A 144,179-nucleotide genomic window follows, 5' to 3' on the forward strand; every position below is an offset into this window, starting at 1 on the left:
AAGAAATTTAAAAGCTATGCCATGTTTACATAACTATTAGTGAGACATTCATTTTCAAAGTTGGAAAACTTAAGGTCCTAAGCATCCTTCAAGAATGATTTATTTTTGCATTATATACTTCTCCATAATTATTTGGCCAAACTTTATATATATATATATATATATATATAGTTGGGCTTGAACTCTGCGCCTGGGTGCTGTCCTTGAGCTCTTCAGCTCAAGGCAAGCACTCTACCACTTGAGCTACAGTGCTACTTCCAGTTTTCTGGTGGTTAACTGGAGATAAGAGTCTTATGGATTTTCCTGCCTGGGCTGGCTTTGAACCGCAATCCTCAGATCTCAGCCCCCTGGGTAGCTAGGATTACAGGCACGAGCCACCGGCACCCAGAGGTATTTAATATTTTATATTGAATTTTCATTGCTTATCTATTCTGTGGAGAATTTATTTTATCAATGGTATTATTTTCTTTCATTTCATGCATTTTATTTGTTTATGTGGTACTGAGCAATTGATCCCAGGGCCTCATTCACGCTAGGCAAACACTCTGCCACTAAGCCCCATTCCCAGTCATTTCATGTGTTTTAAAATTGTTATTATAGAGGCAAATCCCAGAGGAGTTACAGTTACATAGGTCAGATAAAGAGTGCATTTCTTTTTGAACAGTGTCACCTCTTCCCATGCTCTTTCCCAGTTCTTACCTCCCATCCCTAACCACAAGTTGTATAGTTCATTTTCAACATAGTGTCTATTGAGTATCACTGTTTCAATTGTTCACCCTTTATCCCACTATTTCTGTGTTCCTGCCTTAACCTTCCCAAATATAAATGAACAAATGAGACAGCAACAAAGAAAAAAACCTCTTCTTTCCATTTCCTGGAATTCATTTCGATAAATACTATTTATTATTGTTTATTAGTGTAAGTCTTGTAGAGTTATTAGGGACACAATTGTTTTACATAATTACATTTTTCAATTTTCAATTACTTGTAACCCTGTCAAATGAGATGCTTATTCAAGCTAAGTGAATTGAAATCTCAATGTTACTTTTCTTTTTCAGGATATATATTTCTTTGTTTTTCATCTAAAATGACATTGATCTAAGGATGAGAGAAAGAAAGAAATGATTTGAGAAAGGATGAGTTAAATTTCATTTGTCTATTTACTTTCATTAGTGTTTCAAAGAAAGCAAAAATCTTCTGCAAAGGGATATTTAGATGTCAAGTTAAGATAACATCTCACTGATGATATTCATTTTTATGCTTATAGTCAGATTTCATTATCCCAGATTATATTTTGAGGCTACAAGATAAAATTTCCTTACCCTTTTTTTTGGAAAAAAATCTCAAAATTACTGGGAGTTGCCATCCAAAATTACTTTGCGCCAACATGTGAACCTTGCCCTTCCACTGTACATTATTGTGAAGTAAAAATAACAATGTCATAATTATTATAAAATAATTTCAACAAGTTCTTAATGTGCCATTTATGTTAAACTCTTCTATAAATCTCTTCATCTTTTTAAGTCATCTATTGCTCACCCCAAGGATTACAACAAAGGGCACGTCATATCCATATCTTAGACTATTTTACGATATATAGTCTAGTGTTCTGCTAAATAACTGGGGATAATCTAAATATCAACCAGTTCTCTCTATGCCTTAAGTTAGATGTTGTGATCATTAATGAACATGGCACGTTAATAGTCTACAGAAAGCATCAGTGTTCTAACAACGTCATCTGAAGTACTGTGGCCCCTACAAATTGTTTGAGCCCAATCATCAAAATGTAATATGTGCACAGTCAGTTTAGAATCATCTCTTACATAAATTATTTTTCATGAATATTCTGTTTTGTACATGAGATATGAAATAAAAAGTGTTACTTGATTATGAAATTGCAATCCTGAATATTGCAATCTACCTACATAACAGAAAAATTGTGATACTATACCTACTACAAATTCATTTAGCACTGCTAGATTTGTCTATCATAAATATACTAGCTTGATCTATCCACCGACTTTTTAAAGAGAAATTCAAAATTTGAATATCCAACAATTTTTCTATAACTCCTTTGATCTAACTCTAAAAACAGTGTTCATTCAGAATGCCTAAGCAACAATAGAAAATTGGTGCTCTTTGAAAGGCCTTTTATATTATTTGCTTATTTTTTAAATTACTAATGTACTTTATTGTTGTTATAGAGGTGATGTATGAAGGGATTACAATTACATGTGTCAGGTTATGATACATTTCCTTTCATACAATATCTTCTGTTCTCTCATTCTCTCCCAATCCCTCCCCTGTCTCCACTCAGGAGTGGTATAGTTCATTTTCATCAGTGTCCAGTGAGCTCCATTGCTGCACTTTTTCCCTCGAGTTATGTATCCTTCCCCCAACCCTTCCAAAGATGTACAAAGGAATACACCATAGATAAGGTAATGAAGACAGAGCTAATTTTTAAAAACCTAACACCTAAAAAAGAAAAAGAAAATAAAACAAGTTTCTTGTTTCCATAGCTTAGAGTTCATTTCAGTATGTATATTATTTTATATAAATAGGAAGGGGCACTTAGGTATTGTACCTTTGAGTTTTATTAATTGCCTTAATAAGAGCAATTTTGTTTGTGAGTGGTGATCCCTTTGAATTTTGCTCTTGTTCATGGTATTTTCCTTTGGAGTTTATTTAAAGTCTATGTTTCTATTGCTGGATTTCTCATGTTTCATGGGGTTGTTTCCATGCTATTTCATTATGTTTAATTTTTGAATTCCATAACTTTTGATTTTGTATTTCCAGTGACTTTTTAATCATTATGTCAGTACCTAGGAATCATCCAGAACTATTCAACATTTCTTCAATACAGCCACCTGGCTGTATGTAACATCTTGTTTGTATTTCCACACACTTTTATTCCATTTATTTTATTCCATTGTACCTATTCATACTTTGTTATTATCACACTATATTTCATTTATACTTAAAACACAATTTAGCTTTATACTTTGTAAAGCACAAGAAGAAATAAAATAATTTTGAGACCATAACACTTGAATAAAACACGTATATTCATCAAATTCTGAAAATATATTTTAGAAACTTAAATGACTGAAGATTTATCATTTTGTTTCTAGGGAAAAAAGCTCTTGCTGAAACTTAAATGCTTTTTAAATGAGACCAAGAAATAAATTAATTACAAATAAAAGTCTAATTGTTCCTGAGAGCCACTGAATGAAGTCTTTCCAAAGATTAGAAGATGCTCCCTGAAATACATTGCTATTTCCTTTTTTTAAAAATTATAATTTTTCTTTTTATTATATGTAAGTAGTTGTACAAAGGAGTTGTCATTTAACAAAGTAGTTTAGGAGTATAACATACTGATCAAGTATACTGATCAAGTATAACAGCTGATCAATATCAGCTTTCTCAGCATTCTTACACATTCCTCTCCTACCCATTCCTTCCCTCACTGTTCATAATTCTGTAGGATATACGTTAGGTTCTTGACTGCATTCTCCCCTTCTTTCTTCATTCCTCTACTCCTCTCTCCTTGATCCCACATGCACCAGCTTCCTGGTGTTTAATTTTGCTGAACTTTGATTTTCTTTGACATGTGCATTAGGCCCTGTGATCTGCTCATGTTCCAACCTTCCCTGAGGATGTGTGACCTTGGAAAACAATGATCACTTTACCCACCTTATTTTGATAATCTTTGATACAAAATATGAAGGAAGACACTTGCGTTGTTCAAACTCTAAGAAGAGGACAGAGAAATTTGCTACAGGACTGTTATATACTAAGTAGAAAAATGCTTAGTTAAGGAAGGCAATATAGAAAAAACTCACAGAGGTGTGTGAGTATGTTATTTGACTGCTATGTCTGAGGCCCCTTGAGCATTATTTCTTTGTAGGACACTCATAAATTAATCTTCCAGATCAGACAGATCCTGGGAATAGAACTCTCTATGGAAATATTTCTGTGCACAATTAGGAATCAGCTGAACTGAGTCAGTAGCAAGAATCTCCTGTTGTTGGATGTGGTTTGAAATAAACTGGTTCAACTTCCCAGCACACTGAACACTACCTTAAACTTGATGCACTTGTAGGATAAATAATTCTGAGGAATTTAAGTGAGAATTTCTTGAAGTTTTTACTTTACTGAACAAGAATATTTTTAAAAACTAGACCATTTTTAGTCATACAAATGATTACAACATGAAGATGGAATCAAGTGTTTACTTATCGTAACATTCATGATCATTGACTTTCTGTTTCTATCCAGTGCCCTTTCATCAAAGAGGTGATGCACAGAGGGGTTATAATTACACAAGTCAGATAATGAGTACATTTCCTTTCATATAGTATCTTCTATTCCCTCCTTCTCTCTCAGTCCCTCCCTCCTGTCTCCACCCATGAATTGAATAGTTCACTTTCATCAGTGTCCAATGGGCTCCACTGCTGCATTGTTCATCGCTTTTCCCTGGAGTTCTATACCTTCCCCCCAAGCCTTCCAAAGATGTACACTTGAATATGCTATACATAATGTTAAGAAGAATCATCAAAAACTAAAATAAAAAAAGGAAGAAAAATAGAGCTCTCTTGTTTCCATATCTTCATTCAATTTGTATATTATTTTATATAAACATGAAGAGCACTTAGTTCTTTTGCTTTGTGTTTCTCTCTTTAGAGTATCCTCTTTTGGTCTTGCTGTATCTATAATCCTATATAATCTATCATATCCTCACAGTGCATTTTAGATATAATTTCTGTATACTAGACAGAACATGTGCTGTTTAGCTCTCCAAGCTTGGCTTGACTCACTTAACATGATGTGGTCTAGTTGCATCCATTTGCTTGAAGATGACATTATTTTATTCTTTCTAATGGCTGTGTAAAATTCCATTTGTGTAGGATACCACATATTTTGGATCTACTCATCTATTGCGGAGCATCCAGGCTGTTTCCGTATCTTGGTTATTGTGAATAGTGAGGCAATAAACATGGATGTGCAGGTGTCCTTATCATATATTGGCTCATGGTGTTCAGGATAGATGCCCAGGAGTGGTATGGCTGAGTCGTAAGGAAGGCCTATATTTAGTTTTTGTTTGTTTGTCAGTCATTGGGGCCTGAACTCTGGGCTTTTCAGATCAAGGCTAGCACTCTACCACTTGAGCCACAGCACCACTTCTGGCCTTTTCTGCTTATGTGGTGCTAGTAATTGAACCCAGGGCCTCATGAATGAAAGGCAAGCACTCTACCACTGAGCCAACTTCCCAGACCCTATGTTTAGTTTTCTGAGGAACCTCCAGACTGCTGTTTACATTCTCACCAACAATGGGAATCCCTGCCAATATTGGCTGTTTTCAAATTCACAATGTTGGCCAATCTAACTGTGGTGAAATAGAATCTCAGAGTTGTTTTGATTTGCATTTCCTTTATGGCCAGGGATGTTGAGCATTTCCTCATATGTTTCTTTGCCATTCTTATCTCTTCTTCTGAGAAGTCTCCCTTCCCTATTTAATGATTGGTTTCTTAGGTTTGGGAGGGCTTAGTTTCTTGAGCTCCTGCTATATATTGGATATTATTAGGCCTTTGTCTTATATATTTCTGGTAAAGATCTTCTCCTAGTCTGTCAGCTGTCACTTTTAGTTTTCTACATATGGATACCCAGTTTTCCCAACACCAACTGCGGAAGAGGCTATTTTTCCCCCACTGTGTATGTCAGATAACTGTAATTGTATGGTTTTATTTCTGTATCTTCTGATCTGTTCCATTGATCTTCATATCTATTTTTGTGCCAATACCAAGCTGTTTTTGTTATTATAGCTCTGTAGTAGAGTTTGAGGTCTGGTATTGTGATACCACTCACATTGATATTTTCCCTAGAAATGCTTTAGCTAGTCTAGTTCTTTTGCAGTTCCATATGAATTGTTGAGTCATTTTGTCAATCTCAGTAAAGAATGTCACTGTTATTTTGATGGTAATTGTATTGAATTTGTATATCATTTTTGGCAATATGTCCATTTTCACAATATTGATGCTACCTTATCCATGAACATGTAAGGGCTTCCCATTTCCAGGTTCCCTTTTTTATTTTTTTTTTATTTTTTTTTATTTTTATTTATTTTTTTTTTTTTTTGTCGGTCGTGGGGCTTGAACTCTGGGCCTGGGCGCTGTCCCTCAGCTCTTCAGCTCAAGGCGAGCGCTCTACCACTTGAGCTACAGCGCCACTTCCGGTTTTCTGGTGGTTTATTGGAGATAGGAGTTTCACGGTCTCTCCTGCCCGGGCTGGCTTTGAACCGCGATCCTCAGATCTCAGCCTCCTGAGTAGCTAGGATTACAGGCGTGAGCCACCAGCGCCCAGCTTCCCTTCTTTATTTATTTCTTCTTTTATAGTTTTTGCCATAAAGATCTTTTATATCTTTGATTAAGTTAATTTCTAGGTATATGCCAACAATGTAGAAGCAGAAAGGGAAATCATGAAAACAACCCTATTTGAAATAGCCAATAATATATATAATATATAATATACATAAATAATATATATATTATATTAGTCGGCGAATGTTTGTGGGTTCATTTTGTATCCTGCTACTTTGCTAGGTCATTGATCAGCTGTACAAGTCTTTTGGGTCCTTTAAGTACAAGATCATGTCATCTGAAAATAGGGATAGTTTCACTTGTTCTTTCCCTTTGTGAATCCTTTTCATGTCCTTTTCTTGCCTTATTGCTCTGGCTAGGAATTCCAGAACTATATTGAAGAGGAATGGAAAGAGTGGACATCCTTGCCTTGTTCCTGATTTTAGGGAAAATGGTTTAAGTTTCTTGCCATTCAGTATAATGTTGGCTGTTAGTCTGTCATATATAGCCTTTATGATTTTAGAGGTATATTCCTTCTATCCCTAGATTCCCCAAAGATTCTAACATGAATGGTTGTATTTTGTTGAAGGCTCTTTCTGCATCTATTGAGATCATCATGTGCTTCCTTCTTTGGCTTGTTGATGTGGCAAATTACATTTATTGATTTGCATTTATTAAAACAGCCTTTCATCTGTGGGATGAAGCCTATTTGGTTATAATGTATGAATCTTTTTTTTTGTTTCTGGAGATTCTGATGGCTAGTATTTTATTGGAGAGTTTTGCACCTGTGTTCATCACTGAAATTGGTCTGTAGTTCCCTTCTTTTGTTGGATCTTTGCCTAGTTCGAGATTCATGTGATATTGGTTTTATACAATGAATTTGAGATTGATCCTTCTGTTTCTATTTCATGGAAACTTTGAGAAGTATTGGTATTAGTTAATCTTTAAAAATAATAGAATTCAGCTATGAGATCAATCCAGACCTTGGCTTTTCCTTGCTGGAAGACTTCTGATTACTTCCTCAATTTCATTGTGTGTTATATCCCTGTTTAACTGGTTTATATCTTCTTAGTTAAGTTTAAACAGTTTGTATGTCTCTAGAAATTTGTCCATATATACTAGATTTCCCTTCTTTTTTGAGTACAGATTTTAAAAGTAGTCCTTTATAATCATTTGGATTTTGAGGGTGTTTGTTATAATGTTTCCTGTGGCATCACTAATTTCATTTATTTGAATCTCCTCTCTTCATCAGTCATGCTAGTGGTCTGTCAGTTTTTTTCAGAGAATCAGCTTTTTCTTTCAATGATTTTATTTATAGTTTTTAATCGCTATTTAATTGATCTCTGCCCTAATCTTGGCTATCTCACTTTATTTAATAGTTTTGTTTGGTTTGTTCTTGTTTCTCTAGTCATTTTAGTTGCATCCTGAGGTTATTTACTTGAGCTGCTTCTGTTTTCTTTATGTGTCCACTTAGAGCTATAAACATTCCACTCAGCACTGATTTGGCTGTATCCCAGAGGAGATATTGCGATGTTTTCATTTTCCTTGAATTTCAAAAACTTTCTAATTTCTTCCTTTATTTCTTCTGTGACTCGTGTGTTATTCAATAGTGTGTTATTCAGTAAACATGGGTCTGGGTTTTCTCTACCATATGTTTTGTTGTTGAGAACTAGTATGATTCCACTGTAGTTATATAAGATGCAAAGTGTAATCTGTTATCTCTGTTATCTGTTATGCTTAGGCTCTTTGCTTAGGTTCCTATGATATGATCAATATTGGTGAATGCTCCTTGGGCTCCTGAGAAGAATATGAATTGCATTGTTTGTTGGATGGAAAATTTTGTAGATATCTGCTAAGTCCATTTGGGTTATAATGTCATTTAATTCAGAAGGTTCTTTGCTTATCTTTTGTTTGGTTGACCTGTCTTTTAGTGAGGAGTGGAGCGTTAAAATTTCCCACAATTATTGTTATGGATTATAATGTTCTATAAGTTCAAAAGTGTCTGTTTAATGTCTTTGGGCACTCCATTGTTTGGTGCTCCTAAATATTGGCCACTGTGATTTCCTCTTCATAGATTTTCTCCCTTTATTACTGTTATGACTTTCCTTATATCTTTGTACTGATTTTAATGAAAATCTATTTAATTGGATACCAATATGGCTACTTCTGCCTTCTTGCAAGATGCATTTGCATGAAAGATCTTTTTCCATCCCTTCACTCAGAATTGCTTTTTATCTTTGACTGTGAGATGGGTCTCTTGGACACATTAGATGCTACTCTACTTCTTTTGGGTGGAGAATTGAGTCTATTGATATTTTAGGTTATTATGGATTGATGTGTTATGTTTCCTACCATTTTCTTGATTTCCTGTATTTTACTTCATTCCTCTTTCTGTGCTTACTATACATCTTCTAGTGATTTCCTTGACTTAGATTGTTATCTTCAGATTGTATGCTTCCCTTTAGTATTCATTGTAATGCTGGTTTCATGTTCATGAATTCCTTTCATTTTTGTTTATCATGGAAGATCTTGGTTCCATCAAATGAGAATGATAGCTTCTCTGAATATACCAGTTTGAATGGACAGATGTTGATCTTCCAGGCTCTTCTTGCAGTGAGGGGTTGTGTGGAAAGATCTGCTGTGATTCTGATCATTTTTTTCACTATAATATAGTGATTGATTTTGCTGCATTTAAAATTAACTCTTTGTTTCTTAAGTCCACAGTTTTCAAGAATATCTTCTTGGATCTTGTTTAATAGTTTTGTATTCCTCAGCCAGGTGGGTAAGATTTTTCTCTCTTGAGATTGGGGATATTTTCTGTTATTATTTTGTTGAATAGGTTTTCAATGACTCCAGTTTTGAATTCTGGTTGTTCCAAGTCTCTGGGTAGCCTGATTACACAGATCATTCTTTGTCAAGTACTCAGAGGTTTAAACATATTTTGTGTTTTATATGTCATACTTCAACATATCTGGATGCTATTGCTCCTTTAAAAATGCTTTGTTTTATATCATATTCGGCTTTCAGATTTCCACACATTTTTCTGAAAAAAGTATTTTCTTTATCACCTAAAATAAAATACTCTAAAAATTTTATTTTAGGAATTTTTACTATCCTGGCATCTGAAATTATGAAAAGAAAACCTGTAGTTTATAGACATCTGAACTGTGTACATACACTGAAGCAAATATAAATGCTGGCTTAAAGAAACAAAGCCAATATTCATATCCATGTATTGGGCATGGATTTGAGCAAGAGTTGGGGATGCAAACAAACCAAAATTGACTTCGACTTTGTAATAAATCCATTGTCTTCCTCTTTCATATCCCTTGGAGCTATGCTTCTCTTTTAAACATTTGTTGGTATGATTTCTGATGATCTTTTACATACAACATGATTGGGAAGGATTGGATGGAGCCTATTAGTGCCTGCTATGTAGCCCTTTAGTATATTGGTTCTTGTTTCCTTGTCAGGGAGACTGGAAATTGTTATTCAGAGCTGGAGAGAGTATACATGTGTAGACTTCAACCTGAGAGCATCCCTAACAAAATAAAGGGAAAAATATAGTCTTTTTATATAAGCATAAATTCCCCAGAGGAGAAGAGGATTAGAGACACCATTGTAAATTGAATTGACTCCCTACTTTTATTATTAAAATTTATGTACATAAGAAGTACTTTATTTTTTTGTACAAAACTTGTATCTTGTAGTTTCATTGAGCTCAGTTATTGACTGTAATAATTTTTTGGTGAAGTTCATGTAATTCTGTCAATAAAAGATAGTCACTTTTATGTAAAAAAAGGTGTATTTTTGCAGTAACTTTGTATGGTTAATAAAAACTTTGTAAGGTTAATAAATAATAAATAATTACAAAAGTAAAACTTGAAAGGGATTCAATAAAAAAGGGGAGAATTTGGAATAATTTTTTTAAAATATTTGGAGTGGAAGGAGGCAGTAATAGAATTATTAACAACCTGAAAACTTTTCTGTGTATAAATTCTAATAAGAAGAAATGTCTTTTAAAATGTAAAAGATTTTATGTAAAAAATCAAAAATGTATAATTTATGGTATTTTATTTCTTTGATAATGTGAGTGCCTATTGATAATATAGTTTGGATGCATGAATTGTAAAACCTGTATTGTTGCAATTTGAACGTGCTAAAACACATAGCTAGGACTCACACCAAAAACTTTGAACTGCCACCAACTCTGAGCCAGCCTGAGGCCCAGAGTCTGCCTTTCTTGGGGCCAACAGCATATACCAGTCTGGGCCGCAGCCCTTCACTCCATGGCAAGTAGATGCCAATTTGGGATGGAGAAGGTGCCAGTCTGGGATTCCAGTATAGACAATTTCCTGCATTGCCCTGTAAGGTCCACACCTGTCCCAATTCGGCCCTCGGGTGGGGACACCTCCCACTAAAGCACAGTGGGAACCTGCACCCCTTCCCCAGTCTCAAATGAGATCCAGGAGCTGGAACGCCGCTCCTGGTCACTCTGAAAATAGGTTCCAGTTCAGGACTTGAGCCAGAAGGAGCTACCCACTATGACTAGTGGGAATCCGCTTTCCCCAGACACTGAACAGGGCCAAGGCACTGGACTACTGTGTACCACATAATGGAAACACACCACTGGGTCTAAATCTAGGCCAGGACACTGGCCTGCCCTGTACACTGCAGAGCCTTAACGACTGTCCAGGACACATTACATTATTTGCACCAGCCGGAGCTGAAGGTAGCCAGATGCAAAGTCTGACAGAGATCCACCCAGTTAGTGAATCACACTCCGCCAGTATACTTCACCATACCTAAAAGACCTTGACAATCCCTGAACCCAAATGTGTAAACCACAATGAAAGATTACAAAATTCATGAACACACAACAAACCGAATCCAAAAGCTAAGAATTCGGGGAAGGACCCTAGTGAGAGTGAAGGAGACATGATGGAAGACAAAAGAACCATTAAACTTTTTATGCTTCCAAGCTCTTTGTTGAGGCCAGTTCTCATGGTACCAGTTTCATTTTTTAATAAGGTGGGTAGCATTTCGATCTTTCTCTCCATATCTGTTTGGGTGACCTGTATATTCCTTGTTGTTTCCTCCTTGCATTCTTCTATTTGTTTTTGGCTAACACCTTTTATTTCGTTGGTCAGTAGCCTCATCATTACTTTAATGGTTCTTCACAAATTTGTTTGGTCGGTCATGGGGCTTGAACTCTGGGCCTGGGTGCTATCCCTCAGCTATTCAGCTTAAGCTAGCGCTCTACCACTTGAGCCATTTCTTGTTTTCTGGTGGTTAATTAGAGATAAGAGTTTCACAGACTTTCTTGCCTGGGCTGGCTTTGAACCAAGATCCTCAGATCTGAGCCTCTTGAGTAGCTAAGATTACAGGCATGAGCCACTGGCACCAGCTATTATTTTTTTCATTAAATTTTATTGTCAGGCTGATGTATAAACGGTTTACAGTTACATACATAAGGTAATGAGTACATTTCTTCTCAAACTTGTTACCCCTCTCTCATTTTTCTCCCATTTTCCCTTCCCTCAAACCTCTCACAAATTGTCTTTTTTTTTTTTTTTTTGCTTTAGTTAATTTTCAGAGAGAGTTTCATGTTTTCTATCAAGGAGGACTTTAACCAGAATCTTCTCTGCCTCTTAAGTAGGTGGGATTACTAGGTCACACTTGCTGACTTAAATCTTATTTGTAAAATATCCATAGCACAATGCCATAGTGATGCAAACTAGCTACATATAATTCTTGCTAACATGATTATAGAACACATAAGCAATGACACAGTTTACGAGATGAAAAATGGCTTTATCATAGAAACCTGAACGTTAAAATATTAATGTTTACAAACTTTCACTTTGAATGGGAGATGTCTCTCACCAGTTTATGTATTGCCCCTTTCACATCCTTATTTCTCAGGGTGTAGATGAAGGGGTTGAGGGTAGGAGTCACCACTCCATAGAAGAGAGCCATGAATTTGGGCTGGTCCCTTGTGATGGAGGAGGGAGGCTGAAAGTACATGCTAATGGCTGGACCATAAAATAACAAAACCACAATCAGATGGGAAGAACATGTTCCAAAGGCCTTTTTCCTTCCCTCTGAAGATTTAATCTTCAGTACAGCACGTCCAATGCTAGCATATGAGGCAAGTATTAAGCACAGAGGAATAGCTAATAGAATAGTGCATACTAAAAAGTTTCTAAGCTCAGTAGCCTTCTTCTCACCACAGGCAGTCATGATTATGACTGAAATCTCACATAACAAGTGATCTAGTATATTTGTGCCACACAGCGGCAGCTGTAACGTGAGAGCAGACTGAAACACAGCTATGATCACTCCACACAGCCACATAGTGGACACTAACAGGATGCAGAGGCGTTGGTTCATGATGAGAGTGTAGTGCAGAGGTCTGCAGATGGCCACATAGCGATCAAAGGACATAAGACCCAGGAGCAGACATTCTGTGGCCCCCATTATGTGAAATAAATAAAGCTGCACTACACACCCCACATAGCTGATGGTCTTCTTAGAGCTCCCCAGGTTAAACAGCATCTGAGGGACGATGCTGGTGGTGTAACACATGTCCAGAAAGGAGAGGTTGGTGAGGAAGAAATACATGGGGCTGTGGAGACGGGGATCTAACCTGGACACCAGGATGATGGTGATATTTCCCATCATGGCCATGGGGTATGTAATCAAAAGAATAAGGAAGAGAGAAAGCTCCAGCCACGGTCTATCAGCAAATCCTAGTAGAATGAACTCCTCAGGGTGACTTCCATTAATGAGAGCCATTCTCTTCACTTTATTTCACCTATGCCAGAGGAAGTGTTAGAAGAGGAAGTGTTAGAAAAATGGTAAAAAAAAAAAAAAAAAAAGCCAAAAATGGCACATTGGTTGCATAGTCATAGAAATAGGATGATATAACCTGCTCTTAACATGTATCATCTAGCACTGGGTGACTTAAGATTCCTTCAGACAGGACCCTATTCAAGATAGTTATCTGAAGACATTCAGATATTGAATGTCCTCTTCTGTATGTGAGGCTGGCAATTCCTGATGACAATGGACATAAAAATCACTAGTGCTATACAGATCCAAACCCTCTAGACATGTCTGAGCATCTCAGAACTGCCAAAACCTATAGCAATTAGACTAGTAATGTATAAATTATTGCCAGAAATAAGTCACTGAGTATGTGAAAATAACCCCTATTTCAAAAGAAAATAAGATCCAGAAAAGCTCAATTCAGTACTAACTTGGGCATTTACAATTTTGATAGCCAGATTCATTTTATGATTGTGTCATCATCATTATCACCCCATCTACCATTATCACCACTACCAACACACACACACACACACACACACACACACACACACACACACACACACACACATACACACACACACACACACACACACACACACACACACACACATACCAGGAGGGCAAAAGGAAGCTTTTGGAGGTGATAGACTTGTGACAAATATTGTGGTGATAGCTTCCTCACCACCTCTCTGTAAGCATTAAAAGTGTATAGGTTTTTTTTAATGTCGATCTGCTCAAAAAAGCAATGAAACAAACTTAAGATATTTTATTGAAAATTAAAAATAGCAAACTAGTATCTCTAGTTCTATCCTTTTTGTCTCTTCCTCTACAAGTTGTGCTTTATGCAAGGTATGAATCTTCAAGTTTTTCTTGAAGATTATGAAGAAATAATTTGAAATTGTGTCCATGATTCAAAAGTTACTATACTAATTAAAATATTGGTTAGAACAGTTGGTATGAGAGTTGTTTCATGATTGCCTGAAAAATATCTCTTTGGAAGCAATCATTTAAGCCGATTTCTGCTATGAATCCAGTTGGAAAGAAAAGGTAATAATTTTTTGAAATATGATCCAATCTTTCACACATTACGGTAATAATTGTTAATAAAATAAATATTAATAAATATTTGTGTAATTAGTATAATAACATTAGTAATATTATTTTTACAGGGACATTGCTGTGTGTAAGCACAAATAACTTCTGACTAAAGAAGGCATCAGTTGGGCTGGGAAGGTGGCTCAGTGGTAGAGTGCTAGCTTGTATGCAGGAGGCCCTGGGTTTGATTCCTCAGCACAGAAAAAGCTGAAAAAGCTGGAAGTGGTGGCTCAAGTGGTCGAGTGCTAGCCTTGAGCTGAAGAGCCTGAGGGACAATGCTCAGGCCCAGAGTTCAGGCCCCAAGACCAACAAAAAAAAGGGGGGAATCAATGAAAAGTACCTAACAACAAAAAGAGGAACTCTTAAAATTAAAATTAATTGCATACAGTGAATTCCATACTGATTTCCATTATAGCTCCCCAAGATTAATTCAGGAAGTGATTAGAAATCCTTATAATGCCTAATCAAAGTCCCAAATAAAAATCCTCAGGTGATTTAATATTTCACATTATGAGAATTATAAATGGTTTAAAAGATCTGAGTCCTAAGTTATATCTACATTTAATATGTAAATTATATATAATTTATGAATTGTATATTCGTATATAAAGGCAAAAGCAAGTGATAAGAGTTTGGGACAGTTTTCTATATGTAAAAATATTCATAGTTTTATGCTATACATAAACTTTAATATGCAAAATGTATCAAGTAATATATATTAAAATATATAAAGATTAAAGAATAGCTTCATGTTCCCCCTTATAATAAAGAATAAATTTAAACATTTAAACATGTATAATCCTTTTTCTTCAGCCTTCTGAGAGGAAATCCTCAGAATCATCACATACGGGTCTTTAGATCTTTCTAGCTTTCTATAGATTTATTTTCCCAACCTAGGCACATGATTTTCAAAGAAGTACTAGAGATTGATGTTACCTCATTTCACCCTGGGCTCCCTTGATGTCCTATGTCTCTACGAGGGCAGAGTCCTCAGGGTGGAAACACACCCTGTTTAAGAGTTTGCCCTCCATGGCTGCCTCTCTCCCATGCTTTCCCTGCTATGTCATGGCCAACTCTGCTTGCCCCAAAGTGTGGCAAGGTAGAAATTCCCCTTCAGGACTCCTCCTTCTTGACCATGTGACTTCACATGAAGGGATGAAACTGTCCCCAGGGCTTAGTGCTTGTTTTAGTCTTTAATGAACATGCAGATGGCTCTTGATTATAGAGAAATGTAAACAGCAGCCAGGTAATTTTGTCCAATTTTGGACAAAAATTCCCAATATTGCCTGAAAGTCCAGTACAATGACATAGAAAAGACCAGCTGAGGAAACATTTGGGAACTATTCTATGAACTATATTTTTTCACTAATTCTGTCTCAACAGGTACAAAATGTTGAATAGGAAAGAAAATTAAATGCCCAGGAACTGAAACGTGTTTGTTAAGAATCTTTTTCTAGGTGGTAAGTGTAGTAAAAATAAAATTGTCTTCCCAACTGAATATCAAACAGTATTCCAATGGCCTTTTCTCACTCACACTTTGTGTTGTAATGAAGAACATAAACTTAGACATGGCTAAAATGGAAATCTTGATTCCCACTATATGAAATGTGCTATCACCAAGTTTTATTCACTGTATCACATGATATCAACATCAACCAATTGTTTGCTAGAATGCTAGAAGCTATCCTAATTATTTCTCTGCCTTCACTTTCAAAATGTGAATCATTCAAAATTCTATTTTCTCTATTTCTATTATTTAACATAAACCAAGCCACCCTCTTCTGAATTATACAAATGTCTCCTACCATTTATCCCTAAGCTAATTTGCTTCCTTGTTAGTCTCTCCTTCTCATCATCATCAAAAGGATTCTAGCCAAACCAAATAAATCAAACCAAACAAATCAAAAATACATGTTGTAATGCATGCTTGTCACCACTGTCTTCAGGAGGCTGAGAGAAGAGGATAATTTGAGGACAGGGCTGGGAAGGTGGCTTAGTGGTAGGGTGCTTACCCAGCACGCATGAGGTCCTGGGTTCAATTCCTTAGTAACACATAAACAAAAAATAAATACAAATTATTTTTAACTTTTTAAAATAGTTTTTAAAGAGTTGAGGATAGTCTGGCTTGCAGAATAAGAAGACCATATCCTAAAAAAAAAAAAAACCAACAACCCCTCTGTAAAATATTTATAATAAAAAACCCACAAAAACAAACCCCACAATTTCTTTAATTTGTATTACTTTTTCCTTTTTAAAGTTATGTTCATTTACCTATTTTTAATCTCTCAGGACTTCTGGGTCAGTTAGAATAAAATTCAAATTCTTTACCATGATTTCTGAGGTGCATCATACTTAATTGTGTCTCCTATTCATTTAGCCCTTTCTCTACCTGTCATTGTCTATTTTATAGGCTTTTTTGTGTTAAAGTGCAGTATATTTTAAGCTTTCATAGACATATAAAATTAAAATTATATATGCATATATAATATACTTTGAAATATTGTACATATGTAAAGTTTCATCACAGTAAAATTTATCTCTTCTAACATTTATCATATTTTACAATTAATACTGACAAAACTTTTCTTCTAGCATCTCACTGTTATCTACAGTCACTCTAATATGCAATAGTACTCTAGCTGTCACTTCATACTGCTCAGATAACCTTTGCTCATTCTTCTTCCTACCCTCCCATAAATGTCTGGTTACCATGATTTGTACTCTGAGATCCTGAGGTCCTCATTTTTCTATATGCCTGACTTTATCACCTTAACAAAATGATTTCTACCTCCATCAAACTGAGAATGACGGAATTTTCTCCTTTTTGATGGCTGACTAGTACTCTCTAGCATACTAATACCACATTTAGTTCATCTATTCATTTGTTGATTAACAGACACGGGTTGTTTCCATATTATGATTGGTGGATGATGATACAATGAACATGAACATGCAGAACATGATTTCTTCAGGTTTTATATCCAGTAGTGGAAGAGCTGAATCATAAGATGGAACTATTTTCAATTCCTTAATCATTTCCAAATGTCCAAAATGCCTGTGCAATTTACAGTTCAACCAACAGCATGCTAGGATTTCCTGTTCCTTTTTCTACATCCTTTCCAGCACTTACTTTTTTTTCTTTCTTCTATGTCTTTCTATGTGTGTGTCTCTCTCTACATATGTGTGGATATACATGCATACATATGTATACCTATGTTTGGGGGGATTCTCAGGCCTATGCCACCATGCCTGGCTTCTTTTTTTATCCTTTTGCTGATGACCATTTTAAGTCACATGAGTTAATACATCAACATGGTTTTAAATTGTATTTCCCTCATGATTCGTGGTGTTGAGCATTTTTCAAACACCTAGTCATTTGTGTATCTTCTTTTAAGACATACCTACTTAGACCCTTTGCCTTTTTGTTTTTTTTGCAGTCCTTGGACTTGAACTCAGGGTTTGGGCTCTGTCTCTGAGCTTCTCTGTGCTCAAGGCTAGTGCTCTGCCACTTGAGCCACAGCATTGTTACTTCCAGCTATTTCCATCGCTGCTACTTTTTTCTGAGTAGTTTATTGGAGATAAGAGTCTCACAGACTTTCCTTCTTGGGCTGGCTTTGAAAACAATCATCAGATCTCAGCCTCGTGAGGAGCTAGGATTTAATAGGCATAAGCCACCAGTTAAACTCTGTTTTATAGGAACTGTCAGGCTTGTGGGAAACTTCTGGGGTCATTGTATTCTGTCTGTCACAGGCTTGGTGTTAGCAGCAGTGATCCTCAGGCAGTAAGGTTTGTTCTATCTATGGTACCAGGTTTACCAACCACAATTTGTCTGTGGGTGCCCCATCAGAACCTCTTCCCCTCCACACCACCCTTTGTAGCTGTCTTTCTCCCAGACCTTGTGTCTTGTTTTCCAAGATTCCCTCATCTGTGGTCATTTGTTATTGTCAATGTCCCAGGATATCTCAGGCTCAAACTATAATTGGTGACAAACTGCACTGACAGTAGGTAGCTCCTTGAACCAGAGCACTCAATTTCTGTAGTGATCCTTAGGCACTAGGATGTGCTCTTGCCGGAGAGAGTACAGCCATAAGCACAAGGATCTTCACTGCTCAAGCTCTCAGTTGCTTAAACTTCAATCCCTTCCCTCTCGAAAATCACCCCTCTTGTGGCCATCTTTCTATAAGATGTTATGGCGGTGTTTGAGGACTCCTTGGGTAGCTCAGTCTCAACCTCTCTTGGAAGCAAACACCACAGCCCATCTATAGTTCCTGGAATCTGAGCAGTCTGTCATCTCTGAGCTCAGTAGTCAGGGTTCTGTTTGGAAGTTATCTTCAAACATTAAAATTTGCTCTCACCAGGTAGGACAGGGTTGTCTACCATAAGTTCCTTCACTTTCCAAGCTTTTGTCTAATTAAATTTCTCAATTCAGGCTCTCCCTAACTGCCTGTTATGACTATCTACCTGACAGACACTGATTCCACATGTACCAAGATTCCTTGAGCTATGAGTGTTCTTTATTTTCAATTTGAGTAGGTCAATCTAGAGCAGTAACCCCTCTGTTACGAGGGTACCTCAACACACAGCTCTCTGAGCTGTATGGAGTGAAAAATTGTCTTGTCCAATGCTAGTCTATCATGCTGGGTAATTCACTGTCACACCAAACTTCCACTAGAAGAAATGAACTGTGAATGCAAGAGATCATCGATTCTTAAAGAATTTGATGGATGAAAGATGAACATAAAAGAATTGGTGGATGCTGTGTGGTGAGGTCCCATGCCTGTAATCTTAGCTGCTCAGGAGAATGAGATCTGTGGATCTCAGTTCAAAGCCAGCCCAGAAAGGAAAGTCCATGACACTCCTTTATCAAGTAACCACCAGAAAACTGGAAGTGGAGCTGTGGCTCACAGTGGTAGAGTATGAATCTTGAGGGAAAAAAAATGCTCAAGGATAGTGCCCAGACCCTGAGTTCAAGTCTTAGTTCTGATTTTAAAAAAAATTTAAGAATTGGTAGCATTTATTTTTTGAGACATTAAAGATATGCAAAGATTTATTGTGTTATAATGTCTTACCATAAAATGTTAGTGAACACAATGCTTTGGTATATTAGATCATTTAATAAGAATGCTAAAAGTATAAAGTGGGATAGTTGGAGTCTCTGAATATATACCGTCTATATGATCATCTTCCCACAGTGAAGGAAAAGTACCCATGACAAACACATGTAAGTTTCAGAGTTAAACTTCACTGTGTCTAGGTAAGTGGTCAATAGTAGGAAAGTGAGTAGGAGCAAATAGCCAAGGGAAATTAAGAGGAATTGAAATGTTCTTCCAGATAAACTGCTTTAAATTTCCTTTTGCCACTATGCCAGTAGCTCCATGGGATTTCATGTCTAGTCTCAGTGGACTCATTATCTCAGCCTGAAGATTCTTTCAGCCTGAAAACTCATTTCATTTTCTCTCATTCTTGAAGTTATTTGAAGGATTAATGACTGGATCTGAGTTTACTAACTGATCTTTAGGAAAAAAGACACATTTTATAGATCAGTTGACTGGCAAAATTACTTTTCACTGCTTGTCCATATGCATCAACAATGCTGTTTTATTTTTAAAATAATGCTATTTTGTTAAATATTTTGTTGCTAATATGTGCTATTTGCACAAGACTGTATTTTCAGACTTATGTCCTTACCCAGACTCAAAACCTCGAACTTTGCATTTATGATTTCTTCTAGAACTTTTACAATTTAAGGTCTTTATAACTAAGCTTTTAAATCCATGTAGAGTTGATTCTTTTGCTCATGGCATGAGATGAGGTCAGATTTCATAGTCTTTATGTGGCCATCCAATTCTCCCAAAAGCATTTACTAAAGATTGTCCTTTTTCTAAAGTGTGGTCTTCATGCCTTTGTCGAAATTTATAAATCAAGTAGTTTGATGTCTCCTACTTTCTTTTTAATCTACATTGTTTTAGGAATTGAACTCTTTTCTGGTTCCATATGAATTTTAAGAATTCTATTTCTATGAAGAATGCCATTAGAATTTTGGTAGATTTCAGCTGTAGATGCTTTGAGAGTTTTTGTTGTTGTTGTTGTTGTTGCTTTTTTTCTGCCAGTATGGGGGCTCGAATTCAGGGTCCAAAAACTGTCCTTCAGATTTTTTGTTCAAAGCTGGAGCTCTACCACTTGACTCACTGCTTCACTTCTAGTGTTTTGGTGGTTAATTGGAGACAAGAGACTCGCAGACTTTCCTATCTATGATGGCTTCAAACCATGATTCTCAAATCTCAGCCTCTTGAGAAGCTAGGATTACAGGCAGGAGCTACTAGCAACTTCTTTAATAACAAGTTTTAGTCATTTGAATTCACCCATTCTATGCATATGGCATTTCCATCTATTGTATCACTTTCAATTCGTTTCATCAGCTTGTTAAAGATGGTATTTTTGAAGTATACCAATCATTAACTTCCCTAGGTAAATGTATCTAATAGTTTTGTGATTTTAATGCTATTATAAATTGGAATGTCAGAAATAATTAAATATTATATGACATATTCTAAGAACAGATAATGTAAAACATTAAAGGAACTTGTATTCCATTATCCAAAATGATTCACAATTTAGCTCACATCTATTTCCTATTAATTTATCTGCTTAATTGTACTCTAAGTTATCCTTGTCTCTAGGATGCAACTATCAGATTTGTATGCTCTAGTTAGGCCTGTGATGGTTACAATTGTATTGAATGTATATACACTTTTTAAAAGCCATTATTCCTTAAACAATACATTAGGACAACCATTTCCATTTTAAAAAAAGGTTTTACTGGGCTGGGAGGATGGCTCAGTGGTAGAGCGCTTGCCTTGCATGCCTGAGGCCCTGGGTTCCATTCCTCAGCACCACATAAGCAAAAAATAAAAAGCCAGAAGTGGCGCTGTGGCTCAAGTGGTAGAGTGCTAGCCTTGAGCTGAAGAGCTGAGGGACAGTGCCCAGGCCCAGAGTTCAGACCTCACGACCGGACCAAAAAAAAAAAAAAAGGTTTTACTTATATAAGGCAATATGGGTGGGTTTTAAGCCAATGTATATGGGATTTTTGTATAGTTTATATATGAGTTGAGCATAAGACTTTGGATTCATTAAAAAAATGGAAAATTTTTGAATGAGTGCAAGTTGATAATTCCATGTTATTTAAAATTAACATTCAGATAAATGGGATTATTTTATGACACATCTGAAAACAGAAGAGGTTTGCTACCAAGCTATGTTGTAACTGTGTTTTAGAAGACTTTCCATAGAGAGTGATGTCCAAGGGAAATTCTTTTTCAAAACATCTGGGAGAATAAATGAATGTCCTATGTAAAAACAATACCCAAGAGGTCTCAGAAACAACATAAAAATACACACCTATAAACCGTTCATAATCTTTTCTGTATTGCCTTCCTGATTTGTACTTTTGGCCTTGGAGCAATCATATCAACTGAAAAACTAAGACTTTTGATGGTAATTCTTAAATACTTCTATTTGCTACAGTTTGTCCTTCTCAGGTTTGCCAAATTCTAATGAATTCCTTTATAAATCTTTTTACCAATTTATGTTTGTCAAAACAAGGTAAGCAATAATATTTTTTGAGATCATGCATTCTCAGGGAAGGCTGGAGTAGGGGTAGGTCATGTTAGTATACAGAAGAAAGACAAGGAACATTTCATTTCAGGGAGTGTTTGGAACTCTTAAATGTAGTGGCTAGAGGAACAATTAGATTCGTCTCTACAACAGATCCTTCTCTCCCTTCCTGTTTTTCTGTCTTTCACTCTCTCAAGCTCTCACCTAGACCAAACATAAAGGCATTTGCATTTTAATAATATCTGGCAGCTATTAATACCTGAAATAGAAATCCCTTATTTATTCAAGTGATTAATACTACATGAAATGCTTTTCAACTGCATGGATTTAGTCCATCCAAATTTCATGGATGAATTTGTTTCAGTTAGATGGCTTTTGTCTGATTAAAAAATGATATTAAGTCCTTCTTCGGTGATTTTACTAAATATGAACCTAAAAGGGTAAAGAAAATACACATAAAGAACTGTGATGAAAATGAAGTATGAATAATACTGTAATGAAAATAGGAGTGTAGAAACTCATGATAATTCAAACTGAAGAGAGTAGGACACTTATAAAAGTGACTTTAAATGCTTGTGGATCAATTGATCTCTGTGAATGAATGTTAAAAAAAAAAACACTGGAAGTATCAGATTCAAACATCACAAGTAATGAAATTTCATTAGATAGACATGGAAAGATGAGAGCTCTAAGAGTAGAATTAGAAGCTGAAATACTTCCCAGCATGCACATCTGCTGTGGTGTCTCTAAGGAAATATCCAGAGTTTTGGACTAAGTTCCTGCATGAGGCTACCATAGACCAAATCAACCTATATTGGATTCTCTCGTGTTAAATGCCACATAATCAATCTGAGACCCCAAACAGAATAGATCCCAAAACAGAATAGAATTTCCTGAAAACAGGAGATGCTACCCTACCTGATTGTGCATAATAAGGGAGTCTTTTCTTCTTCATTCCTTCCACAGCATAATAACCTTAAGTACTTGATGCTACCTAATGAGATATTGTTGTCTAGCATTCTGCTCTCTTATTCCCAATTTACAAAAGTGATGGCCCGGCTCTTGTCTAGAGGAAGTTTTTATTCTGTTTGGTAGGAAAAAGGCTGCCCAGATTGATGAATTTCAAACAAAAGCAATTAGGTTTACAACTAAATTGTGTGTAATTTTGTCTCTAGTAGGGGTGATCAAAATTCACAAACAAACATTAATAAGGTAAAGAGTAAAAACAAAATTGCACATAATACAAATTTAATAAAATGAAGAAATAATACTGGAATGACTATTGACTGTAATTAGAGATAAATGTGATTGTTATAATTCAAGGAAGATCAAATCTAAAATTAGTTTAAATATTAAAGGATGGACTGGGCACTAGTAGTTCATTTCTGTAATCCTGGCTATTCAGGAGGCTGAGATTTGAAGATCACAATTTGAAGCCAGCCTGGGCAGGAAAGTTTGTGAGGCTCTTACCTCCAATTCACTACCAAAAAAGTTGGAAAAGGAACTATGGCTCAATGGGTAGAGCACTAGCCTTGAGCAAAATAGCTCAGGGACAGCACCCAGACCCTGAGTTCAAGTCCCATGACTAGAACAAAAAAAAATGATGATTCATGTTCAAAAATACATAAAGGGTATCTTATATTGAACTTACTTATTAAAGTAGGAAAATTTTTATTCTTTGCATATTTATGCTAAGAATCTAGCTCATACAGTACTTATTTAATAGCCCATATACAATAGAACTAATGGTACTAATGGTTATAAGGGAAATAATAAGCTTGTTTCAGTGTTTGGGACAAAGGAAACAAGAAGAATTAATTGGAATTATTCTCTTATACTTCATGGGTGGAATATCCTATAATCAAGTTCACAGATTTCCATTTTAGCTCCAGGCAGCTTTTTTTGTTACGCCTCACCAGACTGGCTTCCAGGGCTTACTGATAAAGCACTGGGGTGCTTTGTAACTATTAGAATGCAATCTGGTTCACTTAAGTTCTAATACATTTAACAGTACCTAAAAACTTTGTCATGAGATGCAAGTTTGGCATCCTACCTGAACACCTTTCCATGTAACAGAATTTGTGACACTGTAACAGATTGTAACACATTTTGGGGGGTGTTTTTGTTTGTTTGTTTGTTTGTTTGGGTCCGGTCGTGGGGCCTGAACTCTGGGCCTGGGTGCTGTCCCTCAGCTCTTCAGCTCAAGGCTAGAGCTCTACCACTTGAGCCACAGCGCCACTTCCAGCTTTTTTCTTTTTGCTTATGTGGTGCTGAGGAATGGAACCCAGGGCCTTGAGCATGCAAGGCAAGCGCTCTACCACTGAGCCACCTTCCCAGCCCTATAACACATTTTGTGACGTTGACTTTAACCTTAAATGTGTGTGTATTAATCTCTCACTCCTTTTCTCTAACAAATGGCTATTTTTCATAGAACTAAGACAAATGAATATGTAGATGATGAAAATATAATTAGTTTATGTGTTTGAATAAGTCTCTGAGCCTGGGAAATTATCTTTTCTCCTCACAGCAGTTGCCTGGAGTTCAAAATTTCACTTGTAATTGAATATGATTAATGAACAATGATAAATTTCTTCAACTTGGTCAAAACTACAATCAATAAAAAGAAAATTCCTGTAAGACACATAAATAAGAGGTAATACTGAAAATTGTGTTTAAATGAGAAAAAGTTACAAAAAAACACAATATTGGAAGAAAATGTCAGGATAGCAAAACTCTCTCAATGTATAATTTAACTGGGCATTGTAGTACATTCCTGTACTTGCCAGTTCTTGGTACTAAGGAACTGAGGAAAGAGCGTCTCTTGAGTACACAAATTCAGTATCAGCCTGGCTAGCAAATGAGACCTTGTCTAAACAGAAAGAAAGTATTCAGATTTGACTCTTGTTCAATTTTGAAAAACTGAGATAGATCATTTAGCATCAAGGGTTTCTTATTGCCCACGGAGATGTTTTCATTGTTCATTGACATATTGGTGTTGACAGTGCCCTTTCTTAATGATTCTTGTAACTCCAAATTTTCTACTCTAGTAACACCTTGCAGAAGCATTTCCGAAGACGTCACATAATTCAACACTCTACAACCATACCTAGATGAGCCTGGATGTAAAAACCAAACTAAATTTCCTATTAACACCATCATAAGCTGCTTTTTAATGGTGGGTAAAGTTAGAAAACCATTCATTTGAATCACCTAAACACAGGCATATATCCTTTCTGTTTGATGCACATTATCTCAAGGACTCATTTCTTGTCAGTCTTCCAGTACAGAGAAATGAATTGAGATTCAGAATGTTTAGCTCACTGGTGTCAGGGAACTCCCTCTTATGATGTCATGAAGAAAACTGGAGTCACCTGATCAAGTCACATCTCTGTGTTTGCATATCCAAGGCATAGTGGTGTTTTAGCCTATGTACCTTTGTCATCATCCTACTCTAAGATAATGACACTAGTGAATGAGAGTCATCCCAAAGAGTTCATTCTACTAGGCTTTGCTGACCGTCCATGGCTAGAGCTTCCTCTGTTTGTTCTTCTTCTGATCACATACCCCATGGCCTTGCTGGGAAACATCGCTATCATCCTGGTGTCCAGGTTAGACCCCCGTCTCCACAGCCCCATGTATTTCTTCCTCACCAATCTCTCCTTTTTAGACATGTGCTACACCACCAGCATCGTCCCTCTGATGCTTTTCTGCTTGGGAAGCTCTACAAAGATAATCAGCTACACTGCATGTGTGGTACAGCTTTATTTCTACAGCATAATGGGAGGATCAGAAAGCCTACTCTTGGCCACCATGTCTTTTGACCGCTATGTAGCCATCTGCAGACCCCTGCACTACACCCTCATCATGAACCAGCACACCCGCCTCCTCTTAGTTTCCATCGTGTGGTTGGGTGGAATGGCCTATTCCTTCTCAGAAGTCACAGTGACCTTCCAGTTGCCCCTGTGTGGTCACAATCAACTGGATCACTTGGTGTGTGAGATTCCAGTTCTGATCAAGACTGCCTGTGGTGAAAAGGAGGCTAATGAGTTCTCACTATACATGTTAGGCATTTTTCTATTAGCTGCTCCTCTATGCATGATTCTGGCTTCTTATGCATGCATTGGACATGCTATATTGAAGATGAAATCTTCTGAAGGAAGGAAAAAGGCCTTTGGGACATGTTCCTCTCATCTCACTGTAGTTCTTTTATTTTATGGTCCAGCCATTAGCATGTATCTTCAACCTCCATCCTCCATCTCAAGGGACCAACCTAAGTTCATGGCTCTCTTCTATGGAGTGGTGACTCCTACCCTCAACCCTTTCATCTACACCTTGAGGAATAAAGATGTGAAGGGGGCACTAGGCAGCCTGGTGAGGAGCATCTTCATTTCTAAGTGAAAATTTGTTGGCATAAAATGATGTTATTTAGCAATTAGACCAGATTTATTTGGGTTCTAACAACTCAATCTTGTCTCTCAAATCTCATGCTATATTCCTTCTTGTAAAACATATTCTATTTCTTATATTGTTTCTTATCATGTTACACAGAATGATTCTGAGCTACTTGTCACCAGTTTAAATGAGTGAAAAAAAAGGAAAAAATTCTGTGACATGCAGCAACACAAAACATTACATAGCATGAAATAAGCTAGTCACAAGTGGATAAATACTATATGATTTCAGGTCTGTGAGGTACCCAAGTCAATCAAATCCATGTGGTAGATTTACAGAGGTTACAGGGGCCATGAGCATTTACTGTTTTATGTGCCCAGAATTCCAGCTTGGGAAATTCAAAAGATTTCCTGAAAAAGATAATGGTTATAACTACCCAGAAGCATATATATACTTAATGATGCTGAACTGTATACAGAGAAAAAGTTAAGATGGGGTTTGCTGTTTTTACTTTGTATAATGGAAAGGTGAATTTAATAAATAAAAGCAAAATTAAATTCAACTTCTTATTTCATCTATGCAAACTTAAGAACAAATAAGCCACAAGTTCATTAGGTATCAAATGTGGACAATCCCTATGTTGATGTGGGTAATAATTTATAAAGATTGCAAACACAAAATGTCTAAGCCAATCAGTGACTCATTTCTTTTTTTTCAATACTTGTGAGTCTTACCTCTTAGTCATCATCTTTGTATGGTGGCCCTTTACCCAGTGATATATTCCTATATACCTATATACCTCTATGGAATATTACAGATTTAGTCACTAATCCCTGGAACAAATTAACTATTAATTTATTTTGAATATATTATATATTCCTACATTTTAAGATCTCAAAGGTAAAAAAGGATAAAATGTTAGTGAATAGTAAAGTTGTGAATATTAATTTTAATATGCTTCTAACTAGATAAAACCTGCTGATACCTAATTTAAATATGATCATTATGAAAATATTTTGCTAGATCACTACTAGTATATTTTGTTCGTTTATGATGCTAGTTGCCTTAAAAACAAAGTGCTACAAATTACCAAAACACAACAAAATCTAATTACAAGACTAAATTTCACCAGGGATTTAAAATTCCATGCAAACTACAGTAATATACAGGGAATCTAATGTATATGCATGAACTAGTTTGCATGTATTATTAGAATAAAGATGTATTTGAAATGTAATAAAAGATTCTCAGAATGCATAAAATATGCATTTTGAACTCAGTAAATACATAAGGCTTTAGTAGTGTAATTTGTGTGTGTGTGTGTGTGTGTGTGTGTGTGTGTGTGTGTGTGTGTATGGGGTAAGGCAGTACTGGGGCTTGAACTCAGGGCCTGAGTGCTGTCCCTGAGCTTTTCTACTCAAGGATAGCACTCTACCATTTTAGCCACAGCTCCATTTCTGGCTTTTTAGAAGTTAGCTTAATGCTTCTTTCCTTTACTAAAGTTGTCTTTGTTTTTTGGTTTTAGGGTTGTTGTTGTTTTTAGTTCTCCATGGTCAATCTAGTAACTAGTGAAATAATTATGTTAGTGTTGACAAAATCACTTATGAAAACTCCAAGAGGCAGTATAGTTAACTCAACTTTCCATGGATGGTTGTAAGTAGAAAGTCTGGGTCCTCTATTAATATTGTTGACCATATAGATGCTACATTCAGCACCTCTTGATGTGTGTGTATATATACAGAGGTTTGACAGCCTTCTGGCCTCTTACACAAAAGAAGTTGATCTTCCAGTTTCCTACTGTGCTACAATGGAATCACAGACTACTTTAACCAAAGTGGAAATCTCTTCTGGGATATTAACATGTACATAGAAGGTTCTGATGGTAATACCTTCAACCAGGCTGCTCTTCATCACTATGTGCCTTTGCTTAGCTTCCTGGATCTTATGAACCTCTTGATGTGGAATTAGAAGAGGTTCTTTTTCCAGTTCAGATTTGAAGTTTTGTTTTCATTCCACTGAAAACATCTTTGCTTCCAACTTCTCATTACTGCTTGTTTTATGCAATATCCAGCCTAGATAACAGCACTATCTGGAGTTGATACAAAAGGAAAGTCGGGAAGACAGCTTTGTGACCATTTCAAATTATTTCTGCCAATACTTACATCACATTCATTTACTTCTCTCTGGGTTGGAATAATCATCAGTAATGACAACCACTTCAGTGTGCAATGCTTGTTTCTTCTCACCTTTACCTTGATTGTTTAGGTTTTCAGAATTAAACTATAAATCTGATTGCTTTGGTACTGTAATTTGGGGTGGGGAGAATTGGTCTTGGGCCTGAACTCAGCGCCTGGATGTTGTCCGTGAGCTTTTGAGCTCAAGGCTAGCACTCCACATTTGACATACAGCTCCATTTCCAGTAGTAAATAGGACATTATAGTCTGATGGACTTCCCTGTTGGGGCTGGCTTTGTAACTCGATCCTCCGATCATGACCTCCTGAGTAGTAGGCATAATCAGACAACACCTGGCTAGTACTGTCATTTTTATAGCTTTGTTCAATGCGTTTACGCATACCATTACTATGGCTTGTTGATCATTGGCTTGTGAAAAGGATTTCCTCATTCCTGAATTCAGAACAAAACAGAACTTGGCCTTTGGCTTTAACTTAGTGCACCCTTAACCTTCAATCTAACCTTTTATTTCTGGTAAAAATCCAGAAATAAAAATTCACAGCTGAGTCACAATGAAGTTTGCTACAGGAATAAATTCTAAGGGGAAAAAATAGCATGTTTAAAGTAGAAAAGTAGGGAATACCTGAGAAACTTTTATGTCATCCTTGTGAAGGAGTTACACTCACCTCCTCTGTATCATTCCAATTTTAATACAGTTACTTCATTGCTTTGAGGGAGATTTGATTGCTTTTTTCTTGTCTTTTACAAAAGTATATTCCTTGCTTTGGTCAGGGGAACAGTGCTGAAGTTTGACTCAGAGCCCTTACATTAGTGGACAAGTCTTCTACCATATAGACCATGCTTTTAACCAGCAAATGTATATTCTTAAAAAAAAAAAAACAAGCTATTGTCATTATTAAGATGCTATACCAAGGGGCTACCATCCCATAAGTAATGAGTACATTTCCTTTTTTGGACCATGTCACCCCTTCCTTTACTTTCCCTCCCATCCCTGACCACAAGTTACAGAAGTCATTTATTTCCCTCATAGCATGATTGCATTTGCTCACAGTCTTCCTCTCTCCCTTTCTGTGTTTCCCCTTAGGCCTCCCAAAAGAAAAAAACCCAAAGCAAAAAATAAGCACCAAAAACAATAACAAAAAAATTCCATTTCCTGGAGTTCATTCGATAAATAGTATTTTAAATGTTCTAAGAGGTCATATCTTTGTGCTCCTCCCCTAAGGATATCTTCTATCTGACTGTGTGTGTGTGTGTGTGTGTGTGTGTGTGTGTGTGTGTGTGTGTGTGTGTGTGTGTGTGAATGTCTATAGTCCTGCATAGGTTACCATGTCCAGTTATATTTTAGATCTAGCTTCCTCATATGAGAGAAAACATGCACTGCCAAACATATATTCTTGAAAGATGAATTTCAGTCCTATTACTTTTATACATTATAGTTCATTTTAAGGAATAACTTAAAGGAGGAGCCATAATTTATTATTGAGCATAAAAGTTAATGCCCAGCAGGGAGAAATACATGGGAGATTAAGTAGTGGGAATATATATAGCCTCTTGGATATAGAAAGTGATGATATTTCAGGGTGATGTCCAATTTGGTGTCTGAAAAGAAAGGGTAATGGGAAAAGCAGTCTCAGAATTATGCTTTACCTCAATAGAAGTTATTTTCACTGACAGATAATATATTCTTTTTCTGCACAGAGCCCACAAGCCGACTGAAGTATACTTCACATAAAATATGCTAAACATATATCTGAAAAATGGAAGTAGTCTACAGCAAATAAAATATTTTAGAAGACATTTTCAACCTCTGCTACCAGTATTCTTCCTCCACGCATATTTTTCTACATAATTCTTCGAGACTCATTATATTTCATCAGTTTCTACTCATTTATATTTGTGAATGAGTAATCTTTATAGGATTAAAAACTAACATAAATATTAATCCAATGAGAGAGGATAAAGTTTACAAAAAGCAGACAAACTTTAACCAGATTATATGTTTTTGATAGAAATCTTGCTAAAAATATTCTCAGTATATAAAACTACAGCAAAGACAACTACTTTAACAAAAATGATAGGAGACATCATTTAACATCTAAAAAATTTACATTATCATTTTCTAATAATTAGCACCAAGTCATATAGAGATAAGCTGAAATTTATGGTAGCATAACTTTTCCCAATTAATTATACCATAGTCTTGAGAAATAGAACAGTACTTTTTTACATGAGGATTTTGTTTACAGTTGGATCTGTTCAGAATAAATGTAATTTCCTTCGAATAGTTTAACTGGATCTTGGTCATAGTAGAAACCAAAACAATATCCATATGATTTCTTATGGTGGTCATTTCTTCATTAAGCAACATTATGATGTGTTTTCAATATATGATTCAACTTCAAAACTTATGAGTGGCTCTCATATATATTAACTAAGTTACAATGACACTTAAAATTTTGAGTACATCTTCATCCATTCTTGCCATTATGGAAAAATAGCTGAGATTGGGTAATTTGCAAATGATAGTAATTTATTTCTCACAGTTTGATTCAGAAAGCCAAAGGAATGGCACTGCAAGGTGCTTTAGTGACTAGTAAGAACCCACTTATGGCTTCCAGCGTTGTACATTGCTATGTCCTCACATGAAGGAAAGAAGGAAGGACACAAATCTCTTTTTGTAAGGGTCTGAGGAGCCCTCATGTCCTTATTGTCCCATAAATTTTCTTTAATGCAATCATATCAGACATTAAGTTTCATACATACCTTTTGGAGAAGATGCATTTGAACAGCCAGTATGTGAGTCCTCACATGAAATGCCTCTCTGGTTAAACTGGTAGGAAGCAATGTTATGAACATTTGCCATGCTAGTTTTACAGTATTTGAACTAATTCATTTAAAATACATAATTCACATTATAGTTTGTATTGTTAACATTTAACTACTTAGCATAGTACATAGACTCAGAAGGGAATTATTAATATATTTTCAGTCTCTAGTGCTCACAGCAATGAATATTAGCTCATTATAATCCTTGCCTAATGTTAATATAAAGACAATAAGAAATATGTGATATCTTGCAAGATGAACATCTAACATAAAATCTATGAGGCAAGAATGATTTATTAAACAATCCCATATAAACCTATTCTAATTGTTAACTAATATCATTTGATGTCTTCCATCATTTGGAATTAAAAATATTTATCATCAGTTTTCCTAACGCTGCCTTCACGTCCTTATTCCTCAGGGTATAGATGAAGGGGTTGAGGGTAGGAGTCACCACTCCATAGAAGAGAGCCATGAACTTGGGCTGGTCCCTTGTGATGGAGGAAGAGGGCTGAAGATACATGCTAATAGCTGGACCAGAAAATAGGAAAACTACAATAAGATGAGAGGAACATGTCCCAAAAGCCTTTTTCCTTCCTTCAGAAGATTTCATCTGAAATATAGCCCAACCAATTCTGCCATAGGAAGCAAGAATTAAGCATAGAGGAACAAGTAACATAAAAACGCATCCTAAATACAGTGCAAACTCATTCGCCTCCTTCTCACCACAGGCAGTCTTGATCAGAACTGGAATCTCACACACCAAGTGGTCCAGTTTATTGGTGCCACACATTGGCAACTGGAGTGTAATGGAAGCTTCAGAAATTGCATAGGTCATTCCAGTCAGCCACACAATGGACATCAACAGGATGCAGAGGCGCTGGTTCATGATGAGGGTGTAGCGCAGAGGTTTGCAGATGGCCACGTAGCGGTCAATAGACATAATGGCCAAGAGCAGACATTCTGTGCCTCCCATTATGCTGTAGAAATAAAGCTGAACCACACACCGAGTATAGCTTATTGTCTTTGTAGAACTTCCCAGGTTAATCAGCATCTGAGGGACGATGCTGGTGGTGTAACACATGTCCAAAAAGGAGAGGTTGGTAAGGAAGAAATACATGGGGCTGTGGAGCCGGGGGTCTAATATGGACACCAGGATGATGGTGATGTTTCCCATCAGACCCAGGGGATATACTATCAGAAGAACAACAAATAGAGGAAGCTCCAGCCAAGGTCGGTCAGCAAAACCTAGTAGAATGAACTCTTCAGGATGACTTCCATTCATTAGTGCCATTCTCCTTTGTTTCACATACAGTGAAGTAGCATTTTAAAAAGGTAGAGAATTTAGTCAATTACGAGGTGACTCCTCCATGTCTTCATGACGCTATAAAGACAGTAATTGTTAACAAGTAAACTAACCACTCTGAACCTGAATTTCCCTTTTTATATTATAAAGCTAACAATAACCATCTCTTTGGGTTTTGATAAGGTTGATATTAAATATAAAAGTGATTGTGGTTTCATATATCCAAAGTAATAGTTTACAGATTTTGTTCATGGGTAAAATTCAGCAGAGGAAGTTGGTAAAATGAAGTTGGTTTTTAGATTCTATCTCCAGGCATCTGTTAGATAGAATGTTTTGTGGGGATGATGAATCACGCCGTTTCTGGGAGGCATTACTGAAACATTGAGTTAAAGTATTGAGGCAGCAACATGGAAGGATCAGAAAACCAGATCTGAAAGAATCAAGAAAGCCTTATCCAGAACCAATGATCCAGGGCAATAAATGAATCATCTCTATAAGGGGTAAAACAATCTATGTTAGGTACTTGAACAAAATTTTAAATACTTTTATCATTTCTTCCATCATAATTTGTGGCAGTGGCTTTATATTAACATGCCAGCATGCCTGTGCTTAAAATTTTTCAATTTTGTGTATTTTTTCTTGCATACTTAGTAAAAAGTATGACAAAATTCACTACAGCTTTTCAGACTTAACAGAGAATATTATTTACAACTGTACATTTAAAACTTACCTTCAAAGTTTTTCATTTTTCAATTGATACAAGTTGCAAAGACAAAAAGAAAAGGAAGCATGAGCCCGGAAGACAATACTAGAAAATGGCATACTGCCTTGTGGGCATACTATTTGTGCTCTTGCTGAGACCTCCTGGGCATTGGTTTCATCCAGGCCATTCATTTCTCCTCCTCCCCAGTGAGTCAACAGTGACAGTTCCTTGGGACATAATTCTTTATGAATATGCTTCTGAGCTACAATCATTTACATACTAAATTAAGGTTGAGAACAAGTCTCTTGCTAGATCTGGTCTAACAAGCCTCCATTCAATTCTTCAATATATTGGACACTAATTTAAACAGCTTGGAAATTCATTTAGAAACCATGCAGGATTGTTTCCAAGACTGTTAACAGATAGCAAACTCTGTTATGCTAGTCATTTACGTGTAATTTCATAAGGCTTATATATGAGTATGCATTCTTCTGCATATTTTAAATAATCTTTAGATTATCTAGTACATAAAATAGCATAAATGCAAGGTAATTTATTATGATAACTTTATATTTTAAAAGTTTATTACCCAAAATAATGGGTTTCAGTATGGTATTTGCACACATGTAATGTACTTTCATCTTATTCAATCCCCATCACTGTAATTTGTTCCCTTTTCCTCTAATCCCTCCTTCCTGAATAGTACTCCATTTAGGTTCATCTCTTTTGGTTTAGTTGTATTTATGGATCTAGTGTTTGCATATAACAGAAAATAAGCAGTATTTATCTTTCTGAGGCTGGCTTATTTTACTTTACATGATACTCTCATTTATTTTCCTAAAAATTTCCTAAAAGTTTCATTATTTATGGAATAATAATACTCCATTGTGTATATATACTATACTTTGTTTTTTCATCAGAATGATGAACAACTAGTCTATTTCTGTAACTTGACTATTGTGAATTGTGCAGTGATAAGCATGAATGTTAACGTATTATATAGTGTTTTACATTCCACTGGATATATGATCAGCAATGTTATAGCAAGATTGTATGGTAATTAATTTTTAGGGGTTTGGGGTTGGGGTTGGATTTTTTTGGAACCTCCATAGCAGCTAGACTAACTTATTCCCAAAAGTATATTTTTTCTACCAAATCTTCACCAGCCCTTGTTTTCCTAATCATAGTATTACTAGAGTAAAATGAAATCCCGATTTTGTCTTGATTTATAGTTTCTTCATAGCTAAGGATGTTGAACATTATTTCATGTGTTTATTAGTTATTTGGACCTTCTTTTGAAAGCTATCCATTTATTTGCCCTTTTATTAATTGAATCATTGATTCTTTTTGTGTTTATATTTTTATATTTTAGATATTAATTCCTTGTCAGATTGCAAAAATTTTCTCCCAGTCTGTAGGCTGTCTCTTCAGATTGATAATTGATTCCATTTTTTCAATTCTTGCTCTTATTTCCTGCGTGTTGAATTACATAAACATCACACCTATCCCATCCCTCATCTTCTGTGACACCATAGTGACCATTTACATCACTCCTGGTAACGTAAACTCCATAGTACACAACTTTTTTGCTTCCTGGCTCTTGTGCGGGACAATCATTCTAGGACTCATTGTGAAAGGCTCATTAGGAAATATTAGGACTATATCTAGAAGCAGTTTTCCTATTTTTAGCCTCTATCAATTTCAAAATTTTAAGTGTTATATTAAGGTTTTGATACATTTTTAATTCATTTCTGCACAGGGTGCTAGACAGGGACCTAGTTTGTTTGCAACATATAGTTGTCTGAATTTTCAGCACCATTTTTTCATTTTTTTTTCTCCAATGAGCTTTGACACCTTTGTCAAGAATCAGATGGGCTGTAGCTCTGTGGACTTATTTCTGGGTCTTCTTTTCAGCCCCACTGATCTGTGTGTGTGTGTGTGTGTGTGTGTGGTTTTGTGCAATTATCATGTGGTCTCTGTTGCTATGGCTTTATGAGCCTTAGAGAACACAGTTAAAGATAAAAATGGCTTTGTCGTAGAGTCTGAAAATTTGTATTGATATTCCTCCAGCAGTGTTCTTTCTGCTAAGGATTGTTTTTGCTATTCGTGGTCTTTTATTGTTCCATATGAATTTTTGGTTGCTTCTTCTATTTCACTAAAGAATGAAGTTGGGATATTGAATTTGTAGATAGCCTTTGGAAGTAGCTCCATTTTCACCCCCCCCCCCAATCCAGGAGCATGGGAGGTTTTCCACTTCCTTAGTTCTGCTTTAATTTCCTTTTTCAGGTTTTCAAAGTTTTCATTATAGAGGTCCTTCACTTCTTTAGTTAACTCCTAGGTATTTTATTTTTTGTGGGGCTATTACAAAAGGAGTTGCTTTCCTGATTTCAGCCGCATTCTTCTCATTGTTGGCATACAGAAAAGCCATTGATTTTTGAGGGTTAATTTTATACTCTGCCACTTTGCCAAAGTTTCAGATCTGCTTGAGTAATTTGGGAGTGGAGTCCACGGGGTTCTTTAAACACAAGATCATGTCACCTGCAAAGAGGAAGAGTTTTACTTCATTTTTCCCCAGCAATCACACTTTCGGGCATTTACCCAAACGATCACAAACCAGGCTATACTAAAGCGACCAGCACAACTATGTTTATCACAGCATTATTTACCATAGCTAAGATATGGACCCAACCCCGATGCCCCTCAATAGATGAATGGATCAAGAAAATGTGATATATATATATATATATATATATATATAATGGAATTGTATGCCTCCATCAAAAAGAATGACACTGTCCCATTTTTCAGGAAATGGAAAAACTTGTAAAAAATTATATTAAGTAAGCCAGGCCCAAAGAAACATAGGTCCCATGGTTTCCTTTATTTGCAATAACTAGTATATGTCTAGGACAAGCAGAAAAGTTCAAAAGCTATGTACATATGACCATTTAAGATGGTGCTAAGCAAAATGAACCCCAAGATAGAGACACAAGTGGTTTTAGCTTTCTTTTTAACGTACTTATAATGAACCGTGTGATTTTTTGGCTTCTTTTGTATATTCTCCCTCCATGGTATAACCCCTGTTTTCACTGGATTTGATTCTGGTGCCCTGCATCTTGTATATACATTTTTCTAATTTGGGGAGGGGAAGGGAAACAACAAAATGCTGAAATAAGGATACAGGTTGACCCATTGTAACAGTGAGATGTACAAGACACTATGTTGAAAATGAACTTTACAGCTTGGGGGAAGAAGGGCAGGAGGAAGGGAAAACAGAGGAGAGGACTTAGGACTTAGGGAGAGCGAGACAATCCACGGAGGCACAGACAGTGAAAGGTGGACAAAAGAAGTGTATTTTCACTATTTACACCAGAAAAGGGTCTTGAGACCACCTTGTCCTGGCTAGATCCCAGCACCAAGAGCAGCCTCGACCACCAAGCCTCCAAGCCTCCAATGGGCAGTCCTGACCCCCGACCTTTATGAATTGGTCTGCAGACCTCCAAACCTCAGACCTCCAAAGCTGTAAAGCTCCGCACCTCCTAAGGGGAGGCCTTTCCCTGTCTCCCCTTCCTCCTCCTCTGCAGGTCTCTCCGCTCTCCTGCCCTGCTGCGGCAAGCTTTCCCCTCCTGCCGTCTCTCCTCCACTCCTACTCCTCCCTCTGTGCTAACTCCCTACTAACCGTTTTTTCCTAACAGTCCTTCTGATGGTTTTTCCCTAACGGTTTTTCTCTAACGCTTTTCCAACTGCCATTCATGCTCCTCCCCCAAGCTGTCCACTGTCCAATCACTTCCTGACAGCTCACCATGTGAGGCTCGAGCTCCACCCCTCCAGTGGCATGCCACGCCCCTTTCAGCAGCACACCCCACTCCTTCGGCGGCATGCCACGCCCCCTTTCCGAGGCATGGCACGCCCCTCGGGCGGAGCCCCATGGGGCTGTGACGTCAGCGTCTCAAAGCCCAGCTCCATCCGGTGGCCTGACCTGCGGAGCGGTGAGGCTCACCTCTTGATGCCCCGCCCCCTCCAGGAGGCCGGGCCAAGGGGCCACACTATTGGGACCCACGGATTGTTACAGAGGTGACATGGCTCATTACCTTATGTAACTGTAACCCCTCTGTACAGTATTTTTACAATGAAAAATAAATAAAAGAACACTCAAAAAGAGATAAGTGTATTTACACTTTTTACACCAGAAAGGGCGCCTGCGACTACCTTGTCCTGGGCTGGATACCCAGAACCAAGCGCAGCTTCGACCTCCAAACCTCCAAGCCTCCAAGGGGCAGCCCCCACCTTTATGAGTTGGTCTGCAAACCACCAGTCAGTCTGCAAACCTCCAAACCTCAGACCTCCAAAGCCCCAAAGCTCCAAACCTCCGAAGGGGAAGGCTTTCCTTTTCTTTCCCTCCTCCTCTGCAGGCCTCTCCACTGTCCACAGGCCTCTCTAAAAGGAGGTCCCAAATGGCCCCTGGAGGAGGCTTGCCCTGCCCTCCACAGGCCTGCCCTGCTCTGCTCAGAGGGGGCTTTTCCCTATTGCTGTCTGTCTCTCCACACTCTACTCTCTTCCTGGCTCTCTACCTACTCCCCGGGGCCTCAGAACAAGCAACATATATATATATATATATATATAGGCTGTGCCCAGCCCCCCCCAACCGCCATTCGTGCTCCTTCCCCAGCTGCCCACTGTCCAATCCCAATAGACAGCTCAGCATGTGGGGCTCGACGCCCCACCCCCTCCAGCAGCACGCCCCGCCCATTTCAGCAGCATGCCCCGCCCCTCTGGCTGCACGCCCCAAGGGTAGTGACATTAGCCCCTCCATGCTCCGCCCCCTCCAGCGGCCCAGCCTTAGAAGCATGCTGATTATCGCCCCCCCCTCCGCTAGTTATTACAGTAGTATAATTTGAAGTTAGGTATTGTACCTAGTTATTGGTCTTTCTATCCATTTTTACTTTGGTTAGTTAGGGGACTTTTGTGTTTTCATAAAATTTGGATGTTTCTTCTATTTTCTTGAAGAAGGGGTTTTGATGGGCATATCGCTATGCTTATAACTTTTGGTAATATAATTATTTTCACAATGTTCTGCTGACTTACGAACATGGGAGCTCTTTCTTCCTCGGAAATACTGTGATTTTAACACAGGGCTTTACTTTTCATTTAAGGACCATCCTTTTTTTTTTTTCTCTCCCCCAGTACTAGGAGGGAATTCAGAAACCTTGAAAATGCTATGAAAAGCACTCCACCTGCTCTGAAAGCCTACTTTTTGTGTGTATGTGCTGGTCCTGAGGCTTGAACCCAGGGCTGGGCTTTTTTATTTTTTTTAATCAAGGCTAGTACTCTACCACTTGGCCAGAGCTCCTCTTATGGCTTTTGGGGGTAATTAATTGGAAATAAGAGTCTCATGGACTTTGTTGCCCAGTCTGGCTTCAGATCGCAATCATCAGATCTCAGCCTCCTGGGTAGCTAGGATTACAGGCATGAACCACCAGCGCCTCACAAAGCCGACACTTCTGTGAAGTGTTCTAACACTTTCATGGTCTTGGTTACGCTGGCAAGTGCCTGTCACTTCTTCCTGGGACCCCCCCCTTCTAAGAGAAAACTAAGGGGTATCTAATATTACACAAACATCTGAATACATTTTTAAAGAAAATACAACAGGAAGAAAATAATCATAAAATAATCATGAACATTACTTACCAAAGTAACTCGATGACGCTCTATAGGGCTGTGTAAGGTGAATTGGGGAGGGGATCCCCGCAGGAAGGGGGATCTTTCACTTCCATCAGCATCTGCAGGTGCCTGGTAACCAGCCTTGAGAGCTTCTGAGCCCACGTAAACTTGTAGTGGACAAAAAAAAAAATGAAGTAAAATATAAGGCTCCTCAGTATGAACAATATGTAATAGAGACACTCCCACTCAGGCTTGCTGATGATTAGGGCCAGAACACTGACATGAGTCACCACGACAGGGATGACAATGGGCACTTTGACGGGCCTTTCCCAATGAATCCTAGAGTCATCGCCCCGTACAAGAGCTACAAAGTAAAACTGAAGTCGTTGACTGTGCAATTTATGTTACCAGGGATATGTAAGTGGTCACTGTGATGTCATAGAAGAGGTGGGGCGGGGTAAGTGTGATGCTGATGTAAATTCAGCACTGGAAGCTTGTGGCCTTCCCAGCCAGCCACGTTACTGAGTCTACCCAAGGTAAATCAGGTCCCTTTCGCAGCACGGATGGTTGAAAATGCCATACAACGTGGAAACACACAGGAGGCTGAGTAGAGAACGTGATCAGCAAATGTCTGCAGAAGCTAAACGAATCCTCCATTGGATGGTAGAACCCAGTCTTCCACAGGATCTTACTCCTGGTATACCACTTGAGGCATGACCCCAGCCTTGTTTGCTTTTATTATTTTCTGAATAAGGTCTCACTTTTTACCCAGCCAGACTGCATCACAGTCTTCCTATTTATACTTCCTGTGTAGCTGGAATGATGAGTTTGATGTTTTGTTTTTTGATTGAGATGGTCTTTGAACCTTTGGTCTTGGCTGGCTTCTAACCATAATCTTTGCGATTTTTGCCCTTTGAGTATGTAGGATTAAAGGTGTGGCTCACTAAGCCTGGCTTCTCTATCTTCTAGCCTCTCCCTCCATTACTTTTAGTATCTCATTGTAGACATCTTTCACCTCCTTCATTGTTTATCTTTTGAGACTATGATGAATGGGATTGTTGTCCCCAATTTCTTTCTCAGTAAATCTATTGTTAGTATATAGGAAAGGTGTTGTTCGTAGGTTGCAAGTGTTTATTTAGACCTTTGGGATCCTTTAAGTATATCTTCTGCAAATAAGCATAATCTCAGCTCCTCTAATACTTGTCTTTTCCTTTTCATTTGCCTTTTCTTGTGTGTGTGTGTGTGTGTGTGTGTATCTGTTGTTCATGTGTGTGTCTGTTCTCTCTGTTATAGGTTGTGGGCCTGGGTGCTGTCCCTGAGCTCTTTGCTAAGGCTAGCAAAGAGCTAGCCTTTAAGCCATAGTACCACTTCTGTTTTTTCTGGTGATTAATTGGAGATGATTCTCACAGACTTTGCTTTCAGCCACCATACTCATATTTTAGCCTCCTGAGTAAATAGGATTATACGTGTGAGCCACCAGTGCCAAGCTCTACCTTTTTCCTTTCCTCTTTCTTTGGGGCTGGGAAGGAGGCTTAGTGGTAGAGTGCTTGCCTTGCATGCACGAGGCCCTGGGTTCGATTCCTCAGCACCACATAAGCAAAAAGGAAAAAAAAAGCTGGAAGTGGCACTGTGGCTCAAGTGGTAGAGCGCTAACCCTGAGGTGAAGAGCTGAAGGACAGTGCCCAGGCCCAGAGTTCAGGCCCCACAACCGGACCCCCCCCCAAAAAAAGAAAAGAAAATGTTACCAAAGGAGGATAATCTTAAGAGAGGATCTCAAAGTCTCAATAGCTATATGCATATAATCATTTAAAATAAAATATTTATCAAAATGAACTCCAAGAAATAGAAACAAGAGGTGTTTTTTTTCCTTTGTTGTTGTTTTTGTTTTCTTTACCTTTATCTGTCTTTGGGAAGGTAAGGGTGGCACAGAAAGGGTGGGTCATAGGGTGAACAAATGCAGCAGTGATACTAGATACCATGTTGGAAATGACCTATTCAACTTGAAGGGAGACAGGAGGGAAAAACTGGGAGAAAATGAGGGAAAGGGTAACACTTCAAAAAGAAATGTAATCAGGGCTGGGAAGGTGGCTCAGTGGTAGAGTGCTTGCCTTGCATGCATGAGGCCCTGGGTTCAATTCCTCAACACCACATAAGCAGAAAAGCCAGAAGTGGCTCTAGTGGTAGAGTGCTAGCCTTGAGCTGAAGAGCTGAGGGACAGCACCCAGGCCCAGAGTTCAGACCTCATGACCAATAAAAAAAAAAAAAGACATGTAATCAATATCTAACATATAACTATAACTCCTCTGTATATCACCTTTACAGTAACAATAAATAATTGGTTAATTAGAAGTGTGAAAAAAATCTGTGACACAAACCAATGAAAGAATGAAATAAAAACAAGTTATGCCTGAAGGTCTACCAGCAGGAAGTGGAGGAGTGTACACAGAGGGTTAGGGAACATGAACATGGTGGAAGTACTTTATGTACACACATGGAAATGTTGCAATGAACTCCTCTAGTGTAACTAATATATGTAAATAGACTCATTTAAATTCCAGAAAATCATTTATTAAACTAGTTCTGCTCTTTATTTATCTGGCTTTTCTGTATTTATTTACTTATGGATGATTTATTTAATGATTCAAAAGTAAAATCTAGTACATTTGGAAATCAAATGTGTTTGTTTAGATCACATTTAACAAGGGTTTGTTGTTAAACTTGCTTCACCAGATAACTAATTGGACATAAGAAGCATTTCCATAGAGACTGTTCCAAGGAACTTTCTCTGGTGACTCAGTTGGGAGAAGGACTCATGAATGACTTCTGCGAAAATATGGCCCACGAGATTATAGGAAAAGCATACAAATAGAATGCCCATAAGACATACTTGATATTGCTTTTGTAACATAGACTTTTTTCTTCTTTCAGTACCGTGTATCTTCTGAACATTACAAGTTCTGAAGGTCATGCTTAAATATGCACCATTGGACTACAGCTTCTCCATTGTTCTCTGCAAGTTTTGAAATTTTCAAGTTTATTCCTTCACAATTCCATTTTTATTGCAGGATTTTTATCTAAGTAAGGTAAGTGTAGACTGGTTTGGATGGGCCATGCATTCTCAGGGAATGCTGGAATATATGTAGACAATGATACCAAGACACATAGAAAAGGCCTAAAACATTTTATTTAAGAAACACTTTTTTTCTAGGTTTGTAACACAATGCCTCTTGCATCCTAGATAAGTGCTCTACTATCAGAGAACTCCCAGCCCATAAAACCTTTCCCATCCTTTGGGGGATACCTAATTTAGTGGCTCTAGGACCATCTAGATCTCTTAGTACTTATCTTCGATCTATTACTTCAAACAGTACTAAAATATTTAAATTTCAGTAAATTACCAAATTTCAGCAAGTTAACAAATTTAAATTACCAAATATGTGAAGAAAGAATGCATCATTCAATCATGTGGCCATAGCCCAAATAATTTTTTCCCAGTTTTAGGTGATTGAAATGAGGACTTAATACTGTTGCTCCTTGGTTGTGGCCTTTTACCAGTTGAACCATACCTCTAGTTTAACATGCTGCTGGACAATTAGAAATAGACTCTCATAGACTTTTCTACCTGCCTGGCTTCACACTGAGATACTCAGCCTCCTGAATAGTTAAGATTATGCATATGAGGCCACTACAACCTGGCTTACAAATCATTTTTAATAGGTCACAATTTAGTGGGTGACTCATTACCTGACAAGTAACTGTAACCCTTCTGTATGTTGCCTTTATAATAACAATTAAAAACAAAAAAAGTAAAATCAAAATATCAAAAATAAAAAAAATATTAATGGGTGAACTTTGGCGTATGGTTCAAGCAGAGTTTTTCAGGTCAGATAAAAATATCTTTTTTTCTTGTGATATTTTACTCTAGAAAGCTAAAAAGTGTTATAAATGTGAGTTAAGTAGTTTTTGTAAGATGTCATTTTAACATAAAAGGTGGTATGTATCTGTCAACCAGCTGTAGCAAAAACATAAACAGGAGAATTGTAGAGTCTCACAAAAAGTGAGACACTATTCAAAAACATCAAGAGCATAGGGGAGGGAAGGGATAGTTGGAGAAAAACAAAGGAGGGCGTAACAATGCCCAACAAGAAATGACCTTACTGAGGTAACTGTAACCTCTCTGTGCAGCATCTTTACAAGAAAATAAAATTTAAAAAAAAACAAGAGCAAAAAGAGCTAGAAACACGCCTCAAGTATTACAGTGCTTGCTTAGCAAACATGAAACTGTGAGTTTAAACCCCATTGCCACCCACTAAAGAGTGGACCAATATATAATATAGTTTTTATTATCAAATTAAATAAACAAAATAATAAAATATGAGTATAATAATACTACATGAAGAAACAATGTTTCTTGAATATGATAATTTAATAATGTAGATGATGGCAATTTTTTAAATATTACTTTTAACAATTCAATTCTTAGCATATTCTATCTGCAACTTAGAATAGTCACCATGAGAAGTTAGACTAAACTTATGTGATGTTATAATAATACCTTGAATAGTATCAGCCCACACTGTTTCAGAAAACATCACTGGAGCACAAATACCTTTATCTTTCTGTGTGTATACTGGGCCTGGAACTCAGAGCCTGAGTGTGCTCCCTCTTCGCATTTTGGCTCAAGTCTAGCATTCTACCACTTGAGCTACATTTCTGGCTTTAGCTCATTAATTGGAGGTAAGTGTCCCAAGACTTTCCTGCCTGGGCTGGTTTTAAACCACAATCCTCAGATCCCAGCCTCCTGAGTAAACAGTAATAAGAGAAGGTGCCATAAGTGCCTGACAGCTCCTCATCTTCTATACATGGTCAATGGGAAATAATAATTTATCATTTTGTCATAACTCCATCCTTTTTCTATAGGTGAAACTAATTGGAAAGAATGACAGTGATCAATGAGAGTCACCCACAACAGTTCATTCTACTAGGATTTGCTGACCAGCCTTGGCTGGAGCTTCCTCTATTCATTGTTCTTCTGATCACATACCCCATGGCCATGATGGGAAACATCGCCATCATCCTGGTGACCAGGTTAGACCCCCGGCTCCACAGCCCCATGTATTTCTTCCTCACCAACCTCTCCTTTTTGGACATGTGTTACACCACCAGCATCGTCCCTCAGATGCTGTTCAACCTGGGGAGCTCTGAGAAGACCATCAGCTACATGGGGTGTGCGGTTCAGCTTTATTTCTTCAGCACAATGGGGGCCACAGAATGTCTGCTCCTGGGTCTTATGTCCTTTGATCGCTACGTGGCAATCTGCAGACCTCTGCACTATACCCTCATCATGAACCAGCGCCTCTGCATCCTGTTAGTGTGCATCGTGTGGCTGTGTGGCATTATCTATGCTGTGTCAGAGGCCACAGTTACACTACAACTGCCATTGTGTGGCATCAATCAACTGGATCACTTGTTATGTGAGATTCCAGTTCTGATCAAGACTGCCTGTGGTGAAAAGGAAGCCAATGAGCTCGCGCTCTCTGTCATATGCATTTTTATATTAGCTATTCCTCTGTGCTTAGTTCTGGCTTCCTACACATGTATTGGACATGCTATATTGAAAATAAAATCTTCTGAAGGAAGGAAAAAGGCCTTTGGGACATGTTCCTCCCATCTCATTGTAGTTTTCTTATTTTTCGGCCCAGGAATTACTATGTACCTGCAGCCCCCCTCCTCCATCTCAAGGGACCAGCCCAAGTTCATGGCTCTCTTCTATGGAGTGGTGAGTCCTACCCTCAACCCCTTCATCTATACCCTGAGGAATAAGGATGTGAAGGGAGCATTAGTCAACCTGGTGAGGAGCATCTTCAGTTCTAAGTAATGCTTGATATCTATCGTTATTTTAGTAGGAATATGGGCTTCCTAGTAAATCTTGTATTATCATCTAAACTGGTGTTATTTGTTCTTCTTGTACAATGCTTATATTTCCTCATATTTTCTTCTTATATAAGGCAAAGATTATACTCAAATAGCCTGCACTCATATTAGTAATCAAATTTTACTAATTTTTAATTCTAATTGAAATAATAACAGTAAATGTGTTAAGTAAAAATTATAATATTAATTCAATATTTCAAGCTAATCATTGCAATATAGCATGACAGCAAATAGCATCAATGGATTCGTTATCAGTGTCACCTTAGACATATCTAGGTGGGGAGTGTGGCTTCACTGCATTCAGGGTGAAACACTGTTGTAGAAACATCATGAGTTTATCAACCTCAGTTTATGTAGATACTATTGCTCTTTCAAGGGGTAATTTTAAATCTTGTTTAACAATACGTGAAAAGTAATGCTTTAAACTAGAGAATATATGTTTAAATATTGAAATGAACAGCAGAGAGAAAGAGTATAGATATATCTTAATTATCCTTCTAAATATCATGAGTTTTCTGGATCAATGAAAGAATAATACTGATAATTAATCAAAACCTGGAAGCATGTTTGTACTTGGACTGGATTAGAATGTCTTTTCGAACTTCAATAATCATCATGTCAAAGAAATAAGGTGCATTTGTGAAATGACACATAATCTGGTTATATAAACAAATATGACAATCTTTTCACTGATACAAAGTGTGAAAACAAATAATACTTAAAATCTGTATCATTAACGATGTAATGTCCATATCTTTAATGTGGAACTATTACCACTAACTTAAACCATTATACTAAAATTAGATGCAATGTGTGAAAGCAATGCATTTAGGGTTTTTATATTCACCTAAGATTGCATTTTATGTTATTATATAAGAAAAATAATTACTCTTAAGGAAAACAATGGTCATTTGATATTTTTAGAATATCCTCTGGTGTGATCATTGAAAACTGAAAATATGGAAACAAGAGGTTCTCATTAGACCCTGGATGTAGTTCATTCTTTTTTCTCTATTGTTTTTTATTCTTTCTTCATTTCTCTTATTTTGTACCTTGTGTTTTGCATAATAGACAATGCAATATGTGGTAGGGAAAGGGAATCAGAGAAACAGTAAACAACAGATGAACAACAGCAACCTTGATACTCACTTGACACTGTTGGGTAGGAACATTGCAACTTGGGCAGGGGATGGAGGAATAGGAAAGGGAAAGGAGGGATGGAGTAACAATGATTACAAACAAATGTACTTATTGCCAATGTAACTCTAACCCCCTCCTCATCACCTTTTCAATAAAATAAAAAAAATATAGAAATAAAAATAAAAATAAATTAACAGCAACCTGATCCACTCACTCAATGGTTTGTTCTGGAAAGCAATGGGTATGTTTATATTTAGGTTGGAAAAATTCTAAGTAACTTAACAATGGAATGATTTCTGGTTGTTGCTGATTGTCATAAAATGTTCATAATTTTAACAAACATGAACATGCCTGCATGCATACATATGTACATACATATATACATAACAAAAATTATCTCCTAAAATCCAAGCACAGAGGTTTAGGGGAAATCATGAGTTTGAGGATCTAGCTTCAATCTAAAACCACAAATCTGTCTCAACTCAAAACTACAGATTCCATGATGTTATGTAATACCTTTATTTTCACTAGTTAAGATGGTCTTTGTCTTAATCTCACATATACATAAATGCAGTAATCCTAGACTTTGGAGGCAAACCTGACAATAATTGTATTAATAACATGCCTATTAAAATTGGTTGTAGATTTTAAAACTGTTCTCTTAAATTGTTCTTGGAGCAAAGTCTTGACAAAACAACCAGAAAATGATGAACAGAATGGTAGTAGGAAGTCTTTGCCAATCAGTAGCTCCCTTGAATATAAATGAATTGAATCCTCCAATCAAGAAAAGGTGAAAAGATGATGACTAAGATGCTGCAGTCATTATAGCCATAAAGACATAACGTTTTAAACAACTTTGTGTATAAAACTATCTTCATTGGTGGGGGAGCAGGGGGGAAGGATGGGAAGGGTTGGGAAGGGGAAACAAAGGAGGAGGCTATAATGCTTGATAAGAAATGTACTCATTATCTTGCCCATGCAATTGTAACCCCTCTGTACAGTATTTTCACAATAAAAATAAATAAAAATTAAAAAACTATCTTCATAAGAGCAAAAAGAATGACAAACCAGTGCCTAAGGATGGAGACTCTGAAACAGCCAATATGTCAGGCATAAACTTGAAGACTTGAGCTGTAGCTGGTTGCTAAACAACACATCAACTTCAAACATAGGACAAATCTGACTTTGGATTGTCCTCTAGTGCTGGAATGCAGACAAGATATGATGGACAGACAGCAAAACTGAAATATGCCATGTATGCTTGAGATAATGACAGTGACTGTAGGCTCAGAGAAAACAGTTTGGCTAGAAAAATGCCCAGAAAACAAAGTCAAACTACAGAGATTGGAATAAACACCTAATCCTTCACTAATCCTTCACTATGCAGGAAATGGCACACTGGACAAAACAGCATGCTTTTTTGGGAAAACATAACCTAACCTAACCCAATAAAATACCAAAAGCTGATTAGGTAGCAACTATTATGGGTGATCTCTTGAATTTAATACATCTGTTGTAGAAAAACTCAGTGAACTTCAAAAGAATATAGATAAGTGATTTTAAAAGGTTTAACAAACAGATGAATATATTTTTAAAAAATAAAGCAGTCCCATGTTAAAAAAGACATTAAGGAAAATTTAAAAGGTATAAGGAACATCAATAGCAAAACAAACAAAAGACATGATAACTACACTCAAACACAAGTTACATGAAAATACACTCAGAAGAAAAGAAAATGAAGAGTAAAAACAAATTATACTGTGGCATAGTGTCAAGTGAGTCTTTCAACTTTACAGTTGAAAAGGGACTTCAAATGCCAAAGAAAAATAAAATCTTAATAAGAAACTTGACTTGTGAAAGGTGCTGAACAAACGTGTGTGTAGTACTTGGATATTTATACTCTCGGTTCTTGGAATTGTATTATGTGGAATAAGCCTAGATGTCCAACAATGGATGAATGGATAAATTGTGTATGGACAATGGAGTATTTCTCCTAAAAATTAATGAAATTTTGCCATTTGTACAAAAATGGACAGAAGTGGAGGTCATCTTGTTGAGCAAAATAAGAGATCTATTTTATGTTTGCTCACACATGTGGAATATAGGCCTAAAGACAAACAAATATGCAGGCAGAAAAACTTATAAAGATTCAAGGGAGACCACTGGGAGATGAAACCAGTAGGGGATAACGTGACAAGGAAGGTTGGGCGTAAATAAGATTGAAGTATATTATATATGTGTATAGAAGTGTCATCACCAAATGCATTATTTTATTTTAGGAAGATAAATATACAGTTATGTGAAGGTCAAAGAATGCTCCAATGAATGGCTGCAACATGCAAATATTCTCAGAAGCTCATGAAGTTTTCCCCAAAATAGAACACATTTTAAGTCACAAGCAGGTCTTTAACATTGTAAGAAAATGGAAATAATCTGGTAGTTTATCAGGTCATAATAGAATTAAGATAAAAATCAATTGCAGAAGAATCTACTGAAAATCCAACAAAAAGAGATCAAACAGTATATTGATAAATGATCACTAAATCAACACAAACATAAAGGCAAAATGTTAAAAATTGCTGGATTAAAATGAAAAAGATTTACAAGACAAGCATGCATTGTTGAAGTTACCATATCAACTTGGTCTAACTGGTAACTAATAAAATTGATGTCTACAAATTTTCACATAGAAGTGATCCAGTTGATTATGAACACACACGTGCAACTTGAAGGTCATTATGACTTCTAAGAAGGAATAAGCCATTCCACCCAACAACACGATCAACACTAAGAGAAGGTGGGTGCACTGGCTCATGAAGAGGGTCTGCAGATGTCCATATAGAAATCAAAAGACATCATGGCCAAGAGCAGGCTTTCCGAACACCCCACACACACACACACACATTGTGCTGTAGAAATAAAGCTGAACCACACATGCAGTGTAGCTGATTGTCTTTGTTGAGCTTCCTAAGCAGAAAAGCATCAGAGGGATGATGCTGGTGACGATGCACATGACCAAAAAGGAGAGGTTGGTGAGGAAGAAATATATGGGGCTGTGGAGATGGGGATCTAACCTGGATACCAGGATGATGGCAATGTTTCCCAGCAAGGCCATGGGGTATGTGATCAGAATAACAATGAATACAGGAAGCTCCAACCATGGACGGTCAGCAAAACCTGGTAGAGTGAACTCTGGGGTGGCTGTCATTCACTAGTATCATTATCTTAGAATATGATGAGGAAAAAGTCACAATAGGCTAAAACACTACTAAGCTTTGATATGCAAAAACAGAGATAAGGCACAATAAATTCAGTGACAAATGATATGAAGGGTATGGAACCAGTTGACTCCTTTTCTCCTGACACCATAAATTAAAGGGAATTCCCAGCCACCAGTGAACTAAACAATCTGAATCTCAATTTTTTTATATTGTACTAGAACACTGACCAGAAAGGAGTCCTTAATATAATGTAGACCAAACACAAAGGGATCACACACAAAAGAGATATGGATGTGCTCTCATTTTCAAACTTTGTCACCCATGCAAAACATCAGCAGAAATTGTTAAAATGAAGTTTCTGGGTTTCTATCTCCAGGTGCCTGTTAGCACAGCTGTGTCACGGGGCATTGAATCACGTGGCTCCTCTGAAATGCTGCTGCTAGACAGTGCTGCAAAGGTAAAAAGAGTTAAGTTTTTGAGGTAGGATGAATAGAAAGAGCAAAAACTCTGGAATCCCTAAGAAAGGCACAGTCACCCACACTTTGTCATGGAAATTAAGACAACTTTGGTGTTAAATGATCTATCTTAACTACTCTGAATTGAACAGGTTAATGAGACAGGGTCTCACTGTGTTGACCATGTTGGTATTGAATTCAGCAGCTCAAGTGATACTCTGGTCATCTGTCATTAGCCAGTACAGAAACTACAGGGATGCGTTACCACACCCAGCTTAATTTTACCACCAGTTTCCTAAATTACCAGTTGAGGAGATATACTTCCCTCCACACTTAAGAATTATGTGTTTATACTCTGTTTCTGACTTAAATACTAGAATGAGACTTGGAGCCTCTTTCAATGTTACCATTTATCTGTCTTGTAGGAATTTTATTGAGTGGGATTTGACAGCATTATCATTGTCTCCTAATGATAGATAAACAACTGAAACTCAAGTTTTGACCCTACAAGCAACTACTATCAAGAGAAAAATATGCCAAATTCCCAATTAAATTCCAAAGACTTGTTCAAAGCCAAAAGCAAGTTGCATTTTCTCTACCAACATTCTTTGTTTCCAGATGAGTTACCTTGAACACAATAGTGTCCTCCTCTTGTGAAAATCTTTTGATAGAAAAAATTAGGCAATGTGGGGTTTGCTTATACTGTGAGTGTTGAACTAAGTTTCATAAAACCTACTATATTCTGTCATTTGATTATGTAAGAGATTTCTACTTCATCCCGGTATTCATTTCTCAAGATACTGTGCTTACTGAAATTTAAATGTTTTTAGGGTAGGTCTAAATAAGATGCTGAGAAGGATCAACTACTAAAACAAGTCTATTAGTTTTGAGAGCTATTAGATATTTCCAAACTTTGAAAAGGCTTCCAGAAATATTCCTCACCTTTCATATGCATAATGTATAACATGATCTACACATTCCAGCCTTCCCTCAGAATGCATAACTCTCACAGACATCTAATTGCTTACCTTATCTTGACAAAGATAAACTGGTAAAAGAAATTCAGTAGTGCTTTTCATGCTTGTAGCAAATCGTTCAATATTTGAGAATTTCCATCAAAGTTCCTAGCCTTCTCTATTGATATCAATGTCAAAAGGACAAAATAATGAATTAGGCAATCCAGAAAAATATGTAAACAGTTTTGTGGCTGTGTTATGTATATACTGTGCCTGATTCCTCTTGAGCATTTTTTGTGTGTTTTTTGTTTGGTTGTTTTTTCACTTGTGGGGCTTGAACTCTGGGCCTGGGTGCTGTCCCTCAGCTCTTCAGCTCAAGACTAGCACTTGAGCCACATTCATCTAGTACTTCAGCCACAGTGCCACTTCCAGTTTTTCTAAGTGGTTTATTGGAGATAAGAGTCTCACAGACTTTCTAGCCCAGGTGGCTTTGAACTGTGATCCTCAGATCTCAGCCTCCTGAGTAGCTAGAATTACAGGCAGGAGCCACCAGCGCATACCTTGGGCATTGTTTTTTAACATGGACAACTCATTTATTCTCCCAGGTGACTTAAAAGAATATTCCTTGGGAAACAGTTCTTTATGGAAAGTATTCTTATGTTTAATTAGTTCACAAATAAGAACAGTTTGGTAACAAGTGGACACTGTCCTCGAAAGTGTCATAAAATAACCCATTCAATTGCTCATTACACTGGAGTTTGAAAATTAGTACATCTAGAGATTTTTATAATTAAGTACTACAAAATAAAGAGGGATCAAGAAGAGAAAATGCAAAATAGGAAAGAGAAGAAAAAGACTGGAATAGAGAAACAGGGAAAGCTAGAATCATTGTGGGAGCAGTGTAAAATGAGAAAAAGACAAAGGAATCAAAAACAAATAAAAATAAAAGGGAAAGGAGAAAAGCAGTCATCTAACTACAACCATCACTTTAAACATGTAAAAAACAAAAACACAGCAATCAATATTTTTTCCTCTGTGTCCTAAAGATAGTAGGTCTTTAATCCTGAGGTTTATAAAGGGGCTGCACCATGGCCTGGTTTCTGTGGTATGTGGAATTCAGGACAACATTGACCTGGAAGCAGACCTACCGGTACAGGGAATGTAGAGGCTGCCTTCCATCAGTGCCTGGTCCAAGACAAAAAAAAATGTCCCAGGTTGAATGTCTCTGTCTATATTGGTTTCTCCTGGGCACTAAATTCCCAAGCAGTGGCTGTGGCCCCTTAATCTCTGTTTCTCCACAAGTACACAAGGCAGTGGAGACAATGAAGCATGCAGTAACTGGGCCAACCAAGCGATTGTATGCAATCTTTGTGCTTCACAATTCTTGGACTTAACACTTTTGAAAGTACAATTCATGTTATAGTTTCAGCTCTGCCACCAGTACGAGTCCTCACAGCTCAGTGGCTCATTTTTTAGTAATTTTAGACTTGCACATGTCAGCTTAACTTCAGTTAGCATTCCTCTTTACACCCCAGTAGCTTCTGATGACTCTTAAGCAAAACCTTAAGGTAAGTAGTAGAGTGGGGAACCCTTTGGGGTTTGGATCTATATACTTTTTAAAGGAAGCTGGACTTCACTTGCATCTGTGTGTCATGTGGTATGTTGATCTCCCACCTTGGATATTTTTCGTGAGTGTTTGATGATGTACACTTATGGATCTTCTAGATGCTTTCTTATTTTTTATTAAGTTTTCTGTTGTGAAAATACTGTACAGAGGGGTTACAGTTACATGAGCAAGATAATGAGTACATTTTTTTTTGTCAAGCATTGTTGTCTCCTCCTTTGCTTTTCCCCTACCATCCCATCCCTCCCACCTCCTCAACTACACCAACACCAGCCCCTCCCCCCCCCACCTAAATAGTAAAGTTCATTTTTCAACATAGTGTCTTCTACATTTCATTGTTGCAATGGGTCCACCTGTATCCCTATTTAAACATTTTGATTTTTTTTCCCTTCCCCTCCCCAAATTATACCAACATCAAATACAGAGAAAACAGGGGTTATACCATGGGGGAGGGACATACAAAGCAACAACAAAAAAAATCACATGGTACCTTTATAAATATGTTAGAAACAATAGCAAGAAAGGAAAAAACCCTTGTATCCCTATCTTGGGATTCATTTTGCTTAATATCATTTTATCTGACCTGGGGCCTGTCTTGTATTTCCATACAGATTCTCTCCTTTACCATTTTACTGTGCACAATATGTTAGAGTTCAATGTTTTCTTTATAAACCCCAAGTTCAGTACTTTTGCATTTTTGTCTGGATTCTATTATTCTCTGTGTGTATTTCTCATTTGATCTATTTTTCTGTCTGTTGTTACTCTTAATATATACTATAATAAATAGATTATAATAAATATATAATCTTTCTATAATACATGTAAATATCATATATATTAAGACATTAAATTCTATTTTAAAATGGAGGTAGGAAGGAGGGTAATGGAATATAATAGAAGGGTAGAACTTGTTTAAAGCATATTTGATGTATCTATGGAAATATTACAATGAAACTTTTTACAATTAAGGTATGCTAATAAGTACTAAATCACTCTTGATCCATTCATTGATTATAAGGAAATCTGAGTTGTTTCCATGACTGGGCTATTGTGATTAGTTCTGCAACGAACATGAGTTGGTAGATGCCTTTATTTTATCCTGACCTGCAATTTTTTTAATAAATTCTTAAGAGTGATATCACTGGGGGGTGAGGGACAGGGAAGATGGGAAGCAAAGGAGGAGGCAACAATCCTTGATAAGAAATGTACTCATTACCTTGCCCATGTAATTGTAACCCCTCTGTACGGTATTTTCACAATAAAATAAGTAAATAAATAAATAGAATGATATCACTGGCTCATAGGATAGTTTCGTTTTTCATTTTTTGAGGAATCTCCATACAGCCTTCCACCATGGTGGCACTAGTTCACATTCCTACCAACAATGTATAAGGGGTTTCTTTGTCTTCACATCCTTGCCAGCATTTATTTGTGTTCTTGTTAATCACCACTCTTTCTAAAGTGTGATGAAATCTCAGTACCGTTTTGATTTGTATATATGGCCAAAGATATATTTTTCATGTATTTATCAGCCATTTTTTTTCTTCTTTGGAGAATTGTTTGCTCAGTTGTTGGCTATGGGGAAGATTATTTATGAAAAGGTATCCACCACACATCTACTCCATGACTGTAATTGACTGTTTGGGGGATGAATGAGAAATGGGAGAGGGAAAGACAGGTGGAAGGTGAATAATGTTGAAATCCATTTCATCTATGTAGGAAGATGACACAGAGACACTCACTGAAAGCTGTTGAATAATGAGGAGGCAGAGGGGATAAAGAGAACAATCAATGCAGCTAATCTGATTAAAACATAATAAATGCATTGTGAAATACCATAATGTAACTCCTTTGTATAATTAATATACACTAAAAAAGAATTATACCCTTTAAAAATGAATGATAGGAATGTGAAACATCCTGCTTGGTGTGGGTATTAGTAGGAAGGGCAAAGTGAATAGGGAGGGTGAAGGAGGTTGACTATAACCAAAATACTTTATAGACATCTGTGAAAATAGGAAACTAAAACTTGAAAGATTGGTTTGGAAAGGGAAGAGGGAGAATGGTGGTGAGTCTGATCAAGGTACATTATATGTATGTATGGGTGTGTCAAAATGAAAGTCCCTTGTACAACTAATTGATGCTAATGAAAATATTACCAAAGGAAGATAATCTTAAGAGAGGATCATAAAGGCTCAATAGCTATGTGCATATGATCATTTAAAATAATATTTATCAAAATGAATTCCAAGAAATAGAAACAAGAAGTGTTTTTCTCTTTGTTGTTGTTTTGTTTTCTTTACCTTCAGTCTTCTTTGTTAGTTTATCTATCTTTGGGAAGATAAGAGTAACACAGAAAGAGTGGGTCATAGGATAAACAAATGTAGCAGTGATACTCACTAGGCACTATTTGAAAATGAACTATTCAACTTGTAAGGGGAGACTGGAGGGAAAAACTAGGAGAAAGTGAAGGAAGGGGAGGCAGTGTTCCCAAAAAAAAAAAAAATGTAGGAAATAATGCTGTGGTTCAAGTGATAGAGTGCAAGCCTTGAGCTGAAGAGCTAAGGGACAGTGCCCAGACCCAGAGTTCAAGCCACATGACTGACAAAAAAAGAAAAAGGAAAAAGGAAATACAGCTAAAGCCACCCCTGAGTTGAGCTGGGCACTGGTGGATCAGGTCTGTAAGCCTAGCTACTCAGGAGGCTGAGATCTGAGGATCATGGTTCAAAGCCAGCCCGGGCAGGAAAGTCTGTGAAACTCTTATCTCCAAAAAACTACCAGAAAGCAGCAAGTGGAGCTGTGGCTTCAGTGTTAGAGCACTAGCCTTGAGGTGAAGAGCTGAGGAACAGCACCCAAGCCCAGAGTTCAAGCCCCTCAACTAAGAAAAAAAAAAATGTAATCAACACCTAGCGTATATCTGTAACCCCTCTGTATATCACCTTTACAGTAACAATAATTAATTAATTGGTAAATTAAAAATATTTTTAAAAATCTGTGAACCAAACCAAAGAAAGAATGAAAATAATATAAAAACAAGCTATGTTTGAAGTCTACCAGCAGGATTTGGGAGGGTGTACACAGAGGGTTAAGGAACATGAATATGGTGAAAGTACTTTATATATATGTATGGAAATATTGTGATGAACTCTTCTAATGTAACTAATATATGCAAATAGACATTTAAATTCCAGAAAATCATTTAATAAACTAGCTCTGATTTTCTGTATTTTAATTATTTATTGCTATGGTTTATTGTTCATTATTTTATGATTCAAAGGTAAAATCTAGTACATTTGCAAATTAAATATTTAGATCACAGTTAACAGGGACTTACTCTAAAACACACTTCACCAGATAATTAATTGTACATAAGAAGCATTTCCATAGAGACTACTGTTCAAGGAAATTTCTCTGATGACTCAGCTGGGAGAAGGATTCGTGAATGGCTTCTGTGAAAACATGGCCCAAGAGATTACAAGAAAAGCATACAAATAGAATGCCCATAAGACATACTTGGTATTGCTTTTGTAACATAGACTTTTTTCTTTCAGTACTCTATATCTTCTGAACATTACAAGTTCTCAAGGTCATGTTTAAATATGCACCATTGGACTACAGCTTCTCCATTACTCTATGCAAGTTTTGAAATTTTCAAGTTTATTCCTTCACAATTCCATTTTTATTGAAGGATTTTTAAGTAAGGTAAGTGTAAACTTGTTTTGATGGACCATGCATTCTCAGAGAATGCTGGAATATATGTAGACAATGATACCAAGACACATAGAAAAGGCCTAAAACATTTTATTTATGAAACACTTTTTTTTGTTCTGGGTTTGCAACACAATACCTCTTGCATCCTAGATAAGTGCTCTACTATCAGAGAACTCCCAGCCCATAAAACCTTTCCCATCCTTTGGGGGATACCTAATTTAGTGGCTCTAGGACAAACTAGATCTCCTAATACTTACTTTATCTTCCAGTCTATTACTTCAAACTAAAAGATTTAAATTTCAGTAAAGAGAATTTAAGACATATTAAGTTATAAATATATGAAGAAACAATGCATCATTCAATCATTTCACTATAATACAAATCATGTTTTCCCAGTTCTAGGGGTTGAATTGAGGGCTTAATTCTCCTACTCTTTTCTTTTTTGGTCGTGGGGCTTGAACTCTGAGTCTAGGTGCTGACCCTCAGCTCTTCAGTTCAAGGCTAGCACTCTACCACTTGAGCCACAGCGCCACTTTCTACTCTTTGCTTTTGAATGGTGTTCTACCAGGTAAACCATACCTTCAGTTTGACATGCTGCTGGACAATTAGAGATAGACTCTCATAGACTTTTCTTCCTGCCTGGCTTCACACTGTGAACCTCAGCTTCCTGAGTAACTAATATTACACATATAAGGCCAGTGTCACCTGGCTTATAAATCATTTTTAATATGTGGTCAAAATTTAATGTGTTTCCCTGGCTTACGTAACTATAGACCTCCTGTATATCACCTTTATAATAACAATTTAAAACTGAAACATTTTGAAAAATCAAAAACAGGGCTGGGAAGGTGGCTTGGTGGTAGAGTGCTTGCTTTGCATGCATGAGGCCCTGGGTTCGATTCCTCAGCACCACATAAGCAGAAAAAGCTGAAAGTGGCACTGTGGCTCAAGTGATAGAGCGCTAGCCTTGAGCTGAAGAGCTGAGGGACAGAGCCCAGGCTCAGAGTTCAGGCCCCATGACTGACAAATGTGTGTGTGTGTGTGTGTGTGTGTGTGTGTGTGTGTGTGTGTGTGTGTGTGTGTGTGTGTGTGTGTGTGTGTGTGAAGTCTGGCATATGTTTCAAGTAGAGTTTTTCATGTCAGATAAAAGTATGTTATTTTTCTTGTGATATTTACTCTCTATAAAACTAAAAAGTGTTATAAATGAGTTAAATAGATGATAAAAATTAAAACATGACTAACATACACCAGAATGAAAATATGAATGGGGATAATGTTTTTGTAAGATGCCATTTCAACATAAAAAGATGGTCTGGTGGTATGCACATGTCAACCCAGCTATACCAGAAACATAAATGGGAGACTTGTAGTCCAAGATGGCCCACACAAAAAGTGAGACACTAGTCAAAAGGGGCTAGAGCAAAAAGGGGCAGAAACATGCCACAAGTAATACAGTGCTTGTCTAGCAAACACAAAACTGAGTTTAAACCCCAGTGCTCCCCCCCAAAAGAACTAACCAGTGGGCCATTATATAATATATGATATTTATTATCATATAAAATAAATAAAATATGAAGATGATATGAAGATGATAATCCTACATAAAGAAACAATAATCATCTTGAGTTTAATAATTTAATAATGTAGGTGATGTCATTTTTAAAATATTACTTTTAACAATTCAATTCTTTTTTTTTTTTTTTATAGGAGTCTCACGGTCTCTCCTGCCCGGGCTGGCTTTGAACCGTGATCCTCAGATCTCAGCCTCCTGAGTAGCTAGGATTATAGGCGTGAGCCACCAGCGCCCGGCGAGATCCTTTTTCTTTTTTTTTCTTTTTTTTTTTGGTCCGGTTGTGGGGCCTGAACTCTGGGCCTGAGCACTGTCCCTCAGCCCTTCAGCTCAAGGCTAGTGCTCTACCACTTGAGCCACAGCACCACTTCCGGCTTTTTTCTTTTTGCTTATGTGGTGCTGAGGAATTGAACCCAGGGCCTCAGGCATGCAAGGCAAGCGCTCTACCACTGAGCCAACTTCCCAGCCCAACAATTCAATTCTTAGTATATTTATTCTATCTGCAACTTAGAACAGTCACCATGAACAGAACATAGACTGAATTTATGCTGTGGATAATAATATCTTGAATAGTATCAGTGCACACTGCTTCAGAAAACATCACTGGCATACCATACCTTCAGTGGAATCTTCAGATTTTGAAATTAAACTGTCACTGTCTCCTTAATTCATTTAAGACATTGGTTACTTTTTGATACTTAATCCTAAATTATTAGAAGATTATAGGTATGATCAGATAGGTATGGGAAATACGTTGTCCTTTATTATAGGGTCTGGTATGTATTCTCAATGACTTAATGCCCATGGGTACAAATGGCCAATTAAGGATTGGTTAAAATTATTATTATTTTCTTATCATTGATGAACACTCCTGGAATAACATTCAAATCTTCATACATTCCTATCTTAGGTGAGTACCATTTAGAGAAACCACAGGGTAGCTTTGAGGATTTAATGAAAATAAAGCATACCAAAACTGCCTTGTACCTATATGAATGCAATCTGACACTCTTCTCCATTAACTGATTAGTAAATTAATTCAGAATTTTGCCATGTGGCTTCACTCTTCATCTTTCTATTTGAACATTAACCATTTAACAGAAAATTGTTGGTTTCATGGATCATATCTCACCACTAAAAGAATGATTTAAATTAAAATCTTCATTATTGTTATACTGAATCCAAAAGTAAGCTTCAAAATACTTTTAAAATCAGGTAACTGGTTTTAACTTGTAATGGGATTTCAAGGGAAATTCAGTAATCTATTATAATATATAATATATTATATACATTTATATGTATATATTATATACATATATATGTATATATTACATATATACATTGTATATATAATATACATATAATTAGTATATATCATATATACTAGTAAGCTCTTGCATCTCATCTTTTGTGTGTAAACTAAGGATTGAACTCTAGGCCTGAGTGTTGTCTCTTAGTTTGTTGGCCCAAGTCTAGCACTCTACCACTTGAGCCACAGCTACACTTTGGGCTTTTTGCTGATTAATTGGAGATTAGAGTCCCATAGACTTTCCTGCCAGGGCTAGTTTTAAACCACAATCATCAGATCTCAGCCTCCTATAACACTGTATTATAGGCATGTTATAATATGAGGTACTTGACTGCACCTCATCTTCTATACATGGCCGATGCACAATTATATTTTATAATATTACCATAACTCCATCCTTTTTCTACAGGTGAAACTAATTGAAGAGAAATGACAGTGATCAATGAGAGTCACCCACAACAGTTCATTCTACTAGGATTTGCTGACCAGCCTTGGCTGGAGCTTCCTCTATTCATTGTTCTTCTGATCACATACCCCATGGCCATGATGGGAAACATCGCCATCATCCTGGTGACCAGGTTAGACCCCCGGCTCCACAGCCCCATGTATTTCTTCCTCACCAACCTCTCCTTTTTGGACATGTGTTACACCACCAGCATCGTCCCTCAGATGCTGTTCAACCTGGGGAGCTCTGAGAAGACCATCAGCTACATGGGGTGTGCGGTTCAGCTTTATATTTTTCATTTCATGGGGGCCACAGAATGTCTACTCCTGGCTCTTATGTCCTTTGATCGCTACGTGGCCATCTGCAGACCTCTGCACTACACCCTCATCATGAACCAGCGCCTCTGCATCCTGTTAGTGTGCACTGTGTGGCTGTGTGGCATTACTTATGCTGTGTCAGAAGCTACTGTTACACTACAACTGCCATTGTGCGGCGTCAATCAACTGGATCACTTGTTATGTGAGATTCCAGTTCTGATCAAGACTGCCTGTGGTGAAAAGGAAGCCAATGAGCTCGCACTCTCTGTCATATGCATTTTTATATTAGCTGTTCCTCTGTGCTTAGTTCTGGCTTCCTACACATGTATTGGACATGCTATATTGAAAATAAAATCTTCTGAAGGAAGGAAAAAGGCCTTTGGGACATGTTCCTCCCATCTCATTGTAGTTTTCTTATTTTATGGCCCAGGAATTACTATGTACCTGCAGCCCCCCTCCTCCATCACAAGGGACCAGCCCAAGTTCATGGCTCTCTTCTATGGAGTGGTGACTCCTACCCTCAACCCCTTCATCTATACCCTGAGGAATAAGGATGTCAAGGGAGCATTAGTCAACCTGTTGAGGAGCATCTTCAGTTCTAAATAATGCTTGATATCTATCAAGTTATTTATTTTAGTAGTAACATAGGCTTCCTAGTAACTAGTGATTGTCTTATCGTATAAACTGGTATTATATGTTCTTCTTGTACAATCTTATGTTTCTTCTTATAATTTTTCTTCTTATATAAGGCAAAGATTATACTCAAATAGTCTACACTCACATTAGTAATCAAATTTTACTAATTTTTTAATTCTAATTGAAATAGTAATAGTAAATGTGTTAAGTAAAAGATAAATTATATTAACTCAATATTTCAAGCTAATCATTGTAATATAGCATGACAGCAAATAGCATCAATGGATTCGTTATCAGTGTCACCTTAGACATATTATGCATCATTTATCCATGTCTAGGTGGGGAGCGTGGCTTTATTGCATTCAGGGTGAAACACTCTGTGTTGTAGAAAAATCATGAGTTTATCAACCTCAGTTTATGTAGATACTATTGCTCTTTCAAAGGGTAATTTTAAATCTTCTTTAACTATACATGAAAAGTAATGTATTTTAAACTAGAGAATTTATGTTTAAATATTGAAATGAACAGCAGAGAGAAAGAGAGTGTAGATACTATGAGCTTTCTGGATAAATGAAAGAAGCAATACTGATAATTAACCAAAACCTGGAAGCATTTTTGTACATGGGCTGGATTAAAACGTCTTTTCAAACTTCAATAATCATCATGGGAAAGAAAAAAACGTGCATTTGTGAAATACATAATATGGTTATATAAAAAATGACAATCTTTTCACTGACACAAAATGTGAATACAAATGATACTTAAAATCTGTATCATTAATGATGTAATGTCTATATCTTTATTGTGGAACTAACACCACTAATAAAACATTATACTAAAATTAGCAGCAGTGTGTGAAAACAACACATTTGGGGTTTTTAATATAAAACTAATATTGCATTGTGTGTTATTACATAAGAAAAATGAATACTCTTAAGGAAAACAATGGTCATTTGAAATTTTTAGAATATCCTCTGGTGTGATCATTGAAAACTGAAAATATGGAAACAAGAGGTTCTCCTTGAACCTTGTATGTAGTTCATTCTTTTGTATCTATTGTTTTTTATTCTTTCTTCATTTCTCTTGGTTTTTTGTACCTTGTGTTTTGCATAATAGACAATGCAATATGTGGTAGGGAAAGGGAATCAGAGAAACAGTAAACAACAGATGAACAACAGCAACCTTGATACTCACTTGACACTGTTGGGTAGGAACATTACAACTTGGGCAGGGGATGGAGGAATAAGAAAGGGAAAGGAGGGATGGAGTAACAATGATTACAAACAAATGTACTTATTGCCTTACTTATGTAACTGTAACCCCCCTGCTCACCACCTTTACAATAAAATAAAAAATATAGAAATAAAAATAAAAATGAATTAACAGCAACCTGATCCACTCACTCAATGCTTTGTTCTGGAAAGCAATGGGTATGTTTATATTTAGCTTGGAAAAATTCTAAGTAACTTAACAGTGGAATGATTTCTGGTTGTTGCTGATTGTCATAAAATGTTTATAATTTTAACAAACATATACATGCCTGCATGCGTACATATGTACATACATATATACATAACAAAAATTCTCTCCTAAAATCCAAGCACAGAGGTTTAGGGGAAATCATGAGTTTGAGGATCTAGCTTCAAACCAAAACCACAAATCTGTCTCAAATCAAAACTACAGATTCCATGATGTTATATAATATCTTTATTTTTACTAGTTAAGATAGTCTTTGTCTTAATCTCACATATACATAAATGCAGTAATCTTAAACTTTGGCGGCAAAACCTGACAATAATTGTATTAATAACATGCCTATTAAAATTGGTTGTATTTTTTTTACAACTCTTCTCTTAAATTGTTCTTTGTACTGGGCTAGCTAAGCGGTAGACTAGAGAAAGGAGCAAAGTCTTGAGAAAACAACAAGAAAATGATGAACAGAATGGTAGTAACAAGTCTTTGCCAATCAGTAACCCCTTGAATATAAATGAATTGAATCCTCCAATCAAGGAAAGGTGAAAAGATGATGACTAAGATGCTGCAGTCATTATAGCCATAATGACATAACATTATAAATAACTTTGTGTATAAAACTATCTTCGTAACAGCAAAAAAATGACAAACCAGTGCCTAAGGATGGAGACTCTGGAACAGCCAATATGTCAGGCATACACTTGAAGACTTAATGTATCAGACTCCACTCCAGCAAGCAGGAGCTGTAGCTGATTGCTAAGCAACACATCAACTTCAAACACAGGACAAATCTGACTTTGCATTGCCCTCTAGTGCTGGAATGCAGACAAGATATGATGAGCAGACAATAAAACTGAAATATGCCATATATACCTGAGATGATGAAAGTGACTGCAGGCTCACAGAAAACAGTTTGACTAGAAAAATGCCCAGAAAACAAAATCAACAAAGATTGCAATAGGCACCTAATCCTTCACTATGCAGGAAATGCCACACTGGACAAAACAGCATGCTTTTTCAAGAAAACATAACCTAACCTAACCCAATAAAATACCAAAAGCTGGGTCTGGGAAGGTGGTTCAGTGGTAGAGCGCTTGCCTTGCATGCATGAGGCCCTGGGTTCTATTCCCCAGCACCACATAAGCAAAAAGAAAAAAACCGGAAGTGGCGGGTTGGCTCAAGTGGTAGAGTGCTAGCCTTGAGCTGAAAGCTGAGGGACAGCGCCCAGGCCCAGAGTTCAGGCCCCACAACCAGACCCAAAAATTAAAAAAATAATAATAAATAAAATAAAATAAAATAAAATACCAAAAGCTGATTAGGTAGCAACTATTATGGCTGATCTCTTGAATTTAATACATCTGTTGTAGAAAAACTTGAATTTCAAAAGAATATGGATAAGTGATTTTAAAAAGCCTAACAAACAGATGAATATACTTTTTAAAAAGTAAAGCAGTCTCTCATGTTAAAAAAATGCATTAAGGAAAATTTTAAAGGTATAATGAGCATCAATAGCAAACCAGAACAAACAAAAGACATGATAACTACACTTAAACACACTTTACATGAAAATACACTCCAAAGAAAAAAAGGAAAATGAAGAGTAAAAACAACTTATGATACTGTGGGATTGTGTCAAATGAGCCTTTCAACTTTAATTCAAGTTGAAAAGGGACTTCAAGTGCCAAGGAAAAATAATAAAATCTTAATTAAAAAATGACTTGTAAATATTGCTGGACAAACATGTGTGTGTAATAGCTGGATATTTATACCTTCAGTTCTTGGAAGTTTATTATGTGGAATAAGCCTAGATGTCCAATGATGGATGAGTGGATAGAGAAATTGTATATAGAAAATGGAGCATTTCTCCTAAAATTAATGAAATTTTGCCATTTGTACAAAAATGGACAGAAGTGGAGGTCATCTTGTTGAGCAAAATAAGAGATCTATTTTATGTTTGCTCTCACATGTGGAATATAGGCCTAAAGACAAACAAATATGCAGACAGAAAAATATAAAGATTCAAGGGGGACCATTGGGAGATGAAACCAGTAGGGGAAAAACGTGACAAGGAAGGAAGGTTGGGTGTAAATAAGATCGAAATGTATTATATATGTGTATAAAAGTGTCATCACCAAATGCATTATTTTATTTTAGAATGTGAAGGTCAAAGAATGCTCCAATGATTGGCTGCAACATGTAAATATTCTCAGAAGCTCATGAAGTTTTCCCCAAAATAGATCACATTTTAAGTCACAAGCAGGTCTTTAACATTGTAAGAAAATGGAAATAATCTGATAGTTTATCAGGTCACAATAGAATTAAGATAAAAATCATTAACAGAGGAACCTACTGAAAATAAATAAAGTAAGATTGAACAGCATATTAATAAATGATCACTAAGTCAACACAAACATAAAAGTAAAATGTTAAAAACCGCTGGGTTACAATGGGAAAGATTTAGGAGACAAGCATATGTTGTTGGAGTAACCCATATCAATTTGGTCTAATTGGTAAATAATAAAATTGATGCCTACAAAATTTCACTTAGAAGTGAAGATACCCCTCACCAGGCTGCCTAATGCCCCCTTCACATCTTTATTCCTCAGAGTGTAGATGAAGGGGTTGAGGGTAGGAGTCACCACTCCATAGAAGAGAGCCATGAACTTGGGCTGGTCCCTGGAAATGGAGGAAGGAGGTTGAAGATACATGCTAAAGGCTGGGCCATAAAATAAAAGAACTACAATGAGATGAGAGGAACATGTCCCAAAAGCCTTTTTCCTTCCTTCAGAAGATTTCATTTTCAATATAGCACGCCCAATATATGCATAAGAAGTCAGAATCAAGCATAGAGGAACAGCTAATAAAAAAACACATACCACAGACAGTGCAAGCTCATTAGCTTCCTTTTCACCACAGGCAGTCTTGATCAGAACTGGAATCTCACACACCAAGTGATCCAGTTGATTGTGACCACACAGGGGCAACTGGAAGGTCATTGTGACTTCTGAGAAGGAATAGGCCATTCCACCCAACCACACGATGGACACTAAGAGGAGGCGGGTGCGCTGGCTCATGAGGAGGGTATAGTGCAGGGGTCTGCAGATGGCCACATAGCGGTCAAAAGACATCGTGGCCAAGAGCAGGCTTTCTGATCCCCCCATTGTGCTGTAGAAATAAAGCTGAACCACACATGCAGTGTAGCTGATTATCTTTGTAGAGCTTCCCAAGCAGAAAAGCATCAGAGGGACGATGCTGGTGGTGTAGCACATGTCCAAAAAGGAGAGGTTGGTGAGGAAGAAATACATGGGGCTGTGGAGACGGGGGTCTAACCTGGACACCAGGATGATGGCGATGTTTCCCAGCAAGGCCATGGGGTATGTGATCAGAAGAACAACAAACAGAGGAAGCTCCAGCCATGGATGGTCACCAAAGCCTAGTAGAATAAATTCTTTGGGGTGACTCTCATTCACTAGTGTCATTATCTTAGAGTAGGATGCGGACGAAGGCACAATAAGCTAAAACTCCACTATGCTTTGGACATGCAAACACAGAGATGAGGTACAAAAAATTGAGTGACAAATGATATGAAGGGTATGGAACCAGTTGACTCCTTTTCTCCTGACACCATAAATTAGAGGGAATTTCCAGCCACCAGTGAACTACACAATCTGAATCTCAATTTTTTATATTGTACTAGAAGACTAACAAGAAAGGTGTCCTTAAAATAATGTAGACCAAACACAAAGGGATCACACACAAAAGAGATATGCCTGTCCTCTCATTTTCAAATTTCATCATCCATACATAAATCAGCAGAAGTTGTTAAAATGAAGTTTCTGGGTTTCTATCTCCTGGTGCCTGTTAGCACAGCTGTGTCATGGGGCATTGAATCACGTGGCTCCTCTGAAATGCTGCTGCTAGACAGTGCTGCAAAGGTAAAAAGAGTTAAAGTTTTGAGGTAGGATGAATAGAAAAAGCAGAAAATCTGGAATCCATTAGAAAGGCACAGTCACCAACATTTTGTCATGGAAATTAAGACAATGTTGGAGTTAAATGATCTATCTTAGCTACTCAGAATTGAACAGGATGATGAGACAGGGTCTCACTGTGTTGACCATGTTGGTATTGAATTCAGCAGCTCAAGTGATACCCTGGTCATCTGACAGTAGCCAGTACAAGAACTACAGGAATGTATTACCACACCCAGCTTAATTTTACCACCAGTTTCCTAAATAACCAGTTGAGGAAGTTGGATCACACAGATATAATTTTCTCCACACTTAAGAATTATGTGAGCCAGGATTATGTGAGCTGGGCACCGGTGACTCATGCCCGTAATCCTACCTACTCAGGAGGCTGAGATCTTTGGATCACAGTTCAAAGCCAGCCCAGGCAGGCAAGTCTGTGAGAAACTTATCTCCAATAAATCACTAGAAAGCCGGAAGTGGTGCTGTGGCTCAAGCAGTAGAGCACTGGCCGTGAGCTGAAGAGCATAGGGACAGTGCCCAAGCCCAGAGTTCAAGCCTCATGACTGACAAAAAAAAAAGAATTGTGTGTTTATTGGGTTTTTTTCTGACTTAAATACCTGAATTAGACTTGGAGGCTTTGTTCTCTCAATATTACCATTTATTTAATTAATCTGTCTTGTAGTAATTTTATCTTATTGAGTGGGTTTTGGCACCGTTATCGTTGTCTACTAATGATAACCAACTGAAACTCAAGTTTTGACCTACAAGCAACTGCTATCAAGAGAAAAAGAAGCCAATTCCCATTTACATTCCAAAGTCTTGTTCAAATACAAAGACAATTTGCATTTTCCCTACTAATATACTTTATTTTCACATTAGAGTTACTTTGAACACAATGCTTTTAAGGTAGGTCTAAACAAGATGCCTAGAAGGATCAACTACAAAGACAAGTCCAGTTGTCCTGAGAGCTATTAGATATTTCCAAACTTTGAAAAGGCTTCCAGAGGGGCTGGGAAGGTGGCTCAGTGGTAGAGCGCTTGCCTTGCATGCATGAGGCCCTGGGTTCAATTCCTCACTACCACATAAGCAAAAAGAAAAAAGCCGTAAGTGGCGCTGTGGCTCAAGTGGTAGAGCGCTAGCCTTGAGCTGAAGAGCTGAGGGAGAGCGCCCAGGCCCAGAGTTCAGGCCCCACGACCGGACCCAAAAAAAAAAAAAAAGAAAGAAGGAAAAGGCTTCCAGAAATGAAATACACCTCACCTTTCATATGTATAATATATAATATCACCTACATCCATTCCAGCCTTCCCTGAGAATGCATGATTCTCACAGACCTTACCTTATCTTGACAAAGATATATTGGTAAAAAGGTCTTATAAAGAAATTCAGTAGTGCTTTTCATACTTGAGAAGATGGATAAACTATAGCAAACGGTTGAGTATTTGAGAATTACCATCGAAGTTCCTACTCTTCACTATTGATATGAATGCCAAAAGGACAAAATAATGAATTAGGCAATACAGAAAAACACGAAGACTGTTTTGTGGATGTGTTATGTATATACTGTGCCTGAGTCCTCTTGGGTATTGGTTTTTACATGGGCCACTCATTTATTCTCCCAGGTACTTAACAGAGAATATCCCTTGTGACACACTTCTTTATGGAAAGTATTCTTATGTTTAATTAGTTCACAAATGAGAATAGCTTGGTAGCAAGTTGACACTGTCCTCAAATGTGTTATAAAATAACTCATTCAATTGCTCAGTACACTATATACTCAAACAGTGGAAATTGTTTATTAGGAGTCAGAAATTTTTTCCAGGACTCTTTTTTGTACATTTTTTTGTAAAAATACTGTACAGAGGGGTTACAGTTTCTTGAGTAAGGTAATGAGTACATTTCCTATTGAGCATTGTTGTCTCCTCCTTTGTTTTCCCCCTACCATCCCTTCCCTCCCATCTCCACAACTACCCCCCCACCCTCTGCCAAAGTAGTAAAGTTCTTTTTCAACATAGTGTTTTGTACATCTCATTGTTACAATGGGTCAACCTGTATCCTTATTTAAGCATTTTGTTTTTTCCCTTCCTCTCCCCAAATTAGAAAAGTGTATATACAAGACAGGGCACTGACATCAAATACAGTGAAAACAGTGGTTATACCATGGGGGAGGAACATACAAAGCAAAAACAAAACAAAACAAAACACATAGTACATTATAAATTTTCTCTCTCTCTGTGTCTCTGTCTCTGTCTCTGTCTCTGTCTCTGTCTCTGTCTCTGTCTCTGTCTCTGTCTCTGTCTCTGTCTCTCTCTCTCTCTCTCTCTCTCTCTCTCTCTCTCTCTCTCTCTCTCTCTCTCTCTCTCTCTCTCTCTCTCTCTCTCTCTCTGCTATGTACACATATTCAAACACAGATAAATACAGGCTCTGAACTCTGGACCTTATCTTCTTTAGCTCAAGACTAGTGCTCTACCACTTAAACCACAGTGTCACTTCTGGCTTTTTTTTTTTTTTTTTTTTTTTACTAGAGATGAGTTTCACAGACTTTCCTGCCTGAGCTGGCTTCCCATTTTGATCCTCAGTATTCCAGTCTCCTGAATAGCTAGGATTACAAGCGTGAGCCACTGGCACTTAGCTCAATTTATTAATTTTGATACTAGGACCACAAGTTGGGGAAAGGACATCTTTAATCAATGGTATTGGGGAAACGATAGCCACACACACAAAAAAACTATGAAATCAGACCCCATCTCATGCCTTGTGTAAGAAGCAATTCAAAATGGATTCCAAAGCCTAATCCTAAAACTGTAAATTATAAAATTTCTTTTTGTTGTTGTTTGTTTGTTTTGACAGGTCATGGGGCCTGAACTCTGGGCCTGGGCACTGTCCCTCAGCTCTTCAGCTCAAGGCTAGTGCTCTACCACTCAAGCCATAGAGCCACTTCTGGCTTTTTCTGCTTATGTGGTGCTGAGGAATCGAACCCAGGGCCTCATGCATGCAAGGCAAGCACTCTACCACTGAGCCACCTTCCCAGACCGTAAATTATAAAATTTCTGAAAGAAATCATAAAGGAAAAGTTCCAAGTTGTGGGTCTGGACAAGGAATGTAAGTCCAAAAGCACAATGACAAATGGCAATGGTACACATTAGCAAGAAAATAATTAACAAAATAAAAGTATTTTAATATTTTAATAGACCACTCAATGCACATAGACAAGATGTGAAAATTAACTTTGCCAACCTTACCAAACTGATCTATAAGATATGCCCTTTCTCTAAGGATCAGTTAACAAGGATCAGGAAAAAAACTAAATGTTTTGGTTAAGTGAAGAATTTGCAGTCTGCAAGATAATGAGTCCATTGAGAACAGGATGGGAAGTCCCACAGTGTAGTTAACTCAATTGTGTGTTCAGTGGAGCTACTGGCATAAAAAGGAAATTGTTTGAAGCAAATTTAAAGTCATTTCTCTGGCAGAGCATTTCAATCCTTCTTATTCTCTTTGGCCATTTGCTCCTACTCACTATCCTACTACTGATCACAGGATACATAGTCACAGATTCACAGTGAACATTAAATCTCAAGCTAAAACATGTTTTTAAAAGGAACTTTTGTTTCACTGGGGAAGATGACTATAGACAGTGTGAGTTAGAAGTATATCCAGAGACTACTGCTGTCCAACTTTATACTTTCTGCAAACACACACACATATATCATACCAAAACATTGTATTCATAACCATCTCACTCTAAAATATTATATCACATTCAATGACTGGATATCTTTAATGTCTCCAAAACAAATACTACCAATTCTTTATTATTATTATAAAGGTGAGGAATGGGGGAAGGGTTACAGTTACATAGTAAGGTAATGAGTATATTTCTTATTGAACACTCTTACCCCCTCCCTCATTTTCTCACACTATCCATTCCCCAATCCCCTCCCCCCTCCACATTATAAAGTTCATTTCCAACATAGTTTCTAGTGAGTGTCACTGTTGTGTTAGTGCTTTGCCCTGCTGTTTTTGTGATTCTCTTTCTCTTCCACAGATCAGAGAAGCTTATATATAAGACAAAGAGAACAGAAAACTAAAACAAAACATACAAATAACTGCAAACAGAACACAATAAGAACCTCTTGTTTCCAATTCTTTGAATTCATTTTGATATGCTTCATTATGTACGGTCCTATATGCACTTAGCCATTGGACTATTTGGGATCCCCTGCTAAGACTATCATAGACATTTCCTAGTTATTACAAATGAGAGAAAACATGCAACCTGCACTTCTTTGGACCTGGCTTACTTTGCTTAATATAATTTTTTCCAGGTCTTTCCATTTCCTTAAAAATGGGCAATGTCATTGTTTCTGATGGAAACATAGAACTCTATTGTGCATATATACCACATTTTTTTTGATCCATTCATCTACTGAGGGGCATCTGGGTTGGTTCCATATCTTAGTTATGGTAACTAATACTGCAATGAACATGGTTGTGCTGATAGCTTTAGTATGACCTTCTTTGTGGTCATTGGGTAATTGTCCATACCATACCAATTTTTTTCTTAATAATTTTTTATTGAGATTAAGTGATTATATAAATTTCACAGTATTGTGGGATAGTGATAATTAAAGTCACAAACATTTTAACCTTCACAAGGCAAATTGTCATTATCATGGCCTATAATGTTTGTGAATTCTATAAGCTTTGACAATACAACTATTTCTTCCACATTGAGTGATATGTACATTTCTTTCCTTTTGCTTAGTGTAAGCTGTTCTCTCTTTCCCTCTCATTTCCTCCCTCCCATCACTGCCCTTGATTTGCTTAGTTTGTTTTCATCAATAGCCAGTGCAGATGATGGACTCCTCTGTTGTATATTTTCCCTGTTGCCCTCTGATTCTGTGTTTTCCTACTAGCTTCCCTCAGATGTGCAGAAGGTAAAATAAAAGAGCCTTCCATAATCACTCAAAACTGATGGAATTCCTGCTCACTATACCACTTGAAGCAATTGTACACACCTAAAAGGAAAAAATGCAACTAAGAAAATATGGGAAAGAATAAATCCTAGTAGATGGGTTCATAAACAAGAATCAGAAAAAAGCAAAATATTTTTTTAAAAAAACACCATGAATAACATGTATTACTATTTATCTTTAAGTAATAACTTTAAATGTTAATGAACTCAGTTCTTCAACAAAAGATAAAGTCTCACAGGTTGGATTGAAAAACAAAGCCTAACCTCTAGTTGCTTACAGGAAACACACCTCACTGACAAAGGACAAAGTCTTAAATGAAGATGATGAATAAAAAGAATTTTCCAAGGAAATACATTCCAAATCCAAGAAAGAGTAGTTAGTTATACATACAGATGAAAAAGAAAATTTCAAAATGAAATTAGTCAGAAAACACAAAGAATGCAATTTGATATTGATAAAATAATTGATCAAAAGATAATTTACACACTAAATTTTGGGACAATCAGTTTCATTAAGCAAATATTCCTGAACATAAACACACAAATAAATCATTACAGAATGATAATGGATCAACACATTGCTCCTCTCACAAATAGATCATCCAAGCCAAAAATAGAGAAATCTCTAAATGACATACTGTATCAAACATAGACTTAACAGACATCTACAGATGCCTACCTAGCAGCTGCAAGAGTTAATGTTGTGCAAGTATTCATACAACCAGATCCAGTGACATCTGTCATGGAAATGATGCAAGATTCTTAATACCAAAACCAAACTTACACAGAAAGAGAACACCCTGGAGGCAAGAACTACAGCAATCAGAACATGGTACTGACAACAACAACCAAGAAAAAGCAGACTAATGAACAAGAAGTAGCAGAAGAGAACCCAAAAATAAATCTATATATTTACAGTTAATGATTATTTTGTTTGTGTATGTTGGTCCTAGGGTTTGAACTCAGGCCTGGGTGCTACCCTTTGAGCTTGAGTCACAGTTCCACTTCTGGCTTTTGTGTATGGATGGAGGAAAGGGGAGGGAGCGGGAGAGAGAGAGCATGCATATGCTGATCTTGGGCCTTGAACTCTGGACTTTCGCACTGTTCCTAAGCTGCTTTTGTGCTCAAGGCAAGGGCTCTATCACTTGAGCCACAGCTCCACTTTTGGATTTTTTGATAGTTTATTGGAGTCTCAGGGACTTTTGTACCCTAGCTGGCTTTGAAATATAATCCTCAGATCTCAGCCTCCGCAGTAGCTAAGATTACAGGTATAAGGCACCAGCACTGGCAATTTGGGGGTGGTTAATTGGAAATAAAAGTCTCATGAACTTTTCTGCCAAGGCTGACTTTGAACTGTGATCCCCAGATCTCAGCCTCCAGAGTCACCAATGCTCAGCAATTAATGACTTTAGAAAAAGAAAGAGAAAAGAAAAGAAAAGAGGGGAAAGGAAAATAAAATGTAAGGAAAGGGAAAAATAGGACAAAAAGCAAATAAGGGGGAAATGTGCTGAGAGCACTCAAAAGAAACTACAGTGCTACCAATACAAGGATGTTGAAAACTGAATATTGATATGCCGAAGATAGAATTCTACTATTATCTTACATCATATATAAGAAATCAACTAAAGTATAGACAAATGACCTAATTATAAAATTCACAATTGTAAAACTACTAATAGAAAACAGAGGAAAAGGGGCTGGGCTGGGAAGGTGGCTCAGCGGTAGAGTGCATGTCTTGCAAGCATGAGGCCCTGGGTTCGATTCCTCAGCACCACATAAACAGAAAAAGCCGGAAGTGGTGCTTGTGGCTCCAGTGGTGGAGCTCTAGCCTTGAGCTGAAGAGCTGAGGGACAGCGCCCAGCCCCAGAGTTCAGGCCCCATGACCGGCAAAAAAGAAAAGAAAGAAGGGGCTGGGAAGGTGGCTCAGTGGTAGAGCGCTTGCCTTGCATGCTCGAGGCCCTGGGTTCGATTCCTCAGCACCACATAAGCAAAAAGAAAAAAGCCGGAAAGTGGCGCTATGGCTCAAGTGGTAGAGCGCTAGCCTTGAGCTGAAGAGCTGAGGGACAGCGTCCAGGCCCAGAGTTCAGGCCCCACGACCGGACCCAAAAAAAAAAAAAAAAAAAAAAAAAAAGAAAGAAAGAAAACAGAGGAAAACCTCTATAACATTGGTATGGGCCATAATTTTTCAGTTAAACCAAAAAGTAGTGGCCACAAAGCAAAATAAGACAAATAAGATTGCATCACACTTAAAAGATTTCTATAGTCAGGCCAAAAAAATAATACACCAAAAGTTAGAAAACTCAAGAGCCTGAAAATTCACAGCCTACTTTTAAAATGGACAAGGACCCAAAAGAAAATATATAAATGGCTAATAACTGTATGAAAAATGCTGAACAATACTAATCAGAGAAATTCACTCTGACCTATTACCTCCCACTTGTCAGAATTGTAATTATCAACAGTACAAGAAAAGAAGCCAGGCTTGGTGTCATGTGCCTGAAGTCCTATACCACCTGTCTCAAAGACAGGAGGGAAGGAAGGAAGGAAGGAAGGAAGGAAGGAAGGAAGGAAGGAAGGAAGGAAGGAAGGAAGGAAAGAAGGAAGGAAGGAAGGAAGGAAGGAAGGAAGGAAAGAAGGAAGGAAGGAAGGAAGGAAGGAAGGAAGGAAGGAAGGAGCGAGCCTGGTGTCAATGGTTCACTCCTGTAACTCTAGGTAGTCAGGAAGCTGAAGTCAGAGGATTATGGCTCAAAGACAGCTCAGGCTGGCTTATCTCCAGCTAACTGCCAGAGTGGAGCTGTGGCTCAAGTAGTAGAGCTCTAGCATTTAGCACAAAAGCTCAGGGACAGCATCCAGGCCCTTAGTCCAAGTTCCAAGACTAGCAAAAATGAAGAAAGAAGAAAAAAGCAAGATGGAAGAGGAAGGAGGAGGAGGAGGTGGAAAAGGAAGAGAAGAAGGAGAAGTAAGGGAAGGAAGAGGAGGGAGGAGAAGAGAGGAAAGAAGGAAGACAAGGAAGGAGGGAAGGAAGGAGGGAGACAAGAAGGAAAGAAGGGAGGAAGAGAGAAACAAAGATAAATGTTGGCAAATATGTAGAGAAAGGGAATGGAAACTAGACTTGTACACTGCTGGTAAAATGATAAATTGCACAGGCATTCAAAAAACAGTATTTTGTTAAATGAGCCAGGCATAAGAAGACAGGGCCACAGGATCTCACTCAGGATACAAATGCTAGTTACTCTATCTAGTAGGATAAGAAGGAGAATAAGCAAAGTTAATCAATGGGTACAAAACTACAGTTGGAAACAAGAAACTCAATGCATGGTTGCACATCAGGGTGACTATAAATAACAGTAAAGTGCTATATGTTTTAAAAAGCTAAAAAAAGTAATTTCTATAAATATAAATAAATTATGTTAGAATATATTTCTTAATTTTATTTTATTTTGTTGCAAAGGTGATGTACAGAGGGGCTACAGTTACGTAAGTAAGGTAATGAGTAGATTCCTTGTCAAACATTGTTATCCCCTCCCTCATTTTCTCCCACTTTATCTCCATTCAATCCCCCCCAATTGTAAAGTTTATTTCCAACATATTGTCTTGTGAGTATCACAGTGATATTGGTTCACCCTTTGTCCTTTGTCTCATCATTTTGTTATTCCCTGTTGCTTCCCCAAATCAGATAAAGGTATACACAAGACACAGCGTACCAGAATCACAAACAGTGGCCACAGGTAATAAACCAAAGGGGGAAAAATGAAAGAAATAATAATAACTTCACAACGTACATTAAAAACAACAATAACAACAACCAAAAAGAAATTTCTTGTTTAAATATCTTGGAATTCATTTCAATTAGTATCATTTGATATGACCATATGCACATAACTATTGACCTATTGTGATCCCCTGCTTTGACTATCCTAGACATATACTTATTCTTAGAAATGAGGGAAACCATGGAGCCTATGTTTCTTTGGGTCTGGTTTACTTCACTTAATAAGATTTTTTTCCAAGTCTTTCCATTTCCTTAAGAATGACACTGTCATTCTTTCTTATGGAAGCATAGAATTCCATTGTGTATGTATACCACATCTTCTTGATCTCTTCATCTACTGAAGGGTATCTGGATTGGTTCCATATCTCAGCTTTGGTGATTAATGCTACAGTGAACATAGTTGTGCTGGTAGCTTTAATGTGGTCTTGTTTGTGATCATTTGGGTAAATGCCAAGGAGTGGGACTGCTGGACCATAAAAGAATTCTAGGTTTTATTTTTTTAACATATATTTTTATTGTGAAGATACTGTACAGAGGGGTTACAGGTACATAATTAAGGTAATAAGTACATTTCCTCTCAAGAATTGTTACTCTCTCCTTTGTTTTTCGCCTACCATCCCTCCTCTCCCCACCTCCCCAAGTCCTCCCTCCCCTCCACCCAAGTTGTAAAGTTTGTTTTCAACATAGTGTCTTGTACATCTCATTGTTATAATGGGTCAACCTGTATCCTTGTTTCACCATTTTGTTATTTCCCTTACCTCCCCAAATTAGAAAAATGTATATACAAGATGCAGGGTATGGAATCAAATACAGTGAAAACAGGGGTTATACTATGGGGAAGAATATACAAAAGAAACAAAAGAAAGCAATTAGTACATTATCAATACTTTAAAAACAAAAGCAACAAAGAAAAAAACCTCTTGTGTCCTTATCTTGGGGTTCATTTTGCTTAACACCATCTTATATGGTCATAGATGCATAGCTTTTTACCTTTTCTACTTGTCTGGTAAGATTATCTTAGATGTATACTAGTTATTGTAAAAAAGGGAAATCATGGGACTTATGTTTCTTTGGGCCTGGCTTACTTCACTTAGTATAAATTTTCCAAGTCTTTCCATTTCCTAACAAATAGGGTAGTGTCATTCTTTCTGATGGAGGCATAGAATTCCATTATATATACAGAGAGAGAGAGAGAGAGAGAGAGAGAGAGAGAGAGAGAGAGAGAGAGAGAGAGAGAGAGAAGTTACCACATTTTCTTGATCCATTCATCTACTCAGGAGCATCTGGGTTAGTTCCGTATCTTAGCTATGAAGAATAAGGTTGCGATAAACATAGTTCTGCTGGTAGCTTTAGTGTAGCCTTTTGATCATTTGGGTGAATGCCCAGGAATGGGACTGCTGGATCATTGGGGAGCTCTAGGTTTAGTCTTTTGAGGAACCTCCATACTGCTTTCCAGAGTGGTTGAACCCATTTAGATTCCCACCAACAGTGTAGTAGCTAGCATTCCCTTTTGGGCACATCCCCACCATCATCGACTATTTTTTTTTCTTGATAATGGCCATTCTAACTGGGATGAGGTGGAATCTCAATGTGGTTTTGATTTGCATTTCTTTTATGGCCAGAGATATTGACCATTTCTTTGTGTGTCTATTGGCTATTCCTCTCCAGAGAAATCTCTTTTAATTCATTAGACCACTTATTAATAGGGAGGTTGTTTCAGGATTTGTTATTGCAGATTTAATTATCTGAACTCTAGGTACATAAGGCCCTAGTCTGTTGTAAAGCTAGTGCAGATCTTCTCTCAATCTGTGGGCTTTCCATTTATCTTGCTAGCTATGTTCTTCCCCATGCAGAGGCTCTGCAATTTAATAAATCCCATTTATGTAGCCTTTTTTTATTTGTTGTGTTTCTGTATCTTTATTTAGGAAGTTTCAACCTGTGCCAAGGAGTCTTAGTGTGTCCCCTATCCTTTCCTGTAATATTTTCACGATATCTAATCTTACTTCTAGGTCCTTAATCCATTTGGAGTTGGTGCAGGATGATATATAAGGATCGAACTTCAGTTTCCTACATGTATATAGCCAATTCTGCCACCACTATTTGTTGAAGAGGCTGTAGAAGACATAATTTTTATGATGATTTGAACTTTACACAATGTACATGTGTATCAAATGTTGAAGGGTAATTCTAATGTGCATAGTTTTGTTTTTATGTGTCTATACAACCTTAATTTAAAATAATATTGCACTGCACACACACACACACACACACACACACACACACACACACACACACACACACACACACACACAAGCCTATATGAGCCAGGTGCCAGTGGATCTCACGTGTAATCCTACCTACTCAGCAGGCTGAGGTCTGAGGATCAAAGTTCAAAGCCAGCCTGGGTAGGAAAGACTGAACAGCTCATATATTGTTAACTGCCAAAAAGCCAGAATTGGAACTGTGGCTCAAGCAGGAGAGTGCTAGCCTTGAGCAAAAGAGTTCAGGCACAGCACCCAGACCCTGCGCTCAAGCCCAGAACCAGCACACATGCACACGCACACACACACACACACACACACACAAGGCCTATATTATGATAATGACTAGGAGATGGGTCTTAGTTTAAATAATCATTGAATAAAAGATATCTAAACAAGAGTTTCAACAAGAAACACCACTTGGAAATTCAATCTTCCAGGCAAAATGAAATCACTACAAACATCTTTTAAATCCTTCTCTGGAATGTCAAAGGGATATTTTTTAATGTGTTAGGAGAGACAAATGAATTAGTCCTCAAAAGTCATGGCAAAGAATCTGAACTTTATCCTAAGTGACTAGGAAGGCTTGAGAGATTGCAAATAGGTAAATACAAATATTTTTAAGTAAAAAAGAAAGAAAAAAGAAAATAATTGGTGAGTTTTTGTTGTTTCTTTGTTTTCTGTGTAAGCCAGACTATCCTCCTGCTTCAGCCTCTTGAGTGCCGAGGTTACAGGCATGAACCACAACATGTTTAGTTTTGTCTTTTTATGCCGGTCCTGCAGCTTGAACTCAGAGCCTGAGCTCTGTCACTGAGTTGTTTGGGGGGTTATTTTTGGTTGGTTGGTTTGTTTGTTTGTTTGTTTGTTTGTTTGCTCAAGGCTAGCATTCTACCACTTGTGGAGCCACAGCTCCACTTGCAGCTTTTCTGCTGATTAACTGGAGCTAAGAATCTCACAAACTTTTCTTCCCCAGCTGCCTGCAGACCAGGATCTGAGAATTGCCACCAACACCAGGCTTACAACATGTCACTTTTGTTTTGTTTGCTTGATTAGTTGGTTTGGTTGTTTTTGGATTTGGTTTTGTTTTGTTAGGTTAGGTTAAAATACTTTTGGCTATCATGTCAAGGACTAGGTTAAAGGGGAATCAAATTTGCTTAGAGATATATAATAAGAGGCATCTGTGCAATTTAGAAGAGGGTAGCTTGGTTTATGTCAATAAGAATAGAAAAAAAAAGGAAAGAAAATAACCAGAGTTGGGGATAGCTCATGTTTTGAAAGTGCAGGCAGAGAAATAAGGTTGCGCATAATGATCTAGCTGGGATTCTGTAGATGCTGATAACATGTATTACAATAAATGGAGAAGATAATTTTATTTGCAGTTCATTCCCCACCTAGAAAAAGATGAAGACTTTTCACTGCTCTAGCATTTACCTTTCCTTTCCATTCACATTTTGCACCTGCTTTTTATGTTTCTCTATCATCAAGAGCCATCTGCATGTTCATTAAAGACTAAAACAAGCACTAAGCATTGGGGACAATTTCATCTCCTCACCTGAAGTCACATGGTCAAGAAGGAGGAGTCCTGAGGGGAATTTCTACCTGGCCACACTTTGGGGCAAGCAGAGTTGGCAGTGGCATGGCAGGTAAAGCAGGGGAGAGCAGCAGCCATGGAAGACAAACGCTTAAACAGTATCTGTTTCCACACTGAGGACTCTGCCATGGTGTAGACATAGGACATCCAGGTAGCTCGGTGTATACTGTGGGAACGTCAGTCTCTAGTATTTCTTATAAAAATCATGTGCCTGGGCTGGGAAGCATCTATAGAAAATTAAAGAAAAGATTTAATACCTATGTATGCTGATTCAACAGATTTCCTCTCAGAAGCCTGAGGGGAGAAAAATATATTGTAAATAAGAAATCTTCCCTTATATGCATTATAGAGGAAAGGGTAAAATTATTCCTTATTAAAAGGGGAAAATGCAAAGCCATTTCTTGATCAGAAACTTCATATATAGATCAAACATCATAGAAAGATTAAACAGCAGATGAAGAATTGGAAGCATTTCTTTCTTACTAGTAAAGAGATGTGACCAACTTGACTGTTTTCTTCTTGATGAACATGTAAATTATTCCACGATTGCCTTTTATAGACAATCCTGTAGAGAGTGTTTATATGATTATCCTGTCATACATGGATGTAAATATATAAAGGATAACATTTTAGAAATGAAAAAAAGAAATATTTGTCCTTGAAGATGGTGGGTTTAGGAAGGGCTAAGATTTTTTTCAACCATTTATAATTGTTCTAATGTAATATATTAAAAGTATCTAAGGATTTGTTTTTACTTGAAACTTTATGTGGAAGAGTGATTCGAAGGTGACATTCATCAAGATTCATTATATTCATAAACTACTTTGTTGAATGACAACTCCTTGGTACAACTACTTAAAAATAAAAAAGAAAATTAAATAATAAAAAGAAAATTTTCTGGGCCTGGGCACTGTCCCTGTGCTCTTTAGCTCAAGGCGAGTGCTTTACTGCTTGGGCCACAGCACCACTTCCTGTTTTCTAGTGGTTTATTGGAGATAAGACTCTCATGGACTTTCCTGCCCGGGCTGGCTTTGAACCGCGATCCTCAGATTTCAGCCTCCTGATTAGCTAGGATTCAGGTGTGACCCACTGGTGCATGGTTTTAAAGACTTTTATGAAGCAGAAGGATTTCTAGCCCTTCCTGGATTTAGCTAGGCATGGGGAGGCTGTAGTAATCATGAAAATTATTCAGGAATTCACAGCATGAAATTTGCTGTAATTTTAAAAGAATTTTCCCTTTTTGTTTCTTATTAGATACTTTTAAATAATATTTGTTTTATTTAGACATTAGACAAATTACACCACTAATATGTCTGTCAAAATAAATATTAGTTTCTCTGCTCAGATATTTTAGAGCTTAATTGATGTATGAGAGGCTGCATCAGATATTAGAAAACTATTTTTTCTTTCAAACTGAATCTATAGCAGAAGGCTTATTGTTTTTAAAGAGATAATTTTCAGAAAAACATGAAGTCACTTTGAAAACAACTATTTAACCAGTATTTTAACCAGTTAATCTTGCAAACATTATACTTTTGAATTATAGCCACAACTTAAAGAAATTTCTTCATAATCTTCAGGAAAAACATTGAAAATGCATAGCCAACAAAAAGCAAAACTTCTTATAGTATGCCTACACAGAAAATGAAAGAGCAGAGAGAAGGGGCCAGTTTGATATTTTTTCAATCAAATATCTCTCCTTAATTCTTTACCACTTTTTTGAGCTGATTGACATTTTAAAAAAACTTTCACAATTTTTGTGTTTACTGTGAGTTTGGTATGAAGACATCACCACAATCTTTGTCAAAAAGCTTTCTTCTGCCATCTTTGGGTGTGGGTAAGTGGGTGTAGATGTGGTTTTGGATGTGCTATCTGTGTTGGTTATGGTAATGGTGATGATGATGATGGTGATGATGATGATAATGATGATGATGATGATAGTGACAATATCATAAAGTTTACCTTCCTATCAAACTTGTGAATGCTTACTGAATGCCAGTGGCTGGTGCCTATAATCCTGGCTACTCAGGAGGACAAGCTGTGAGAGTCAAGGTTTAAAGCCAGTCCAGAAAGCAAAGTCGATTTGACCCCTATCTCCAAAAAAAGATGGAAGTGGAGCTGTGGCTCAAGGGGGAAAGCACAAAAACTCAAGGTCAGAGCCCAAACTATAAGTTCTGGCCTAGGACTGGCACAAAAGGGGAGAGGGAGGGAACTTGTAAGTGTCCAAAGTAGTACTGAATGGAGCCTTCTCTATGTTATTTTCCTTCAGATGGGAGATTGTCCTCATAGGTACCCCTGTGTGATGGGTACCTGACAGTGGTGCACTGGTCATCTAACCAATTGCTATAGATTTTGGCAGTTCTGAGATACTGGATTTGTACAGAACAAGTGAGTGACGCTGAGCTCCTTCTTTCAATATAAGATCTGTGTTTTAAATTACTTTCAGCAAACTGAATATGGTCTTTGTTATTATATAGATGTGATACACACACACACACACACACACACACACACACACACACACACACACACACACACACAATGGAATTCTATGTCCCCATCAGAAAGAATGACACTGCCCCATTTGTTAGGAAATGGAAAGACTTGGAAAAAATTGTATTAAGTGAAGTAAGCCAGACCCAAAGAAACATAGGTCCCATGGTTTCCCTTATTTGCAATAGCTAGTAGATATCTAAGACAAACAGAAAAGGTCAAAAGCTATGTATACATGACCATATAATATGATGTTAAGTAAAATGAACCCCAAGAGAGAGACATGTGTTTTTTTCTTTCTTGATTTTTTTAACGTACTTATAATGTATTAAGTGATTTTTTTGTTTCTTTTGTATGTTCTTGTCCCATGGTATAACCCCTATTTTCACTGTATTTGATTCTGGTGACCTACATCTTGTATATACACTTTTCTAATTTGGGAAGGGGAAGGTATAAAACAAAATGCTTAAATAGGGATACAGGTTGACCCAATGTAACAAAGAGATGTACAAGACACTATGTGAAAATGAACTTTACAACTTTGGTGGGGGGGGGGGGGAGTTGTGGAGGCGGAGAGGGAAGGGATGGTAAGGAAAAAAGGAGGAGGTAACAATGCTCAATAGGAAATGTACTCATTTCCTTGCTCATGTAACTGAAACCCCTCTGTACAGTATTTTTCATATTTTAAAAATCACAGTTCATGTTCATCTGCCACTTAACTACTACCACATTCAGCTAAGATCCAAAACATGAGTCTAAGTTTTTAATGTAAAATAATGCTACCTAGTAACTCAATGTGATTTTTCATTCCTACATGTGCCTTTTCATCTATTAAACAATATATTTTTAGATATAGACATGTTTTGGGTATAAAGAGGGGAAAGTAAATATCTTGTCTGCTTTAAGATTTTTAGACTAGCTGGGAGCTGGTGGCTCACACCTGTAATCCTAGCTGTTCAGGGGGGATCACAATTCAAACCCAGCCCAAGGAAGAAACATCTGTGAGACTCTTAGCTCCAATTAATTACAGAAAACCAGAAGTGGAATTGTGACTCAAAGTAGTAGACAGCTAGCAAAAGAGCTCAGGGACAGAGCCCAGGCCCTGTGATTAGGCCCCACGACTGACCAAAAACAATTTTTTTTGGCTAGGAAAAGGAAGAATATTAAACATTCGCCTATGTATTGAATTAATCTAATTTAGTATAATAACAATTTTGGTAACTGAAAATTATTCAGGCACCCTATGTTGCAAGCACTATTCCTGATTCTCACTCCTAATCTGGACATCTGTATCTCCCTTTTTTATGGATGAAAACATTGAGCTCAGCAGTGCTTTGTATATTTACTGTAATCACATAGATATGTAACAGGAAAAGAAGAGAGAGGAACAAGAGTTCTTACATTCCATGTTCTACTGGCGTGCTGGAAGAAGTCTTCATACAGGACATGAGATATCAAACAAAAGAAATCTATATTTTCTGGTATCTCTTTACACAAGAAGCATTTTAGAGGTTTCAAAAATAGAGGTTATCTGGAAAATGAGTTTTAAAATGTTTTTTTGAAGAAAACTGAGATAAATCATGTGATGTAAATGGGCAGAAGGTTTTGGGAGCTAAGTACAAGGAGGACACAGGAGCCAAAAACTGCAGGTTGCAGGGCACTAGTGGCTCACACCTGTAATCCTAGCTACTCAGGAGGTTGAGCTCTGAGGATTACTATTTGAATCCAGCCTGGGCAGGAAAGTCCATGAAACTTTTCTCTTCAATTAACCACCTAAAAGGCTTGGAGTGGTTTGAGTAATAGAACACTAATTTTGAGCAAAAAAATAAAAGCTAGACAACATCCCACACCCTGAGTTCAAGCTCAAGGACAAGCACACACCACATACAAAAAAAATAGTGTTTATTAAAAGAATGGAAAGCAGATGATAATGTTCAGTGTGTGGATAATAAGCCTATTGAATTTTGTAAGTGTAAAGCCATGATAGAGACATAGAGTAAACAATATTATAGGAACCTAGAAAAGAGATTATTTGAAGTTTGGATTAAGGTTGGGGTGAATTTTTTATTGCTTTGCATTAAAATCTCCAAGACTTAGTAATAAGACAGGTTTAGGATGGGAAAAGTAAAAGCCCAAGGATAAATATCACACCTCCTACCTAATAAACTGGGTGATCAAATTCTCTATTCACTGAGGTATGAGAAAGCAGGAGTTCTTTCTTTCACTCTGACAGTAGACAAAGAGCTTACTTTTATAAGTAAATGCACTAATAAAAGAAGATGGTCACTTTATCATGCTAACTAGCATTGTTTTTCAAAAAATCAGAAGGTCATGTCTTTTAGAACCATATCAATTCCAATCTTTCAAATCTGCATGTCACAAAATTTTGATTCTAGGTAAGAGTAAAATCTAACCTTTAACAAATTGATATAACAGAATCTACAACAGATACATTGCTTGACAGAAATTTTCAACATTTATCTCAGTATTTTTCCAGTATGATGTAATTTTCTGACCTAATTGCTTCTTTTTTTAGTTCTATGTTTTAGCAGGTTATATTTAGAGAGCCTACATGAACAAATTATTTCTTCTTCTGATGTTCTTCTCCTCCTGCTACAATTACTTTCCTTTTCCTTCTCTTAATCCTCCTCTTCTCCATCTAGGGTACAGACTTTGAAGGACTATGGGTCAAAGCAATCACAGTGCTTTACATAATTTTATTCTGCTTGGCTTCTCTGACCATCCCAAACTGGAGAAGATCCTGTCAGGAGTCGTCGCCATCTTCTACTTTATTACATTGATGGGGAACACATCTATCATTCTGGCCTCTCTCCTGGATTCTCATCTCCACACACCAATGTATTTTTTCCTCAGGAATTTATCTTTCCTAGACTTATGTTTCACAACCAGCGTTGTCCCTCAGATGCTGGTTAACTTGTGGGGCCCTGAGAAGACAATCAGTTACTTGGGCTGTATCATCCAGCTCTATGTTTATATGTGGTTTGGCACCATTGAGTGTCTTCTTCTGGCTGTCATGTCCTATGATCGTTTTACAGCCATTTGTAAGCCCTTGAATTATTTTGTAATCATGAACACACAACTATGCCTCAAGATGATTATCGTGGTCTGGAGTGTTAGTTTGGCCAATTCCGTAGTATTATGCAGTCTCACAGTGAATTTGCCTAGATGTGGAAACAACATTCTGGATCATTTCCTGTGTGAGCTGCCAGCCATGGTGAAGATAGCGTGTGTAGACACCACCATGGTGGAAATGTCTGTTTTTGCTGTGGGCATTGTCGTTGTCCCCACTCCCCTTGTCCTTATCCTTATATCCTATGGCTACATTGCCAAAGCTGTGTTGAGAATGAAGTCAAAGGCAGGACGGCGCAAAGCAGTGAACACCTGTGGATCTCATCTCACGGTGGTGTCCATATTTTATGGGACTGTTATCTACATGTACCTGCAACCAGGTAACAGTGCCTCCAAGGACAAAGACAAGTTCCTCGCGCTCTTTTACTCTATTATCACTCCAAGTCTCAACCCCCTCATCTACACTTTGAGGAACAAGGACATGAAGGACGCACTGAAAAAACTGATGAGGGTTCACAGGACTCTGCAAAGCTGAAGAGGACCTGGAAATCATAGAAAATATTAAAGCAAATAAAGCAGTACAGTATGCTTTCTAATTAACTTTCGTTTTTACTGAAACAAACCTCCAATCACACAGATCAATATATATTATCTTACTGCAATCATATTGTGGGTATAAACAATATTAGAACCATTGTGTTAGATCTTTTATGCCTCCAATTATTTGTATAGCCTCGGGATATACAAATCACTAGGAAATTCTGTATTTTCTGAGAATTGAATATACGGGAGTGTTAAACATAAGCTTGAATGAATTTAATTTATTCCACAGCCTGCATTAGTTGTCTTGTTTCTTTACTATAATGCTAATCCTCATATGTTACAAAATATAGACCTAAATGTTTTCAATTTTTTTTTACAAAAAACAAATGAAATAATTAACAAAATGAAATTAACAAAATAAAATGATAACAAATGAAATGAATGACTTTGTATATTTATATTAACTGTTTTATGATGTTTTCTAAACATATGTCTGCTCTGATTGAGGCAATGCACTCTGTAATTATCATAGCTACATCTTAAAAATTTCACTGTCTTCTATAGACTAGGCATAATGATCTATACATGTAATCCCAGCCACATTAGAGCCAGGGGTTGAGAAGAGCAAGATTTGAAGTTAGTCTTGGCAAAAAGTTAGCAAGACCTTATCTTTTTTTTTTTTTTTTTTTTTGTGAACATACTGTACAGAGGGGTTACAATTACATGGGCAGGATAATGCATACATTTCTTATCAAGCATTGCAGCCTCCTCCTTTGTTTACCCTTCACATCCCTTCCCAGCCTCCCCCCACCCAATCCCCCCCCTGCCCCCCCACCAACGTTGTAAAGCTCATTTTCGACATGACAACTTGTACTTCTCATTGTTGCAACAGGTCCACCTGTATCCTTAAACGACTTGTTTTTCCCCATCTCCTCCACAAGTTATACTGACATCAAATATAGTGAAAGCAGGGGTTATACTGTGGGGGAGGGACATACAAAGCAACAAAGAGATAATCTTATAAAAGCGTTAGAAACAAATGCATGAAAGAAAAAAACACTATAATACATATCTAAGGGTTCGTTTTCCTAACATCACATTATCTGACCTTTTCTGCTTGACTCATACATATACTAGATATTGCAAATAAGGGAAACCATGAGATCTATGTTTCTTTGGGCCTGGCTTACTTCACTTAATATAATTTTTTTCCAAGTCTTTCCATTTCCTAACAAATGGGGCAATGTCATTCTTTCTGATGGAGGCATAGAATTCCATTGTGTATTATACCACATTTTCTTGATCCATACATCTACTGAGGGGCATCTGGGTTGGTTCCATATCTTAGCTATGGTAAATAATGCTGCAATAAACATAGTTGTGCTGGTAGCTTTAGTGTGGTCTTGTTTGTAAACATTTGGGTAAATGCCCAAAAGTGGGATTGCTGGGTCATAGGGGAGCTCTATGTGAAGTCTTTTGAGGAACCTCCATACTGCTTTCCAAAGTGGTTGAACAGGTTTACATTCCACCAATAATGAAGTAGGGTTCCCTTCTGTCCACATCCCCTCCGGCGTCTGTTGTTATTAGTTCTTGATTATGGCCATCGTAACTGGGGTGAGGTGGTATCTCAATGTTGTTTTGATTTGAATTTCTTTTATGGCTAGGGATGTTGAGCATTTCTTCATGTGTCTATTGGCCATCCTTCTTTCTTCTTCAGAGAAGTTTCTCTTTAAGTCTTTAGCCCATTTATTTATTGGGCAGTTGTTTCTTTGAAGATTTGTTGTTGGGGGATTTAATTTTTTGAGTTCCAAGTATATTTTAGATATGAGACCCTTGTCTGTTGTATGGCTAGTGAAGATCTTCTTCCAATCCGTGGGCTTTCTATTGATCTTGCTAGCTATGTCCTTTGCCATGCAGAAGCTCTGCAACTTCATGCAATCCCATTTGTCCAACCTTTCTTTAATTTGTTGTGTTTCCGGGTCTCTATTCAGAAAATTTCGGCCTGAGCCAAGGAGACCTAGGGTTTCTCCTATTCCATCCTGTAATGTTTTCAGAGTGTCTGCTTTGACTTCAAGGGCAAGACCTCATCTTAAAGTTAGTCTTTCTTAAAGGTAGCTGATTCCTGTAATCCAAGCTAGTTAGGAGACATTGATCCTCCTAATTCTGCCACTTATCACAGTCACAGGTAGGGTCTGAGCAAAAGCACATGAGGTCCTATCTAAAAAGTAACCTAAAATTAACAAGAGCCAAGGGCATGGTTCAAGTGGTAGAATGCTTGCCTAGCGAACACAGGGTCCTCAGTTCCAATCCCAGTGCTGCCAAAACAAAGTCTTTTATGAGGGTCTGTACTATTTAGGCCTATTACTACTTTATCATTATATAATATAGTAAGACACAAATTTCAGAGTTCTTATGGTGACAACAAAGTAGTACTTATCTCGTATTCATTCATGAGTCTTTTAATCCATGATTGTCTCAACTTTAGTTAAGACTTTGAGACTACTTAGGTTTTTTTACCTAGACCTATGGAATTGCAGAGCTGGTGTGAATTGTGACAAATTTAGCAATATTTATTTGCAATGGAAGTTCATAAAATAAATGAATCACTTGTGATCCTTTTGCCTTGATTTGGTATTTAGCTTTTATATAGAAAGGTAATATTAATTAAACTTTCATATTTTCTGTTATCTGATACCTTTCATTAAAAGTCCACACTTTTAATTATTTTAGTAAATTATCATTTTGTTAGGATACCTTGCTAAAATAGAAAAATAGTATTTTTTTCCTCTGTCATTTCATAATTGATGAAATGGGAAGAATCAGGCAGTAGATAATCATTCATTGACCAGAAAACAACACAGTAATGGTTCACTTCACATATAGTGAATGTGATATAGAATGCTGTTGATATCTTTACTTTCCACATTTACTTCTTTTAGAGCTATCTTTAAAAACAGTTCACTAACCAATAAGCCTACAGAAAAAATTTAAATTTTGTGGTCCTGATGTGTGATTAGTATTTCTACCCAACCCTACCAATATCTTTGGAAGTTGTGTTCTTTATTAATAATCATGGTATATTAACTAACTTCAAATAAGTTAGTTCATTCACTAATTTCAATAATCTAAGTATAAAAAATATAATAGGTCTGATGAACACTATAATTTATACTGGTAACTGTTTACCTGGGTTTGTCTAACTTTAGTTTCTCTTTGGTATAAGTCTTTCCTGCATTTAGGATAAAAACTAAATATATCCACTATGTGATTCTCCTTTTACTTACCTGAATTAAATGTATATAATTAGATTATTATGACAGGGATAATATCCTTTCAATATGCTAAACTTCTATAAGTAGCACTTTTGTCAGCTGATTAGCCTAATCTCATACTGTAGAATAATAAATGGTTTGAAAAGGTACATGATAACCATAAATAATAATAATAATAATAATAATAATAATAATAATAATAATAATAATAATAATAATAAAGTTAAATGTCCTCTTCAAGAGAAGTTTCTTTTCTGACCAAGACAATATATCAACACATATTAGGAGCTATGGACACATCAGATGAATTATTGCTTGAAAAATGAAGTCAATAGGACTCCATCCAATAAGCCAGGCATGAAGGGCATTTTTGCATCCTAGCTATATGCAGAAGGACATAAGTAGAAGGATCGTGATCTGAGGCTCATCTTGGAAAAACTCAAGACTCTACAAGCAAAACAGAGCTGGGAGCATTATTTAAGTGGTATGGTGGCTGTCCAGTAAGCATGAGAGTTAACAGCCCAGTACAATAAATAAACAAATAAGTAAATAAATAAATGGAAGGCAAAGACAAAAGTTAAATTAGTTTGCATTTTTTGGTTAGTTGCTAAATTATTTTTACTGCTTTATGTGATTTTTATTTCTTTCACTAAGGTTTTGTCTGGGAATTCTATAATAATATTTGATGCCTTGAAGGACCTGGAAACCTTACCATATAATAACCAGAGAAACCAAAAATTATTAGACAGACTAAAGATCCAAGTGACAATTAATGAAGTGGTACTAAAAGACCACTACAAACAATTGATGAAACAGAGTTTTTTTAAGATAAATAAGATTGACAAACAACAAAACTAACAAAAAAGAGACAGAGAAAGCAAATTAATAAAATCAGAGGAAAAGGATATTACAACACACAAAATTCAGAAAATCAGGGAACATTTGTAAAATTTATGTTTCAATAAACTTGAAAATCTAAAGGAATGCATACATTTCTTCTAGCTGCATATGCACTATCAAAAATAAAGTGAAATTATTTTGATAAATATTATTTTATATGATCATATATATGCACATTGCTATTGAGCCTTTGTGGTTTTCTCCTAAGATTAACTTCCTTGGTCTCACTGTGTGAATGTCTAGAAACCTGTTTAATTTATCACATCCCAGTGAATAATTTTTTTTGTCTTTTGCCATCCAGTGTGTTTACTTGTAGATGTACAGACATGTTCTATTTTCCACAAATGAAGGAAACCTTGCAGCCTATGTTTCTTGGTTTGGGCTTACTTTGCATAATATAATTTTTTCCAATTCTTTTTGTTAATTTTCTTTTATTGTCAAGATGACATACAGATGGTTTACAGTTACATAAATAACGTAGTGAGTACATTTCTTGTTGAACTTGTTGCTCCTTCTCTCATTTTTCTCCCATTCTCCCTCCCCCTCAAACTCCTCTCCCACAAATTGTAAAATTCATTTCCAACATATTGTCTTATGATTCTCACTGTTGCATTGGCTTGCCTTTTGTCCTTTGTCCTTTTCATTGCTATTGTTGTTTTAAATGTTCTATGTGATTTCTTAGTTCTTTTGTGGTTTTTCCCTATGGTTTATCCTCTGTTGTCACTGTACTTGATTTTGGTACCTTAGGTATTATATATACATATATATATATATATATATATATATATATATATATGTTGATCTAAATTAGGGGAGGGAAGGGGAACAACAAATGATGAGTCCACGTCTTTTTTTATTTAAATTTAATTGTAGAGGTGACGTACAGAGGGGTGAAAATTACCTAAGTCAGGTAATGAGTACATTTCTTTTTTGAACAGTGTTATCCCATTCTCTCATTTTCTCACACCCCTCACAACCCTCTTCCCCTCCCAAGTTGTAAAGTTCATTTCCAACATAATGTCTCATGAGTATCTCTGTTGAATTGCTTCACCCTTTGTTCCATTCTTTCTGTGATTCCCCTTGCCTTTCCTAAATCAGATAAAAATATATACGACAAAAGGTACAGAAATCAAAAACAGTGACAAAAGAGAATAAACAAAAAGAAAAAAACTGAAAACAGTGCAACTAAAAACCTCTTGTTTCCATTTCTTGGAGTTTCTTTCAATAAGCATCACTTTATATGGCTATGAAGCCATTGTGATCCTTTCCTAAGAATATCCTCCTATGTCTCAATGTGTGCATGTCGAGAAACCTATATAATTTATCATGTCCCTGTATATTTTTTTCTTTTACCATCTAAGGTGTTTACTTGTAGATTTATAGGCACATTCTAGTTACCACAAATGAGGAAAACCATGCAACCTATACTTCTTTGGTTCTGGCTTACTTTCCTTAATATAATTTTTCCAAGTCTTTCTATTTCCTTATGAATGGTACAATATCTTTTTTCTGAGATGAAAGATGTTTAATTATTTTTATGTTTACTTGTTGCTGTTTTTTTCTTAGCTATTGTCTTGTTTGTGAGTTCGTTTGTTTTTAGGAAGGCAAAGGTGTCACAGAAAGGGTAGGACAAAGGATTAACAAATGTAGCAGTGGTACTCAATAGACACTAGCTATACATATTGAGGGTGGGTACAGGGAGAAAAAACCTGGGAGAGTGAGGGAAAGGAAGGTACTCATTGCCTGACTTGTGTAACTGTAAGCCCTCTGTACATCAACTTTATAATAACAATTAAATATATGTACATATATGCATATATGTAATGAAGTGAGAGGATATAAAAATTTCAACAGGTCAATAATAAGCAATAACATTGAAGTATTAATAATAACAAGTTTCCCAGAAAGAAAATCTCAAAAGTTCACTGCAGAATTCATGTAGTTCTTTAAACAAGAATTTACACCAGTGGTCTACAATCTATTCAATAAAGTGAGAAAGGAATGACACCAAACTTATTCCATATAATCCAGTATTATTCTGACAAGACTAGATAAAACCCAAACAAAATATATTAAACAACAATTTCTTTGATAAACTTAGATGCCAAATTGTTCAACATAATATTTGTAAACAAATTCAACAATGTATCAAAGAAATCACACGCCATGATCAAGTTGGTTCCATTCCAGTGGGTTAGTACATACAAATCAATAAACATGAGTCAGCACCTCATTAGAATCAAGCACATGGTCATCTCAGATGCAAAAAAAGTGCTTGACAATATTCAACCTCCCTTTGTGATAAAAGCCCTGAAAAACTAGGAATGAAGGGACATCCCTCAAAATAATGATGCGCTAACAACAAATGTGCAACCAACATTATAGAGAACTCAGAAAAACTGATAGAACTTCCTCTAAAATTGAAAGTGACACAAGGGTGCCAACTCTCTACTTATGTTTAACGTACTTGAATTCTTAGCAGGAACAGTAAGGAAAGAAAAAGAGAACTGAAACAAATAGGAAAAAAAAGAAGCCACATAATCTAGTTTTAGATTATCTAATCCCACACTTAAAAGACCCAGTGGATCACACCTATTATCCTAGCTACTCAGAAGGCTGAAATTTGACGATTGCACTTCAAAGTAAGCCGAGGCAGAAAAGTCCATGAGTCTCTTATCTACAGAAAAGCTGAAAGTGGAGTTTGTCCCAACTAGTAGAGACCTAACCTTGAGAACAAAAAGCACAAGGACAGTGCCCAGGCCCTTAGTCCAAGCTCCAGGACTGTCAAAAAAAAAAAAAAGGCCCCAAAACTGCTCTTAGAAAGCTCTTAGAAAAAAAAAAAAGAAAGAAAGAAAGCTCTTAGATCTGATGAATACTTGACAGAATAGCAAGATATGTATATAAAACTAGTGGTTATTAGGAAAATGAAAGTCAAGACCACCATTACATTGATGCATGTATGCCTCTAGTTGGAAATAATTTAAAGGTCTACAGTATCATGTGTTGGAGGAAATTAGAGTGGGAGATAATGTATACATATTGAAGATAATACAGGCAGCATAACTGATAAAGACTGCTTTGCCAGGAAATGAGTAAAGTTTAGTATTTACCTATTCCAGAACTCAGAAATTCCTATCTTATGTACCCAAAAGACATTGTTGCCTATGTATCCCAAGAGAAATAGAGACATGCACTAAATTGTTCAGCAATGACTTTCAGCAATTCAAAATGAATTCCAAGGTCTAATCCTGAGACTGTAATTATAAGACTTTTGAAAGAAATCATAAAGGAAAAGTTCCAGATCGTGGGTCTTGACAAGGAATATAAGTCCAAAAGCACAATGGCAAATGGCAATGGCATACATTAGCAAGAAAATAATTAAACAAATAAAATTATTTTAATTTATTATAATAAGCTCTTAATGCACATGGACAAGCTGTGAAAATTAAATTTGCCAACCTTACCAAACTGATCTATAAGATATGCCCTTTCTCTAAGGATAAGTTAATAAACTCAGATACAGTCATTAATTTGGACTGTTTCCTTCAAATAGTTTCGAGAGAGAAGAAACTAAATGTTTTGGTTAACTGAAGAATTTGCAGTCTGCAAGATAATGAGTCCATTGAGAACAGGACTGGAATATGGTTAACTCTACTGTGTGTTCAGCGGAGCTACTAGTATAAAAGGGAAATTGTTTGAAGCAAATTTAAAGTCATTTCTCTGACAGAGCATTTCAATCCCTCTTAATTTTCCTAGGCCATTTGTTCCTACTCACTATCCTACTACTGTCCCCAGGATACATAGTCACAGATTCACAGTGAACATTAAATCTCAAGCTAAAACATGTTTTTAAAAGGCACTTTTGTGCAAGGCACCAGTGGCTCACACATATAATCCTAGCTACTCAGGAGACTGAGATCTGAAGATCTCAGTTTAAAGCCAGCCCAGGAAGGAAAGTCCATGACACTCTTATCTCCAATAAACCACCAGAAAATCAGAGGTAGTGCTGTGGCTCAAGTGGTAGAACCCTCACCTTGAGCTGAAGAGCTCAGGGACAGTGCCTAGGCCCAGAGTTCAAGCACCATGACTGACAAACAAAAAAAAAAGGCACTTTTGTTTCACTGTGGGAAGACGAATATAGACATATGACTTAGAACTATATCCAGAGACTACTGCTGTCCAACTTTATACTTTCTGCATTAATTCTGACTAACCTATACACACACACACACACACACACACACACACACATATCATACCAAAAGATTGTATTCATAATCATCTCACTCTAAAACATTGTAGCACATTCAATGACTCGATATCTTTAATGTCTCCAAAATAATACTACCAATTCTTTCTTTTTTATTATTATAAAGGTGATGAATGGGGGTTACCGTTGCATAAGTAAGATAATGAGTACACACTTACCCCCTCCCCATTCCCACCCCCACATCGTTGTAAAGTTCATTTCTAATATAGTGTCTAGTGAGTGTCACTGCCGCATTAGTTCATCCTTTGCCCTGCTGTTTCTGTGATTCTCTTTCTTTTCCACAGATAAGATACGCTTATATACAAAACAAAGGGTACAGAAAGCTAAAACAAAACATACAAATACCTGCAAACAGAACATAATGAGAACCTCTTTTTTAATCTTTATTTCTAGATTTTTTTGGGGGGGGGCCAGTCATGGGGCCTGAACTCTGGGCCTAGGCGCTGTCCCTCAGCTCTTCAGCTCAAGGCTAGCACTCTACCACTTGAGCCATAGCTCCACTTCCGGCTTTTTCTTTTTGCTTATGTGGTGCTGAGGAATCGAACCCAGGGCCTCAGGCATGCAAGGCAAGTGCTCTACCACTGAGCCACCTTCCCAGCCCACTATTTCTAGATTTATTATTTTCAGAAACAGAGCTATAAAACACTATTTTAAATTTACCAACATACATTTTTTTTAAAAACGGATTAATTCTGTCAGTGTGATTGAGAAATATTATCTGTGTAGTTTTAATTTCAAAACCCCTGAAGCGTGAAGCTAAACATCTTTTTCCATGTTTAAGGGGTTTTTACTTTCTGTTTCTAGCATTTCTTGCTCATTTTTTTCCAAAAACAATTCTTACTTTAGAAAATACTTGTATATTAAAAATGGGGGGCTGGGATGTAGCTCAGTGGCAAAGCGCTTGCCTAGCAAGTGCAACGTCCTCGGTTCGATCCCCAGTACCAAAAAAGAAAAGACAAAACAAATGGACATGCAGTAGCCAGGTTCTAGGACTTACACCTATAATCCTAGCTACTGAGGATACTGAGAGCTGAGAGTTGTGATTGAAAGCAAGGGCTAGCAGGAAAGTCCATGAGTCCATAATAAGAACCTTTTGTTTCCAATTCTTGAAGTTCATTTTGATATGTTTCATTATATATGGTCCTATGCACTTAGCCATTGGGCTATTGGGATCCCCTGCAAAGAATATCATAGACATTTCCTGTAGCGCCCACGTCGCAGGGCCCCCACCAAGAAGACCACCGAGAGTCAGACCTTCCGAAATGCAAAAGCAAGGTTTTATTTAGACGGCTGCAGCTGGGCCTCGTCCTACACTCTGACACAGCGGAGCCTAGGAGGAGAGCCCTGAGCTAAAGATTTGCAGGGCTTATACAGGCAAACAACCAGGTGTTTGGATTACCAACACGTGTTGTTCTGCTAGCTGAGATAAACAAGCAACAAATGGTCACTGCCTCAAAAATGGAGTTACTTTAACCCTTCATTACTAGGCATTAAAAATGAGAGAAACCATACAACCTGAATTTCTTTGGCCCTGGCTTGCTTTGCTTAATATATTTTTTTCCAGGTCTTTCCATTTCCTTATGAACTGGCAATGCCATTCTTTCTGATGGGAGCATACAATGCCATTATGTATATATACCACATATTTTTTATCCATTCATCTACTGAGGGGCATCTAGGTTGGTTACATATCTTAACTATGATAAATAATGCTGCAGTGAACATGACTGTGCTAACAGCTTTAGTATGGCCTTGTTTGTGGTCATTTGGGTAAATACACATACCAATTCTTTTATATTCAATTTTCAGCAATCAGACACTTTGATTTTTTAAAGTGATTCTACTTTTACAAGAGCCATCCATTTCTTGTGATTAATAATACCTTCATTATAAACTTATTTTTAGTTTTACTGAGACTCCTTTAGATTTGTCACAAAAGTTACTTTATATCTTTATATCCAAAGAAACATTTGATTTTATTGGTATTATTTTCATAATTCAATACTAGTAATGTTAATAAAATAATTCAAAATAAAATGCTAATATTAATACTAACAAAAAACTAATAATAAACACACTAAAATAAAGGAATAAATCAGTAGGTAAGTGAACATGCAAATATCTTAAGGGTTTTTTGTTTTGTTTCATTTTGTTGTTTTGTCCATCATGGGGCCTGAACTCTGGGCCTGGGAGCTGTCCCTCAGCTCTTCAGCTCGATATTAGCGCTGTATCACTTGAGTCCCAGCTCTACTGCTGGCTTTTTCTGCTTATGTGGTGCTGAGGAATCAAACACAGGGCCTTATTCAAGTAAGGCAAGCACTCTACCACTGAGCCACCTTCCCAGCCCCAAATATTAACATTTTCTAACTGTTCAATCTTTACTTTTTATTTTTAAATTAGCTTACAGCAGTTGTCCGTCAGCCTTAGGTATGTTCTACAAAGCAAGATTTGAAACTGAGAAATTCTAGGAACTTGCAAAGCAAGGAAATCCATGTCTGTCAGTCTCAGGATACCCTGAGTACAAGTTGCATTCTACTCATAAACTGACATGTTGAATTAAAACTAATTCGTACAAATATTGAGCATAATTCTTTTTTTTTTTTTTTTTTTTGGGTCCGGTTGTGGGGCCTGAACTCTGGGCCTGGGCGCTGTCCCTCAGCTCTTCAGCTCAAGGCTAGCGCTCTACCACTTGAGCTACAGCACCACTTCCGGCTTTTTGCTTATATGGTGCTGAGGAATCGAACCCAGGGCCTCATGCATGCAAGGCAAGCACTCTACCACTGGGCCACCTTCCCAGCCCCGAGCATAATTCTTTTAAAGGAAAGAGCAAACCCAGGGCACAGGGTGCCTCATTATACCCTGCCACAGTGGCAGGTTAGTAGGCCACCACAAAACACAGTTGTGGAGAGCTGCTAGCTGCTTAAATTCCTCAGTGGGTCTGAACCTTAAACCCACAGTCCTATCTGTTTAAACAAAGGGAAAGGACCACTGCAGAAACAAGAGCAAGCCCAGGCCTGCCAGACTGCTCAATGTCCAGCCATCAGCTGTTATCTATGAGTGCTTGCTTCCAGGGCAGGGATAACAACTCTGAACACAGAAATGGCTCCCTCCCACAGGTGATAAACATCTCCAGGTAAGTATTGAAAGATCAGACGACAAGGCAGAACACCTGAGTCCCTCACTTCTCTGCCATCAGTTGCAGACCTCTGTGCCTTGTTTGGTCCTCCACCTCTCATATGGATGTGGGCACATATGACGTTGATATGTATGTTGCCCAATGGGAAACAAAGAGACCTGTGCAGAAAGTGGCAACCTGCCTGGCCCATACTCTACAAAAGCATCATGCTGCCAAGAGCAAATTCTATCACATAAAGAAGCAAAGCTTCTAAGATGTAAGCAGCACAGAAGGAGAAAACTATATGAACCAATCCCACCACCAACCCTCATATAACACCAACCATAAACAAAGAACAACAAGAGACTCCTACCTACTTTTTCTCTATCTGAGTGGTACCTGGTGCTCTGAGAATGTGGGGGAAAGTTGGGTAGCTGAGCTATCCCCTAACTGAGGGATGAGAAACTGTACAACAAACTTGCCCCCTCACAGAACTGCCTGAATAATGGGAACGCTTCCACTGCAAGATTATAATAAAGCGCCGACATTATTACTTCATAATAATCAACAAATGAACAATAATGTTTACAAAAGCATTATAAATATTTTCAAGAGTTAGGATGATCCAAGTAAATATCACAATGAATTCCAAGAGAACACAAATTAGCAACTGAATGACATAAAGAATAAAAGGCAAAATATGAAAGATGAATTCAACAAAGATTAGAAATCCTGAAAAAGAATCAGATTGAAACTCTACATGTGAAAACTCACTAAGTAAAATAGAATACTCATTTAGTAGACTGTCCAGTGAATTAGGAGAAATTGAAGACAGGACATCAGGTTTGAAGACCAGGTGATATGTTAAAACAGTCAGATTAAGGGCTGGGAATGTGGCTTAGTGGTAGAATGTTTGCCTGGCATGCATGAAGCCCTGGGTTCCATTCCTTAGTACCACATAAACAGAAAAGGCTGTGGCTCAAATGGTAGAGTGCTAGCCTTGAGGAAAAGAATCTCAGGGACAGTGCCCAGGCCCTGAGTTCAAGCCCCAGAACTCACCAAAAAAAAAAAGTCAGATTAAGAAAAAAATACAAATGTTATAGGATGAAAAGTGCAAGCTAAAAGGATAGAAACCATTTCAATACAACAATTTTTAAAAATTAAAACATTAAAAAATAAAAGAATTGAAGTCAATTTCCAAAATCTTGAGACATAGACATACAGAAGGTTTTCAGAACTCAAGATATAAGAGCAGAAATAAAACATCCAGCGATATGTTGCAGGTAGAACATTCAAGCAAAGAAAAAAATATTGAGGGTTGGGAAAAGGAATCAAGAAGCCACATGTTAATACAAACCTATGCAAGCTATACTATATTTTATGACAGTAATATAAGGATGGAATAGTGATATAGTTAAGCCATGAAATTAAATAATTGTCTAGCTAGATTATTCCATCCTTTACAACAGAAGGTAAAATAAAAGAGCCTTCCATAATCAATCAAAACTGATGGAATTCCTGGTCACTATACTAGCATTTAAAAGAATTGTAAACACCTAAAAGGACGCAACCAGGAAAATATGGGAAAGAATAAATCCTAGTAGATGGTTTGATAAGCAAGTTAGAATCAGGAAAGAGCCAAAATTTTTTTTTAAATCACCATGAATAACATGTAATACTATCTTTAAGTAATAACTTTAAATGTTAATGAATTCAGATCTTCAAAAAGAATCGGGCTGGGAAGGTGGCTCAGTGGTAGAGCACTTGCCTTGCATGCTTGAGGCCCTGGGTTCAATTCCTCAGCACCACATAAGCAAAAAGAAAAAAGCTGGAAGTGGCGCTGTGGCTCAAGTGGTAGAGCGCTAGCCTTGAGCTGAAGAGCTGAGGGACAGCGCCCAGGCCCAGAGATCAGGCCCCACGATCCGACCCAAAAAAAAATAAAATAAAATATATTTATATATACAGTCTAGCAGGCTGGATTAAAATACAAGGCCTTGGGAAGGTGGCTTAGTGGTAGAGTGTTTGCATAGCATGCAGGAAGCCCTGGGTTCTATTCCTCAGCACCACATAAACTGTAAAGGCCTGAAGTGGACAAGTGGCTCAAGTGGTATAGTGCTAGCCTTGAGCAAAAGAAGTTTGGGGACAGTGCCCAGGCCCCGAGTTCAAACCCCAGTACTGAATAAAAAAGGCTTAGGCCTCTAGTTGCTTATAGGAAACACACCTCACTGACAACAGACAAAGTCTCAAATCAAGATGATGGAAAAAGAAATTTCCAAGAAAATACAGCCCAAACCCAAGAAAGAGTAGTTATACATACAGATGAAAAAGAAAGTTTCACAAGTCGTTTAAATAAGGATACAGGTGGACCCGTTGCAACAATGAGAAGTACAAGTTGTTATGTCGAAAACGAACTTTACAACTTTGGTGGGGGAGGATTGGGTGGGGAGGGGGGCAGGGGGAGGATGGGAAGGGGAAACAAAGGAGGAGGCTACAATGATAAGAAATGTACTCATAAACCGGGTGCTGGTGGCTCACGCCTGTAATCCTAGCTACTCAGGAGGCTGAGATTTGAGGATCGAGGTTCAAAGCCAGCCCGGGCAGGAGAGACCGTGAGACACTTATCTCCAATAAACCACCAGAAAACCGGAAGTGGTGCTGTAGCTCAAGTGGTAGAGCTCTCGCCTGGAGCTGAAGAGATGAGGGACAGTGCCCAGGACCAGAGTTCAAGCCCCACGACCGACAAAAAAAAAAAAAAGAAATGTACTCATTATCTTGCCCATGTAATTGTAACCCCTCTGTACAGTATTTTCACAATAAAAATAAATAAAAATTTTAAAAAAAGAAAAAGAAAGTTTCAAAATGAAATTAGTCAGAAAACAGAAAAAAACAATTTGATATTGATATAGGGAATAATCCATCAAAAGAAAATAATTTACACACTGAATTTTGAGACAATCAATTTCATTAAGCAAATATTACTGAATGTAAATGCACAAATAAATCATTACAGAATGATAATGAACCATCACATTGTCTGTCTCACAAATAGGCCATCCAAGCCAAAAATGGAGAAACCTCCAAATGACATATTATATTACATATAATATAATATATTACATATAATGTGATTAAACTTTACACAATGTACATGTGTATGTGTACATGTACATTTGATGTTGAAGGGTAGCTCAATAATGTGCATATTTTCTTCTTTTTATGTGTCTACACAACCTTAATTTAAAATAATATTGCACTGCACACACACACACACACACACACACACATACACACACACACACACACACACACACACACATATACACACAAGCTTATATGAGCCAGGTGCCAGTGGATCTCACGTGTAATCCTACCTACTCTGCAGGCTGAGGTCTGAGGATCAAAGTTCAAAGCCAGCCTGGGTAGGAAAGTCTGTAAGACTCATATCTGCAGTTAACCACCAAAAAGCCAGAAGTGGAACTGTACCTCAAGCAGGAGAGTGCTAGCCTTGAGCCAAAGACCTCAGGCACAGCATGCAGACCCTGAGTTCAAGGTCAGAATCAGTACGCATGCACACACAAACACACACGCACACACACACACACACACACACACACACACACACACACACACACACACACAAGGCCTAGATGATGATAATGACTATGAGAAGATGGGTCTTAGTTTAGTTAGATAGTCAATGAATACCTCATCAAATAAAAGATATCTAAACAAGAGTTTCAACAAGAAACACCACTTGGAAATTCAATCTTCCAGGCCAAAATGAAATCACTACAAACATCTTTTAAATCCTTCTTCTCTGGAAAGTCAAAGGGATTTTTTTTACTGTGTTAGAAGGAGAGACAAATGAATTAGTCCTCAAAAGTCATGGCAAAGAATCTGAACTTTATCCTAAGTGATTAGGAAGGCTTGAGAGGTTGCAAATAGGTAAATACAAATATTTTTAAGTAAAAAAGAAAGAAAGAAAATAATTGGTGAGTTTTTGTTGTTTCTTTGTTTTCTGTGCAAGCCAGACTATCCTCCTGCCTCAGCCTCTTGAGTGCTGAGGTTACAGGCATGAACCACAACATGTTTAGTTTTCTCTTTTTATGCCGGTCCTGCAGCTTGAACTCAGAGCCTGAGCTCTGTCACTGAGTTGTTTGGGGGGTTATTTTTGTTTTGTTTGTATGTTTGTTTGCTCAAGGCTAGCATTCTACCACTTCCAACTTTTCTGCTGATTAATTAGAGCTAAGAGTATCAGGGACTTTTCTTCCCCAGCTGCCTGCAGACCAGGATCTGAGAGTTCCACCAACACCAGGCTTACAACACTAGGTTTGTTTGATTTGTTGGTTTGGTTGTTTTTGGATTTGGTTTTGTTTGGTTAGGTTAGGTTAAAATACTTTTGACTTTCATGTGAGGGCTATACTAAAGGGGAAACAAATTAGCTTAGAGATACATAGTAAGAGGCATCTGTGCAATTTAGAAGAAGGTAGCTTGGTTTATATTAATAAAAATGGAGGGGCTGGGAAGGTGGCTCAGTGGTAGAGTGCTTGCCTTGTATGCATAAGGCGCTGGGTTCAATTCCTCAGCACCATATAAGCAGAAAAAGCCAGAAGGGGTGCTGTGGCTCAAGTGGTAGAGCATCAGGCTGGAGCTAGGGACAGCACCCAGGGTCAGAGTTCAGGGCCCACAACCAGAAAAAAAAAAGGGAAAGAAAATTGTAACCCCTCTGTACAGTATTTTCACAATAAAAATCTTATTAAAAATAAACAACAAAAATAAATATTTAAGATTTTAGGGTGAAAAAAGGAACTATGTGTTTCCCACCAAATAGCATAATATTTCTCTTTCCATCAGATGACTAAAATCCCATGATCAAGCTGCATTGTACTCATACACTGGTATGCTGAATAAAACTCCTTGGTGTAAATATGTATAGATAATATGAATGCAAATAAACATCTAAATTTGATTTTAAAAAGAAAAGAAAAGAAAATGACCAGAGTGGGGAAAGGCTCATGTTTTGAAAGTGCAGGCAGGAAGCTGGGCGCCAGTATAATCCTAGCTACTCAGGAGGCTGAGATCTGAGGATCACGGTTCAAAGCCAGCCCTGGCAGGAAAGTTTGTGAGACTCTTACCTCCAATAAAAACCACTAGAAAACCAGAAGTGGTGCTGTAGCTCAAGCGGTAGAGCATTTGCCTTGGGCTGAAGAGTGCAGGGACAGCGCTCAAGCCCAGAGATCAAGCCCTACCACTGATGAGAGAGTGAATGCAGAGAAATAAGGGTTGCACCTAAAGATCTAGCTGGTAATCGGTAGATGCTGCTATCATGTAGTATAGTGAATAAGACTTGAATGATAGCAGGTTTCATATGGTGGAAATCAAGATTTCCATTTTAGCCATGGCCAGATTCATGGTTTTCATTACATCTTTAATTGTAAATGAAATGAGGCCGCTGGAATTATGTTTGACATTCAGTGGGGAGGATTTTTATTTGCAATACATTCCCACCTAGAAAAAGATGAACACTTTTCATTTCTCTGGCATTTGCCTTTCCTTCCCATTCACATTTTGCACCTGCTTTTTATGTTTCTCTATCATCAAGAGCCATCTGCAAGTTCATTTAAAGACTAAAACAAGCACTAAGCATTGGGGACAGTTTCATCTCCTCACCTGAAGTCACATGGTCAAGAAGGAGGAGTCCTGAGGGGAATTTCTACCTGGCCACACTTTGGGGCAAGCAGAGTTGGCAGTGGCATGGCAGGGAAAGCAGGGGAGAGCAGCAGCCATGGAAGGCAAACGCTTAAACAGTATCTGTTTCCACACTGAGGACTCTGCCCTGGTGTAGACGTAGGACATCAAGGTAGCTCAATGTGAACTGTGGTAACGTTAATTTCTAATACCTCTTATAAAATCATGTGCTTGGGCTGGGAAGCATCTATAGAAAGTTAAAGAACAGATTTTAATACCTATGTGTGCTGATTCGACAGATTTCCTCTCAGAAGCCTGAGGGGAGAAAAATATATTGTAAATAAGAAATCTTCCCTTATCTGCATTATAAAGGAAAGGGTAAAATTATTCCTTAGTATAAGCAGAAAATATGAAATCATTTCTTGATCAGAAACTTATAGACAGATTAAACATCATAGAAAGATTAAACAGCAGATGAAGAATTGGAAGCATTTCTTTCTTACTAGTAAACAGATGTGACCAACTTGACTGTCTTCTTCTTGATGAACATGTAAATTGTTCCATGATTGCCTTTTATAGACAATCGTGTAGAGAGTGTTTGTATGACTAGCCTGTCATACATGGATGTAAATAAAGGATAAAATTATAGAAATGAATAAAAAGAAATATTTTGTTCTTGAAGATGGAGGGTTTAGGAAGGACTCAGATTTTTCCAACCATTTATAACTCTTCTAATGTCATACATTAAAATTATCTAAGGATTTTTTTACTTAAAACTTTTATATGGGAGGATGATGTAAAGGTGACATTCATCAAGATTCATTATATTCATAAACTATGTTGTTGAACTCCTTGGTACAACTACTTAAAAATAATAGGAAAATTAAATAATGACAAAAATTTTTAAAGACTTTGATGAAGCAGAAGGATTTCTATCCCTTCCTAGATTTAGCTAAGCATGGGGAAGCTGTTGTAATCATAAAAATTATTCAGGAATTCACAGCATGAAATTTGCTGTAATTTTAAAAAGATTTTCCCTTTTGTTTTTTAATCGGTACTATTAAATGACATTTTTTATTATATTAGTGGGGTTGCCTACTGTTAGACAGTAGGCAAATAACGCCACTAATAAGTCTGTCAAAATAAATATTCATTTCTCTGCTCAGATATTTTAGAACTTAATTGATATATGAGAGGCTGCATCAGATTTTAGAAAACTATTTTTCTTTTTTCAAATTGAATCAATAGAACTGAGGCTTAAATTATTGTTTTTAATTTTCAGAAAAACATGAAGTCACTTTCAAAACAACTATTTTTTTATATTTGTAGTTTAAAGATATTGTACAGAGGGATTACAGTTACATGAGTAAGGTAATGAGTACATTTCCTATTGATTGTTACCCCCTCCTTTGTTTTTCCCCCACCTCCCCTTCTCTCTCCACCTCTCCAACTCTTCCCTCCCTCCCCTCAAGTTGTAAAGTTCGTTTTCAACATAGAGACTTGTACATCTCATTGTTACAATGGGTCAACCTGTGTCCTTGTTTGAACATTTTCAAAACTACTATTTTAACCAGTATTTTAATCAGCTAGTCTTGTAAACATTATATGTTTGAATTATGGCCACAACTTAGAGTAATTTCTTCATAATCTTCAGGAAAACATTTAAAATGCATAGCCAACAGAAAGCAAAACTTCTTATTGTATTCCTATACAGAAAATAAAAGTGCAGAGGTGAGGCACAAGTTTGATATTTTCTTTCAACCAAATATCTTCCCCTAATATTTTTTGAGCTGATTGACATTTTTTAAAAAAAAACTTTCAAAGTATTTTATGTTTACAGTGAGTTTGATATGAAGACATCACCAAAACCTTTGTCAGAAATCTATCACCTCCAAAAGCCCTCTTTGGGTGTGGGTGAGTGGGTGTAGGTGTGGTTTTGGATGTGCTGTGCATGTTGGTGATGATAATGGTGGTGGTGATGATGATGATGATGATGATGATGATGATGATGATGATGATGATGATGATGATAATGGTGGTGACAATGTCATTAAGTCTACCTTCCTCTCAAACTTGTAAATGCTAACCCAGCACCAGTGGCTGGTACCTATAATCCTAGCTACTAAGGAAGAGAGCTCAGAGGGTCAAAGTTTAAAGCCAGCCCAGACAGCCTCCTATCTCCAATTAATCACCAAAAAAGATGGAAGTGGAGCTGTGGCTCAAAAGCAGAGCACAGAAACTCAGGATCCGAGCCCAAACTATGAGTTTAGGCCAAATAGGAGAGGAAGGGGGGAAATGGACTTTTAAATGCCCAAAGTAGTACTGAATGAAGCCTTCTCTTGTTATTGTCCTTCAGGTGGGAGATTGTCTTCATAGGTACCTCTGTGTGATGGGTAGCTCTGGCAGTGATCCACTGGTCATCTAACCAATTGCTATAGGTTGTTTTTTTTTTGTTTTTTTTTTTTTTGTCAGTCGTGGGGCTTGAACTCTGGGCCTGGGCGCTGTCCCTCAGCTCTTCAGCTCAAGACGAGCGCTCTAACACTTGAGCTACAGCGCCACTTCTGGTTTTCTGGTGATTTATTGGAGATAGGAGTCTCACGGTCTCTCCTGCCTGGGCTGGCTTTGAACCGTGATCCTCAGATCTCAGCCTCCTGAGTAGCTAGGATTACAGGCATGAGCCACCAGCGCCCGGCTGCTATAGGTTTTGGCAGCTCTGAGATGCTCACTTGAGTCTAAGGGCACTGGATCTGTACAGAGCTAGTGAGTGACGCTAATCTCCTTTCAAAAACAGATCCGTGTTTTAAATTACTTTCAGCAAACTGAATATGGTCTTTGGTATTACATAGATTTTAAAAAATCACATTTTTGGGCTGGGAATGTGGCTTAGTGGTAGAGTGCTTGCCTAGCAGGCATGAAGCCCTGGGTTCAATTCCTCAGTACCACATACACAGAAAAGGCTGGAAGTAGCTCTATGGCTCAAGTGGTAGAGTGCTAGCCTTGAGCAAAAAGAAGCTCAGGGACAGTGCTCAGTCCCTAGGACTGACAAAAAAAAAATTTTAATTACATTTCATGTTCATCTGTCATTTAATTACTACCACATTCAGCTTAGATCCAAAACATGAGTCTAAGTTTTTAATGTAAAATCATGCTAACTAGTTACTGAATGTGATTTTTCATTCCTATATATGCCTTTTCATCATTAAACAATATATCTTTAGATATAGGACATGTTTTGGGTGTTAAGAGGGGAATGTAAATAGCTTGTCTGCTTTAAGATTTCTAAACTAGCTAGGAACGTGTAGCTCCCACCTGTAATCCTAGCTACTCAGGAGGCTGAGATCTGGGGATCACAGTTCAAACACAGCCCAAGGAAGGAAAGTCTGTGCGACTCTTCAATTAATTACCAGAAAACCAGAAGTGGAGTTGTGGCTCAAAATGGTAGAGTGCTAGCAAAACAGCTCAGGGACAGAGCCCAGGCCCTGCATTTAGGCCCCATGACTGACAAAAAAGAAAAGCGTTTTTTTTAGGCTAGCAACAAGGGAGAATACTAAACATTTATATTGAATGAATTTGATTTATTCTAATAATAATTTTGATAACTAAAATTTATTCAAGCACACTATGTTACAAGCACTATGCTGAGCCCCTTTTATTTATTACTAATCTGGTTTTTCACTCCTAATCTGAGCACCCTTTTTTATTTGAGAAAATGCTGAGTTCAGCAGTGTTTTGTATCTTTCTCTGTGGTCACATAGCCATGTAATGGGCAAAGGGAAGACAGAAGCATAAGTTCTTATCCTCTATGTTATACTGACTCACTGGAAGAAGTCCTCATACATGGTATTACAAATCAAACAAAAGAAATCTATATTTTCTAGTATCTCTCTTTGCACAAGAAGCATTTTAGAGGTTTCAAAATAAAGGTTATCCAGAAAATGAGTTTTTTTATTTTAATATATATTTATTGTAAAGATGCTGTATAGAGGGGTTACTGATACATAAGTAAGGTAAAGAGCACATTTTTTATTGAACATTGTTACCCACTCCTTTGCTTTTCCCCTACCATCCCTTCCCTTCCCACCTCCCCAAATCCTTCCTCCCCCACAAAGTTGTAAAGTTTGTTTTCAACATACTGTCTTATACATCTCATTGTTACAATGGGTCAACTTGTTGTATCTTTATTTCAGCATTTTTTATTTCCCTTCCCCTCGACAAATTAAAAAAATGTATATACAAATGCAGAGTACTTGCTTTGTATGTCCCTCTCCCATGGTATAACCCCTGCTTTCATTGTATTTGATGTTGGTATAATTTGTGGAGGGGAAGGGCAAAAACAAACCGTTTAAATAGGGATACAGATGGACCCATTGCAACAATTAGATGTACAAGTTATGTGGAAAACGACCTTTACAACTTTGGCTGGGGAAGGGGGGGGGAGGGAGATGGGAAAGGATGGGAAGGGGAAACAAAGGAGGAGGCAACAATGCTTGATAAGCAAGGTACTCATTACCTTGCCAACGTAATTGTAACCCCTCTGTATGGTATTTTCACAATTAAAAAAATGCAGAGTACTGGAATCAAATACAGTGACAACAGGGGTTCTACCATGGGGAAGAACATACAAGAGAAACAAAAAAAAATCACATAGTGCATTATAAGTATGTTAAAAACAAGAGCAACAAAGATAAAACCTTCATGTCCCTATCTTGGGGTTCAGGAAATAAGTTGTAAAATGTTTTCTTTAAAAAAAAACTGATGGGGAGGGAGGATCAGATAAGGGGAGGTGGGGGGAGGATGGGAAGGGATGGAAAGGGGAAACAAAGAGGAGGCAACAATGCTTGATAAGAAATAAACTCGTCAGTGCTTGGTTAGAAATGTACGCATTATCCTGCCCATGTAATTGTAACACCTCTGTACAGTATGTTCACAAATAAAATTAAATTAAATTAAAAAAAAAAAGAAATAAACTCGTTATCTTGCCCATGTAATTGTAAGTCCTCTGTATGGTATTTTCACAATAAAAAATAAATAAATAATAAATAAATAAACTGATATAAGGCAAATAATGTAAATGGGCAGAAGATTTTGGGAGCTAAGAACAAGGAGGACACAGGAGCCAAAGAATGCAGGTTGCAGGGCTCAGGTGGCTCATACCTGTAATCCTAGCTACTCAGGCACTTGAGCTCTGAGGGTTTGAAGCCAGCCTGGGCAGGAAAGTCCGTGAAATTTCTATCTTCAATTAACCACCTAAAAAGCTGGAAGTAGAGCTATGGTTCCAGTAGTAGAGCACTAGATTTGAGAAGAAGAAAAAATAAGCTAAGACAACACCCCCAGAACCTAAGTTCAAGCCCGAGGACCAGCGCACACAAAATAACAAAAAAAAAGTGTTATTAAAAGAATGGAAAGCAGATGATAATTTTCAGTGTGTGGGAAACAAGCCTATTGATTTTTGTAATAGGATAAAGGCATGATAAGGATATAATGTGGATAATAAGCCTATTGAATTTTGTAATAGTATAAAGGCATGACAGGGAAATAAACTGTAAACACTATCAGCAGCAGCTAGAAAAGAGATTGTCTGAAGTATGGATTAAGATAGTGGTGGTGCATTTTTTAACCGCTTTGCATTAAAATTTCCAAGATTTAGTGATAAGAAACATTTAGGATGAGAAAAAAAGCCTAAGGACAAATATCAGACCTCCTACTTAATAAGCTTGGTGATCGAAGATTCTATTCACTAAGGTATAGGAAAGCAGGAATTGTTTCTTTCACTCTGACAGTAGCTTACTTTTAAAAGTATATGCACTAACCAATAAAAGAATATATTCACTCTTTCATGCTAACTAGCTTCCTTAAAAAATATATCATAAGGTCATATCTTTTAGAACTATGTCAATTCCAAGGTTTCAAATTTGCATGTCACAAAATTTATATTCTAGGTAAGAGTAAATTCTAACCTTTAACAGACTGATATAACAGAATCTACAACAGATGCATTGCTTGACAGATATTTTCAACTTTTCTCTCTTAGTATTTTTCCAGTATGATGTAATTTACTGACCTAATTGCTTCTTTTTTTTTTAGTTCTATGTTTTAGCAGGTTATATTTAGAGAGCCTACATGAACAAATTATTTCTTCTTCTGATGTTCTTCTCCTCCTGCTACAATTACTTTCCTTTTCCTTCTCTTAATCCTCCTCTTCTCCATCTAGGGTACAGACTTTGAAGGACTATGGGTCAAAGCAATCACAGTGCTTTACATAATTTTATTCTGCTTGGCTTCTCTGACCATCCCAAACTGGAGAAGATCCTGTCAGGAGTCGTCACCATCTTCTACTTTATTACATTGGTGGGGAACACAGCTATCATTCTGGCCTCTCTCCTGGATTCTCATCTCCACACACCAATGTATTTTTTCCTCAGGAATTTATCTTTCCTAGACTTATGTTTCACAACCAGCATTGTCCCTCAGATGCTGGTTAACCTGTGGGGCCCTGAGAAGACAATCAGCTATGTGGGCTGTATCATCCAGCTCTATGTTTATATGTGGTTGGGTTCCATTGAATGTCTTCTTCTGGCTGTCATGTCCTATGATCGTTTTACAGCCATTTGTAAGCCCTTGCATTATTTTGTAATCATGAATCCACAACTATGTCTCAAGATGATTATCATGGTCTGGAGTATTAGTTTGGCCAATTCTGTAGTATTATGCAGTCTCACCGTGAATTTGCCTAGATGTGGAAACAACATTCTGGATCATTTCCTGTGTGAGCTGCCGGCCATGGTGAAGATTGCATGTGTAGACACCACCACAGTGGAAATGTCTGTTTTTGCCTTGGGCATTGTCATTGTCCTCACCCCCCTTGCCCTTATTCTTATATCCTATGGCTACATTGCCAAAGCTGTGCTGAGAATGAAGTCAAAGGCAGGACGGCGCAAAGCAGTGAACACCTGTGGATCTCATCTCACGGTGGTGTCCATATTTTATGGAACTATTATCTACATGTACCTGCAACCAGGTAACAGTGCCTCCAAGGACCAGGGCAAGTTCCTCACCCTCTTTTACACCATTATCACACCAAGTCTCAACCCCCTCATCTATACTTTGAGGAACAAGGACATGAAGGATGCTCTGAAGAAGCTGATGAGGGTTCAACAGGACTCAGCAAAGCTGAAGAGGTCCTCGAAATCATAGAAAATATTAAGGAAATAAAGCAATGCTCTATGCTTTATAATTATCTTTCATTTTTACTGAAACAAATAACCCTCCAATCACATAGATCAATGTATATAATCTTACATACAATCAACTTGTGGGTACAAACAATATTAGAAACATTGTGTTAGATCTTTTATGCCTCCAATTATTTGTATGGCCTCAGGATACACAAATCACTAGGAAATTCTATATTTTCTGAGAATTGAACATACAGGAGTGTTAAACATAAACTTGAATGAATTTAATTTATTCCACAGCCTGCTTTGGTTGTTTTGTTTCTTTACTTTAATGCTAATGCTCATATGTTACAAAATATAGACCTAAATGTTTTCATATTTGGTTTTTACAAAAATGAAATAATAAATGAACAAATTGAAATTAACAAAATGAAATAACAAATGAAATGAATGACTTTGTATATTAAATGTTTCATGATGTTTTCTAAACATTCCATATGTTTGATCTGATTGCGACAGTGTACTCTGTAATTGTCATAGGTCCATCTTAAACAATTCACTGTCTCTTATAAAGTAGGCATAGTGATCTATATATGTAATCCCAGTCTCCTGAGAGTTGGAGATTGGGAAGAGCAAGATTTGAAGTTAGTTTTGGCAAAACGTTAGCAAGACCTCATCTTAATGTTAGTCTCATTCTTAAAGGTAGTTCATTCCTGTAATTCAAGCTAGTTAGGAGGCATTGATCCTCCTAAGTCTGCCTCCTATCACAGTCACTGTTGGGGCCTGAGCAAAAGCACATGAGTCCTGTCTAAAAAGTAACCTAAAATTACCAACAGCCGGGGTATGGTGTAAGTGGTAGAGTGCTTGCCTAACAAGCACAAGGTCCTCAATTCAAATCCCAGTGCTGCCAAAAGAAATAGTCTTTCATGAGGGTCTGTACTATTTAAGCCTATTACCACTTTATCATTATATAAAAAAGTAAGACATAAATTTCAGAGTTCTTATGGTGACAACAAAGTAGTACTTATCTCATATTTATTCATGAGATTTTTATTCCACAATTGTCTCAACTTTAGTAGAAAGTAGAGATGACTAGTTTGAGACCAGCTAGGTTTTTTACATAGACCTATGAATTGTCGAGCTGGTGTGAATTTTGAAAAATTTAGTAATATTTGTTTATAATGGAAGGTCATAAAATAAATGAATCACTTGTGATCCTTTTGCCTTGGTTTGGTATTGAGCTTTTACATAGAAATGTATTTTTTTGTCAGTCCTGGGGCTTGAACTCTGGGCCAGGGCACTGTCCCTCAGCTCTTCAGCTCAAGATGAGCACTCTACCACTGAGCCACAGTGCTGGTTTTCTGGTGCTTTATTGGAGATAAGAGTCTTACGGGCTTTCTTGCCAAAGGTGGCTTTGAACCATGATCCTCAGTTCTCAGCCTTCTGAGTAGCTAGGATTACAGGTGTGAGCCATTGGCACCTGGCTAGAAATGTAATTTTTTAATTAAACTTTTATATTTTCTGTTAGCTGATACCCTTTTTTAAAAGACCACACTTTTAATTATTTTAGAAAATTTTCATTTTGTTAGGATAGCTTGGTCAAACAGAAAAATAATATACTTTCTCCTCTATCACTCATAACTGGTGAAATGTGAAGAGTTATTCAGTAAATAATCATTGACCAGAAAACAACACAGTAATGGTTCACTTCAAATATGCTGAATGTGATATAGGATGCTGTTGATATCTTTACCTTCCACATTTACTTCTTTTAAAGTTGTCTCCAAAATCACCAACCAATAAAGCCAGCCTACAGAAAAAAATTCAAATTTTGTAGTCCTAATGTGTGATTAGTATTGCTATCCACCCCTACCATTATATTTGGAAAGTATGTTCTTACTCTAGTAAGACTGATAACAGATAATGATCATGGCACATTAATTAACTTCAAATAAATGAAGTTAGTTCATTCACTAATTTCAATAATCTAAGTCTAAAAACTATAATAACTATGATGAACGCTACAATGTATACTGGTAATCGTTTACCTGTGTTTGCCTAATTTTAGTTTCTTTTTGGTATAAGTCAAGTCTTTCCTGCATTTAGGATAAAAACTAAAGTAATATTTCCACTATGTGATTCCCCTTTTACTTACTTGAATAAAATGTATATAGTTAGATTATTATGTCAGTGATAATATCCTTTCAATATACTAAATTTCCATAATTAGCACTTATGTGAGCTGATTAGCCTAGTCTCATACTATAGAATAATAAATGGCTTGAAAAGGTAAGCAATAACCATAAATAATAATAATAATAATTAAGTTAAATGTCCACTTCAAGAGAAGTTTCTTTTCTGACCAAGACAATATATCAACACATATGAGGATCTATGGACACATCAGATGAATTATGGTTTGAAAAAAATAAGTTAATAGAGGCCAAGCGCCCATGGCTCATGCCTGTAATCCTAGCTACTCAAGAGTTTAAGATCTCGGGGCTGGGATGGTGGCTCAGTGGTAGAGCGCTTGCCTTGCATGCATGAGGCCCTGGGTTCGATTCCTCAGCACCACATAAGCAGAAAGAAAAACGCTGGAAGTGGCACTGTGGCTCAAGTGGTAGAATGCTAGCCTTGAGCTGAAGAGCTGAGGGATAGCGCTCAGACCCAGATTTCAGGCTCCATGACCAGACCCAAAAAAAAAAAGAGTTTGAGATCTGAGGATTGCATTTCAAAGCCAGCCTGAGCAGGAAAGTCCCTGAGACTCTTATCTCCAATAAACCACTCAGAAAACCAGAAGCAGCACTGTGGCTCAAGTGGTAGAGCACTAGCCTTGAGCTGGAGAGCTGAGGAACGGAGCACCCCGGAGTTCAAGCCCCATGACTGACAAAAAAAAAAAAGTTAATAGTACTTCATCTCAATAAACCAAGCATGAAGGACATTTTTTGTCATCCTAGCTATATGCAAGAGGACATAAGTATAAGGCTCATGATCTGAGGCTCATCTTAGAAAAAAAAAACTTAAGACTGTACAAGCAAAACAGAGCTGGGAGCATTACTCAAGTGATAAATGTGCCTGTCTAGTAAGCATGAGAGTTAATAGGTCAGTATATATATAAATGAACAAATAAATAAGTAAATAAATAAATAAATAGAAGGAAAAGACAAAACTTAAAACAAGTTTGCATTTGTTTGATTTAGGTGCAACACGAATGAATAGATAAGTTATTTTCACTGCTTTATGTGACTTTTATTTCCTTCACTGAGTTTTTTCTGGGAACTCCATAATAATATTTGATGCCTTGAAGCACCTGGAAGCCTTACCAAATAATAACCAGAGAAACCAAAAATTATTAGACAGAATTAATAAAGATCCAAGTGAAAATTAATGACGTGGTACTAAAAGACCACTACAAACAATTGATAAAAGAGTATGTTTTTTGAAAAGATAAATAAGATTGACAAACAACAAAACTAACAAAAAAGAGACAGAGAAAGCAAATTAATAAAATCAGAGGAAAAAGAGGATATTCAACACACAAAATTCAGAAAATCATTAGGGAATATTTGTAAATTTTATGCTTCAATAAATTTGAAAACCTAAAGGAATGAATAAATTTCTTCTAGCTACATATGCACTATCAAAAGTGAAGTGAAATTATTTCGATAAATATTATTTTATATGATCATATGCACATGGCTATTGAGGCTTTGTGATCCTCTCCTAAGAATATCCTCCTTCGGTTTCACTGTGTGAATGTCTAGAAACCTGTTTATCACCTCCCAGTGAATTATTATTTTTTGTCTTTTGTCACCCAGGGTGTTTACTTGTAGATTACAGACACATTCTAGTTACTACAAATGAGGAAACCATGCAGCTTATGTTTCTTTAGTTCATATTTACTTTGGGTAATATAATTTTTAAAGTCTTTTTAAATGTAATTTTATTGTCAAGGTGATGTACAGAGGGGTTATAGTCACATATATAAAGTAGTGAGTACATTTCATGTCAAACTTGTTATACCCTCTCTCCTTTTTCTCTCTTCCCCCATTGCCCACATCTTCCCCCTACAAGTTATACAGTTCTTTTCCAACATATTGTCTTGTATCACTACTGCATTGGTTTGCCCTTTGTCTTTGTCCTTTTCATTGTTATTGTTGTTTCTAATATACTATACGATTTCTCATTTGTTTTTGTTTCCCCCCCCCCATGGTTTATCCCCTGTTGTACTGTATTTGATTTTGGTACCCTGGGTATTGTATATATGTTGATCTAAATTAGGAAAGGGAAGGGGAACAACAAAATGGTGAGTCCACCTCTTTCATTTATTTAAATTTAATTGTATAAGTGATGTACAGAGGGGTGAAAGTTACCTAAATCAGGTAATGAGTATATTTCTTTTTGAACAGTGTTACCCCTTTCCCTCATTTTCTCACACTTTTCCTCCTCACAACCCTCCTGCCCCCAAGTTGTAAAGTTCATTTCCAACATCCATGAGTATCTATTGAATTGCTTCAGACTTTGTTGCACCCTTTCTGTGATTCCTCTTGCCTTCCCCAAATCAGATAAACACATATAAGGCAAAGTGTATAGAAATCAAAAACAGTGACAAAACAGAATAAACCCAGGGGAAAAAATGAAAGAAAAAAAAAACAATTGAAAACTGTGCAATTTAAAAAAAAAAACTCTTGTTTCCATTTCCTGTAGTTCATTTTGATGAACATCATTTTATATGGTCATATGCACATAGCTATTGAGCCATTATGATTCTTTCCAAAGAATATCCTCCTTTGGTCTCACTGTGTGAATGTCTAGAAACCTATATAATTTATCATGTCCCAGTATATTTTTTTCTTTTACCATCCAGGATGTTTACTTGTACATTTATAGACACATTTTAGTTATAACAAATGAAGGAAACCACACAACCTATATTTCTTTGGTATGGGCTTACTTTAAATATAATTTTTCCAAGTCTTTCTATTTCCTTACAAATGATACAATCATTTTTTCTGAGATTAAAAAGATGTTTAACAAATCAAAGAAAGGTTGGACAAATGGGATTGCATAAGGTTGCAGAGCTTCTGCAGGGCAAATGACATAGCTAGCAAGATCAATAGAAAGCCCACAGATTGGGAGAAGATCTTTACTAGCCATACAACGGACAAGGGTCTCATATCTAAAATATACTTGGAACTCAAAAAATTAAACCACCCAACAACAAATCCTCAAAGAAACAACTGCCCAATAAATAAGTGGGCGAAAGACTTAAAGAGAAGCTTCTCTGAAGAAGAAAGAAGGATGGCCAATAGACACATGAAGAAATGTTCAACATCCCTAGCCATAAAAGAAATGCAAATCAAAACAACATTGAGATATCACCTCACTCCAGTTAGAACAGCAAAAGTCAAGAACTCTAACAACAACAGATGCTGGAGGGGATGTGGACAGAAAGGAACCTTACTTCATTGTTGGTGGGAATGTAAACTTGTTCAACCACTTTGGAAAGCAGTATGGAGGTTCCTCAAAAGACTTCACAAAAATCTCCCCTATGATCCAGCAATCCCACTTTTGGGCATTTACCCAAATGTTTACAAACAAGACCACACTAAAGCTACCAGCACAACTATGTTTATTGCAGCATTAGTTACCATAGCTAAGATATGGAACCAACCCAGATGCCCCTCAGTAGATGAATGGATCAAGAAAATGTGGTATATATACACAATGGAATTCTATGCCTCCATCAGAAAGAATGACATTTCCCCATTTGTTAGGAAATGGAAAGGTTTGGAAAAAATTATATTAAGTGAAGTAAGCCAGGCCCAAAGAAACATAGGTCCCATGGTTTCCCTTATTTGCAATATCTAGTATAGGTATGAGTCAAGCGGAAAAGGTCAGATAATGTGATGTTAGGAAAATGAACCCTTAAATATGTATTTTAATGTTTTCGTTTCTTTCATGCATGTGTTTCTAACGCATTTATAAGATTATTTCTTTGTTGCTTTTTATGTCCCTCCCCCACAGTGTAACCCCCGCTTTGACTGTATTTGATGTCAGTATAACATGTGGAGGAGATGGGGACAAACAAGTCGTTTAAGGATACAGGTGGACCTGTTGCAACAATGAGAAGTACAAAATGTCATGTCAAAACCAGCTTTACAATGTCGGTGGGGGGGGGGAGGGGGGTATGATTGGGTGGGGGGGAGGGGGGTGGCTGGGAAGGGAGGTGAAGGGTAAACAAAGGAGGAGGCTGCAATGCTTGGTAAGAAATGTATGCATTATCCTGCCCATGTAATTGTAACCCCTCTGTACAGTATGTTCTCAAATAAAATAAAATAAAATTTTAAATTTAAAAATAAATAAATAAAAATAAAAATAAAAAGATGTTTAATTATTTTTATTTGTTGCTGGTTTTGTTTTCTTGGCTTTTGTCTTGTTTGTGAGTTTATTTACCTTTAGGAGGGCAAAGGTGTCACAGAAAGGGTAGGACAAAGGGTTAACAAATGTAGCAGTGGTACTCACTAGACACTATGTTGAAGATGAGCTAGATAACTTGAGGGTAGGTACAGGAAGAAAAAACTGGGAGAGAGTGAGGGCAAGGAATATATTCATTACCTGACTTATATAACTGTAAGCCCTCTGTACATCACCTTTACAATAACAATTAAATATATGTATATATATATGCATATGTATAATGAAGTGAAAGGATATAAAAATTTCAACAGGTCTATAATAAGCAATAAGATTGAAGTAATAGCAAGAAGTTCTCCCAGAAAGAAAATCTCAAAAGCTCACTGCAGAATTCAAGTAGTTCTTTTTTTTATTAAATATATTTTATTGTAAAGATACTGTACAGAGGGATTACAGTTACATGAACAAGGTAATGAGTCCATTTCCTATCGAGCATTGTTACCCTCTCCTTTGTTTTGCCCCTACCATCCCTTTCTTCCCCACCTCCCCAACTCCTCCCACCCCCCTCAAGTAGTTCTTTGAACAAGAACTTCCACCAGTGCTCTTCAATCTATTCACTAAAGTGGGAATGACACCAAACATACCATTTAATCCAGTATTATTCTGACAACAAGACTAGATAAAGACCAAACAAAAAATATTATACAGCAATTTCTTTGATAAACTTAGATGCAAAATTGTACAATATGATCATTGTAAACCAAATTCAACAATGTATCAAAGAAATCACACACCATGATCAAGATGGTTCCTTCCCAGTCATGGCAGTGTAGACCAGCACATGCAAATCAATAAACATGAGTCAGCACATAATTACAATCAAGCACATGGCCATCTCAGATGCAGAAAAAGTGCTTGACAATATTCAAACTCCCTTTGTGATAAAAGCCCTGAAAACCTAGGAAGGAAGGGGCAGCCCTCTAAGTAATGAGGCGATATACAACAAATGTGCAACCAACATTATAGAGAACTCAGAAAAATTGATAGTACTTCCTCTGCAATTGAAAATGACACAAGGGTGCCAACTCTCTACTTACGTTTAATGAATTCTTAACAAGAACAGTAAGGAAAGAAAAAGAAAACTGAAACAAATGGAAAAAATGAAGCCACATAATATCTAATCCTACACTTAAAAGACCCAGTAGATCACACCTATTATCCTAGCTACTCAGAAGGCTGAGATTTGAGGATTGCAGTTCAAAGCCACCCCACGAAGAAGAGTCCATGAGACTCTTCTCTACAATAAACTACTCAGAAAAGCTAAAAGTGGAGCTGTGGCTCAACTGGTAGAGAGCTAACCTTGAGAACAAAGAAGCTCAGGGACAGTGCCCAGGCCCTGAGGTCAAGCTACAGAACTCTCACACACAAAAAAAAGACCCCAAAAATGCCATCAGAAAGCTCTTAGATCTGTGAATACTTGTCAGAATAGCAAGATATAAAACTAGCAGTTATTAGGAAAATGAAAGTCAAGACCACCATTATATGGATGCATGTATGCTCTAGTTTGCAATAATTTAAAGGTCTACAGTATCACATGTTGGAGGAAATTAGAATGGACGATAATGTACACATATTGAAAATAATACAGGCAGGATACACTGATAAGGACTGCTTTGCTAGGAAATTAGTAAATGTTAGTAGTTACCTATTCCAGAACTCAGAAATTCCTTTTTTATGTACCCAAAAGACATTGTTGCCCATGTATCCCAAAAGAAATAGAGAAATACACTAAATTGTTCAGCAATGACTCTTAGGAGCAAAACAAAAAAGTTATAATTGACAAAAAGGCCCATCAATGAGTAAATAAGATATTATCTAAGATAACCACTCTATATTCAAACAATGGATATCATCTAGTAAATATAAGATATTATTATAAATAGATAAATAATAAGAGTAAATAATAAGATGTTAAAGATAAACATTGTATGTTCCCACAATGGTATATCATATAACAGTGAAAAATAAATGAATCATAATTATACTAATATATTGGACATGTCTTAGTAACAAAATGTTGAGTGAAAACAGCCCCAAAATATTTACAAAGAGCAGTATATTTTATATACATTTACAAACAGGTAAATTTTGAAACACATGTATTTAGACATTCACTTATGTGAGACTGTTATATGTTATTTCCTAAAGAAAATATGTGGTGAACATAAAATTCAATCATGAATTTTACGGTCAGAAAGTAAGAAAGAGAGGGCATCAAGGAACATAAATGGCTATAGATCATTGGTAAATTTACAGGACTTAAACAGAGAGGCAGGGTCAGGAGATTTCACAATATTATTTCTAATATTTTTAATATTTAACATTTAATGAAAATGAAATAAGCTGTGTACATTGGCTCACACTAGTAACCAAGTTCCTCAACTGACAGAGATTCATTCAGAGGATCACAGTTCAGAGCCAGACCAGGCAAAGAGTTAGCTAAACCCCTATATCTAAATCAATAAACCAGTTGCGGTGTCAGCAAGCCTGTGGTCCCAGATAGAAGTTTAGACCAGGTATAAACTAGAGAACTTGCTTTAAAAATAAAGCAAAAAGAACTTTAAAGCAAGAAGTGTGGCTCAAGAAGTATAGTACCTACCTAGCACATACAAGGCTCTGAGTTCAATCACCAGTGCCATCAAAAGAAGGAATGAAGATAAAGAAACTGAGCACCAATTGCTTACACTTATAATCTTAGCACGTGAGGAAGCTAGAATCTGAAGATCATAGATCAAAACTACTATTGTGAATAGTGCTAAATGAACATGTGTGTGTTGTACTTGGATATTTATAGCCTCAGTTCTAAGAAGGTTATTGTATGGAATAATCTTAGTTATCCAACAATGGATGAATGAATAAAGAAATTGTATCTATACAATGAAGTATTCCTCCAAAAATTAATAAAATTTTGCCAATTGTACAAAAATGGAAAAAACTGCGGGTCATCTTGCTGAGTAAAAATGAGCGCAATATTTTATGTTTGCTCTCACCTGTGGAATATAGCCTTAAGACAAACAAATATGCAGGCAGAAAGACAGGAAGATTCAAGGGGTGCCATATGGAGATGACATCAGTAGGGGACAATGAAACAAGGGAGGATAGTTGGGGGTAAATAAGATTGAAGTATATTATATATGTGTATAAAAGTGTCATGATCAAATGCATTGTTTTATACAGTAAAAAGTAAATGTATATTATATATGTGTATAAAAGTGTCATGATCAAATGCATCATTTTATACAGTAAAAAGTGATCAAATGCATTGTTTTATACAGTAAAAAGTAAATAAATATTATATATGTGTATAAAAGTGTCATGATCAAATGCAATATTTTATAAAGTAAGAAGTAAATATCCAGGTACGTGAAGGTCAAAGAATGTTCCAATAAGGAGCTGCAGAATGCAAATATTCTCAGAAGCCCATGGAGGTTTTCCCAAAATAGATCATACTTGAAGTCACAAACAGGTCTTTAACATTTTAAGAAAGTAGAAAAAGCCTGATATTTTATCAAGTTACAATGGAATTAAGATAAAACGCAATAACAAAGGAACCTACTGAAAATAACCAAACAAAGAGAGATTGAACAATATATTGATAAATAGCCACTAAGTCAACACAAACATAATGTTTGTGTTAAAAACTGCTGGATTAAAATGGAAAACGATGAGACTGGGAAGGTGGCTCAGTGGTAGAGCACTTGCCTTGCATGCATGAGGCCCTGGGTTCGATTCCTCAGCACCACATAAGCAGAAAAAAAAAGCTGGAAGTGGCACTGTGGCTCAAGTGGTAGAGTGCTAGCCTTGAGCTGAAGAGCTGAGGGACAGTGCCCAGGCCCAGAGTTCAGGCCCCACGACCGGACTCAAAATACAAAAATAAAATGGAAAAAGATTTAGGAGACAAGCTTACGTTGTTGGAGTAACCCATATCAATTTGGTCTAATTGGTAAATAATAAAATTGATGCCTACAAATTTTCACTTAGAAGCGAAGATGCCCCTCACCAGGCTGCCTAATGCCCCCTTCACATCTTTATTCCTCAGGGTATAGATGAAGGGGTTGAGGGTAGGAGTCACCACTCCATAGAAGAGAGCCATGAACTTGGGCTGATCCCCTGAAATGGAGGAAGGAGGTTGAAGATACATGCTAAAGGCTGGGCCATAAAATAAAAGAACTACAATGAGATGAGAGGAACATGTCCCAAAGGCCTTTTTCCTTCCTTCAGAAGATTTCATCTTCAATATAGCACGCCCAATATATGCATAAGAAGTCAGAATCAAGCATAGAGGAACAGCTAATATAAAAATGCATACCACAGAGAGTGCAAGCTCATTGACCTCCTTTTCACCACAGGCAGTCTTGATCAGAACTGGCATCTCACACACCAAGTGATCCAGTTGATTGTGACCACACAGGGGCAACTGGAAGGTCATTGTGACTTCTGAGAAGGAAAAAGCCATTCCACCCAACCACACGATGGAAACTAAGAGGAGGCGGGTGCGCTGGTTCATGAGGAGGGTGTAGTGTAGGGGTCTGCAGATGGCCACATAGCGGTCAAAAGACATCGTGGCCAAGAGCAGGCTTTCTGATCCCCCCATTGTGCTGTAGAAATAAAGCTGAACCACACATGCAGTGTAGCTGATTATCTTTGTAGAGCTTCCCAAGCAGGAAAGCATCAGAGGGACGATGCTGGTGGTGTAGCACATGTCCAAAAAGGAGAGGTTGGTGAGGAAGAAATACATGGGGCTGTGGAGACGGGGGTCTAACCTGGACACCAGGATGATGGCGATGTTTCCCAGCAAGGCCATGGGGTATGTGATCAGAAGAAGAACAAACAGAGGAAGCTCCAGCCATGGACGGTCAGCAAAGCCTAGTAGAATGAACTCTTTGGGGTGACTCTCATTCACTAGTGTCATTATCTTAGAGAAGGATGATGACAAAGACACAATAAGCTAAAACTCCACTATGCTTTGGACATGCAAACACAGAGATGAGGTACAAAATAATTGAGTGACAAATGATATGAAGGGTATGGAACCAGTTGACACCATAAATTAGAGGGAATCCCCAGCCACCAGTGAACTAAACAATCTGAATCTCAATTTTTTATATTGTACTAGACGACTAACAAGAAAGGAGTCCTTAAGATAATGTAGACCAAACACAAAGGGATCACACACAAAAGAGATATGTCTGTCCTCTCATTTTCAAATTTCATCATCCATACATAAATCAGCAGAAGTTGTTAAAATGAAGTTTCTGGGTTTCTATCTCCAGGTGCCTGTTTGCACAGCTGTGTCACGGGGCATTGAATCACGTGGCTCCTCTGAAATGCTGCTGCTAGACAGTGCTGCAAAGGTAAAAAGAGTTAAAGTTTTGAGGTAGGATGAATAGAAAGAGCAGAAAATTTGGAATCCCTAAGAAAGGCACAGTCACCAACATTTTGTCATGGAAATTAAGACAACTTTGGAGTTAAATGATCTATCTTAGCTACTCAGAATTGAACAGGATGATGAGACAGGGTCTCACTGTAGTGACCATGTTGGTATTGAATTCAGCAGCTCAAGTGATACTCTGGTCATCCGTCATTAGCCAGTACAGGAACTACCGGGATGCATTACCAGACCCAGCTTAATTTTACCACCAGTTTCCTAAATTACCAGTTGAGGAGGTTGGATCACACAGATATAATTTCCTACACACTTAAGAATTATGTGTTTATGGGAGTTTTTTCTGACTTAAATACCTGAATTAGACTTGGAGCCTTTGTTCTTTCAATGTCACCATTTACTTAATTCTTCTGTCTTGTAGGAATTTTATCTTATTGAATGGGATTTGACACGGTCATCATTGTCCACGAACAATAAACAACTGAAACTCAAGTTTTGACCTACAAGCAACTGCTATCTAGAGAAAAAGAAGCCAAAGTCCTATTTAAATTCCAAAGACTTTCAAAACCAATAGCAAGTTGCATTTTCCCTACCAACATTCTTTGTTTTCAGCTAAGAGTTACCTTGAAAACAGTAGTGTTCTCCCTTTGTGAAAAACAGCCTTTTGATAGAAAAAATTAGGCAATGTGGGTTTGCTTATACTGTGAAGGTTGAACTAAGTTTCATGAAACCCACTATATTCTGTCATTTGATTGAGAGATTTCTACTTCATCATGGTATTCATCTATCAAGATACTGTGCTAGGGATGTGAAAGGTAAACAAAGGAGGAGGCTGCAATGCTTGATAAGAAATGTACTCATTATCTTGCCCATGTAATTGTAACCCCTCTGTACAGTATGTTCACAAAAAATAAAAATTAAAATTAAATAAAATGTATATATATATTCAAAAAAATATACTGTGCTTATTAAAAGTTAAATGCTTTTAAGGTTGTTCTAAATAAGACGCTGAGAAGGATCAACTACTAAAACAATTCTAGTTGTTTTGAGAGCTATTAGATATTTCCAAACTTTAAAAAGGTTTCCAGAAATGAAATACTCCCCACCTTTCATATGGATAATGTATAACATGATCTACATCCATTCCAGCCTTCCCTGAGAATGCACAAATCTCACAGACATCTTATTGCTTACCTTCTCTTGACAAAGATAAATTTGTAAAAAACGACTTATAAAGAAATTGAGTAGTGTTTTTCATACTTGAGAAAATGGAGAAACAATAGCAAGCAGTTGAGTATTTGAGAACTACCATCAAAGTTCCTAGCCTCTCCTATTGATATGTGTTCAAAGGACAAAATTATGAATTAGAAAGTCAATATAGAAAAACATGAAGACTTCTTTGTGACTATGCTATGTATATGCTGCACCTGAGTCCTCTTGGGCCATTGGCCAAAATCTGTCAGGCGATTTAATAGAGAGTATCTCTTGGGACACAGTTCTTTAAGGAAAATGTTCTAATGTTTAATTAGTTCACAAATAAGAATAGCTTGGAAGCAAGTCGACACTGGCCTCAAATGTGTATAAAATAACTCATCCAATTGCTCAGTACACTGGAGCAGAAATTGTTCATTGGGAGTCAGAAACTTTTTCCAGAACATTTAATGGATCCTTGTTTATGTATGCTCAAATCCCTTATATAAAATGATACATATTTGCTCACAAATAAAATAAAGTTAAATTTAAAAAAATAAAATAAAATGAGGGCTGGGAAGGTGGCTCAGTGGTAGAGCGCTTGCCTTGCATGCATGAGGCCCTGGGTTCGATTCTCCCCAGCACCACATAAGCAAAAAGGAAAAAAGCCGGAAGTGGCACTGTGGCTCAAGTGGTCAAGTGCTAGCCTTGAGCTGAAGAGCTGAGGGACAGCGCCCAGGCCCAGAGTTCAGGCCCACGACCAGACCCAAAAGAAACAAAAAACAAAAATAAAATAAAATGATACATATTTGCTTTAAAGCTATTTACATTGCCCAATATGCCTGAAATCATCTCTAGATTGCTTGCAACAGCTAATATAATGTAAATCCTGTGCAAATGGTTGTCATACTGCATTGTTTAGGATATAATGGCCCTTTTTAAGTCTGTATATGTTCAATAGAAGTGCAACCTTCATCCTAACTGCATTGCACGAAAACATGTTAATTTTGTTATTTTCTTGCTAATGTATGCCATTGCCCTTTGCCATTGTGCTTTTGGATTTATATTCAAAATCCCTGTCCAGACCCACAACTTGGAGCTTTTTCTTATGGTTTCTTCTAGAAGTTTTATAACTTACAGTTTTAGGATTAGACTTTGGAATGCATAGTGAATTGATTCTTTTGCACAAAGCATGAGATGGGGTCTGATTTCATAGGTTTTATGTAGCTATCTAGTTTTCCCAATATCATTTATTATTTTCTAAATATATTTTATTGTAATGATACTGTACAAAGGGGTTCCAGTTACATGAGTAATGAGTACATTTCCTATCAACTTTGTTAGCCCCTCCTTTGTTTTTCCCCTATCATCCCTCCCCTCCTCACCTTCCCAACTCCTCTCTCCCCGCCCCCAAAGTTGTAAAGTTCATTTTCAACATAGTGCCTTGTACATCTCATTGTTACAATGGGTTAACCTGTGTCTTTGTTTCAGCATTTTGTTATTTCACCTCCCCTCCCCAAATTAGAAAAATGTATATACAAGATGCAGGGCACCAGAATCAAATACAGTGAAAACAGGGGGTATACCATGGGGGAAGAACACACAAGAGAAAGAAAAGAGAACACATAGTACATTAAAAACAGCAGCGACAAAGATGAAACCTCTTGTGTCCCTCTCTTGGGATTCATTTCACTTAGCATCATCTTATATGGTCATATGTACACTGCTTGTCTGGTAAGATTATCCTAGATGTATACTAGTTACTGCAAATAACCTGAGACCTATGTTTCATTGGGTCTGGCTTACTTCGCTTAATATCATTTTTTCCAAGTCTTTCCACTTCCTAACAAATGGGAAGATGTCATTCTTTCTGATGGAGGCATAGAATTCATTGTAGATAGATAGATAGATAGATAGATAGATAGATAGATAGATAGATAGATAGATAGACCACATTTTCTTGATCAATTAATCTACTGAAGGGCATCTGAGTTGGTTCCATATCTTAGCTATGGAGAACAATGCTGCGATAAACATAGTTGTGCAGGTAGCTTTAGTGTGGCCTTGTTTGTGATCGTTTGGGTAAATGCCCAAAGTGGGATTGCTGAGTCATAGGGGAGCTCTATGTGGAGTCTTTTGAGGAACCTCCATGCTACTCTCCAAAGTGGTTGAACAAGTATACACACTCGCCAACAATGCAGTAGGCTTCCTTTTTGGCCACATTAGATTTCTTGATTATAGCCATTCTAACTGGATTGAGGTGGAATCTCAATGTTGTTTTGATTTGCATTTCTTTTATGGCTAGAGAAGTTGAGCATTTCTTCATGTGTCTATTGGCCATTTTTACTTCCTCCTCAGAGAAGTCTCTCTTTAAGTCTTTAGCCCACTTATTAATGGGGAGGTTATTTCTTTGAGGATTTGTTGTTGGGGGATCTAATTTTGGCTAGTGAAGATTTTCTCCCAATCCATGGGCTTTCTATTGATCTTGCTAGCTATGTCCTTTGCCATGCAGAAGCTCTGCAGTTTTATGCAATCTCACTTGTCCAGCCTTTCTTTGATTTGTTGTGTTTCTGGGTCTTAAGAAAGTTTCGGCCTGTGCCAAGGAGCCCTAGAATTTCTCCTATTCCTTTCTGTAATGTTTAAGTGTATTTGCTTTGACTTTGAGGTCTTTGATGCATTTGGAGTTGATTCTACTGCAGGGTGAGATAGATAGATAGATAGATAGATAGATAGATAGATAGATAGATAGATAGATAGATAGATAGATAGATAGATAGATAGATAGATAGATATGTACCTTTAGTTTTCTACAGGTGTTTAACCAATTTTGACAGCATCATTTACTGAAGAGGCTGTCTTCCATTCTATTTTTTAGCTCCCTTATCAAAGGTGGCTATAGGTCTGTGGGTTCATTTCTGGGTCTTCAGTTCTGTTCCATTGGTCCTCAGATCTGTTCTTGTGCCAGTACCATGCTGCTTTGATTACTATGGCTTTGCAGTAGAGTTTGAAAATTGGTATTGATATTCCTCCAGCACTGTTCTTTCTGTTAAGGATCATTTTTGCTATTCAGGGTCTTTTATTGTTCCATATGAATTTTGGGATTGCTTCTTCTATTTCCTTGAAGAATGAGATTGGGATATTGATAGTTATCACAGTGAATTCGCCCAATACCATTTATTAAAGGCCATCCTTTCCCCAATATGTGGTCCTGGTGTCTTCATCAAAATTTATAAATCAAGCCAGGTGCCAGCGGCTCACGCTTGTAATCCTAGCTACTCAGGGGGCTGAAATCTGAGGATCACATTTAGAAGCCAGCTTAAGCAGGAAAGTCTGCAAGACTTTTTTTTGTCTGTCGTAGAGCTTGAACTCTGGGCCTGGGGTGCTGTCTCTGATCTCTTCATCTCAAGGCTATCACTCTACCACTTGAGCCACAGCACCACTACTGGGTTTTTTTAGTGTATGTGGTACTGAGGAATTGAACCCTGGGCTTCATGCATGCTAGGCAAGCACTCTACCACTAGGCCGCATTCCTGCCCATCTGTGAGACTCTTAACTCCAATTAAAAAGAAAAGAAAACCAGAAGTGGCACTGTGGTTTAAGCTAGCCTTGAGCCAAAGAAGCTCATGGACAGCATCTAGGCCCAGAGTTCAAAGCCAGAGTTATATTCCTCTTGTATTTATCTGTGTTTGAATATAAGTGTATGTAGTGGGGAGAGAGAGACAGAGACAGAGACAGAGACAGATGATCAGTCTTCTAGTCATAGGCATGTATATTAAATATTGTGTTCTTATTTTAAGGATCACTTATTGTAAATATTTATTTTGTCATTTTATTCTCTTTACAACTCATTTTTGTGTCTTTTTATTATAATTGTTAGAAATAATGAAACGTGACATCTAAGAATAAGTAAAGTAAAACATTAAAGAATGCTGTATACAAGTTTCAGAAATGATTTACTCAATTTAGCTCACATCTGCTGCTCATCTATTTATCAAGTTAATTGAGTGTTAGGCTATCTCTTCCCTCAGATATAATTCACATTATATTAGATACTACAAGCAATCTAGAGAAGGTTTCAGGCATATAGGGCAATGTTGGTAGCTTTATATTGTAATAGAGCTATTGATACATATGGATAAGTTGTGAAAATTAATTTTTCCAACCCCAGCAAACTGATCTATAAGATAGAGCCTTCACTACGGATCAGTTAGTAAACTCAGATCCAGTCATTAATTTTTACTGTTTCTTTCAAATAGTTTCAAAAGAAAGGAAACTCAAAATTATTAGACAGAAATAATAAAGATCCAAGTGAAAATTAATGAAGTGATACTAAAAAAAAAACACTAAAAAAATTGATGAAACAGAGTTTGTTCTTTGAAAAGATAAATAAGATCGACAAATAGCCAAACAAGAGAGAGGGGAAAGGGGAAGATAGAGAAAGCAAAGTAATAAAATTAGAGGAAAAAGGGATATTACAACACACAAAGCGCTTCATGCATATGTATGAAAGAATAAGCAAGTCAAAAATTGTTTTCAAAAGAGAGAGAAGATTAAAAATGAGTAATAGAAGGCATGATTTTGCTCAAAGTACATTATATGCATATATGAAAATAACCCAGTGAAACCTCTTTATATAATTAATATATGTTAATAAAAGGAACATTGAATAATAATGCCATGACTCATAAGCTTGGAATTATGATGATTTCACATGATTTTAAATTTTGAATATTTCTGCCCTGCAGGCACAGGTAAAAAATATTCTCCAATTTGTTTTGTTTGGGTTTGTGGGCTTGTTTTGTTAGGGGTTTTTTGCCAGTCCTGGGGCTTGAACTCAGGGCCTGGGCACTGTCCCTGAGCTTCTTTTCCTCAAGGCTAGCACTCTACCACTTGTACCACAGCACCACTTCCAGCTTTTTCTGTTTATGTGGTACTGAGGAATTGAACCCAGGGCTTCATGCATGCTAGGCAAACACTCTACCACTAAGCCACATTCCCAGCCCTCCAATTTTTATAGTACTGTTGATTGAACCAAAATTCAATTAAATGTATTGATTTTTATTAAATTAGTGGTAATTTGTATTACATTTTCAAATTCCAATAGTAATTTAATGTAATTGTAAGTAAATCCATGTCTGCAGTTAATTTCATTTAAATAACCTCTTGATATTTTTATAAAGGCACATTTAGTTGTACAAGGGGATTTCATTTCAATGTTTACATGGATGCTTACAATGTAAAGAAAAGAAAAACTTTTGTGGATGGGAATGGGAGGGAAAAACTGAGAGAGCAAGGGAAGGGTTGACATTGCCCAAAAGAAATGTACACTTGCCTCACACCTATAATCCTAGCTACTCTGGAGGCTGAGATCTGAGGATTGTGGTTTGAAGCCAGCCCATTCAGGAAAGTCTGTGAGACTCTTATCTCCAACAAACTACTCAGTAAACACTGCATGTGGTATGGTGGCTCAGGCAGTAGAGTACTAGCTTTGAGTATAAAGAAGCTCAAGACAGTGCCCAGGCCCTGAGTTTAAGCCCCAGGACTGGCAAAAAAGAAAGAAAGAAAGAGAGTGAGGATGAGAGGAAGGAAGGAAGGAAGGAAGGAAGGAAGGAAGGAAGGAAGGAAGGAAGGAAGGAAGGAAGGAAGGAAGGAAGGAAGGAAGGAAGGAGAGAGGGAGGGAGGGAGGGAGGGAGGGAAGGAAGGGAGGGAGGGAGGGAGGGAGGGAGGGATTAAGGAGGGAAGGAGGAAGGAAGGAAGGAAGGAAGGAGGGAAGGAGGAAGGGAGGGAGGGAGGAAGTATACTCTTTACTTGACTTACGTCACTGTAATTTCTATGTACATTACCTTTATAATAACAATAAAAAATTAAGGAGCAATTTTAAAGAAAACTATTAATGAACTTGTTGCTTGTTTAAGCCTCTGACCTTAGCCAGATATTAAGGATGTTCTTAATCACCTCTGTGGGGCACCAACCCCAAGAGTCTAAGCCACATTGTTACAGCTAGCCTTCAGAGTTACATATAAATACTTCCCTGCTCCTGTTGCTCATGCTGGAATGTACATCCACCAGCTTAGTGCTACTTACAGACACAGATATCAAGAGTGAACATGAAAGACATCAACTATACAATCAAAAATACATTTAGCCAAAACTAATTCATCAGTGCTTCTACCAGTCCCACATCCAACGTAGACATTTGAATTATGAAAACGTCAGCCATATCATTTAAATGTGAGTGAGATGGTAGCATTAAGAGAAGATGATTAATTTAACTTGGGGGAGCTTCATTAATCTTCCACAGAACATGTTTCCAGAATTACTAATGAAGGATCATCAAGGTAGGAACAAGACAGCTGAGAGTTCTCGTTCTATGAAAAGAAGAGTTTAGTCCAATCATTTTGGCTCCAGGTAAGTATGCTCTGCTTTCTCCTACAGAAAAAGATGGGATGCAGAAAGCAAATCCTAAATGGCCTAAGACTTGTCCTGACCTGAAAGCCAAATTGTCATAGAAATGTGAAATACAAACATATTGATCTCCTCTCTGCAAGAGATTAGATTTCAACAAGAGCAGGTGTGTTTTTGAAGTTTCTGAATTTTTTTATCAGCTTCATCCTAAATATATTATGCTTTGCCTATCATTTAATCCTCCTCCTAACATCCTGGCAAGGCAGATGCTGTTAAGATTACTAATTTAGAAGGGAAGAAATTGACACTCCCAGATGCTATTGTCATGCTCAAGTTTGCATTGTCTGAGGCCAAAGTCTAGGGTCGTAACTCTTCTGACCATGTCTTTTTCTGCTTAGAACTTATATGAATGCAGCAACGTACCTCCTGTTTGTCACTAATCAATGAACCATGTAATATATTTTTAATATTCAGGTTGTTTTGAAATTTTTGTTTCTAATTTTCCATATCATTATCAGGCAAATTATGTCTAAATATTTTGGGGTCACTTGTCTTAAATTTCACTAAAGTAAAAGGTGTGGTATTTTATGCTATATTTAGGGGAATTAAAGTATGTCCACATATGAAAAATGAACATCTGAGGTCTAGTTAACCAGTAGGGCCAAGGCTGGCACAGTAGAGTGTCAAGGAAGAGTTATGTTTGCAATATGACACAAAGAGATGGTTCATTGGGCAGTTGGCAGTACTCAGAGGCTAGTTACAAGGACAAACATCAGAATTCATCAATACTTGGCTGTTTGCTTGCTTGTGTTCTACACCACTTTACACAAAATTCTCTTGAAACCATGTTGAGTTAAACTATTCTTCATTATTTTCAAAACAAGGAAGAAAGGAAATACCTGGATGTTCCACGAAAGCATCTCAGAGCTTCTATAAGTAAGTACTTATCCATATAAGTATGGATTGGCAATTCATACCTTTAAATTCCAACCACCTCAACTTAATTTTCCTTAAAATCTGTTTTTTATTTAAATTAAATTAATTTTAATTGGCAAATAAAAATGTAAAGACTATACACATTAATGGGAAAATGTATGCTGTTTTAATACATGTATCTACTATGTGTAAAGTTTCAATCAAGTTAAATATGTCTATCTCATCAATTTTTTCTGTATTAAGAATTAAACATGCTAAGCAAATGTTCTACAACTTCAGCTACATACACACACACACACACACACACACACACACACACACACACACACACACACACACACACACACACACACATACACACTGGCCCTTTTGCTTCTCTCTTGTTTTTAAAACTGCTTGGGCCCTCTAGATCTCTTCCTTCTCCCTTGCTTCATTCTTAGGATTACATGCCCGAGAGTTTATCATCACTTTATAGTGAAAACTTTTTATATACTTCTCACTTTTTTAAATATGCAGCTCTTTGTTTTTATCCATAGTTATAGACTGTACAATATAATACCACATCAGAATCTCTTATTCCTGTCTAACTGTAGTTTAGTAGATATTGATTAACCTCTTCTCATCCCTTCTGCCCCCTCCCACCTTCCTTATCACAGTTTCTAGTAACCACCAGGAATCTCTCAAATGCTATGAGATCAAATTTTCAACATTGCATACAGAGGTGGGGTTGTGTAATCCTCATCTTTCTGTGCCTGTCTTATTTCACTAAACAAAATGATCTCCAATTTCAACCATGTTGTCACAAATGGCAAGGTTTCTTTGTTTTTTTAGCTTAGTATTATGCCTGTGTATCATATTTTCTATATCTCTTCAGCCGTTGATAAGCTGTACCTATTTCTTACATAGTGTAAATAGTGTCATAATAATCAGTGAAGTGCAAATATCTCTTCAAAAAGCTTGCTTCATTTGGGGCTGGGAAGGTGGCTCAGTGGTAGAGTGCTTGCCTTGCATACATGAGGCCCTGGGTTCAATTCCTCAGCACCACATAAGCAAAAAAAGAAAAAAATGCCAGAAGTGGCGCTGTGGCTCAAGTGGTAGAGCATTAGCCTTAAGCTGAAGAGCTGTGGGACAGCACCCAGGCCCAGAGTTCAGGCCCCACGACTGGACCCCCCCCCAAAAAAAAAAGCTTGCTTCATTTGGAATGGCATTGGTGGATCATATGTTAATTTAATTCTTAATGGTTTGAGGAACTTCGATATTGCATCACTGTTGCTTTGCTAATTTACTTTCTGATCTACAGCATTCAGGTAGTCACATTTTGCCACATTCTCATCAACACTTGTTATCTTTTCGTTTTTCTTAGTGTAGCTATTTTTACCAAGGAGAGATAATAGCCTCACTGTGGTTTTTGTTTATTTTTATTTATCCTAATAGTTAATGGAGTGTGTGTGTGTGTGTGTGTGTGTGTGTGTGTGTGTGTGTGTGTGTGTGTGTGCACGCACGCGCCAATCCTCAGGCATGAACTCAGGGCCAGGACACAATCCCTGAGCTTTTGTGCTCAAAGCTAACACTCTACCACTTCGAGCCATAGCTATACATATTTTTTTTACTAGTTAATGAGAGATAACAGTCTCATGTACTATCTTCCCCAAGCTAACTTTGAATCACAATCTTCACATCTCAGCCTCACAGAGGTGTGAGCCACAACTGGCACTTGGCATGCATATGTAGATTTTTTTAATTTTTATTGTAAAGGTGATGTGCAGAGGGATTACAGTTACATAAGTCAGGTATTGAGTCCCTTTCTTTTTGAACAGTGTCACCTCTTTTCACATTTGCATACGTAGTTTTGAAAATCATTTCAAAAACTACAGAGCCATAACATTTCTAGAACAAATCTCCAGCTTGTGTTCTGATCTTTCAAAAGCAATAGACAGGCAACATTTAGAATTACAACCACAATTAAAACATTTCTTGTTATAATCCCAAGAAATACACACATGCATGTATGTATAAATATACTACCACTGCTACAAATTAACTATACCAGACTTTGATTGTAAGCCGGTGGCTTACATCTGTAGTACTAGACACTCAGGAGACTGAAACTAGCCGGGGGGCGGGGGGGGGGGGGGTCTGTGAAACTCTCATATCCAATTAGCCACCAACAACACAGGAAGAGGTATTGTGGCTCAAAGAAGTACAGTTCTAGCTTTGAGTAAAAGAATTCAGGGAGAGGAAACAGGCGCTAAATTCAAGGCCTATGATGGGGGCGGGGGAAGAGTTTGTGATTTATCATATGTAAGTAAAATATACTATCATCAACAATTCTAGTTCTAAGGCAGACTGACACCAGGTTTGGTAACCATGACATTATCTCCTAGCCTATCATAAAGGGTCATGGAAACAACCAATGGAAGTTCCAGAACAGACTTCATCCTTCTGGGGTTTTCTGATCGACCTCACCTGGAGCGCATCATCTCCGTGGCTGTCTTCATCTTCTATCTGGTGACTCTGCTAGGAAACACAGCCATCATCCTGGTGTCTTATCTAGACACCCAGCTCCACACCCCCATGTATTTCTTCTTGTCTAATTTGTCTGCTGTGGACCTCTGTTATACCACTAGCATCATCCCCCAGATGCTGGTAAATCTGTGGGGCCCAACAAAATCTATCACATACGGAGGCTGTGCACTCCAGTTCTTCTTCGCCCTTGACCTGGGAGCCACAGAATGTCTTCTCTTGGCTGTGATGGCCTATGACCGCTATGCTGCTGTGTGCCAGCCTCTCCACTACATGGTCATCATGCACCCTGGGCTTTGCCACAGGATGGTGCTGATCTCCTGGTTGGGGGGGTTGGGAAGTGCCTTAATTCTTTGCTCCTTGACATTGAAGTTGCCAAGATGTGGCCACCGCCTAGTGGATAATTTTTTCTGTGAGATGCCAGCATTGGTCAAGATGGCTTGTGTCTACTCGAGAGTCATTGAGGTTGCCGTCCTTACTCTTGGAGTTATATTTCTTCTAGTACCTCTGTCACTGATTCTCATCTCCTACGGAGTCATCACTCAAGCTGTAATGAGGATCAAGTCAGCCAGCAGGTGGAGAAAGGTCCTGAACACCTGTGGCTCCCACCTCACAGTAGTGACTCTGTTTTATGGGACGGCCATTTATATGTACATGAGGCCACAGAAAACCAAGTCCCAAGATGAAGGGAAGTTCTTAACTCTCTTTTACACAATCGTCACACCAAGCCTTAACCCCCTGATCTATACTTTAAGAAACAAAGAAGTAAAGAGCGCTCTGAAGAGAATATTGAAGTTAAAAACTGTTCAGCAATCATAAGTTGGGGTGAGGGCATTATACGTGTGAAAAACTAAAGAAATAATGTCCTTTACCATCAGAATCTTAACTTATTTACTAAAGGCCATTTAAAGATTGCTCAACAGTTACTATAATATTACCAGGAATCACATTCATCATGTAACAAAAACAACAATAGAAATAAAGAGGTACAGATATGCAAATAAAATGGGCATGTATATGAAAAGCATGACAAGAAACCATGTGCCACAGAAAGTTTTATAACTATAAAATGGAATAAAAAATACAGTAACAGATCTGCAAATTGGATTAAGAAAGATCTTACATGGACATCTATGTTCACATAGAATTATTCTTTTTATGTTTTTATTGTAAAAATAGTGTACAGAGGGGTTAGAGTTACATGAGTAAGAAAATGTGGGGCTGGGAAGTTGGCTCAGTGGCAGAGCACTTGCCTTGCATGCCTAAGGCCCTGGGTTCGATTCCTCAGCACCACATACGCAAAAAGAAAAAAGCCGGAAGTGGTGCTGTGGCTCAAGTGGTAGAGCGCTAGCTTTGAGCTGAAGAGCTGAGGGACAGCGTTCAGGCCCAGAGTTCAGGCCCCACGACTGGATCCAAAAAAAAAAAAATGTGTACATTTCCTATCCAGCATTGTTACCGCCTCTTTGTTTTTCCCCTACTACTATCCCTTCCCTCCCCACTTCCCCAACTCCTCCCTCCCCCCCATTTGTAAAGTTCATTTTCAACATAGTGTCTTGTACATTTCATTGTTACAATGGGTCAACCTGTATCCTTGTTTCAGCATTTTCACATAGAATTATTCTATACACGTCCTTTTTTATTCCAGACACACATTAACAACATGACACTCCCCTCCACCCATAAGACCTTGCCTGAGTAACCATTACACAGGAGACTATGCACCAGCTGAGGCCTCCAATCTGAACTTGACATACAGCTGCCATGTTGCAAATGCATAGCTTAGTCTGATTCCATTAACAATGCCAAGGAGGCACTGGGTACCACTCCGACACATCTTCTGTAATAGGAACCTTCTTTCTCTCTCCTTCAGCTTCCTTCCTAAAGGAATGTGAATGTGGAAGGTATCTAGCTTTGACGATGCAAATGGTAACAAAACCCTGAGGAAGGAGAGAGAACAGGAAGATGGAGGCACAACAAACTCACTATCAGAACCACTCCAGATTCTCTTGGTACTTTATCCTGGAGGCAAGTTTTATCCCTGGACCAAAAACATCAACAGCATCATCAGATAGCTTAGAAAAAAGCTAGAAAAGCAGATTCTTGGGCCCCATGCCACAACAGAACATAGACTAGCAATCCACCTTTTCTAAATGAGCACTACAGATGTTTTTTGACCTAGCTAATTTTGGTGACAATGTTGAAGAGAATAGGAATTTTAAGTCTCTCTGAACAGAAAATGAACGTGGTTTGAAGGGTCTTGATTATTTTACTTCCTGATATATGTGGGAATAGGTAGAAATTAATATCACAAAGGTTTTAGCAAAATGTCCTAGACGTCAAGTTACAGATGAAGAGGAGTCAGAAAGCACCCTTTTGATCCTTAGCATGGAGACAGAAAAGAAATAAGTGAAGTCAGTGTAAAAAGTTTTTCTCTCAATACCATATGTTTCTCACACTTTGTTTTTATAATACACTTTCCTTTACTCAGCTGCCTCCCCTCTGCCTTGCCCTTGCTAGGGCCTTTCTACTAGGAACATATCTTGCAAAATATGCACAACCCTTGTCCATAGAAAATTATAACATTATAACACATTAGGGAAGGCCACAAGAAATGAAGCTGTAGCTTATAGTACAAGTTAATCCCCCCCGCAAAAAATATCTCTGCATTCCATACAACTTCAGTGATGTTAGTCTTACATAGTAAAAGTGAAAAGGGGCTTGATGGCACTTCTGAGGATTATTAAAAAAGTACTCTCCTGCCTTTCTACCTGTTGAGACTCATAGTACAAATAATTGTCATGGGCTGCACTGCATGGCAGAGAGAGCATGGGAGCAGAGCAAAGCAAAGCACACAGCATACACAAACACACATATACATACAGAGAGTGTTGGTACATGAGAGAATATGACATTACTGGAGAAAGAAAAATATTTCTAGAATTTGTGTTGTGATTTGGCTATCCACAGGAAAAGATAAATTTGGATTCCAGCTCTCTACCATGTACATAAATTAATACCACATAGATCAAGAGCAGAACTTTATCATGTTTAACATATATATAAATCAAAACCGCTCTCAGTTAGGACATGGATTTCTTAAAGAAACCACTGAAGAAAATGTTTTTTAAATAATAAAGATTTCTGATCAGCAAGAGGGAGATATTTAAGTGGGCTAGGAAGGTGGCTCAGTGGTAGAGCGCTTGCCTTGCATGAGGCCCTGGGTTAGATACCCCAGCACCACATAAGCAAAAAGAAAAAAGCCGGAAGTGGCGCTGTGGCTCAAGTGGTAGAGCGCTAGCCTTGAACTGAAGAGCTGAGGGACAGCACCCAGGCCCAGGCCCCACGACGGGACCCAAAAAAAAAAAGAGGGAGATATTTAAAGCAAAAAGCCAAACAACAAACAGAAAAAAAAACTTTCCGGGCACATAACTCCACAGAGAACTAAACATAGCACAAGAAAACCTGTAAGGAGGAAAGGTACAAAACAATATAATATGGAGTTGAATACTTAAAGTATAAATATGATAGACACATAGAATTATTTCATCTGCCAAGAAATATTTGATTCAAAGAATGAAAACTATAACAATAACTGTAAGAAGATAAATTCAATCGCATTGGCTATCAGGAAAATGAAAGACAAGGCCACAGTTGGATAATATCTGCACCATTTTACTTGGCAATTACTTAAAAGCCCATAATACAACAAATGGTTACATGCTGGGAGAAAATGTGGGTCTCTATAGCATCATTTATAAATAACAAAAGTAAGACAAGGTGATTTTTAAAAATAATTTGGAAGAAATCAATTTATGAGGTTTACTATTAACATATTCCATCAGCCTGAAGTTCCTATCATAAATGCAAAGACATTCTTGCCTATGTGTCCCAAGAGACATGCAGAAAATTCTCTGCAATCGTGCCCTTCACATGAGCTTAAAAATTGTAATTAGCACATAAATCCATTGACAAGTGGGCAGATCATTGTAATGTGTTCAAGGAATGATATATGGATTTCAGAACTTCTCCCAAGCAACATTTAAAATGTGATAGCCTTTGTGTAAGCTCAAAAACAAGCAAACTTGGGCTGGGAAGGTGGCTCAGTGGTAGAGCACTTGCCTTGCATGCATGAGGCCCTGGGTTCAATTCCTCAGCACCACATAAGCAAAAAGAAAAAAGCCGGAAGTGGCGCTGTGGCTCAAGTGGTAGAGTGCTAGCCTTGACCTGAAGAGCTGAGGGACAGCGCCCAGGCCCAGAGTTCAGGCCCATGACTGGACCCAAAAAAAAAAAAAAACCAAGCAAACTTTAAAATGCAGATTATGCAGATATTTCACATGAAGATAAGTATGATAGGATGTATTTTACTTCATTTTGTTTGAATTTTATTTTACTGTAAAGATGTTGTACAGAGGGCTTACAGTGACATGAGTAGGGTACATTTCTTGTTGAACATTGCTACCCACTCCGTTGTAGTTCTCCCACTATCCTGTCCAGAGATGCTTCTAGCATCTCTGTATTTACTCATATCCAAAGCTGTCCTAAAACATGATGTTAAACTCAGAATGTCTACTAAATCAATGAGAAGAGTTAGAATGCTTTGCTACTCATGGATTCTATATTATTTTTTTTCTTTCTGTGAGGCTCCTAGCACTTGAACTGAGGTCTTGGTTTCTGTCCCTGAGCTTTTTATTTGTTTGTTTATTTTGTTCAAGGCTAGCAGTCTAACCACTTGAGCCACAGCTCTACTTTTGGCTTTTTGGTGGTTAACTGGAGATAAGACTCTGATGAACAGAGGACCTGGGAACTCTCTCTGAGCTTTCTTTTCTTTTCTTTTTCTGCTCAAGTCTAATGCTCTGTTTGAGCCACAGAACCACTTCCAGTTTTCTCATGGTTTCTTGGAGTTAAGGGTCTCTCAGACTTTTTTGACTGGCTGGCTTTGAACTATAATCCTCAGATCTCAGGCTCCTGAGTAGCTAGGATTACAGACGTGAGCCACCAGTGCCTGGCATATTCATCTCTTACCATTAATGCTATGAAAAAGGAGCAAGAATGGCATTATCATGAACAAAGAATTATTCCATAAACTTATAACAAATCTCCTATTTTCTGCTTTATTGGTACAATTATATAACATTCTCTCCAATTTATTTAATATCTCACCCATTGAACAAATGTCAATTAAATGCATTAATTCTTACACATATGGTTGACATTTTTACATTATTTTTCAATTTAAGTATAATATAATGCCTAATTAAAGCCATCCCTAAAATTAATTGATTTGAAGAAATAAAGAAAGAAAAGGCAATGATGAAATCAATGTCTTAGGGGATTTTTTAATAAAGTTCCTATTTGGATATGCCTCTGATTATAAATAGCTTTCCTTAATCACCTTGTGGGGACTCAATTCCCACAAGATCACCACACCAATGCAGTAGCCTTGAGAGTTGTGCATAAATACTTCCATACCACGCATTCATGATTCCTGGAATCTAACCCAAGACACCTTGCCCTCCTTGTTTCATTCAGCAACACTCTACTTACAATTTGAATAATAAGAAGATCCAATAGAAAATTTCACCTATTAACCTAGAAATATACTTAGCCAAAACTAATTCATCAGCTTTTTTGCCAGGCTGCATCTACTTTATCTCCAATATCCAAATTAAATAGAAACATCGTCTAAAGTTAAATTCAGTTGAGTAAGATCGTGGCATCAGTATAAAAAGACTAATCTAATTTTCCCAAAACTTTAGTGCCTTACCCCACAACTTCCTTTTCTGAATTATTGATGAAGAATCTCCTCCATCCTAATGGGAAACGGGTATGTTTGGAAGACGTACAAGAAAAACAACTACAAATTCTCCCTTCATAGAAAAATAATGGAGTCTAACCTTTCAGACATCTGGTAAGTATTCTCTGCTATCACAAACAGAAAGGGACAAGGGGTAGAAACATATCCTAGACAGTACTGGTCTTACTAGCCATGAAAGCAATGATGTAAAAAGTTTATGAGCTAGGAATAGTACTGATATTAAAGCCATCTCAACAGAGAGGACTCAAATTCAACAAGAGCAATTAAGATCATTTGAATTTTCTAAATATTTTCCATGTATCAAGCATCATGACACAATCATCCTACTATTCTATCAACAAAGAAACTGAGACTTATAAAAGTTGATTAGCTCACTCAAGTTCACACCAGCAAAAAATGGCAGAGATCTTGTGGTAAAAACTCCACAGGTAAACTACACCCAGTGTCTATGGTTTTAACCCTTTAGATATTCTCTTTTTCTGTTTGGACATGACAATACTTCCTTAGTCATCAAAAAGTCACCCATTAGGGCTGGGATGTAGCTCAGTGGCAAAGAACTTGTCTAGCAAGTACAATGTCCTGGGTTTGAGCCCCAGTCCAAAGAAAGGAAGGAAGGAAGGAAGGAAGGAAGGAAGAAAGAAAGAAAGGAAGGAAGGAAGGAAGGAAGGAAGGAAGGAAGGAAGGAAGGAAGGAAGGAAGGAAGGAAGGAAGGAAGGAAGGAAGGAAGGAAAAGAAAAGCCATCCATTAAATATGTTCTTAATATTCAGACACTTATGTTCTCAGTTTTCTCTTCATATTATTGATGGACACCAAATTATATTTAAATATACTTGGCTCAAAGGCATTAAAGTAAGGAAATGCAAAATTATGCTCTATAATTGACAACAACTATTTCCCTACTATGAAAAAAATGAAAATGGAGTTTCAGTGAAAATGTACCCTTGTTTCTTTTTGGTAATGCCATCTATATATGCCATAGTCTTATTCTGAATATCACATCTACTTTTCAGTTGAAGTTAAACTAATGTCCAACATGTGAGGCTTAATGGTCAGACCAATGCAGTGAACAGGAAGAAGCAACAAAATGAAAAGTCTTGTATTTAAGTGGACACCATTCAATTCCTACCTCAGTAGCAATTTTAACAAGATTATCTTGGGCCTTCAGTGATCACAAGTTTATATAGAGCTACTCTTGTTTGCTATCTGCTAAAAACAACTCACATGTAAAAACCACCTACAAAGCACATGTAAACCCTTGGGGTTCACAGCTATCTTGGTAGAGATGCAAATAGAAAACTTTGTGCTCCCCTTTGAGCTCAAGAATTTGAGATTCTCAATGCTTGATAAGAAATGTATTCATTATCTTGCCCATGTAATTGTAACCCCTCTGTACAGTATTTTCTTTTTTTTTTTCTTTTGTTTCTTTTTTTTTGGTGGGGTCCGGTCGTGGGGCCTGAACTCTGGACCTGGTCGCTGTCCCTCAACTCTTCAGCTCAAGGCTAGCGCTCTACCACTTGAGTCACAACGCCACTTCCGCCTTTTTTCTTTTTGCTTATGTGGTGCTGAGGAATCGAACCCAGGGCCTCATGCATGCAAGGCAAGTGCTCTACCACTGAGCCACCTTCCTAGCCCATGTACAGTATTTTCACAAGAAAAAAAAAAAAGAATTTGAGATTCTACATAACCCAGGTGCATCCAGTGACAAGACACCAAAAAAGTCCAGCAGTTGGAAACAGGATAGCATTAGAAACAGTTCATCATATGCTTGGTCAGGAAAGAAAAATAAAAGAAAAATCTAACATATTTAATAATAGATTCCATTAAAAGGGATTCAACAGATATATGCCACCTTTAATTAAAAGTTCACAATATTGGTGGATGCACATGCAGGCAGTTAATAAAATGCAAAGAGATGATTTCTGTTACCCATCAGGACACGCCAGGAACAGGGGAGAGTCATAACTGGGATTTTGCACAAAGAAAGCCCCTGGTGTGGTTAACAATGTGCTATTTCTGGACTCTGACAATAGTTGTAAGATCATTCACCCAAACTCACCAAACCTTTCTTTATTATTGCTTCCTGGGTATGCCTATAGATAGATAGGTAGGTAGGTAGGTAGATAGATAGATAGATAGATAGATAGATAGATAGATAGATAGATAGATAGATAGATAGATAGATAGATAGATAGATAGATAGATAGATCTATAGACAGATAGATCTATAGACAGATAGATGTATATAGAGATATAATGGAACAAATAAATATATATAAATGAATCTGTTTATTATGGAGCCATATTGAATTGAATTAAATATGCCTATACTTTATTTTTGGAATAGAGAGAATCAGTGTCAGGATGTTGCCAAAAGGAACTTTTTAAAGTCAGTGGAAGTGTATGAGACATTGATTGAGGAAAGAGGCCTCTTCACGTACAAATGGCTTCCCTGACACTGATGTTATGATAATAAATGTTATATGAAGCCAGGTGCCTGGCTCCTGTATAGGCTCCCACCTGTAATTCTGGCAACTCAGGAAGATAAGATCAGAGGATAGTGGTTCAAAGCCAGACTGGACAAGAAAGTCTTTGAGATTTTTCTCTTCAATTAACTATCAAAAAAAAAAAAAAAAGGCTAGAAGTGGAACTGGGCTTAAAGTAGTAGAGTGCTAACCTTCAACAGTAAAGCTCAGGAGCAGCACTGAAGCCCTGAATTCAATTCCCAAGACTTGAACAAAAGGAGAGAGAGAGAGAGAGAGAGAGAGAGAGAGAGAGAGAGAGAGAGAGAGAGAGAGAGAGAGAGAGAGAGAGAGAGAGAATATTCCAGGGAAAAATCTATTTAAAAGGTCTGTAGTCATGGCTTCTGAGACCCATTTCAGCTTTAAAATGTATGGCTTTTTAATTCTGAACATTCTACTTTTAGAGATCACAGAAACCTATTGGAATTTAAAATCAAAGACTTTGAAGAACTCAAATCATTTCCTGACCCTGAGTTTATCAGCTGAATCTGAATATTGCATTCTGCTTATACATATTTTTGTGTGTTAATTAGGCTTTAGAAGTCATAACTAAAATGCAGTAGCTCACACATATAATCATAATTATTTATAGGCAGAGGTATGAAAATCCAAATTCATGTGTTTCTGGCCTAAGCCTATAATCCTGCCAGGAGACTGGAATCTTGAAGGCCATAGTTTGAAGCCAATCCAGTGATAAAAGCCAAGAAGATCCATTTCTAAATCCATAAAAAGAAAGACTGGAGGTATGAATCAAATGGTAGAGCATCCTTTCAGCAAGTAAGTGGCCCTGAGTTCAAAGCTAGTTACCAGAAAAAAATGTATTTGACATTTCTATTTAGCTTGAAACCATCATGGTGATTTTATTTGTGTAAAACCTAAAGAAAACAAGAGACATAAAGAATAATAATGATTGGGAAGATAGCAGAGATTTTTGGGTTTCGAATTAAGAATAAGGAGAACAGTTTCAAGTGCTTTAACAAATGTTGTTGTTCACAATCTCTCATTGAATAAAGAAATACTATTGGATTCAATTCATATATTGGTGGAATTATTACCTGACAACACCTAGCTTCTAAGCAGTGGACTGGAATTGGAGACACTGCTGGACTTAGAAAACACTTCTCCATCAGCACTCAAATCTCCTTAGTAAAGTTCATGCTTTTATGATAAGAAAACTCTTTCTGACTTGCTAATATATGTATTTATGAGGACATATTTTCTAATTCTAAGTAATGTTTATATAATGATGCTTTTCTTGAGAACATTTATTTTTCTAGAGATTGCCACAAATGACAGTTTATTCCATGCCCTCAAATATAAATGTAGCCCAAGGTCTGAAGTTCATGGACACAAATTTGGCAGAAAAAATATTAAACTAATTAAGTGATTGTTTCAAACTATTTAATCATACAATACACTATTCAGGGGGAAAGAGTGGTTTTGGTGAAATTTTACTCTGTGTGTGTGTGTGTGTGTGTGTGTGTGTGTGTGTGTGTGTGTGTGTACACACACACTTTTAGAATTAAAATGTTATTTTATAAGAAAAAATTCAAAGCCACAAAAAGATGTACTCATATAATTGCTTAGCTCCATAAAGACAAACAACTCACAGTTTGTTTAAGTAACTATTCCGTTTTTATTAAATGCCTGGTAACTTAGAAGAGGGAAAAGTAAATCGAGTCTAACAGTAATTATTACCAGGTGTCCTCATTAATAATATATAATTGATCTTATCAAAATGCCTACATACACAGCTTTGGCAGGAAAGTCCAGGAGACTCTTATCTCCAATTAACCACCAAAAAGCCAAAAGTAGAGCTCTGGTTCAACTGGTTAGACTGCTAGCCTTGAACGTAATTAATTAATTAATTAATTATATAGCTCAGGACAGTACCCAAGACCTCAGTTCAAATGCTAGGAGCCTAGCAGAAAGAAAAAATTAATATAGAACCCATCAGTAACAAAGCATGCTAATTCTTCTCAAAGATTTAGTAGACACTCTTGAGTATAGCATCATGTTTTAGGACCACTTTGGACATGAGAAAATACACACATGCTATAAACACTGTACACCCAGCAAAGAGATGCTCCAGATAGAAAGTACAAGTATGAAATAATTGAGAGCCACACAGTTCCAAAGCAGACTGACACCAGGTTTGGTAACCATGACATTATCTCCTAGCCTATCATAAAGGGCCATGGAAACAACCAATGGAAGTTCCAGAACAGACTTCATCCTTCTGGGGTTTTCTGATCGACCTCACCTGGAGCGCATCATCTCTGTGGCTGTCTTCATCTTCTATCTGGTGACTCTGCTAGGAAACACAGCCATCATCCTGGTGTCTTATCTAGACACCCAGCTCCACACCCCCATGTATTTCTTCTTGTCTAATTTGTCTGCTGTGGACCTCTGTTATACCACTAGCATCATCCCCCAGATGCTGGTAAATCTGTGGGGCCCAACAAAATCTATCACATACGGAGGCTGTGCACTCCAGTTCTTCTTCGCCCTTGACCTGGGAGCCACAGAATGTCTTCTCTTGGCTGTGATGGCCTATGACCGCTATGCTGCTGTGTGCCAGCCTCTCCACTACATGGTCATCATGCACCCTGGGCTTTGCCACAGGATGGTGCTGATCTCCTGGTTGGGGGGGTTGGGAAGTGCCCTAATTGTTTGTTCAATGACATTGAAGTTACCCAGATGTGGCCACCGTCAAGTGGATAATTTTTTCTGTGAGATGCCAGCATTGATCAAGATGGCTTGTGTCCATTCAAGAGTCATTGAGATTGTTGTCTTTTCTCTTGGAGTTGTATTGCTTCTAGTACCTCTGTCACTGATTCTCATCTCCTACGGAGTCATCACTCAAGCTGTAATGAGGATCAAGTCAGCCAGCAGGTGGAGAAAGGTCCTGAACACCTGTGGCTCCCACCTCACAGTAGTGACTCTGTTCTATGGGACAATCATTTATATGTACATGAAACCACAGAAAACCAAGTCCCAAGATGAAGGGAAGTTCTTCACTCTCTTTTACACAATTATCACACCCAGTCTTAATCCTCTGATCTATACTTTAAGAAACAAAGATGTAAAGAGTGCTCTGAGCAGAGTACTGGTAACAGACAAATGTTCCTCAAAAGTGTGAAGTAAATGGAAATCTCCTACCAGAGTGTAGAGAAACAAAAGAAATAATGGCCTTCCACAATAGAAGCTACATCCATTCTAAGATCATTTATTAGCAATTTACCAAAATATTATTTAACTTTTAATAAATGGGAAGTACCAGGAAATATGAGGCAGATAGAGATCCATGATAATATATAATTCCTAGACATCAAAAACTAGTCAAGCACCGCTGTGATTACAAATTATAGTAGGTACCCAGAATTAGAAATCACAGTGGTTCCCACTTTTTTTTTTCTTGTGCCAGTCCTGGGTTTGAACTCAGGGCCTGGGTGCTGTTCTGAGTTTTTTGGCTCAAAGCTAGCACTACCACTGGATCTTCAGCTCAACTTTCAGCTTCTTTGGTGGTTCATTGGAGATAAGAATCTGATGGACTTTACTGCCAGAGTTAGTTTCAAACTGTGATCCGTAGAGCTCAGTCTCCTGAGTAACTAGATTTTATAGAGGTAAGCCACTGGCACCTGGTAACTGTTAATATTTTAAATATAAAGCCCTGCAAAAACCATTAACTTTTATGCTCTGAAGTGGGAGGTAATGAATAAATAGAAGTTAGAATGGAACTAAATGAAGTTTATATTCTCCAGGTTAATCAAAAAATTTTCACTTCCATTAATAAAGTTTTTTTTAAGGTGGTCTCACTTAAGTAGCCCAGACTGGCTTCAAAATCAAAATCTTCCTGCCTCAAGTTCCTGAGTGCTGGGATTACAGGCATGTACCACCATGACCATGTAGTTCATTGTTGGTACTGAAGGGGTTTAAACTAGCTAGGCTGGCACAGTATTGCTGGCTATGCCCCTGTCCCTGGTTTTCAATGGCTATTTTAAGGAGACAGTCTCCCATTTCTACCCAGGCATGCACCTGATC

At 37.3% G+C, this 144,179-nt stretch overlaps 11 protein-coding genes, 1 long non-coding RNA gene, 1 other non-coding gene and 1 pseudogene across 15 annotated transcripts; 7 read left to right on the top strand and 7 right to left on the bottom strand.

Moving 5' to 3' along the window:
• Nucleotides 1-12,215: 12,215 nt before the first annotated feature.
• On the bottom strand, nucleotides 12,216-13,154 carry LOC138827814 (olfactory receptor 2B6-like). Its single transcript, XM_070023426.1, has one exon. It carries the CDS (start codon nucleotides 13,152-13,154, stop codon nucleotides 12,216-12,218), a length of 939 nt encoding a protein of 312 aa, XP_069879527.1.
• A 12,204-nt stretch (nucleotides 13,155-25,358) lies between these two features.
• On the top strand, nucleotides 25,359-26,297 carry LOC138827815 (olfactory receptor 2B11-like). The gene has a single exon (XM_070023427.1). The coding sequence runs from the start codon at nucleotides 25,359-25,361 to the stop codon at nucleotides 26,295-26,297; it is 939 nt and encodes a 312-aa protein (XP_069879528.1).
• Nucleotides 26,298-28,085: 1,788 nt separating this feature from the next.
• LOC138827984 (pleckstrin homology domain-containing family A member 1 pseudogene) lies at nucleotides 28,086-29,324 on the bottom strand (annotated as a pseudogene).
• LOC138828531 (U6 spliceosomal RNA) lies at nucleotides 29,093-29,201 on the bottom strand. Its single transcript, XR_011372280.1, has one exon. It is a non-coding gene; the product is annotated as a U6 spliceosomal RNA (small nuclear RNA).
• Nucleotides 29,325-31,666: 2,342 nt separating the features above from the next.
• On the bottom strand, nucleotides 31,667-32,605 carry LOC138827816 (olfactory receptor 2B11-like). Its single transcript, XM_070023429.1, has one exon. It carries the CDS (start codon nucleotides 32,603-32,605, stop codon nucleotides 31,667-31,669), a length of 939 nt encoding a protein of 312 aa, XP_069879530.1.
• A 3,034-nt stretch (nucleotides 32,606-35,639) lies between these two features.
• On the bottom strand, nucleotides 35,640-39,362 carry LOC138827817 (uncharacterized). The gene is made up of 2 exons (XR_011372182.1): nucleotides 39,009-39,362; nucleotides 35,640-35,858 (listed from the first exon to the last, which is right to left on the bottom strand). It is a non-coding gene; the product is annotated as an uncharacterized lncRNA (long non-coding RNA).
• Nucleotides 39,363-39,432: 70 nt separating this feature from the next.
• LOC138827818 (olfactory receptor 2B11-like) lies at nucleotides 39,433-44,891 on the top strand. Of its 2 annotated transcripts, none has more exons than XM_070023431.1 (3): nucleotides 39,433-39,517; nucleotides 41,910-42,064; nucleotides 43,902-44,891. In XM_070023431.1, exon 3 carries the CDS (start codon nucleotides 43,921-43,923, stop codon nucleotides 44,857-44,859), a length of 939 nt encoding a protein of 312 aa, XP_069879532.1. In that variant the 5' UTR covers nucleotides 39,433-39,517; nucleotides 41,910-42,064; nucleotides 43,902-43,920; the 3' UTR covers nucleotides 44,860-44,891. The 2 variants fall into 2 exon arrangements, with proteins under 2 accessions (XP_069879532.1, XP_069879531.1); XM_070023430.1 differs by having other exon boundaries at nucleotides 39,484-39,678.
• Nucleotides 43,995-60,269, top strand: LOC138827819 (olfactory receptor 2B11-like). The gene is made up of 4 exons (XM_070023432.1): nucleotides 43,995-44,069; nucleotides 44,684-44,760; nucleotides 55,863-56,013; nucleotides 59,311-60,269. Exon 4 carries the CDS (start codon nucleotides 59,331-59,333, stop codon nucleotides 60,267-60,269), a length of 939 nt encoding a protein of 312 aa, XP_069879533.1. The 5' UTR covers nucleotides 43,995-44,069; nucleotides 44,684-44,760; nucleotides 55,863-56,013; nucleotides 59,311-59,330.
• A 4,043-nt stretch (nucleotides 60,270-64,312) lies between these two features.
• Nucleotides 64,313-65,251, bottom strand: LOC138827820 (olfactory receptor 2B11-like). Its single transcript, XM_070023433.1, has one exon. It carries the CDS (start codon nucleotides 65,249-65,251, stop codon nucleotides 64,313-64,315), a length of 939 nt encoding a protein of 312 aa, XP_069879534.1.
• Nucleotides 65,252-78,493: 13,242 nt separating this feature from the next.
• Nucleotides 78,494-120,271, bottom strand: LOC138827823 (olfactory receptor 2B11-like). Of its 2 annotated transcripts, XM_070023436.1 has the most exons (2): nucleotides 119,669-120,271; nucleotides 78,494-78,563 (listed from the first exon to the last, which is right to left on the bottom strand). In XM_070023436.1, the coding sequence occupies exons 1-2, from the start codon at nucleotides 120,269-120,271 to the stop codon at nucleotides 78,540-78,542; spliced, it is 627 nt and encodes a 208-aa protein (XP_069879537.1). In that variant the 3' UTR covers nucleotides 78,494-78,539. The 2 variants fall into 2 exon arrangements, with proteins under 2 accessions (XP_069879537.1, XP_069879536.1); XM_070023435.1 differs by lacking the exon at nucleotides 78,494-78,563 and having other exon boundaries at nucleotides 119,333-120,271.
• Nucleotides 83,513-84,454, top strand: LOC138827900 (olfactory receptor 2W1-like). Its single transcript, XM_070023494.1, has one exon. The coding sequence runs from the start codon at nucleotides 83,513-83,515 to the stop codon at nucleotides 84,452-84,454; it is 942 nt and encodes a 313-aa protein (XP_069879595.1).
• Nucleotides 107,939-108,901, top strand: LOC138827821 (olfactory receptor 2W1). The gene has a single exon (XM_070023434.1). The coding sequence runs from the start codon at nucleotides 107,939-107,941 to the stop codon at nucleotides 108,899-108,901; it is 963 nt and encodes a 320-aa protein (XP_069879535.1).
• An 11,406-nt stretch (nucleotides 120,272-131,677) lies between the features above and the next one.
• On the top strand, nucleotides 131,678-132,666 carry LOC138827824 (putative olfactory receptor 2W6). Its single transcript, XM_070023437.1, has one exon. It carries the CDS (start codon nucleotides 131,678-131,680, stop codon nucleotides 132,617-132,619), a length of 942 nt encoding a protein of 313 aa, XP_069879538.1. The 3' UTR covers nucleotides 132,620-132,666.
• Nucleotides 132,667-142,332: 9,666 nt separating this feature from the next.
• On the top strand, nucleotides 142,333-143,277 carry LOC138827825 (putative olfactory receptor 2W6). The gene has a single exon (XM_070023438.1). The coding sequence runs from the start codon at nucleotides 142,333-142,335 to the stop codon at nucleotides 143,275-143,277; it is 945 nt and encodes a 314-aa protein (XP_069879539.1).
• The last annotated feature ends 902 nt before the right edge of the window (nucleotides 143,278-144,179 follow it).

Source organism: Dipodomys merriami, unplaced genomic scaffold (genome assembly GCF_024711535.1).
Source record: "Dipodomys merriami isolate MVZ:Mamm:240054 unplaced genomic scaffold, mDipMer1.0.p SCAF_16, whole genome shotgun sequence".
Classification (NCBI taxonomy): Eukaryota; Metazoa; Chordata; class Mammalia; order Rodentia; family Heteromyidae; genus Dipodomys; species Dipodomys merriami.

Coding starts and splice junctions, on each gene's coding strand:
- LOC138827814 (XM_070023426.1), bottom strand. CDS start 13,154: ATGGCTCTCATTAATGGAAGTCACCCTGAGGAGTTCATTCTACTAGGA.
- LOC138827815 (XM_070023427.1), top strand. CDS start 25,359: ATGACACTAGTGAATGAGAGTCATCCCAAAGAGTTCATTCTACTAGGC.
- LOC138827816 (XM_070023429.1), bottom strand. CDS start 32,605: ATGGCACTAATGAATGGAAGTCATCCTGAAGAGTTCATTCTACTAGGT.
- LOC138827818 (XM_070023431.1), top strand. CDS start 43,921: ATGACAGTGATCAATGAGAGTCACCCACAACAGTTCATTCTACTAGGA.
- LOC138827819 (XM_070023432.1), top strand. CDS start 59,331: ATGACAGTGATCAATGAGAGTCACCCACAACAGTTCATTCTACTAGGA.
- LOC138827820 (XM_070023433.1), bottom strand. CDS start 65,251: ATGACACTAGTGAATGAGAGTCACCCCAAAGAATTTATTCTACTAGGC.
- LOC138827900 (XM_070023494.1), top strand. CDS start 83,513: ATGGGTCAAAGCAATCACAGTGCTTTACATAATTTTATTCTGCTTGGC.
- LOC138827821 (XM_070023434.1), top strand. CDS start 107,939: ATGGGTCAAAGCAATCACAGTGCTTTACATAATTTTATTCTGCTTGGC.
- LOC138827823 (XM_070023435.1), bottom strand. CDS start 120,271: ATGACACTAGTGAATGAGAGTCACCCCAAAGAGTTCATTCTACTAGGC.
- LOC138827824 (XM_070023437.1), top strand. CDS start 131,678: ATGGAAACAACCAATGGAAGTTCCAGAACAGACTTCATCCTTCTGGGG.
- LOC138827825 (XM_070023438.1), top strand. CDS start 142,333: ATGGAAACAACCAATGGAAGTTCCAGAACAGACTTCATCCTTCTGGGG.